The sequence below is a fragment of the Uranotaenia lowii genome, chromosome 2 (genome assembly GCF_029784155.1).
Source record: "Uranotaenia lowii strain MFRU-FL chromosome 2, ASM2978415v1, whole genome shotgun sequence".
Classification (NCBI taxonomy): Eukaryota; Metazoa; Arthropoda; class Insecta; order Diptera; family Culicidae; genus Uranotaenia; species Uranotaenia lowii.
Genome location: NC_073692.1, coordinates 132002485 through 132111969, shown reverse-complemented (window position 1 = coordinate 132111969; position 109485 = coordinate 132002485). Strand labels below are relative to the sequence as shown.

Here is a 109485-nt window from a genome sequence, read left to right as displayed (position 1 = left end):
GTTCAACGTTGGCCTCTGGACCTGGCACCATGGAATTCATTGACTCAACGATGGACAAGATGGGTTATTTGAACATCCTCAAGCGTAACCTTCAGCCTTCCGTGGATAAACTGGGACTACCTCGTGATTACTACTTCCAACAAGATAACGACCCTAAACATACCGCTATTGTCGTACGTAAGTAGTTGCTGTATAATACCCCTAAACAACTCAAAACGCCTCCGCAGTCTCCCGATCTGAACCCGATAGAACACCTATGGGAGGTCAAGAATCGCCTGAAAAATAAAAATCCCGGGAACAAGGCAGACCTTAGAACGGCGATTAAGGAGATCTGGGAGAACATTCCATCTAGTGTGACAAAAAAAACCTCGTAGAATCGATGTCACGACGCTTGCAAGCAGTGCTAGATGCCAAAGGCGGTCATACCAAATACTAATTTAGTTGTTTTTTGACATTTGTTGCTTTCTATGAATTGATTTTTATTGGAATTTTATGAAAAAGTAGTACTGTACGATCAATTTTGCCACGTTTGAAATGTTTTTTTTTGTTGTTTTTTTTTAATATGAAGTGAAAATGAATTGAAATACACGTGTGGTTAGGTTAACGTGTGACAGTGGAATGATTTATTTTCTTATTTCTAACTAGGCACGGATTACTAAGATTACATAATTAATTCTACGCCTCCTACACTCCTCCCTAATCCGTGACGCCTACAAGTTCACAAAATCGCTGCTGCTTCTGGACAGCTAAAGGCTTCGTGAACCCATCAGCCGGTTGATCCGTCGTCGGGATATACTTCACCTTCACCGCTCCTTCCTTCAGACTCTCGTGCACGAAGTGGTAACGAATACTCACGTGCTTCGTTCGGGGATTGTACGCTCCGTTTCCAGCGATGCTGATTGCTCCCTGGTTGTCGCAATGAATCAGCACTGGTTCCTCCTCGAAAATCTGCGACCGCAAGTTCGTCCACCACATGGCCTCTTGGATGGTTCGAGACAGAGCCATGTACTCCGCCTCACAAGATGACAGGGCGACAGTCGGCTGCTTCTTGACGTTCCACGAAATGGCTCCTCCCTGCATCGTGAACACGTAGCCAGTCGTCGACCTTCGGTTGTCCGGATCTCCTCCCCAATCGGCATCGCTAAAACCGACCAACTCGGATGATCCACGCTTGCTGTACTCCAGCTTCTTCGTTGTAGTACCCTTCTGTGGCATCCTGAAATAGAATAATACACTGGCATAATCAGATGAGTGCGCTACGAGTACGAGAGGGTATAAATATCGAGCTCAATCAAGAGCAGAGCTCATTCCGACAAGAAACAATCTGACAAGCATTACCACATGAAAGAAGGAATAGGGAAGAATGCCCTAAGTGGTAAATTCCTGGAAAAAAAAAAAAAAAAAAAAAAAAAAAAAAAAAAAAAAAAGAGCAGAGCTCAGTCTGAATAAGAACATCGAACAGGAAAGATCGGAAATAGCACATTGGCGATCCGCCAGATGCGCTGCCGAAAGAGTTTGTTATATCGTAGGAGTGGTGCCAGGACCAGATGTGAGGACAGGACCAGACTGGATACCAGTGCCAATGTGGTGGGGTGCTAAGTCCAAGGTGTTGCGGCCCGCTGGATGCTACTGTAAACAAGGTACAGCGATACCTTATCGGTGGTGGTGCGGAGCGAGTTCCAAGACGAAGTACAAGATGCGGACGTGAAGGCGAAGCGAGACTTGGTGTTACGGCTATGTTGAAATGATGCTAAAATCAGGGTGCCGTGCAAGGTGTTAAGGTGCTTAATGTCCCGACATCCAAGTTGGCTCAATGCATTATGCATAGTTTTTTTTTGTTTGTGCGCAAGATGGTGCGATGCGAAAGGCAAAATGAAAACATGATATGCGGAACCCAATCGGGTTAAATTGAGTACGCTTTCATGGTACAACATAAACACTAGTCCGAGTTCAGCTCCAGGCAGTGTGGAAATTTGCAGTCGGGTTTTAGCCCAGGCGCAACATAAACACTAGTCCGAGTTCAGCTCCAGGCAGTGTGGAAATTTGCAGTCGGGTTTAGCCCAGGCGCAACAGATTAAAAAGTTAATCCTGGAATAGAGTTTAAGCTCACGGCCAGGTAGAATGAGATAAATTCCTGAATCAAAGAAATGCTCACGGTCAGGTGAAAAGAAAATTTAAAAGGCAAATTCCTGAACCAGAGTTTAGCTCAAGGTCAGATGACGGCAATAAAAAAAGATTATTCAAAAAATCCTGAATTCGAGTATAAGCTCATAATCAGGTGATTGCAAAAAAAATTGAAAATTTGAAAAGCTAATAGTATTAAAAAAAAGAAAATAACTATAATAGATGAGTAGAGAGAAAGTTGCAAAATAAAGAAAACATAAACTAAAAAAAAGTTTGTTGAGTAAAGAAAACGCAATATGAGTTGCTAAGATGGAAATACAGTCGACAATGAATGCAAAATATCGATTTTAAAACAGAAGTGGAGGATGGTCAAAAGTAGAGAAAGAAGACATGGATGACTTGAACACAGAAATAACCAAAACAGAAAGTATAATGCAAATTGCAAATCAAGCTAGTAAGACAGACTTATAAAAGAAGCGAACAAGTAACCTGACGTAAAACAAATGCGTGAGATCAAGTCATTTTGTGCAAAGGGAGGATTGGATTGGATCCTTCTAAAAGGAAATAAATTAAAAGAAATAAAAGATGAAGGAAAAAAAGAGATACATGGAAGAAACATAAAAACAGGATTTGAACTATGATGAACTTAAGGAAATTAGAGAAATAATAAATATCGGAAACTGTAGGTGATACTTAGAAACTGGTAAGCGCAATCAAATGACAGGAATTGAAAAGAAAAAGTTAAACGAAACAAACAAAAATAACAATCATGTTTGGAGCTCTGATTTTGACACTCAGATTCTTCTTGAAATCTATTTCTGATCAAAGGGAGGATGTGGCATCCTGAAATAGAATAATACACTGGCATAATCAGATGAGTGCGCTACGAGTACGAGAGGGTATAAATATCGAGCTCAATCAAGAGCAGAGCTCAGTCTGAATAAGAACATCGAACAGGAAAGATCGGAAATAGCACACCTTCAAGTAGCGGATGATTTTCTTGACTGCTTCCCAGTGCTATCGTCCTGGATTCGAACAAAATTGACTCACTGCATTGACCGCATAGGAAATGTCCGGGCGAGTTACTTGAGCCGTGAACGACAGACATCCCACCGCTTCTTTGAATGGCACCTTCTTCATTTCAGCTTCTTCTTCCGGACCGTTGGGACCCATGGACTTGCCCAACCTCACGCTCGGATCTGCTGGAATGGACACCGGTTTCGCATCTGCCATGCCAAACCGCTGGATAATCTCCTCGAGGTACGCTTGCTGATCGAGCCAGAGCTTTCCCTCTTCTCGATCCCTCGTTATTCGGACACCTAGACAGTACTTGGCCTCACCGAGATCCTTCATCTTGAACTGCTCGCACAAGTACGCCTTCAGCTTCTGCTTCAATTTCCGGTCGTTGGTGAAGATCAAGAAATCGTCAACATATATGGTGACGAACATTAATTTTTCCTCACGCACCATCCAGTACAGGCAGGTATCGACTGAAGAACGGTTCAGTCCGAACCTCTGCAGTACATCATCCAGCTGAGCATTCCAAACGCGGCTTGACTGCTTCAAGCCGTACAGTGCCTTCTTCAGCCGGCAAACCTTACCGCTCCGGTTCTCCACACCCTGCGGCTGCACCATGTATATTTCCTCATCTTTCAGCTCGCCCTGTAGAAACGCCGTCACGGCGTCCATCACGGTGTCTCTGGGAGAAAACTTTATTTTTCGAAAATTAGCATTGCTAAATTTTGCACCATTCGAAAGCTGGGACTTTCCCCTTTCATTTGAGCCCAAATTTGAAATAATCCACCGGGGGGTCTAGAACATTTTATTTTTTTGAAGATTTTTTAACCTTTTTGACGATTTTTTCAAAGACAAAATCATACTAATCACTGTGAAAACGCTCGTCTTACCTTTAGCGTAAATCCAACATCATATGTCAATAACATGATTTAATAGCAAATTTCCCTGGCTACAATTTTGTAGAAGACATCAAAGTTATAAAAATTGAGAGAAAGAAGTTGGAATGTCACAAACAGAGTGATTATTATTTCATTTGAAAAATCTAATAAAACTTCTCACCACTGATTGTACTGAGACCAGAAAAAGTATTCTACGAGCTTAGTTCTTGATTGTAAAGTGTATAAATGTTCAAAACGGTTTATTTACATTTAAAAATCAATCTTTTACATGAAATTGACCAGGATTACCTGAAGTTATGAGCATTTGTAAGGTTTTATCCTGGAAAAATGTCTCCCGCCTTTCTAGAAATATTAGTTATTTATATTTTGAGCTAAGTTAGTTTTAATACTTTTTGAACAAACATTTGGGACTAGGAAATTATTTAGATTTATTTCTCACATTTAAGCCCAAATTTTCAATATCAAACATCTTTGTTGAAAATCTTTCATTCTTTTTGTTGATTTTTGAAGGTTTTCATACTTTTCACTTTTGATTGATAGTAAAATCATAGACACTGGTATCACAATCATGTTGGCAGTGTTGTTGATAAAGTGTCATATATAAAAAATCAACCTATTGTTTATGTTTGATTTCATAAATAAGTGTTTTTGGAAGTGGATAGTATGAAACACTGCAAACATTTGTCTGAGGATTTCTGCATTTCTCCCTGAAATGTATTTTCTAACTTCTATGACAACACAATATAACATCGTGTCATGAACAGTATTAAAAACAGTGGCTTGAAATGCTTAAAATATTTTTTCTACATATATTTGTTTAGATTATGCACTTATTCAAAATGTAACATTGCTCAAAGTATGAAATAAGTAACCAAATTTTCGAGTCAAGCAGGTGCCATCTTTTTAATATATGGCCGGAACAAATTTGAAAATATCTTTTGTCATTTGGAGTTGAAAAATCACGAGGAGGGGGTGCGGGCGGGGGGGAGGAATTCAAAATAAAAATCAATTCAAATTTTCAACATATTGGAAAAAAATTGAACCAAAGCTGGCTTGCAACAAACTTGTATTGAATTTACATTGCTTAAAATCAAACAATCGAGAAAAGTAAGATCAAACATTTGAAAAAAAAAAATCTCAACGCCAGGTGATATTACTCACATCTTTTACAGTTTGGCTTTGGCTTTTTCAACTGTTTGAATTTTCGAAGAATGTATCAAGTTTTTGTTTAAAATACCTTTAACTCTATTTATTCCCCACTTCGGGATTTCTGGAAAAATCGGAGTGACAAAAAAAAAAGAATTTGAAATTTGTTCCGGAATAAAAAAAACCCCAAAAATGCTCATAGCTTCAGATAATCCTGATCAATTTAATGTAAAAGATTGATTTTTAAATGTAAATAAACCGTTTTGAACAATCATACACTCTACAATCAATAACTAAGCTAGTAGAATACTTTTTCTGGTCTCAGTACAATCAGTGGTGAGAAGTTTTATTAGATTTTTCAAATGAAATAATAAATCACTCTGTTTGTGACATTCCAACTCTTTTTTCTCAATTTTTATCACTTTGATGTCTTCTACAAAATTGTAGCCGGGAAAATTTGCTATTAAATCATGCTATTGACATATGATGTTGGATTTACGCTAAAGGTAAGACGAGCGTTTTCACAGTGATTAGTATGATTTTGTCTTTACAAAAAACCTTTAAAAAGGTTAAAAAATCTTCAAAAAAATAAAATGTTCTAGACCCCCCGGTGGATTATTTCAAATTTAGGCTCAAATGAAAGGGGAAAGTCCCAGCTTTCGAATGGTGCAAAAATTAGCGATGCTAATTTTCGATAAATAAAATTGTTCCATCAGAGACACCGTGTCCATCTGATCGATGTCCAGATCATAACGCACCGCCAGCGCCATGAGGTATCGGACCGTCGCGTATCGTACGACGGGGAAATACACCTCATCGTAATCCAGACCTGGCCTCTGGGAACAGCCCTTGACTACGAGACGAGCCTTGTACCGCTGAACAACTCCATCGGGTCCACGCTTCGTTTTGAAGACCCATTTGTTCCGTATAGCTTTCCGCCCCTCGGGCAGATCGGTCAGCACCCACGTCGCGTTTTCGCTCAACGACTGCAACTCTTCTTCCATGGCTCGAACCCAATGCTCTCTGTCGGACCGACACAGAACCTCGTCGTAGGTAGTTGGATCGTCCATCTGCCTCGCATCATCGGCCGTCTCGGGTGGCAACTGAGGGGAAACACTTTTACCAGAAAAGGATCCATAGCTAACAAAATCAGAATACTTGCCTGGATACCTGCGCTCCCGACCGCTGCGCCTCAACCCTTGCTCATTAGCTGGTCTTTGAATTTGCGGTGGGAGCGCATTTTCGGCAGATCCGGCACCGCCACCAGCAACTTCATCTCCAGCATTATCGATGCTAGGAAGGATAACGGCATCGACCGGTTGTCGTGCGTCTGGACCAGCACAACCAACGCCTGATTCGAAGACCTCCTCGAATTTCAGTTCGAAGAATTCAACAGGTTTCACACCACACGCTGCGCGTGCGTTCGCCTCGCCCTCAGCCAAAACCACAACATCTCGGCTGATCTGGAACTCGTTGCGCTCGGGGTCATACACACGATAGCCTTTGGTATCTTCACAATAACCAACAAAAATGCCGTTCTTTGCCTTGGGATCGAACTTCTTGCGCTTCGCTTTCGGGATGTGGGTCGTCACTCTTGAACCAAACACTTTCAAGTGACGAAGATTCGGTTTCTTGCCAGACCACGCCTCTTCCGGCGTCTTGTTGTCCAAACACCTCGTCGGACATCGGTTGACGAGATAAGCGGCCGTCGCGACTGCCTCTGCCCAGTACTCCTTATCAAGCTTCGCATCGTTCAGCATGCACCGTGCTTTCTCCACCAGTGTACGGTTCATCCTCTCCGCGACGCCGTTTTGCTGCGGTGTGTATGGACAAGTCGTTTGATGCCGGATACCCTCGCGCTCCAGAACCTTTCGGAAGCCTCGGTTTGCGTACTCCGTCCCGTTGTCGGTACGCAGGATCTTCAACTTCTTGCCGCTTTGTCGCTCAGCATTGGCCTTGAACTTCTGGAAAGCCTCTAGCGCCTGGTTTTTGCGTTCGAGAAAATAGACCACGAAATGCTTGCATCGTCGACAAACGTTGCAAAATAACGGCTGCCTCCAAACGATGACACCTCGATGGGCCCACAGAGATCGGAGTGTACCAACTCCAACAGCTCCGTGGCTCTTGATTCGCTGCTCGGAAACGAAAATCGTGCCTGCTTCCCTTTGAGACACGACTCACAATCGATGATCGCTTCATTTTGGAACTCCATACCGTTGGCCATTCGCTTCAATTTCTTCAAGCTGCTCTCATTCAAATGGCCTAGACGTCTGTGCCAAAGTTCGATGCTGTTCGCCAAAAATGCTTTCTGCGGCCGACTAACTCGATACAGACCACCTTCTTCAGTACCGGTGATGACTAGCTCGCCGCTCTCGTCCCAGATCTCGAACTTCTTGGCCATGAAAATCACCTTATGGCCTTTCTTGCAAATGGCGCTCACGGATAACAAGTTGGTTGCTAGGTCAGGAATTTTCAGCACGTTAGCAACGTCAACTCGTCCTTCGCCAGTTTCCATGCGAACCGTTCCCTTGGCGACAGCTTTCATGTTACCGTTGTTTGCTGTCCCAACATCGTGCTCCATGGTAACCACATCAACAAATGGTTGATCCGCGCGAGCCATGTGAACGGTGGCTCCGGAATCCAGATACCATTCGTCCGCTTTGACGTCTCCGATGGCAAAAATGCTGCAAAATCCCTTCGGCTTGCTTCCTTTCGTCCTCTTGAGTGGACACTTGACGGCAAAATGTCCCGGCTTCTCGCAAATGTAGCAAAGCTTCTCGTTTTTGCCACCATCCTTTGATTCACTTGATTTCTTCCGGTTCATTTTGCTGTACAGAGCACCGTCCGTGCTGCTGCCGACCGGACCACGTTCCAGCTTCACGTCTTGTAGGATTTTCGCCTTTACTGCATCCGATGTCAACGCCGTTCCGGAAGCTTCGAGCCCCATTATCATAGGCTCGTATTGTTCGGGAAGGCCCATCAGCAAAATCGCCGCTAGCCAGGAATCGTTCACCTCGAATCCCACGTTTCTGAGCTTGTGACTGGTGCTCATCAACTCATCCACGTATGCCTCAACGCTGGAACAATTAACGAGCCGCACCGACGTGAATTTTCTCAGCAATCCTATCTTCCTTGTTAGCCCAGTATCTTGGAAGGCAGTTTTCAATTTCGCCCACGCGTCCTCGGCACTAACCGCGTCTTGCACCAAGCTGTAGTTGTAGCTTTCTAGGCTCAGGCAAATGGTGGCCAAAGCTTGCAGCTTCAAATCTTCCGGCACACCATCACCACCTCCTTCCACAGCAGACCAGCTACCCTCGCGGATCAAAATCATCCGCATCGCAAACGCCCACGATGTGTAATTGTCCCTTCCACGCAGCTTCTCAATGGGGGGCAACGCAACGGAACTCCTGCCGACTCGAACGCTTCCTGCTCCGACCGTACCGCTTCCGCCGGGTGCTTCATTTCTTGAAGACTGCTGATGAGGACCATCTCCTAGGACTTGATGTGTCCTTTCCGCTTGCCGTGTTCGTTCAGGGCTTCGAGTGGTCATGCTTCGTCTTGATGTGACCAAAGAAAAAATTTACTGACTTCCGGTTTGGGTAACTGGGCCCATAACCAATTGAAATACACGTGTGGTTAGGTTAACGTGTGACAGTGGAATGATTTATTTTCTTATTTCTAACTAGGCACGGATTACTAAGATTACATAATTAATTCTACGCCTCCTACAAAATGTAAACAATTTGTATTTTTATTTTCACAGTTAAAGAGTAAAAAGGAGGTACACTGTATCAAAAAATTGTCCGTACAGCACGTACCTTGAAATCCAAACAATAAAAAAGTGCACTTTTTCAGTCAATAAAAATACTACAAATACATCATTTGCTGCAGAAACTAGTCCTTTTTGTAGATCAGTATTAAAAATGTTTATGAATTAAACCTTAAAAATAATCCAATTCATTTTGTATAGAAAGTCCCAAAAACGACGTCAAAAAATTGTCCGTACACTGAGGCCTTTGTCAAATATTAGTCAAGTAAACAGTTATTTGTCAGTCTGTCAAACGCAGAAACGTGAGTTGAATCTCAGCAATGACAATTTCCAGTGGTCTGAGCGATAAATACGGTAAAATGAACTTTATTTTGCATAAATCAGTAGATTTTCGTGTTTCCGAATGTCAACGGGTATATTTTTGTGAAAAGCAGACATTTTTCTGTTAATTAAATCCACAAAAATTAACAAGAAAATGTTTGCTCCCCACAAAAAAAACCCGTTGACATCCGGAAACTGATTGCTGACCTGAAGAATGACGTTAAAAGCTTGTCCGAAATTACAGGTATAGTAAAACGGCCAAGATCGTCGGTTCAGTATGTCCTTCAGAATTTTAAGAAGACTAACTCCCTGGAGACCACTCCAGGAAGAGGCCGCGAACTGAAGCATCATTGTCAGGGAAATCAGTCAGAATCCTAAAATCGGTGCCCCGAAGCTAGCAGACAGCCTGAAGAATATTGAAAACATACAGGTTAATCCTCAAACGGTACGGAACATACTTCATGAGAAAAAATACCGAGGTCGTGTTGCTCTGAAGAAGCCGTTTATATCTGCTAAAAATAAGAAAAAGCGGCTGGAATACGCTCAAAAGTATGTCCTGGAACCGGAAGAGTTCTGGCATATTCACGTCATATTCACTGACGAAAGCTAATTTAATTTCTTTTTTTGGATCTGAAGACATGTAAGAGTATGGCGTAATCCAGATACTGAATTGGATCCGAAAAATATGTGACCGACAGTTAAGCACGGTGGTGGCCATGTAATGGTGTGGTATGCTTTCAGCGCAAATGGCACCGGAAACTTGACATTCATTCACGGAGAAAAATAAATAGATTTATCAGTCATATTACGCGTCTACAGGAAAATAAATATGATTGTTGGGTTCTGACCCGAAAATACGATAAAACTAACCATCAGCTTATACGGTTAGTCTCCAAGGAGTTAGTCTTCTTGAAGTTCTGAAGGACACTACTATGCTTTTACTATTTCTATGCGTAATTCGAAGATAAGTAAAAAAATAAATTTCGGACAAGCGTTTCTACCGTCTTTCTTCAAGTCAACAATCAGTTTCCGGATGTCAACGGATTTTTTTTTTTGCGAGGAGCAGACATTTTCTTGTTAATTTAATCTACAAATTGTTGAAATCTACTGATTTATGCAAAATAAAGTTCATTTTACCTTATTTATCGCTCAGACCACTGGAAATTGTCTATGATGAGATTCCATTCACGTTTCAGCGTTTGACAGACTGACAAATAACTGTTTACTTGACTAATATTTGACAAAGGCCTCAGTGTACGGACAATTTTTTGACGTCGTTTTTGGGACTTTCTATACAAAATGAATTGGATTATTTTTAAGGTTTAATTCATAAACATTTTTAATACTGATCTACAAAAAGGACTAGTTTCTGCAGCAAATGATGTATTTGTAGTATTTTTATTGACTGAAAAAGTGCACTTTTTTATTGTTTGGATTTCAAGGTACGTGCTGTACGGACAATTTTTTGATACAGTGTATGTTTTAATGGATTAAGTTGTTTCCACTTATTTACTGGTAAACCCTGAAAAACTCAAAATTCATGAATGAATAATGGGTGACGATCAATTTTGCGATTGACTGTATATATAGATTTCTGGTTATTGTTATTATTTCTAGCCAAAATTGTATTTCGAAAACCCTCCCCATGGACGGGTCCTTCGAACGAGCCTGATCCAGGGTGTATATTTTTTATGCAATGCAGTGCCAAAAATTATGTTTATCCATGCAATGCAAGTGCAGGTCTTTTCAAACCCAAACATCGTAACGAAAAACCAACGTTTAAGGGCAGAGTTGCAAAAAAAAACTTATGAACACCAACAGGTTTATAAAAATTTCGACCAAAGTCTTAACATTTTTGAATTGACAAAAAAGATACGTTCTGCGAGAAATTTCGAAAATGAAATATTTTTAAACAGTCTAAAAAATTTAGTTTTTAGGTTTTAAGTATCTTGAAAAAATGAACAAACATGCGAACAAACAGAGTCTCACCTACTTCATCTATTGAATGAAACAAACAACAAATTGACGAAAACTTATACATGTTTAAGCGTTTTTGTACCTTATGGATGAGATTATCCTAGCTTCTTCATAACCAGGAAAAAAAAAGTTGTTTTCATTAAATGACCTCGAAAAAATTATTGCATTCAAGTTTTTTTTTGACACGCGTTACAAACCAACCCGCCTCGACGGTTCGTTTGGGAGGCACGTTTCCGTCAGTACGGATGTGTAATCACGAAGACTTTTGATCTAGCTGTCTTACTCCGTTTTACCTAGAAATTTGCTATTTTGTGTTTCTACAAAAAAGAGTTGTTTTCATCTGCCGTTCCTGAATTTGCAGTTTTGGCAATAAATGTGTGTCAGAAAGAAAAATAAAAAAAAATTGTCGACTGAAAGCATAACTTTCTCTAAAACTCGTATCGGAAGAGAAAGTCCGTTGAAGATTGTAAGTTCCAAATGGTGGCTCCAGAGAGTGATCCAACCAAAAAAATGTGACGTTAAAAAAGTTAATTAGTACTTAGTTGCACTACTTAGTCTTTACTTTTCCTCGTGTCTTTATTATAGGAAACACTAGTCCTCATCACTATGATGCCGCACTCTGTACGCTGTTGTTGTTATAAACTCGAGCAACCTTTCGGTAGACGAACAGCTTCAGCGTACGTGCCATAACTAGATACTTTGTGAGTACTTCCTCCCACATGAATTCGCCACACGACGACAATCAACGACTGGTGATCAACCGTCAGAGTCGTGTCTCGTTGAATTCTCGTTTTAAAGCCGCGTAGTTTCGTCCCAGTCCAATTGAGGCTATTGTTGATACGGGCAAAAAAAATTATAGTTAAAACAACACTATTCAGTAGGGTGTGTCAAAATCATATGGTTTTCGAGTTCCAAAGCGCTTATATGTACATAGTTTAAAAAAAAGTCTCCCAACAAAATTTTTCCTTTTCTTCAACTTAATCTCATTTGAAAAATCTGAAAAAAATCACACGTTGGTTCTGACCGAAAAGGTTTTCTTTAATACAGGACAGGTGTTTTGAATTTCGACACCAGTGTGAATTTGACCCACTCTACTATACAAAGTCAGCTGTTGGCGTTTGTTTTGATTTGATCGTGCTTACAAATACAGTCGTTTTGGCGGGCGCGGTCTGTGCACGTATTTTGTTTGGTGGGTGCTTTCCCCCCGAGACGTTCAGCCTATTAACTATTCGATGCGATAATCCAGTTCAGTTGATGCTCTTTCGGTGATAAGGCGCGCGAGATGTCGAGTCGAGTGTTTGTTGTCGAACTACTATTTCTCAGCTGCTAGACGACCATATAGACAGGAACTTAAGCCGTGATAAGCGAAGTTTTGTTATTGTTTGATAACCATCGTTTGTTTGGATTTTGTGGTGCTTGTATAGAAGAAAAAACCTGTAAGTATTACATCTGGTTATAGTTATGGTGACCGTTAAATCACTTGACTCAGCACGTCGTCTGGTGATTGGCACTAGAATCTCTGTTTGCTTTTGAAAATCAAATTATTAGCTCAAGGTAAAATAGTTGACGCAGAATTTACGAAAGACGGAATTCATCAAATTTAACACCGTCTTACTATTTCCACTACATAAGCTAAATATATTATTGGACAACAAAGAAAAAAAGAGTTTAATATTGTGTTCCAAACTTAAAGCAACGACATGCAACTGAGAATGTGTTATATTACGTGTCAAGGCGGTTGTTCCGAAATGCTAATGGAATATTAAAGCTTTTTTATCAAAGGCGTGAGGATATCGAAACCAAGTTTGAATTCTACTTATTTTTAAGTCCCCGATTATTCCAAACTATTTTAATGTATCCAAAATTAGCAATTGAACAACTAAAAAACATGTTAAAAATTTTTCATCTCGTGTTGTACACTAGTTCAACAATTAAAACTGGGCATAAATGTATGAAAATTGGGTTTCTGATGCACACGGTTGTGCATGATTCGAATAAAATCTTGACGTGACAAGGAAAAGTCTGGGATTCAAAAAGCTCTACGTAGAAGAAAAAAAGTTATAAAACAAAGAAATTGTTTTCGGTTAAAATCAGTAAAAAGCTCTTTACTAAAACCATCTGCATGTCGACTGGATTTAGAAATTGGCCCGCTAGTTGAACATTTATATCACTCTTTTTTATTGAAATATGTAGCTAAAACATTTAAGTTCACTTTTTCCTCCCACTTTAAATTTTCTCGAACTCTAAAAACCCTGTTACCCTGTAACCTCCCTTTTTGGTCAAAACAAATGACAGAATTTTAGCAGATTTTAAAAATGAGATTTAGGTACCCGGGTTTTGACTATAAATTTTATATGGAAAAACGTGCAAGTTCGTTCGGAGAATGTTACTTTTTTTTGGAAAATTTTGATCTTACACAATGCAAATGAAATTCCAATATATGGAGCTTACTGGAAAATGCTCTGGCTACAACTTTGCCGCAAACGGCAAAGCGGTAGAACTTGCGAGAATATACCTAGTTATAATACCCCAATCAGAGCATTCCTTTAATTCCCAATTCCCAATTTTATTGGTTTGTTTTGTGGCTAAACTATAATCAAACTTTTTGTCAAAATTTGGCGAAATTTCTTCGAATTTTGTGAAAGTTATGATTGATTTGAGTAATTTAAGGTAATACATATCCTTTATACTGAACTAAGGCTATGATCATTTAGTATCCGGGCTCTTTATTTTGGTGATAGCTGCGTTAATAGAGCTCGGATATGCAAAAGTAGCGTTGTGTTGGTTATGAAAAGGACTATCTTGCCTATTTTTGATAGATTTTTAAGTTTACGTGTGTATGAGATATTTACTATGCAAAAAAAAACATGATAAAAATAAATTTGCACAAATTTGCTCCTTTTGCGCATTTTGTGCCTCGAAAATTCTTCATTGTTGACTCGAAAGCTCATGAACTGTTGATTTTTTCTGATTTTTTTTCGTACCAAATGGTTATTAAGTATAAGGAGCCACTCTAGGATCCACACGAAGTTCAAATCAACTATCGGAGTGCAACTCTTGATCTTAAATATGGTGAAAAGTTTATGGTTATTTGGGATAACTGAATGAAGACTCCCTACATAATGCAAAAAATCCATTTCCGGCAGAGGCAAAAAGTTTTGCCTGACTAGTAGATAGGGGGAAGTGTTCCTAAATGCGCATGTTGGGTAATATGCGCATACAGCCGATAGACGATATGGCTGAAGATTCAACGTATCTAATCAGTGCAGTTTGAGGGTAATACGCTATTGAAACGTGGCATGAAGAAATTTGATTGTTATATAAAGCCAAAAAAATTAAAAAATTCAAACAAGATTTTTGTCAGTTTTGTTAAAATATATTGAAATTTAATTATCGTGCGTACAGATTCTGTAAACATAAATTTTAATGGTTTTTTCATTCTTATTCATCTGGAAATTGGAATTTCAACAAATTGAAGCTTTTGGCAAGGTTGTATATGATAATGTATTGGAATAAGAGACAGGTTCTGAATGCCCATATCAAGGCAGGTTAAATGCCTAAATCAAGAAAAATAGATTAGTCTTATATATTTTAAACTTTTTATCATTGAAACATAAAATCTACGCTCAAATCACGATCTTACAGCGAAAAAAGAATAACTTCATACTGATCCGATAAAAATACGATATGAACAAAATATTAGCATGAAATATGGCCATATGTCATACCTAACTATGTTTCAGGCAAAAGAACTAGTTATGTAAAAAATTTCACCAAATTTTCAGCCTTGACGTATGCTTAACATCCCTTTCTACCATTTTAAATTAAATAATATCAAAATATTACAAGTGTTAATGAAATATAGCTAAAAACATAAATATGCGCATTTAGCCCGCTAGTTTCGGAAATCGGCTATTTTCACTTCTTTTATTAAAAAATTATTTTCACAAAAACTGTAAGAGATTTTAACAGAAAAATTGCTCTAACGTATGTAAAACATATGTCTGCTCATGTGTATATAGTTTTCAAACTCCTATCTATTGGAATATGGGAGAAAATGAGTGCTTTCCTTAATATGCGCATATAGCCCGCCTGTCCCCTACCAAGTAAATAACTAATAATGATCAGATCCAAAGATCGCAATCTGTGCATCCGGTTTTTACGCAATATGACAGATGTGTTCTGATGGACAAAAAAATGTATGTTAAAACCGGATTTAAGAGATCAATTTCTTCGAGATACCAACTCATGAAAAGGTTCCAACCAGATTCCAATTGCTTTTTCCAGGTGAGTTTGTGTAAAATATCATGATTTTGCAAAGGTTTTGGTTCTGTGGTAAAAAAATAAATCAAAACATGACTGAATAAAGTGTGCAAAGATAAAAAAGAGATTTTATGAAAAAGTTTGAGAATTTCTTGAAATCATTGAGAAATTTTTTTTTTATATTTTTAGTTTAAATGTCATATTAACACCTTCATTTCCTCCATAGAAAGTTTTTCGATCAAATTAATAGTTTTTAAAATACACACGTTTGTAAATGCCCGGATACTAAATGATCATAGCCTTAGTATGAGTTAAATGATTATGAATTTTGTATTCATTTATTCATATTTGAAGACATAAGTTATGAAACTGAATAATTTAAATGATATTTAAACATGGGTGCACGGAATGACAGCAAATTCACCGTAGAAACTATTAGAATGAAATAGTTCTAAACTTGCTTTACAATACAAAATATTTTTGAGCGAGATGTTGGGAAACGAGAATATTTAAACCAGTTTAAATGTCACTTGATATACACGGAAATAAACAGTAACAAAAAAATAATACATAAAAAATGTTTTTAAAATGCTGAAGGAAAATTTTGTTTGTTTATTTTGTGGTGCATGATTGTGACCAGGGGTTCACGCTCAGTCCTAAAGGTGATTTGCTTACAACTCAGATACATATGATAGGTATTTAAAATGCAATATGAACCAATTAAAAACATTTGGGAAAAACCAATCAACATATGAATTTAAAAATGTTGATTCATTATTTTTGTTTTCACAGTGTTCCGTCGCACGACCTAACTTGATGCACATAATTCCTAAAATTCACTCAGTCAACTAACTATCAATAAAAATTGCTGATTTAAATTTCAGATTGAGACATGGTTTAGAGTTTGGTATAGTTTTTATTTTATTTTCATAGTAATCCGTCTCACGATATAACTTGACGAACATCATCCTTAAATTTCAACCGTTCTCCAACTTCTCTTCTTTGATTGTATAAGGTGAACAATTTACCATGGATGCACGGTTTCACTGCCATTCGTCCAAAATCCAATTTTTGCATGCTAATGGAAAGAATAACGGCATTTATAGATTAGTAAGAAAATTTGTGTAACATACATGGTTCTTCACTATGTGTGCACGGATTCTCCTCATTTCCAGTTTAGTATAGTTAAGATTTGTCGAAATACTTTTCCAAAAAAATTCAATATTTGACTAAAATGCGGTAAATCCGTGCACCCATAGTGAAGAATCATGTATATGCCACAAATTTTCTTTCGAACCTTTAAATGCCATTATTCTTTACCTTTAGCATGATTAAATAATCTAAGTAAAGAGCCTTTTACGTCGATTTTTTATTAGAAACGGCTCATATTTTAGTAAAAATAAAGACCATTCCCAAGCAACCAAAAGTCGCGTTTTTACTTAACTCCGAACTCCGAAGTTCACATTTGGCTGAAAAAATGTATTACGGGAACTTCAGGTGACTCTTGTCGCGTAAAAGTTACTCAGGAACTTCCATCGCCCTTTGAAAGGTTAAACTATCGATAACGGAACTTCTAAGCGCTTTTAATGGAACTTCTTTCAAGAAGGTCGATAACGTTCGCGTAAAATTCCAAAACGCACCATTAAGAGACTTGAAGGTATTTTAAAGAACCTATATGGGAAATCTAAGCGACATGTCAAAAATGTTTTTCAAGAAGGTCGATAACGTTCGGGTAACATTCTAAAGCGCACCATTAAGATACTTGAAGGTGTTTCAAAGAACCTATATGGGTATTCTAAGCGACATGTCAAAAATGTCTGTCAATTTCTTGTCATGGTATTAGTTTTGTTTATATCCCGAATAGCCAAGACTATGGTATTAATATAACCGAACAACAATATTCAACTTAACAATAAACTTCATTGTAATGTCTAAATCTCTGTCAACTACATTAGATTTTGAAACCACAATAGTATTTAAAGTCACCGTGAAGTATATCGTTGATACAAAATACTTCATAGTGCTCGAAAATGTCAGAAGCACAGTATCACATTAATTTTCTGGTGATTATTATTGTTACTGCGTACTTTATGGTAGAATTAAAATCCAAACGATATCGAACATTGGTTAATTTCTGCTCTTTTTATACAATTCCATTTTTTCGTGCAGTGACTTATGAAGCGCGCCATTTTGTTCGGAAAAACAAAACAAGTACAGAACGTGGTTAATTTCAACTGGCCGGTTTGCCGTAGAAATTGACGGTCAGAGCATTCTCTGGCTGGAAGAAATAGCTCCCATTGATCACCCGTTACCATGATAGTACTGGCAATAGTTCAGGTGAGATTTTTTTTAAATCTTATGGCTATAGTAATGAAGGATAACAATTCTCTTTCAGGAATTACACAAAAACATGGAGTGCTTTTCAAAGAACAGCCGAGAAAATCAATCGTGCCTCCAGCTTCTGGAACCGTCACGAAGAAATGACCTAGTAGTACGTGATTTAATGAGTGTTTTTAATGAGTGAGTGAACAAGTGATAGTGAAAGTAAAAAAGTAAGTTTTTTTTCTGTACATTAATAGCATAAACGTTTGTTTTATAATGATGTTTGATAAATAAAGTAAACAAAACACAAAAAAGCGTTTTAATTTAATATATACTTATGAAAGAAATAATAAAAACTATAATAGAACCATGAAAATTTACGGTCCCAAATATTTTTATGCACTGTGAATACACAATGATGTCCATTGTTGTTAAAACAATGAAAATCCCTTGAAAAACAATGAGTTTCACAGTCTTCCTTTAAAAAATTAGACGATGTAAAAACCATACAATTCGTAGTTTTGTGTTTCAGAATGTATGGAAAAAAGTTGATTTTTTCATTGTTAAGTTGCTTAACAACCCCCTTTTTTCATGGTAAATTTTGCCAAAACCATAAATTTCAGTGTCGAAAAATATGAATTTGACAGTTAATCCATGGTTTCATGTATCATGATTCGCATAGTGTTAACCATAATATTCAAGGTTGCGTGAAAATGAAATTCATGGTCTTTTCACAATGTTTTTCTATTCGGGATCTGTACTGATATTTACAAATGGAATTCAAGATTTTTTCGAATTTTTCTTATGAATGTTAAATAAGATATTCGAATAAATTTTTGATGATGCGAATTTTTGTTATGATTCATATTGTGTACTGAAAGTCCTTTGAACGAAATAAGGTACCTTCTATTGACCAACCCACTCAATCATCTCAAATGACATTAAGTTTAAATACTAATCATTACAGTGGCAATTAGCTATTGCTGGATTGGTCGAGAGGCTGGTGAGTTTCATTGCAACCTAAAGAGCAGCGGTTCAATTCTCTAGGCGTTTAAGCAGCTTTTGTAATCAAAACAATATAATTAAAATCAATGAGATAGACCATGGTAGACCGGCAACCTAGCAATCTGGCATGTGGTTGTCAGAGCAATCTGTCAATTGGATTTTTTTTTTTTGCGCGTAGAAGTTTCTTGACATTCTCTTAGAAGCTGAATAGCGTTCTCTACAGCCACCTAAACGAACTTGAAAGTAGCTTTAAGAACTTAAATTTTGGGCTGATTAGCATTCTCTTCAGACACAAACGAGAGCTGATTAAGCTTCTATGGAACCTTTTTAAGGGAATTCTGGTTGCTTGGGGTGTCTGAAATTTCCACTTTTGTAGCCAAATTCGTCCTTTTTTTCTTATTGACCAGCTTGCTAACACCGTACAATCCGATAATTGTCCAGGACGGGGCACAATTTTCACTCGTTTATTTTAAGTTCAATTTTCAAAACTCGAATCGTAAGCACCGGCACAACACAATCAGAGCAAATTTCGCCATTTTTCTAGATGGGTTCATCCAGTCACTCAGCTCGGAATGAGTATCTGTCACTTGCTCTCACCTTGCTGTCACCTCACTTAAACCGACTATCGGAATAAGGTGACAAGAGTCGAGTGACGGTGGGGTGACTCGCCAACTGTCACGTCACTCGCGGCGCAGAATAAGGGCCAATATTTCATTCCGATGACTTCATGTTTTGTCCTCTCTTGCAAAATAATGATTTGAAGATTGATTCAAGAATTTACTTCTTAACTTTTCAATGAAATTAGTGAGTAAGAGTTATTTTTTTATCTGTGTTTACTGCTCCGGCTAGCCTACCGCACGGAAGGCTACCGTCGCGCGATTAGAAATTTTCCCAGTAACCGCAATACTATTTTTCATCCGGCCTACTTTTAAAAGGATAACCCGTAAATTATTTCAAATAGATGTTTTAAATACCATTGAGTCAGAAAACGGCCATGGTTCAAAGGTAACGTGCTCAGCTTTCATTCCACAGGTTCAGGTTCAAATCTCCATGCAGGAAAATTTTTCAAGTAAGTTTAAAATTGTTGAAAATAGAAACAAATATAAATATTAAAGATAATCATAATTAAAACTATAAAACGACTTTAGAGCGCTTTATTTTTGCAAGATTTTTTTTAAAGTTTCATTTGAAGCTGAATAGCCTTCTACTCAGCTTTGTTTATAGAACTTGAAAGAATCAATAAGAACTTAAAATTTCAGCTGAGTAGAACGCTATAAAGCCTTCAATCAGGGCTGAGTAAGCTTCTAAGAGACCATTCTATGGAACTTTTGGTTACTTGGGTTGTAATTTTCAATCAAATCATTCATTGTGTCTCTAAGAAAACAAGAAAAACAATACCCAAACTCCGGATATCAAATGTTGGCAGATAGTTTTAAATTTTCAAATTGAAAACTAAAAAATGTATTCGTTCTTTGTAATTAGATTTAAAAACTCTCTGGATCAAGCCCCGAACTGGAATTTAAATAATAAAAGATTAAGATTATTGGAAATTTTCAGTTTCAATACAGTTTAATTTAAAATTTAGCTCATAGAGGTACCATCTAAAGCGTATTATGTAAACATTAGGTAAAACAATGTATGTTTTCACGTTCAATATTTTAGAACTTTTGAAAATTTGTGTATGCTCCTTTACCAAATATGAAGGCATCTGACATTTTTTTTTATTAAAAATATACAATCAACGTGGAAAAAAACAATAAATTGTGTATAACATGCGCTAAGTTACAAATCCTGAATTAGTTTATAATTCGGGCCCGTCCTAGTTTTAGAGTTGCTAAATTTTGAACTTTTAATATATAGTTTACCAGTTTTGAAAACGGCATAGAGCAAAACTTTTATTTTTTCACCTCACGGTTCTCGTGAAACGGGGGGTGTGGGGGGACGGGGGCAATTTCCCCCCAACCCTAAGTAAATCATTAGTAACAAAAACACTTTTACCGGGAAACAAATACACTGTTAAACGATGCCAGTTTCGAAAAAAACACTATGGAACCTATATACTTAGTTAGAGTACTACCGTTGAATGATATTGCAAATTTGCAAAAATTATTGAAAAACAATTATATCAGAGAGAAAACAAAAAAAAATCCTCAAATTGTGTTTATTATGTGAGCGAGTTTAGTGAAAATATGAAAATATTTTTTCGAGTAGAAAAAAATTTCTCAATGTGAATGACACTAGGCCAAAAATTTGGAAAATAAGGCTTTTCCACATTCCATATTTTTCAGATTCAAGTTTGTCTGTTTTGTACCTGTATACACTAAAAGTCATTTTTTTATTGAACGTGATCTTGAAGTTAGAAATATTATGTCCATCGAAATCAAAATTGACTTTTAGCTAAATGCAAAATTTATAACAGTTTTAATTAATTGTTGCCAATTTGTAACTTTATGAAACAATCAACAATCAAAATCAGGCATATTTCCAAAAATCAGGTAAACGAAAGCTTATCAAGTTATCAGGATGGGCCCATAAAATCAGGCAAATACTAATAAATCAGGCATATTGGCAACCCTGCGAAGAACTGTACCTTTTTTGCTGATGTTTTCTTTGATTGTAGTAAACTCGACCGAGTTTATCCGAAACGCACTTACCGTGTTTGTTTATTTCGAGTGTTGTACTAGTGCACCACTAGGTGCTGTCATCTTGTTTGTTTATTCGGACATTGTTGCACTGGTTTTGAACTGGTGTCGCACTGTCATCGGGCTGTAGTGCCCCGAAAATTTTGTCAGTGTTGCGAGAGAGCGTGTGAATGAGTGAGATAGCAATACACTGGTGGCGATTTGTGCTTGTTTTTTCGGGTTAAGGGCACCACTGAACGAGGGGAGAAAACAAATAAGGTATACACCCAAAATAATCTGCACGTCGTGGCTACGTGAAAAACTACATAATTTTTATCCAATTGATTTTCACGTAAATCCTACGAGATCAATATGTGAACACGTCCCTATTAGAATTCGTGTTTCATGGGCCTTACCTACAATTTACGTGAATTTTTAGTCAATTCAACTCACTGTGCTTATGAAAGCTACGAGGAGTGTTTTTAGAATCGGAGTGAAATGTAGGTCAATTTGTATTTTTGTTTATGTTTATAATGAAAATATAACAAAATTTCAATTAGGACAAACTTTATTTTCACTATATTTTTCGCTTACACTTCACTTTTACCACAATCAAATTCTTCAATTCCCGCAGTTCCAGCAACGCAGGACGGTTTGTGGAATGCTGAAAAAAAAAAATGGAAAAGTATTCAGTAATGAAAAATAAATTATCTAATTAAAACATAATTTTACCTTGTCCGTTGTTCTATATGGTGTCCTGTGTTCCGTGTTCCGGGAAGTCGTACCAAAAAACAGTAACCGGCACCAGTTTCGGAAGGGCACATGCATCCAGATCCATCCCTTGTTATCGAAATATGAAAACAAATCAATTTATTATTATTCAGAATCATCAAAAAGTCAAAGACACTTACCAAAAAGACAAAGCTAAATCTAATTATGCTTGTCAATGCAGTTCCTCTTCCGGGGACACACAAATTTTCACAACAGCTGGCTGACAATTCTCTTTTCTAATAAGAATTAACAACCACACGCTTAAGACAATTGCATAAAACGGGCTTAGATCATCAACTTGGAATTTACGTGAAAATCATGTGTAAGTTATGTGAAAGTAAAGTAGCTTTTACCAGGGCATCCTTGATACTCTGTGGTTACTTCAAAATTCACGTAGAATCGATATGATGCAACAAAATCTCAATTTACGTGAAAAATCCCGTAGAAAAAATTTCAAAATTATTTTGGGTGTAGGTAAATAACTCTAGGCTAAGGTTGCCAGATTGCCCGGTTTTATCCGGGTTTGCCCGGATATTTAACACAAAATTTGACAAAAGTCCGGCCCGGCCCGGTACCCCGGATTTCAGTAAAAAAGCCCGGATTTATTCACTTTATTTGCCAAAACAAATAATAAAAAAAAACGAATTTTGTTGTAATTTTTTTTTTATTTATGCTTAAACGAATTTTTTTGAACAAGTTAAATAAAAATAACCATATGAACTTTTTTTGAAAAGCGTAAAATACGATTTAAAAATTGCTGATGAAAACAAAATTTTGCATGTTTTTTTCCTTGATTTGTGTTGAGTAATTCCTGGATTTGGACCAAATTTGCCCGGATATTGCCCGGATTTTCGGGCGACATTTTAGAATCAAATGCCCGGATTTTGCCAGGTTTTTAGATGAAAATAGCCCGGATTGTCTATATATAAAATAGGGAGAGAGACAGAAATGTACGAACACGCAAAACTCTTCACTGGATCATCCGATTTGCATGCGATTTTTTTTTTGTTGTGTTCGTCTTCAAGCGAAGAAAAACACAAAGGAGAGATAATTTCGAAAATGCTTTTTTGAAATTTGAAAATGAATTTTTAGTTTTTATTCGTATCAAATAAAAGTCATGGCACCCAATATTAAGGAAGGAAGGCGCCAAAAGCAATCAAGGCTTACTAATGTTCATCCATCTATCTATAGGAAGTTTTGGCGTCCATTTTCATTGCCAGTGTACTTTTCACGTGGCACCAGTAAAATGGATACTTGGATATGATAGTCCCTATGGGGTGCTGCAACTAGCCGGTAAGAAGCATATTTACGAAATTAGTTTTTTGTTGCATCAGCATCAAGGCAATTCTAATATTTTCTTAAATGATTGTTCGTGCACCGTGCATTCTTTTAGCAACTCAAGCAATATGGATGCGAAATTTTCGATAGACTCAAAACATTACCATTACCAAACCATTTTTAATGAGTTTTGATAACACCGATAGAAAGTCACATAACTGATAAAAAATCACCTTTATTTATTTTTGGTTGATTTTTAGAAGATGTTGGGAATTTTTCATCCAGTCAGTTTGAGAATTCAATGTTATCAATTTTGTGATTCCAAGTAAATTGCATCACTATCATAAGAACGGATTGGGGGATCAGGAAACATTGAAAAATGCACACTACCTTTTATGCTCAGTTGTTGAAGGGAATTTTTCCAAAGTTAATCTATATAGGACTTTAACTTGATATTAGATCCAACTCTCAGTTTCCAAAGTCAGAAAAAGGATCGTAATCAAAAATATCATCAAACTTGAAAGAATATAAAAATTTAACATCTAAGTAAAAAGCATGCCCCCTAAAATTTCGAAACATTTAAGTATAGAGAAAAATCTGAACCAATACACAAAAATACAAAAAAAAGTTTCGTACCAGATATCAGATCAAAAAAACAATCTATCAAGCACAAGTGAGTTTAAGAATATAAACACTTGAACTCGATCAACAAAAATAAAATCAAGATCAAATAAAATCAGCTTTTAATTTTACGTTCAAATATAACTGAAAATCCAGATTCATAAAGCCAAATTCAGAATATTGATGTAAATTAACAATAAAATTCAGAATTGAATTTAACTGTTTGGATTACAGTTTCTTATCTTATGATCATAAACTAAAATAAAAAAAAAGCATTTCTCATAGATTTTTTTCTAGTGCGACACTCCTGCGTACAATTATCAATATATGATGAAAATTTCGTATAAGTTCAGAACAAAGTATACTCGTTTGTGTTTTTATTCGAAAACTAACACTAAAAGAAACCGTTTCCAGCGAAAAAGTGAAAATGACCCAAAAGTCACATGGGACAGTTTTGCTTGGAACTGCAGTGTAGGTATATGTATATTATGATTATTTTCACGGTCAAATATTTGCTGAATTGTGAATTTCTTGATACCCTTGCATACTTTGTCTTTCGTTTGTCTTTCGATAATGCGCACTTCCAAATTTGAAACCTAAACAAATAGGTATGCATGTAAAGTACGATCAATGCATGACGACTCATTTGTAGTAGCCGAATAGACTACCTCGGAATAATTTGTCGGGTTACTTTCGCACCGTACACTTTCGATGTGATCACGTTACACCGGATGAGTCGTCATTTCAACATTGAAGTGAATCATAACAAAAGCTCGTATTTTCTGTAAAAAAATGTTTGTTTTTTTTTGTATGAACAATATGTCTCGAATAACCTCAATTGCCTTCACCATATCTCGCGTGAGCTTTCATTACGTCGTATGAGACAAAATGGAAACAAAGAGTTTTGTTACAAAAAAATAAAAAAAAAAAAATTACACAAACTTGTCGCAACTTCGATCCTATATGTAAAAAACAAATTTTTAAGCTGTTTTGATAACTTTTGCAGCAGTTTTCTGTGAATTCTTAGGATGATTCATACGACGTAATGAAAGCTCACGCGAGATTTGTAGATTTTCCCTATTTATCAGAGAGAAAGTTTTTGACTGATTTGATCAAATGTAAAATTTTGGAAAAAACGTTCGTTTAGGCTGTATAAACTACTGTAAACTGATTATCAAATTATCACGTGAATATAAATCTATAAGGTTTTGAAAATCCCGTTTATGATTTTTCTCAGATTTAAAATAAAATAAAATTCTAATCATTGAAACACCTATTCATTCGAAATATTCCACTAACCTTGCGTTATTCACCTTCCAGGCGAACCCACGCCAAAAATTGATTATTGCTGATCCACTCTTTTTTTCTATTTCTGCGATAGCTGATTTGGGCTCCCGTAGGGTACCACTGTAAAAAAAAAATACAGTATTCAAGAAAAAAATGAGCATTGTTCTACATAAGGATTATTTATCGACTGAAATTAAAACGGATGAACAAGCGGAAAACATTTAAAGATGATTTAATAAAAAGTTGTCAATCAAACATGTATACCAAATATTATTATCGGATTATCTATTGTTTATAAAACAAAAAATTGTGTTTGCCTTGAGCTTGGTCAATCAGCGGTCAAAATCACGGAAAAATGAATAATAAAAAAAAACTATTTGCGATGGGGTCAATCAGCGGACAAATTCACGAAAAAAAAGAAAACGCTGTAGTTGTTTAAATAAGTTTAGAGTTCGACGACACGGTAGCGATCATCATTGAATGTTGGATTTCGTGCTATGTTTTGCAGTCGGAGTTATGTATGTATGTATGTATGGTTCCCCCATCGGTAGCAAGGTCCTGCCTATGTCTGTGTGGCTTGGCCTTCGAATTTCTTCTAGGGCTTCCACGGTCCGATGGTTCGTCGAAGGAAGGCATCCAACCCTCAGAAAACTACAATGGCTGGCTACCCGTGCCGCTTGCAATAATTTCTTTGGGTTATCCCCAGATGCATTCCTTCTAAAATATATTTTTTTTTTTTTTTTTTTTTTTTTAATATATCTTTATTAGTACCAATTCATCATTACATTTATATTACATTAATACATTAAATTAGGTGTTCGGTTCAATAATGAACTTTCAGAGCCCTATAGTTTATTAATCACTATAATTTATTTATTTGAATTAATTTTGCTGAGTGCAATCATGTATTTTTATGTAGGAGAACATCCTGTAATGTCAAAAAATATTTTAAACTTACTACTAAAAACTAAAACTATCCTAAATTAAAACTAATTATAGAGAGAACGAATCTCTGCGATGGAAGACTGCATCGATTTGCCTCTGAAGTTGGAGATGATTTTGTTGGCCATCTCTTCGATCGATTCAATGCCCGCAATCCGATGAAGATCTTCGGTGCTGTGCCAAGGTGGAAGCCGCAAAATCATTTTCAGAACCTTGTTCTGAATCCTCTGGATGGCTTTCTTCCTCGTCGCGCAGCAGCTAGACCAAATCGGAACTGCATACATTATCGCTGGTCGGAATACCTGTTTGTAGATTAACATCTTGTTTCGCAGACACAACCTGGATTTCCTGTTGATGAGAGAATAAAGAGATTTAGTATATTTATTACACTTAGATTGAATATCTTCAATGTGATTTTTAAAAGTAAGATTCCGATCAAGTGTAAGTCCCAGGTACTTCACGTGATCAGACCATTCTAATGAAACCCCATTAAAAGTTATGGAATGATTTTCATTAGGTTTTAAAAAATTTGCTCTTGGCTTATGGGGAAATAAAATAAGTTGAGTTTTGGAAGCGTTAGGAGAAATTTTCCACATTTTCAAGTAATTCAAAAAGGAATTTAAATTTTGTTGCAATCTACTGCGTACAACCCGTAAATTTCGACCTTTGGCTGAAAGCAAAGTATCGTCAGCAAATAATCTTCTACCTTTTCCTTCTGGGACATCAGGAAGATCAGAAGTAAAAATATTGTATAAAATAGGCCCAAGTATACTACCCTGAGGGACACCAGCTCTAATGGGTATCCTTTCAGAGCATGAATTTTGATAGCTTACTTGCAAAGTTCGGCTAGTCAAATAATTTTGAATAATTTTGGTGAGATATACAGGAAAATCAAATCGAGCTAATTTAGCTACTAAACCTTTGTGCCAAACACTGTCAAAAGCTTTTTCAATATCAAGAAGAGCAACACCAGTTGAATAACCCTCAGATTTGCTAGCGTTAATCATATTAGTTACACTCAAAAGTTGATGTGTAGTAGAATGTCCATAACGAAAACCAAATTGTTCATCAGGGAAAATAGAATTCTGATTAATGTGAATCATCATTCTATTCAAAATAACTCTCTCAAATAGTTTACTTAAAGAAGGAAGCAAACTAATTGGTCGATAACTTGAAGGCTCTGAAGCACTTTTTCCAGGTTTCAAAATTGGAGTTACTTTTGCATTTTTCCATTTATTGGGAAAATAAGCCAAGTGAAAACATTTATTGAAGATTTTAACTAAAAAATTTAAAGTGCTTTCAGGCAACTTTTTAATAAGAATATAGAAAATCCCATCTTCCCCCGGGGCTTTCATATTTTTAAATTTTTTGAAAATCAATTTAAGTTCATCAATATTTGTCTCACAAGAACTTTCAAACACAATTTGCTTAGAAAGAATATCATCAAATTCTAGGGAAATTTGAGCATCAATTGGACTTACAACGTTTAAATTAAAATCATGAGCAGACTCAAATTGTTGGGCTAATTTTTGAGCTTTTTCTGAATTAGTTAAAAGAAGTTTATCCCCATCTTTCAAAGAAGGAATTGGCTTCTGGGGCTTTTTTAGAATTTTAGTTAATTTCCAAAATGGCTTTGAGTAGGGTTTTATGTCCTCTACTGCTTTAGCAAAATTTTCATTACGGATGAAATTTAAACGACGTTTGATCTCTTTTTGAAGGTCGCAATAAATTAATTTCAAATAAGGATCCCTCGTACGTTGAAATTGGCGTCGACGAATGTTTTTCAGTCGTATCAAAAACTGAAGATCATCATCAATTAAAGGTTGATTAAATTTATGTTTAACTTTAGGTATTGAAGCGGCTCTAGCATTGACTATTGAAGTTGTCAAATTTTCTACAGCCAAATCAATATCTTCTATTGAATTCAATGGAACGTTTACATCTAGATTACGTTCAATAAAATTCATATATCGCTCCCAGTTAGCCTTTTGAAAATTAAAAGTTGATTTTAAAGGGTTTTCAATGGGACTTTGGGATAAAGAAAATGTTACTGGAAGGTGGTCTGAATCGAGGTCCGCATGAGTAACTAATTGACTACAATGCTCGCCTAAATCCGTTAGAACCAAATCAATTGTGGAGGGATTTCTAATTGAAGAAAAACAAGTATGCCCATTAGGATATTCAACAGTATAATAACCTGCAGAGCAGTCATTAAACAAAATATTCCCATTTGAATTTGATGAAATATTATTCCAAGATCGGTGTTTTGCATTAAAGTCACCAATAATAAAAAATTTAGATTTATTTCTGGTGAGTTTTTGTAAATCTCCCTTCAAAAAATTTTTCTGTTCACCGCTACATTGAAAAGGCAAATATGCGGCAACAATTATAATTTTCCCCATAGAAGTTTCTAATTCAATTCCAATTGTTTCTAAGACTTTTGTATTGAAAGAAGGAAGAAGTCTAAATTTGAGACGACTATTGATGACAATAGCTACACCCCCACCTTGTCGATCAAGTCGATCATTTCGTAAAATTTTAAAGAAAGCATTGCTTTTCAAGTTATTGTCTGGCTTTAAAAAAGTTTCAGTGATGGCAGCAATATGTATGTTTTGAGTTTTCAAAAATAAAAAGAACTCGTCTTGGTTAGCCAGCAAAGATCTAGCGTTCCAATTCATAATATTTAAACATCTATTTGGATCCATGAGGGAATCGTAAAGTCATAATAATTTTGTTAGCATAATTAAAAGAAGTTTGGAAAGCTTCAAACATTGAATTTGCTTTCAACATAAGTTGCATCATTTCCATTAAATTTTGATGCAAAAATTTTAATTTTTCCTCAGTAATCTCACCCAAATCAACAAAATTGTTAGAATCAGAAGAGGAAGGAGAAGAAAAAGTATTTGAATTTCGGGGATTTTCCCAAGCCTTCGCATGAACGTTGAGACTTGGTTTTTTCCCATTTTTATTAGTTAAACCTGAAGAGGGAAACCCATTTTCAACCACCTCTGAGAACGATAAACAACGAGTCTGGGGCGCAGAATCAGCCCAGGTAACATTAAAATCACTTCGGGTATTACCCAGCCGTGATTCCAATGTAGACCGAGGCTGAATGCGAACAGGCAGGTTGTTTGCCGGCCCGACGTGTGAAGACGAAAAAGAGGAAGGAGGAGAAGAAACTTTTCTGGAAACTTTGGGATTTTTCCTAGAAGCAATAATTTTTGCCCTGATGGGACAGTCTAGCGAATTCGAGGAATGATTACCTGCGCAATTTGCACACTTAAAAAATTCTGTTTTTGGCTTATCACCACCAAAAAGGCATTTAGATTTTTCATGATCGAATGAGCCGCAAAACATGCATCTGGCATTCATTCTACAATTTTTAGTGCCATGACAAAAAGCTTGACAACGGCGACATTGCGTAATATTTTGAAGAAAATTGGTAGAAGATTTACGAAAAGGTTCGAATTTGACTCGACAATGAAACATAAGACGAGCCTTTTCAAGAATTTGCAAATTATTAACCTGATCCTTTTTAAAATGGATCAAATAAAGTTCAGGAGCAAAACCAACACTACTGATATTATTCGTGTTGGTTCTTTTCCTCATTTGAATTACTTGAATTGGAGAAAAACCTAACAAAGAATTTAATTCAGCTGTGATCTCATCCGGTGTCTGATCGCCAGTGAGACCACGAAGTACAACTTTAAATGGACGATCACTTCTAGTGTCGTACGTAAAAAATTGGTGTTTTTTATTATTCAAATAATTTAAAACCTTTTGAAAATCATTAAAAGATTCCGCCAATATACGAGCAGTTCCCCTTCGACCGATCTGAAAAGAAATCTTCACATCCTTGACGGAAGTGACGATTTCTTTTCGAAAGGCATTGAAGTCAGGAATCGTGACCGTTATTGGTGGAATCTTTTCGTTTTTAAGAGTATAAGAAGAAGAAGAAGGTTTCTTAGTACTCTTATCAGAATTAAATATGAATATTTCCTCATCACCGATGTTATGAAGGACATCGAATGAATTGGAAATTTCAACTTTTTTGGCAGATGGCCCTGGATTAGGTTCAGCAATCCGTTTTCTTCCGGCCCTTGAGCCGGCCGAAGACTTCCCCATGCTGGAAAGAAAAGAGAAAATATGAATAAAAGAAAATGAAAATAATTTTAGCACTGAAAAGTGCTGATTGAAATACAGGTAAGGAAAAAATAAATAATGTAAAATGTTCCTGCAGGTACACAGCAACGATACAATGCTCCGGCGTACGTGTTGACGGCTCAACGGTACAGATGGAAGTGGACCTTCTAAAATATATGATTATTGGATCTGCAGGGTAAGGAATAAAATAATTGAGAAAAATATTTGAAAAAAGGAAGTATAATGGTCCAGTGGATGATGATAATAATAACAGTAATACTAAGAGAAGAAAAATACAACCAACAATATCAACAGTTATACCAAATGATTTTTTGAAAAGGATACTTTTATGAAGTGATACCGTTATGTACCAGTTCAGTCACACAGCCAAGTTTAATCCGTCAGTTGTGCATCGAGGAACACCCGTGATCAGTTGAATACATATGCTAATCACACAACTTATTAAAATGCATTTCAAATCATCTTTTAATTTTGAATTTCAATTGGTAACGTTCTTGGAGAATTTACAATTTGGCAACGCTGGATGAAATTCACAGCCAACTTCGTTTCAAAAACTAACGTGAATCTCATAAATTGTGCTTCTGCTACCCGACACTGTCGATAGATTGGCGCTCCTTGCCTTACAATAAAAGGTGAGCGGGACGAAATATAATTTTATCAAATATCACATCTTAAAAAAATATAACACAACCTGATCTTTATCCTGAAAAAGATTTAATGTTAATGTTTGTTATGAAAATAAAATGTAGCATAAAGTAAAAGTAAACTAGATATTTCGTAAGACTTTCTGGCCAAGTTTTTATCAAATAATGAAATCTAACTAATACGATTTCCGCGCAAAATAATTTTATTTTCGTCTCACATTTTATAAAAATAACTTAAAAAATTCGGAAAAAAAATGAATTGCATTTCCATTCCATTCCATATTAATAACGAATACGAGTTTATCAAACGGATTGTGCGTGTAAGTAAAGATTTATAAGCATGTTTTGTCATGCGTTTGTTTTTGCTCTTCGGGACGCAAGCTGACATAATATTTGCTTCACTTGCTCTCCCGACCCCTGAGGTGCATGCGATGTTGTATTAATTAAACCGCACCACGGCTGCCAACTACCAAGAGCCAAGTCAGGATAATATACGCACACATTCATCACCCTCTCTCACTTAAGACCAACTTCTTCCCGCCAGCCCTACCCCTTCAATTCACTACACGCAACTCGTAACGCAATCACCAGGCGGCACTTCTAAAAAGTCTCTCTTCTCATTAAAGCTCAAACGAACGCATGCGTTTGCTTGACGCAAACTGCAAACCCAAAATGATTTCACACATACACTGCAATGATTTCACGTATGCAATGCTATGTATCTAAATGGAAGCCGTTTGAATTTTCCCGAAATACAATAGAGTATTTCCTGAGACAGATTGTGGTAGGGTAGCGTTTTGTTTTTGTTTTGAAAAATGTAAACACCAACTGGTCGCCATTTTGATCTTTGATGATAAGCACTGTTCAATGATTTCTTTTAAAAACTTCTTTAATTAAAAGCATCAACATACCTTCATGTCTCAACTTGTTATGAATTTACAAATCATTAAATCTCGCATGAGCTTTCATTACGCCGTATGAAACATCTTAAGAATTCACAGAAAACTGCGGAAAAAGTTATCAAAACAACTTAAAAACTTGTTTTTTACATATAGAATATGTTGTCCAGGCTAAAAATTTTCTGAATGGAAAGAATTTTCGACTAGTTTATGTCATTTTTTGTATTTTTTCGTGATAAAACTGTTTGTTTACATTTAGTTTTATACGACGTAATGAAAGCTCACGCGAGAAATAAAGAATTCATATTCTCCTTACCAAAGTGCGCTTGCAAAACCACAACAATTGCATTGCCAATTTTATTTCGTTACTATCTGGTCATTGAACATACGTAATGTTGTTGTTATGTTTACCCTACCACAATATGCCGAGAAAATGTAAACATGAGAAATCAGCTGTTCGTCTGACAAGTGGGGAAATGCCTTATTTACAATTTTTGAAAAAATAATTCCCCTTATTCCAGTTGATTGCTAATCCATTTACAAAGTTTCCATTTCCTCGGATTCACTGCGTTGAAAAAGTGAAGACACCACAAAGCACTGAAGCGGCCAACATTGATTAAACCTTCTAAAAAACTCTTATCTTCCAGCTGGCATTGCGACCGCCATTTATCTCATTTAAATTTCTTCCAAATTCCCTTTTTTTGTATTACACTTGAAACTGTGTTATCACTTCCCCACCACAAAATCACTTTATATCTTGTTGAGCTTTCTAATTTTCGAACTTTGTTGAAGGCCTCAGACAAGCACAAAACTACATCAGCAACCAAGAAGCGCGACGAATACAACAACCGCTCCCGACGAATGCCCGCTCGTGACTGATGTTTTGCAGTCGGAGTTATCCGTATAAAGTTTAACTGAAAAGCGGTTAGCGTGTAGAAAACCGACAGATTTTATACTGATTTGACAGATCGCACAAGTTTCGCAGTTATGAGTGCGCAGTCCATTTTTTTGCGATGCGAATGGTATTATTTCCTATAATAGATCATTATCCGTACACAACTCCTTTTTTTAACTTCTCATATACGATTTGTTACATTTTAACGACAACATAATTGAATTCGACCAGCATATAAAGTATCAAAGACGCATTTATCGCATCAAAAATCTTCGTCATGCCAAATTCGTTAATTCTCAGGCTATGGAAAAATGTGTTTTCAATAGTGTTCAATATTTTTTGTTTTGTCTGGGATTTTAACGCTCGTAATTAATTCAATCTCAATGAATACTAAGAATAATAATATTTCATTCCGATGACTTCATGTTTTGTCCTCTCTTGCAAAATAATGATTTGAAGATTGATTCAAGAATTTACTTCTTAACTTTTCAATGAAATTAGTGAGTAAGAGTGAATTTTTTAACTGTGTTTACTGCTCCGGCTAGCCTACCGCACGGAAGGCTACCGTCGCTCGATTAGAAATTTTCCCAGTAACCGCAATATTGTGAGCTTTCACGTGAAAACAACAACGTTGCTGCTGATAGCAGTTTCGAGTATGGTTCAAAATCCTGCTGGATCCGGTTACGCCTGGATCAGTTCTTGCTGCATCAGCCAGCACAAACATACAAGCAAGAAGTGGTAGCTCTTGTGCGGTGTTCTGATCCCGATAACCTCTTTTAACAGAACCGGCACGGATTCTGCCGCCCTCCAGGAGTGCTCTCCTTGGCTGATTGGCAACTTGCGCTAAAGATTTTATTGTAGCAATTTGCAACAAAAATAGCCTTTCTATCGCACTGTGCGAATGGGTCAACGGACAGAGAGTTTTTGATAAAGTGAGGGCACTCACTTCAAGGATCTAAGATTTAGATTTATTTTCCTCTGTTATTGAATTGCTCTACGCAGGATGTTAGCGGTACTTTGGAAATCTACACCTAGTGATTAAAAGCCCGAAATTAGCCTTGAGGATGTGATAGGATTTTCACCAGTGATTGCGATTGTCTTGAACATCCGTTTTAAACAGAATAGTTCGGGGATCTAAGCTAATGAACTCACAAATTTTCATTTTGTTTTAGTAAGTTACTGTGATACTATTAAGGTAGCAGTTGAATCAAAGGAATCTTTCGATTGCTTTGATTCAGTTGAATCATTCAACCAAGTAGGCTCACAACACAATAGAAGGTGGCAGTGAAAATTATCAAGTTTACTTACAAAAAACCAACCATATATATTTTCTTGATATGCCAAACATGCGGTGCAAGTTTTTGACACTCAAAAATCACCTAAATAAGAGAAAAAGAAATCGGGAAAATCGAAGTTTAATTTGTCAAATGACTTATAAATTCATGAAACGTTGAGCACTGGTGTACATGGTGTAGTTTTTTCATTTTATCACGCTTAAATAAATTTACCGTGGAAATGGCAAAACCGTGAATTTTGTTAAACTGGAAAAATCTGAAAAGGTGCGATTTAATTGACTCTAATGAATAATTATAATGTCTAAAGCAGTTTCTAGGGATTGTATCAGCCGGTTTTGATGATTATATATTTTTATAGAAATTTATCTTAAACAAAGAATCGTCTTCAGTTGATAATACTCTTCTTCAAAGGAATCTTGCGACATTTCTTCAAGGCATAAACGTGTAAAATATCAATTAAATAGTGTTAAATCCATTTAAGTGTGTCTTTGAGTGAGTATAATGCTTTTATAAATGGAAATTGGCTAGTGAAGTAGACAATGTGCAACTCGAGACCCCATACACCCAACCTTCGGGTAGTGGTCATATCACCTCTTGTCTGCAACTCCGATTCTCTACCTCCCCGTGGTGCTAGCTGGGGTGCGAGCAACCTTAGCGGAGATCGGGTACCCAACCCCGGTGGATGCTTTGGTCGCATGCAGAATGAGTTAGGGGGCTTCGTACGCGTCTGTTCTCCATGTCAGGGGCGGCGTGCGGAGTGCAACAACGTCCTGGTGGTGTTCGGGACCCAAAACAGCAACATCACGACGGTCCTCCTGCGAGATAGTGGGGTTAGCTGCGGGCCTTGCGAGCCCGTGACTAAAAAAAAATACAAGCAACGAATAACGAACAACAAATTTCGGATGGAAATCGGCAAAGACCCACGCGACGAAAAGGGACTAGCGATTGGAAACTTGGAACATGGAACTGCCGATCTCTAAATTTTGTGGGCAGTACCCACGTGCTCTCCAACGAATTGAAGAGCCGCAAATTCGACATCGTAGCGCTGCAGGAGGTATGCTGGAAGGGCTCCACGGTACGAACGTATCCAGATGGTCGTGCCATCTACCAGAGCTGCGGCAACACACACGAGCTTGGAACAGCTTTTATAGTGATGGGAAAGATGCAAAAGCGCGTGATCGGGTGGTGGCCGATCAACTCACGAATGTGCCGGTTGAGAATCAAGGGCCGGTTCTTCAACATCAGCATCATCAACGTGCACAGCCCTCACCTCGGAAGTACCGGTGACGACAAAGACGAATTTTACGCGCAGCTGGAGCGTGAATACGACCGTTGCCCAAAACATGATATCAAGATCGTCATCGGGGATTTCAATGCTCAGGTCGGCCAGGAGGAGGAATTTAAACCGACAATTGGAAGGTTCAGCGTGCACCAGCTGACCAACGAAAACGGCCTCAGACTTATTGATTTCGCCGCCTCCAAACGAATGACCGTACGTAGTACCTTTTTTCAGCACCGCCTACCACACAAGTACACCTGGAGATCACCGTACCAAACGCAATCACAGATCGACCACGTTTTGATCGACAGCCGGCACTTTTCGGACATCATCGATGTCAGATCCTGTCGGGGCGCCAACATCGAGTCGGACCATTATCTGGTGATGGTGAAGATGCGCCCAAAACTCTCCGTAGTGAACAACACGCGAAACCGGCGCCCGCCTCGGTTAAATATCGCGCGACTGAAGCAACCTGAGGTCGCGGCAGACTACGCGCAATCGGTCGAAGCAGCGCTGCCGGCAGAGGGCGAGCTTGACGAAGCCCCTCTCGAGGACTGTTGGGATACCATCAAGACAGCCATCAACAGTGCTGCGGAGAACGTCATCGGTTATGTGGAGCGATCTCGACGGAACGACTGGTTCGACGAGGAGTGTAGGAGGGTGATGGACGAAGAGAATGCCGCGCGGGCGGCAGTAGTGCAGAGAGGCACCCGTCGAAATGTGGAAAATCACCGACAGCGGAAGAGGCAGCGAGTCCGACTTTTCCAGGAGAAAAAGCGCCGCCTGGAGGAGGAGGAGCTCGAGGAGCTGGAGCAGCTGCATCGTTCCCAAGAAACACGAAAGTTTTACCAGAAACTCAACGCATCCCGCAAAGGCTTCGTGCCGCAAGCCGAAATGTACCGGGATGAGGACGGGGGTATCCTGACAGACAATCGTGAGGTGATCAAAAGGTGGAAGCAGCACTTTGATGAACACCTGAACGGCGCACATGCAGGAGATCAAGACGGTGGGGGAAGGTACATCGCCGGCGTAGCCAACGACGAAGAGGAGCCACTCCCAACGATGAGTGAAGTTAAGGAAGCCATTCGCCAGCTGAATAGAAACAAGTCGGCTGGGAAGGATGGCATCGCAGCTGAACTCATCAAAATGGGCCCGGACAGGTTGGCCGATTGCCTACACCGGTTGATAGTCCGGATCTGGGACATAGAACAGCTACCGGAGGAGTGGAAGGAAGGGGTAATATGCCCCATCTACAAGAAGGGCGACAAATTGGACTGTGAGAACTACCGAGCGATCACTGTCCTCAATGCCGCCTACAAAGTGTTGTCCCGAATCCTACTCCGCCGCCTAACGCCACAAGCAAACAGATTCGTGGGAAGTCATCAGGCCGGCTTCATGGAGGGACGGTCTACGACGGACCAGATATTCACATTACGGCAAATCCTCCAAAAATGCCGGGAACACCAAGTCCCTACGCACCATCTATTCATCGACTTCAAAGCCGCATACGACACGATCGACCGTAACGAGCTATGGAAAATCATGGACGAGAACGGCTTTTCCGGGAAGCTCATCAGACTGATCAAGGCGACGATGGATGGAACGCAGTGCTGTGTGCGGATCTCGGGTGAATTGTCGAGTTCATTCGAATCGCGCAGGGGGCTTCGACAAGGTGATGGTCTATCCTGCATGATGTTCAACGTGGCGCTAGAAGGTGTTATTCGACGAGCGGTGGGCGAAATGCGGGGTACGATTTTCAACAGATCCAGTCAACTTATCTGCTTTGCCGATGACATTGATATAGTCGGCAGATCATCTGCGGCGGTGGAGGAAATCTACCGCAAACTGAAACGCGAAGCAGGAAGGATTGGGTTAATGATTAATACGTCCAAGACGAAGTACATGCTGGCCTGCGGATCCGAGACCGACCGAACCCGCTTGTCCAGTAATAACAAGGTCACGATCGACGGCGATGAGCTGGAGATAGTCGATGACTTTGTCTATCTCGGCTCACTGGTGACCGCAGACAATGACACCAGCCGTGAGATCCGGAGGCGAATTATCAGCGGAAGTCGTGCCTACTATGGACTCCACAAGCAACTGCGGTCGAGAAGACTTAGCCCTCGCACGAAGTGTAACCTGTATATGACGCTTATTAGACCGGTTGTTCTCTACGGGCACGAGACATGGATATTGCTCGAGGAGGACCTGCGTACACTCGGAGTATTTGAGCGACGAGTGTTAAGAACCATCTTTGGCGGCGTACAGGAGAACGGAGTGTGGAGGCGAAGGATGAACCACGAGCTCGCGCGACTCTACGGCGAACCCAGTATTCAGAAGGTGGTGAAGGCTGGCCGGATACGCTGGGCGGGACATGTTGCGAGAATGCCGGATGACTGTCCTGCAAAACAGGTGTTCGCTACGAATCCGGTAGGAACAAGACGAGCGGGGGCGCAACGAGCGAGGTGGTTAGACCAAGTGGAGCGTGATCTGGCGAACGTGGGGTGCCCGAGAAATTGGAGAACGGTTGCCATGAACCGAGTGAATTTTAGGAATTATGTTCGTCAAGTTATGTCGTAAGACGGAATACTATGTAAATAATAAAAAAATAAATGGAAATCAATCGTTACCGCTTATTCTGAGTTATCTTACTGAATGCCGAAATTCAACGCAAATGGCACCGAAAAAACTGTCCCTTGACTTTTTGTCAATTTCCAACTAATGCGAATTTGATGAAATGATAAGTTTACTTTTTTTTTTTAAATACGTGTGTATATACACAACTCAGAATCTTTAAATAAAGTTTTCTCGAAACAACATAATATTTTATCGATAATTTTTCCTTTTTCATACTATTCAGAAAAGGCACTATCGCATATTCAAGTCAAGGTAAGAAAAAATTTCATCTTCATCAAATAAATTATCTGTTCAGATAATACCAATCGTCTTTCAAGATTGGTAACTTCAACCTAAATTTTTATACGATTCGCATGACCAACCAATACATACAAGACATAATGTCGATCTTAATGAGCGGTTTACCAAGCTCAAGTAACGAAGGCATCAACTCACCTCGCAGTGTAAGGTTGAAACACTTGTGTCGATTAATACAAATGTTTGAAAATCCGAAAGAAACTTAAATGAAAAGTAAAAGTATAAGCAATTCAGTGACATTTTTAAATTAAAGTATGTGCATATACCATACAATAAACCATAAAAACATCATAAACAAAAATACACTAAGTTTAAAGATATTTTAAACGATTTCCCAATTATTTCTCATATTTATAAAAAGGAGTTATTAAATCGAAACAACAACCGTGATCAAAATGAGCGTGAATTTGGGGAGTATTGAAAAAATCGAACAGTGTAGTTAGAAAAAATGGGCTAAAAATCGACTTCCTGATATAAGTTTTGCAAACTTTTGTGTTTATATGGAATATTTTTAAATTCTCGTATGAGCCACTGAACATGTTTTGAGAAAATCGATGTTCAAGTTCTGAACCACATTTTCAATTCTCATTTTATGAATGCTTGTCCAGTTTATCTGTAAATTTATAAGTCAACGTAAAAATGGATACAGAACATGACGACATGATAGAAATTGATGTTATTTCACTTTTAATCAATGAAGATGTACTTACGACCTAATGCATTTATCATTTGGCGCATACGTCCTTTGGTCACTCGATAATTTTGATTCCAAAAACCGATTCGATTGCCTTAAATTTTCAATCATTCATTCGGATTAGATTGAGGGAATACTATAAACAAAAAATCCTTCAACCTAAACGCGGAAATTATCCTTTCAAGGGAGCCTGATATTTTTGCTTTCTGGATGTGGCCTTTGGGAATCCGCTTGGACATTTACGGGAACAAACTGAGGCTCCCCTGGCCGATCGAGGTGTGCAAGAAGCATCCATAACCTTAAACTATTTTGGCTGCCTCTGTAATGACAAAAAAAACTACTATGGCTATTCACAAAGTGAAAATTGCTTTTTATTGTACTCACCTGAGACCAATTTGCAGCGTCAGATCACCCTTATATCATCGCTTGTATCACCCATGCACAGTTCTTTCTCCTTTAATTTAAATTAATAACACTAACCGAACTTTTCGCGATGATTCATAACGTCGTATAACCAACTCGACGAACTGTTTATTTTGCGACCATTTGCATCCCGGCAATGCACGGCAAGCGCGAAACGACACAAAAACCAAATTGCACTCAAAAATAAGAAAGTCATTATACGTCCTAAATTCAAATCAATTTGAAAAAGTTATTCATTCATAAAATGAAACCAAATTTTTACCGATCATAGATTACATCTTTGTCAATCGTTTGCAGTAGATAACTCAGTTTTGTTTACATTGGTTCATACGACCTAATCAAAACAAACTCTAGAAATATTCTAAACGGGAAAAAGTTGCGATTTGTTTCTGTAAGTTTTTTTATAATTTTTTTTGATAAAACTGTTTGTTTACATTTTGTTTTATGCGACGTAATGGAAGCTCACGCGAGATTTATTGTGATAATTAAATCAAAATTCTCTCCACGCCAGAGGTTAATCATTTGATTGTTTGGAAGGCAACTTGACGTTTTAATTCACAGTGGCGGTCATTGAAAAATTGAAACGAAATATATTTAAAAAAACACATTCTTAGTAGGAAATTATCGTATGAAGATTTACTTAAATTTTGAATAGTCATATAACACAAATGAGAAAAATATTGAAAGCATTTAAAACGAAAATTTCAAATACTTGGGAAACATCCATGTTTTTCCATAAAATATATTATCAACTTGATTTATCAGCCTTAATGGTGAAAAGTGATGTACTTCTTGGTAAGGACAGATTTAAGTTCAGTTAGGAGAAATGAAAGATTGTGAAAATTAGCGGAACGAATTTATTTAGAACCATTATCATCACATACCAAATTTTTTGTTCGGCACGGGCCAACTACTATGAAGTGGTAGATACAAAAAGAGTTTTCTGAGCATATCTGAGTGATCACATACCATCGTTTTGTCCGTTCGCACTGCAAGTTTTTTATTCAGTTTAAAAAAAATGATTTTGAAAATTTTGCTTTAAAGGGTATCTTTAAACATCATGAAAGTCATACTCAAGATGTTTTAAAATTCACACATTTAGAAAAGAGATTCCCATTACAAAATCGAACTTTAAAATCAGGAACAAGGGGGAAATGAAAAAACTACTTCTGATCACGAAAACATAATTGAAATCTTAAAATTGGAATAACCTAAATTTGAACTTTACAACTGAAAAATTTCAATAAATTTCATCATTTATAGTAAAAACAATTCAATGAAGGAAAAGCTTGAGCGTACTTAGAATTGAAACTTACAGTTGATTCTAAATTTATATTCACACACAAGAAGCAAAATTATGCACTGAACTGAATAGAAATAACAATGAAATTGATTTCCAGACTGTATTTTTTTTTTTAATCATCACTGGAATCACTGTCCACAAAAGGCACCGCCGCCGATATAAATTTTTTCAACATCACTGATTTTTCTTTGCGGCGGCGGTAGAAATGGCAGCTGCCAAAAAAAGCGGCCATTAAACTTAGTTTTTACTAGAATTGTTAATCGAGAGAAATCGAATATTTTTTCCAAGTTGAGGTTCAGAATTTTCTGTGCATTGCACTTTTGTCAAATTACATGTTGTTGATGTTTTAAAAAGGATTTGCTTTGATGTTCCGAAAATTTCAAACGATTTTTTCTCGTTTCTAGTTAACTGCTAGTTTCGCCCTTTTGAAATGTTACGGCAAATCGGTTCCAATCTATATAAATAAAAATGAATGTTTGTCTCTCTGTCTGTTTCAGAAACTACTGGACCGATCAACGTGAAATTTTGCATCTGAGGGCTTTGCGGGCCAGAGATGGTTTCTATAATAGTTTCAAAGCCCCAAAAATCTTCCCATTTTAATTATCTCATATCTATTTATATAAAAAGCAATTATCTGTATGTTTGTTTGTATGTTTGTCCTCTATAGACTCAGCCGTCTTGAGAGCTAGAGGTCTGAAATTTGCCATGGATACTCATTAGGTCCAGGAAGGATGAAAAATGTTTTCAGATTTTTGGATGACCCCTTCTGAAGGGGGGGTTTCTCGATTTTATCACGGTCAAAAAAAATTTCACCGTGAATATGGCGAAACCGTGAATTTGGCGAAACTAAAAATTAAAGTGGAAAAAGGTATTTTTATTGTCTTTAAACAATAATTTATAATGTTTTCAGTAGTGGAAAAGTTTTGTATCAATAAATTTTGAACATAAGATGTAATTGTCAAAGATTTTTAAACACAAAGTATCGATTTCAGTTCGAATAATTTTTCTCTATAGCAATTTTAAGATTTTTACTTGAAATAAAACCATGTACAATATCAATTTGATAGTCTACATCTAGTTAAAGTGAGTTATTAAGTTTTTATGGAAATTTAACAGTCGTTAACTCTTATGTTGATTTGAAAAAGAATTTAAAGAAAAATTTACCAAAAAAATTTTTCTGCATATTTCGAATTTCAATATTTTAATCTTCACGCCTTTGATGAACTAAAAAGTTTACTTTTTCAAAAAATACTTTGAAATTTGTTCAACTTGTACTTTTAAAGTGTGTTTCTCGAAATTTGCTTTATGGGCAGATAATCCTTTGTTTTTCATATATAGAAAAACAGAAATCTAAGTCTTCTTAACATATTTTAAGGCAAAGCTAGCAGAATTTCATTTTGATCTTCCAAAATTATCCATTCAGATATTACTTAAAGCTGTCCCATCAGGATTGCGTACGCAACCCTTTCAAAAAAACAAATTATATAAAAAAGAAATCAGAGATATTTATCTCTTGTCAAAAACGATTAAATTCACCCACATCCTTATACGATTCAAATAACCAAAAAAGTTTACTGTTTTAGAGCTGCTAACCAAGCACAAATAAAAACTCTAGCATTAGTGTGACGTTGAAATACTTATGTCGATTATTACAAGTGTTTTTAAAATCCATATGATGATTTTTTAAACACTATACAGCTAAAGTAAGCAGTTCAATGGTATTTTCATATTATTGAATACTTATACCATACCATAAACCATAAAAAATATCATAAAAAAACGTTCTAGGCTTTTGAACGAAAATTAAGGTCCTAACAATAATTTCTGAATGATTTCTAAAAAGCGTGATAAAATCGAAACCATAACCGTGATAAAATCGAGCGTGAATTTGGCGAGTATTGATAAAATCGAATAGTGATAAAATCGAAAAACTACTGTACTCATATAATGCATCTATCCCTTCTGTCAGAGGGAAGACGATAGAAAGAGGAAGGCTTTTATACTTTTTTTTTCGCATGACAAATGAAGCAAATAAAGCCAAATAATGCATGTAATGCTATTTAGTTACAAAAAAGGTGTCTATGTTAATTTGAAACCCTGCTCTATATTTGGAGTTCTCTTACCACGACCCTATGCGCCGGAGAATCGACGCAGGACTATTAAGTAAATAAGTAAGTCTACAATTGACGGAGATGAGGAGGGCGATACTATACGAGTAAAACATATATTTTTGCATAACTTATGTGCTTTTGAAGCAAATAAAGGCAGAGTACTAATTTGAGAATTTAAACAATGATTGGAAACACAAATTTTAGATAAGGTTTTGAAAACAGAAAAAAAATCGTTCAAGTATTGCAGTTTGAAGCTGAGAATACAGCTTCCATTAAAAAATAACAATTTTGAAATTTGAATTTGACGTACATACCTACTGATAAAAATTAAAATAATTTAAAAGGTGTTGCAAAGAACACCGGGTCAGCAAGTAATTTGTAAAGAAACGCAATTGATACATCTTTTACTAGATTGGAATCACACTGCCATATAAACGAACTTTCCAATCGGCACACAGCGCCTCTCAACAGTCTAGATGAGGCAAATAGGTGTACCTTTCCCAAGCCCAGGAACTGTCTACCTACTACACGACCGCTGCCAGGAACTGGTAGAGGAAAATGTTTCCCCATCGCCGGAGAGCGCTTGCTTGGCAGGAACTGCCGGCTGAGCTCAAAAAACAGCACTACGATCGCTTCAGGAAGCATGTATTGGTCTCATACTTACGATTTTTTATAATTGTTGCTGATGAACAAGGATGAACACTATAGTATTCAAGTATCACACAATCAATCATAAAAATATAGTTTCATTACTATATTTATAATTCAATGCCTAGAATCAATCATAAATTTGTAGTTGAATCTATCATATTTACAGTTGAATCAATTATATCACTAGTGTTGAATCTATCATATTTAAACTTTAATTTTAGAGGTCAACCAGAAATGTATAGTTGAATCTATTATATTTATAGTTGAATATCTAAATCAATCATACAATTGTAATTCAATTTATCATATTGAATCTATCGTATTTATACATAGTTAAATGTGAGAAGTCAACCAGGAATGTAAAGTTGAATCAAATATATTTATTGTTGAATGCCTAAAATCAAACATACAAATTTAGTTGAATCTATCATATTAACGATTGAATCAATAATGCCATTACAGTTGATTCTTTGATATTCATAGTCAATTGTGTAAGGTCAATCAGAGTAGTTGAATCAAATATATTTATAGTCGAATGCCTAAATTAATTTACAGCTTTATAGTTGAATCCATCATATTTACAGTCAAATCAATTCGACCATTACAGTTGAATCCATTTTATTAATAGTTGATTGCGTAAAAATAATCATGTAGTTGAGTCTATTGTATTTATATGCGAAAAAATCAACTACGCTACTTCTCGAGAGAGAGGAGGTCAAAAAGTGCAAAAACAACATCAAGAAATCAGAACCGTTTCGGACTAAAACCATTTCGAACTTAAAACAATTCTGAACTCTGAATGTTATAATTGACCTTGACCAATTTTCTCAGCCTCCTAGATACAACCTCATTGATTTCCAATAGACAGGAATATGATTTGACGTATCTGAAAACTACTGGATAAGTCGCCACATATTACATGAAACAGTATCCCAGTGACAGTATTCTATATGTCGTTGCCACACAGTCAAAAATACCTTCTTGTTTTGAAATAAGTTTTGACCCTGCTTTTAATAAAATTTGTAATGCTTCCGTAATGTAAAACAACAGTCAATTTAGGCGAATTTTTTCCTATAACTTGTGAAAATTATGACATGAAACTTTTTTTGTTAACAATGAGAATTCTCAAATTTGTTCGGAATGAATTCAATAATAAAACAATAAAACTAAACTTATTTATAATAGTGTAGCACGACGCACAATCCCGGTTCGGATCCTTTATTGTTACAGCGACGAATCTGTTATGCAAACTTTACTCTCTTCTCGGTCAGGGCCTTTACATTGTAGTGTGATAATAGTGTTCCTTATTATCATCATCATTCAAAACCTGGCTGGCTCAGAAAGGGAGGGGGTGTTCGGCGAAGGTGAAGGAGTTAGTTGCTTCACCGTCGTCGTTTTCCGATCATTTTGATTGACAGCAATCGGTGCTTGCTCAGTCCTCCTGTACCCTTACATGCCTAGCTGATAAGGAACTATTCCAGTTACAGTCCGGCTCGTTTAATTTAAAATCAAAAGCTGAACCTGTTCTCTCTTTCCTTGCAGTTCGTGTTCTAACGTCGATTGGGAAGGTTGTTTGAAACTAGCTCTGAAGTGCTAAGGGAATCAACAAAAGTATTATATTGAAAATCATGGATCGTGTCGTTGTTTTGGACGGAGGATTTTCAACCCAGCTTGCGGTTCATGTGGGCAAACACATCGATGGAGACCCACTGTGGAGTGCCAGGTTCAATGCCACCAACCCTAATGCAGTCTACAAAACTCATCTGGATTTTCTGGAAGCCGGAGCAGATTATATCATGACCAATACGTACCAGGCCAGTGTTGAGGGATACATGGAGTTCCTGGATCTCAGTGAGGATGCTGGACTACAGTTGATCAAATCGACTGTGAAGTTGGCCCACAAAGCTAGGGCACGGTATTTGGCGGAAAATAATGTAAGGGAGGTTCCACTGATTGTGGCTTCTATTGGACCGTATGGAGCACATTTGAATGATGGATCAGAGTATACCGGAGACTATGCGGATTACGTTTCCCCAGATACGATCCAGAAATGGCACCGGAATCGAATCGATGCTTGTCTGGAAGTTGGCGTGGATGTGCTGGGCATCGAAACGATTCCCTGTAAGGTGAGTACGGTTCATGATTTCACAATTAGACAAGTGCTAGAGAATTATGGATATGTACCTACCTTATCCAAGTTTTAAAAACAAGCAATCAAAAACTCCGAACTTAGTGTTTTAAATTTCGAATATGTTGTTCGGAGGGTATAAAAAGAGACTTTATAAACATGGTGTTCGAGGAGCAGTCGACCCTTTTTGCCCTCTACCCCTGAATGAGGGTTTCAAATCAATTAGGACATTCTTTTTTGGTATTTTTTACACCTATTTTTATTTTCAATGTTGAATCTGTGAATAATTTACCGATTGAAATCAGTTTTGGAAAATTGAGAATTTGTACGGCAATTTTTCAGCATTTGTCGGTAGTTTTTGCTTTTAAAACATCATTTTTTATCTCCCTTGTTTCTCAACCGACACATCTGAAGTATCGCAGCAAAGCTTACGGTAATTACATTACCGTTACTTACCGTAGCTTTGATCAACATGATTTTTTTCCACGTAATGATCAATAACTAAGTCTGATGTTAAAATATAAAACCTTTTTTCTACGTTTAAAAACCTACATGTTGAGTTTCAAATTGGCTTAAACTTGGTTTGTTTTAGAAAATTTCAAATGTAAGTCAAAATGTAATTTAAAAATATTGAAATATCGATTTTTTCAACGGCTTGCTAACAAACACCCCCCTTCCTGAAGAATTCAAAGCGTTTAGAAGCAGCAGATTGATTTATGTGAGAGTTTAACATTTTTCATTAGTAAATTTATAGTTTTGGTTTAGTTTTTGTTATATATTGAGGTAAATTTTTGTTATTTAAAAAAGGGACGTTTTCCAAGAGAAAGCAAGTCTAGGACAAAAGGCTTAAAACACTATCAAATGTTAAATTTTGAAGGAAAAAATTAAAGAGGATTAGTGCGACGGTCTAGAGATTTAAAATATGGCAAAATTTTTATTTGTAGTTAAAATTTTCTATGTTATTTCAAAAATTTTAGCCCCTTAATTTATGCAGCGTCATAGTCCATCTTTCGATTTTAATTGTTGTTCGGCCTTGACACAAGAATTGCCCTAGTTTATTTTAGCGTTTGTTAATATTATGAAAATGTTTTGTATCTTTTATGATCGAGAAAACTCGTTAAAATCAATCTTACCCCGTTTCACGGTACACCGCTAGAATCGGTATGAAATTACCTTTCCAGTGAATATAAATTTATAACAGATATCTTGCTTTTTTTTACATAATTCGTTTATCTTGCGTTTTGTACAGAATTCGTACAAAGCAAGAAAATTTAAGTGCAATTGCAAATTTACGAAAAAGTTCGAAAAACATCTTCCTTTGAAAATTCGTCCAAAAAATCCGTGCTTCGTATTTTGAAAATCTAAGAATGCGAATATGTGCCAAATAACGTCAGCTTTCCAATCCTGTTTTCAAAATTTATATGGTATGACTTTTTGACGATTCATTGATTGAAAAGAACGGTTTTCACACCACTTTTTTACATTTTTAGTGGTTATGATCTTAAAAAAAATTCAAAAAAATATATACTTATGTCCAATGTATAGCTTGTAACCTCAGCTTTCTTGGACACAAAGTGAAATTATTATTGAATATTCCGTAGCTGATTTACTGACTTTATTTCCGAAGCATGTTTTTTCGGACTTAGACTATGAATAACGTAACACTGAAGAGTTTTAAGTGAATACTGTCTGAGAACCATATTTGAGTTACATTACGAGGTTTTCGAAACTATTAATTTTGTAAAAATCGGTTGAGAAAAAAAGAGATATAGCAGTTTTATGCAAAGGGTGTCAAATTAACATTCAAGGTCTGATTAGGAATCTTTTTTTCCTGGTCTTTAAGGGAGCGTACAAAAACAAGGTAATGATGCAAAATTAAAGATTTCAAGAATTCATTGAGGATTTGAGAAATTGTATTATTTGGATGCACCCGAAGAATTTTACAAGCTGCCAAACTTCCAATAGTGTCATATTGACACTCCAGAGCGAATTAGATTTAATCCGGCCTCGTAGGAGGGTTTCTATTTTGATCTGAATGACGAAGTTTGTTGTAGATTTAACTCCAGAACTTCGTTACCGATTTTCAAATAAATGAGGACAATTTATTCATATCCTTTATAATTTTATATTTCTATTTTCAATATTGAATCTGTGAATAAATTCCAATTAATTTCATTTTTGGAAAAAATAAGAGTTTATACTGCAATTTTTCAGCATTTGTCGGTAATTTCTGCTTTTTAAACATCATATTTTGTTTATGTCTAAATCTTAAACTAGATTTCAACTTAAAATACTCAAATAAGATTTCTAGAGTTCCTAAGTCATTGGAACCTCCTTGTTCGCGAAAAATTTAGGGATTCCACTGTTCCTCAATGTGTTGGAGTAAATACACTGCCGGCCAAAAGTTTGGGCCCCCTTAAAAACATGAAATTTTTTTATCGGGCATGTCTCAGCCATCTTATCCCTTATATTGGAATTCTTTTGAACACATTCAAGAGATCGTGAGCAAAACCTTCTTTGTACGTATTTGACAAAATGTTAATATTGAGTTGGTATGACTTAAATTTAGCTTAAAGTTTTGACATTTTTCAAAAACCGAACTTAAAACCCAAACCTGATCATCTATTCGAATTTTTTTACATACCTATTAAAAAAACATTTATTTATTTTTGTGCGAAAAATTTTCAATGACCTTAAAATATATAAAATAGCTGCTTAAGTCATCGTCCAAAAGTTTCACTCCGTAGTATGGTGTAACGGCCAAAAGTTTGGGATCATTGTTCTAAAACATGCATTTTTATTTCACGCGTATCTCTGTTACCAACAACGTATTTTTTATCTTGTAAGCTGATTTGAAAGCTAATGAGTGTGGATATTGAGTTGAAATATTTTTGAAGATTAACTTCTTTAGAACTTGATTTTCACCAAATAGTCCGACCGTTAAAAAAATGCAAATTTGTTTTGACCATTACTTAGTTGTCTTACAAGTTATTGCAGATCGGATTGGCTAATCAAAATCGGATTGGAGATCAAAACAATTCCAATATGTAATAGGATGGCTGAGATATGACCGATCTAATTTTTTAATGTTTTTGAGGGGGTGGTACCAAACTTTTGGCCGGCAGTGTAGTAATTTTTCAAATCTATTTTCGTTTTCACAGCTTCCATTCTTTAATAGTTAAATAACTTTTTCGTAAAATAGGCTTGTGATGAAGTTTTAAAATTGTTTGGAAATGTTAGGTACTTATTTCCAACTTTAGCTATACAGCAGTATCATATTTAAAGGTTTTTTAAGTCCTCGAATATTTTAATAAAACATTTGAAGTCAATTATCCCTCCCGAATGTTAAATGTCTATTCAAAAGGTTCGAGTTGTATTCTACATTTAATATGTTAGCACCATCTCATTGTAAAGTGGGAGAGGTTTTCCAATGTAATAGAACAAGTCGGAAGAGCCAAAAACTTGATTGATTTGGTTTTAAATTTAAAAAATAAATTATGAATCAATAATGAACATGGGTTTTACGGAAATAACTTTCTCTCTTTTTTTCTCTCTAGGAAATTTCTTTTAAATTTGTTTCTGATTCCCATCAAATAAATGGGTTCTTTGCTGGAGCGTTAATTCTTTTAACATGGCGATTTAATGCGATGGCAAATATCGAGTCAAGAAAATTTAAAATCCAAAGATTTTATCATATTAACGTAAGCAGAATATTTATAATTTCTTTGCAAAGAAGAGCTTATAAAATAACAAAGTAAATGGTTTTTTTTTATTATCATCTTTTTTATGAACTTTCCCAGATTTAGCTAATATTTTCTAAAATCCAAAAGTATAAGGCCCAATTCAACTAAAATTTATCCAGCCAAACATTCTTATCTTCAAAAATAATTCTCCAGACAACTGGTAGAATTTTTAAAACTCATGACATCATGCAAGCGTGTCTTCAGAATCAGAATTCAGAATTGTACGTCTAATTTAATGAAGGATGAAATTCAATACATTGCACAATGGGGAAAAAAGTGTACAAACCGCGAAGAAATTCAATATCATTCGTCCTACACGACCCAAATCTATGAAATTATACTTTCCTTTTGTGAAAATTTCCGGAAAATCGATTGGACATAGTTTTAAACGCCGCAAAAGCTTACGAATGGAGATATAGTGCCTTTTTAACCCCTAATTCCCCTATATTTTGTAAACATTCCAGAAAAACACTGATTCTAACCAGAGAATTTTGAACGAAAACAGACCTATCGTGTGTAATTTTTTCTGAGGAATCGAATGAAAGCTGTTTTGGCCCCCGCACGCTTCAGAAAATGGAGTTATGACTGTTTTCACCCTCAATTTCCCTATATTTTTCAATTAATTCAGGAAAAAGCTTATTCGGACTTGAAAATTTTGAACCAAATGGATATAATCCTATGTATATTTTTCCAAGGAATCCAACGAAGCCTATTTGAGCCAATGCACGGATTGGGAACAGAAGTTATGGCTGTTTTATCCTCAATTTCCCTACATTTTTCAAATAGCTCAGAAAAAGCATTTTCGGACTTGAAAATTTTGAACCAAACGAGACTTATCTTATGCCTTTTTTCCGAGGAATCCAACAAAGGCTATTTGAGCCACCGCATGCCTGTAAATTTGGAATTATGGCTTTTTTTATCCTTCATTCCTCTGCATTATTCTATGATTTCAGAAAAAAATGAAGGAGAATTGAGGGTAAAAACAGCCATAACTTCATATTTCAAAGGGTGCGGTGGCTCAAACAGCCTTTATTGGATTCCTCGGAAAAAAGGCATAAGATAAGTCTCGTTTGGTTCAAAATTTTCAAGTCCTAACATGCTTTTTCTGAGCTATTTGAAAAATGTAGGAAAATTGAGGGTAATTCCAATCCGTGCGGTTGGTTAAATGGGCTTCGTTGGATTTCTTGGAAAAATTTACATAGGATACAAGGTTGTACTCCATTTACCCGAAAACCATTGCCCAGAATGAAAAATCCCCAGAATTCCAATCGCCAGAAAGAACCATTCCCCAGACGAACCATTCCCCAGAAAAATTTTCGCCAGAATGTACCATTTCCCAGAAATTTTTTCACCAGAATGAACCATTTACCAGAAATTTTTTCGCCAGAAGAACCATTTCCCAGAAAATTGAAAACATTTATCCCTACTAGAAACTAATAAAAAAAAGGAATTGTTACAAAAAAATGGGGTTTCATAGCTTAATTCTTTTGCGGCAAAGCCGCAACCAACGAGGATGAAGGGGCTGAGGTGGCACAAAGCCGCCGAAGCTCCCAAATCCGAGGTGGCCGCCGACCCGCCGTCGGAAGCGGCGGCCCCATTACATTGGTCTAGGTCTGCCGGGGCTTCCTAGGTCTGCGTGAAAGCTAGGGGTGATCCCTTAGCCCCTTCCGCCACGCGACAGCGTGAAGGACAAAACGTCTTTCAAGTTCGAACGCGCAGCGTGAGGAGTCGGATACCAAAACGGTTTTTTAAACGACCATGGTAAGCATTGAATCAATTAAAGTTCCATAAACCATAAACAAAGCACAATATTGGTTCTAAAATAAATTTAGTTGGAAAATTTCAAAGTTGTAGTTTCATTTAAAAAAATCATTTTGAAAAAATGAATTTCGAATCATATGAAATTTACAAGAATTCATTAGAAAAAAAAAAACAAATAAAAATACAAGAGGAAAAAAAATGTTCCATTCTGGGGAAAAAAATTCTGGGAAATGGTCCATTCTGGGAAAAAAAATTCTGGTAAATGGTGCATTCTGGTAAATTTTTTTCTGAGAAATGGTTCATTCTGGGGTTTGATTTCGGGTATTTGTCATTCTGGGAAAAATTCATTCTGGGCAATGGTTTTCGGGTAAATGGGATACAATCAGGATACAACCCACTTGGTTCAAAATTTTCAAGTCCAAACATACTTTTTCTGAAATCATTGAACAATGTAGGGGAATTGAGGGTAAAAACAGCCATAACTCCATTTTCTGAAGCGTGCGGTGGCTCAAACAGCCTTTATTGGACTCCTCGGAAAAAATCACACAAGATACGTCCCAAAAGATTCAAAATTTTCAAGTCATGCATTGCGAACATGCATTTTCTTAACAATTTGAAAAATTGAGGGGATTTGAAGGTAAAACAGCCAATACTCCATTTTTCGAAACGTTCGGTGGCTCAAACAGCCTTCGTTCGATTTCTCGGAAAAAAAACCACACAAGAAACAACCCATTTGGTTCGAAGTTTTCAAGTCTTTTTCTGAAATTATTGAAAAATATAGGAGAATTGAGGGTAAAAATAGCCATAACTCCATTTTCTGAAGCGTGCGGTGGCCAAAACAGCTTTATTCGATTCCTCAGAAAAAATTACACATGATAGGTCTGTTTTCGTTCAAAATTCTCTGGTTCGAATCAGTGTTTTTCTGGAATGTTTACAAAATATAGGGGAATTAGGGGTTAAAAAAGCACTATTTCTCCGTTCGTAAGCTTGTGCGGCGTTTAAAGCTATGTCCAATCGATTTTCCGGATATTTTCACAAAAGGAAAGTATAATTTCATGGATTTGGGTCATGTAGGACGAAAATATTGAATTTCTTCGCCGTTTGTACACTTTTTTTCCCCATTGGGGCCGTCCATAAATGATGTCACGCGTTAGGGGTGGAGGGGGAGTTTCGATTTTTGTGACAATTTGTGACATGGGGGAGGGGGGGTCTGCTTGAGCGTGACATCACTTATCATTACAAAAAATCAGCAAAACAATAACAAATAATTTTATCCTTAATTACATAAAACTATACTTGCACCATTCATTCATTCAATGAATAATAATACTCACGTAATCACTTTTGGAAAATTTTACGAGCATAAGAAAGTTCACAAGAACACTTTCACTGCAACACTCACGAAAGTATGTTCCACTAAAATTGTGGCAAAACGTGAACATGATTGCTCGGCTATTCTAACCTGTGGAGAAGATTTGAATTGCGAATGGATTGAAGAAGAAGAACTAGATTTGGATGGTTTCAACATCGTCGCTGATACTGTAGCTACTGCCTCGACTTTCCCGGCCATTGATATGGAAAATCATCAACGTCCTTGGACTCATGATTGAAATGTGTTTTAAGCAATGATTAAAGGCTTGTTAAATGTGAGTAACCTTTTTTTCAATTCTTTGAATAAAACCGATGAATTTAAAAAAGCAACATTTTTGAATTGAAAATTTTACTCCAGAAGGGGGGGGGGAGGTTAGGGAAACGTGACGTAATACAAAAGGGGGGTTACGGAATTTGTGACAATATGTGACAGAGGGGGGAGGGGGGGGGGTAATTTTTTTCCAAATTTTGCGTGACATCATTAATGAACAGCCCCATTGTGCCATTGTAGATCATTCATCAATGCTTGCTAAAGCATAGATTACTGGAAAAAAAATCTGTAGTTTGACCAGTATAAATCTGTAATAATGCGATTCGGTAGCCTTCATTGCAAATTCGTGACAAATAATAAAGAATAAGTACATTTTAACTGGCAAAATCAGCTCAAGGATACTTTATAAGTTTCGAAACAAAAATGAATAAAAATAAATCAACGGTGATTAACTCTAAAACAAAAATGAAAGAAAAATCCGTTACTGAAACTTTGTTCAAAATTTATGTTTTAAATAAGTACGTTCAATTTAATTATAAAAAAGCTGCTCCGAGGAGTAAAGATCAATTCAGTTTTGGATAACATTAGCCTGTGATTAAGTTTTCAAATAGATTTTCAGAATTGAAACTTTTCGTCATTCATTCCGCTGATTCGAGTTTGAAAAGCTATCAAACAACAATTTGAAATTCTCATTTCTTAGCTTTGGAATTTTGTATTCAAATTTCATTTACTAAATTTCACTTTTCAACGAGTTAATTATGAAGTAAGCTTTCCAATTTTTTTTGTGTGTATCCAGGCCGGGTTAAATCCGGACATTGGGTTTTATATTTAAAACTCAAAACCGTGTAATATGTGGGCAACTTCAGCCAAAATAAAAGCCAGAAAAGCTGAAAAATAAATACAGGAAAAATGATTTTTTTCCAGGCAGATCAGCGACGTCTAAATCTTATCTCACAATTAAAAAAAATGCATGAAAATTTATTACGTTAAAACAAGTTGAAAATTTGGAATTTCGTAAAAAAAAATATGAATGAAACCGGGACGTTTTCCTCGACATCTGGGAAACCGGACAGGACCAGGCATTTCCCATTTTTTTTTTCTTTGAAAATCTGGGCAAGCTCGGTTGAAACCGGGCAATTTGGAATGCTTATGGGGTATCAATATTCAGATACATTAAAATTATCGTTTTAAGTTAAATAATCAGGATAGGATTAAGGTGATTTTTCCAAAATTTTGATGTTGCTACTCGTTATGGTTGTGAATATTTTTCGAAATTATTTCTGATTCGATTTTAGAAATTACAACAGATCAATTTTTCAGAGGGCGAAAAAGTTATTTTGATTGCTTTAAATATACAATTTAATGAAGGCTACGTTATTTGAAAGCAAAACAGAGGCTAACTAAGAACTAATTTTTATTTTAAATAATTAACTTTGATTTCTATTCTATTTGCTGCACCTCCACTTTTGTGTTTGATTTTTCATAAATATACAAACATTTTGGAAACAAATAATATGAGTTTAGTAATGGTTATGGTTGCAGAAATTTATAGCACAATTTTAAATTTGAATTTAAAATCAATTCCGTCTTTGTTTAGAATTTGATGCTTTGATCTGTCTCTATTTTGACGGTTTCTTGATCATAGAGGATACAAAACATCTTCATAATATTTACAAATGCTAGTAATTGATAAACTAAGGCAGTTCGTGTGTTAAGGCAGAACAACAATTTAAATCGAAAGATGGACAAGGATGCTGCATAAATTAAGGGGCTAATTTTTCTTAACATAAGGTACTCATAAAATTTTGACTACAAATAAAAATAAAATTTTGCTTTCTTTCAATTCTCTGGGCCCTCGCACTATTCCCCTTTGATTTTTTTTCTTAAAACTTTACCATTTGATGGGGTTTCTAGCCTTTTGTCCTGGACTGGCTTACTGTTGGAAAACGTCCCAATTTTTTAAATATGAAAAAATTACCTTAAAATACAACAAAAACTACGCCAAAACTATAAATTTACTAAGCAAAAAAGTTGAACTGTGACATAAATAAACCTGTTTGCTTCTAAACGCTTTGATTTAATCAGGAAGAGTATTTATTTGCGAGCCTTCGAAAAATAGATATTTCAAGATTTTGAAATTATATTTTTACTTGCATTTGAAATATTTAAAAACAAACCAAGTTTTAGCCAATTTGAAACTCAACATGTAGGTTTTCAAACGTAGAAAAAAGTTTTGAGATATTTAAACTTTAGACTTAGTTTTTGATGATCATGTGGAAAAATTTCATGTTGACCAAAGCTACCCCAGTAATCAATGTTATCCCGTTTAACGGTACATAACATCTTTAGAATACTAATTTTTTTGTTTTTCTGATCATGCCAACACCAAGCGGGAAAAATTGTAACAAAATATGTTCACGAAAACACTTGAACGTCTATAAAAATTAAGAGTTTTTCCTAGTCGGTATACCTTTGAATTTTAAAAATTTTCCACTTCGTGGGAATCTTCATCAAACAAAAGAAGTTATTACCATCAAATTTTCTATTCTTTCTTTCAACTTTGCTACCATTACCGCTTTTCCTACGTTTATGTTGATCAAAGGCAGTACGTAACCATAACCACACTTTTCCTTTTCCAGATGGAAGCGGAAGCCATGCTGGAGCTGATGACCGAGGAATACCCAACTGTCAAGTTCTGGATGTCGTTCCAGTGCAAAGACGTCGGTCACATTGCTCGGGGGGAAAATTTTGCGGAAACGGCCATCCATCTGTGGGAACGAGCTCGGCAGCTGGAAAACGACAATCTCATCGCCGTCGGAGTCAACTGTGTCCATCCCAGCTTCGTTACCCCGTTGTTGAAGGCAGTCAATGAAAACCGTCCTCCGGCGGACCGGATTCCGTTGATCGTGTATCCGAACTCCGGGGAGGTTTACAGTGTGGAAACAGGGTAAAGTTGCTTGTTTTTTGGGATTATTGAAAGAATTTGTGTAACGGTATTTATCAATTTTGTAGATGGTTCGGAAAGGAATCCTGCATTCCGCTGGAGAGCTATGTGCCGAAATGGATTGAACTCGGTGCCCGGTTTATCGGAGGATGCTGCCGTACCAATGCCCGGGACATCAAGAGGATTAAGCAAACGGTAGAATCTTTACAACCTGGATCTCTTAAAGCGCTCTAATTGTTACTGTTAAAAAGTAGATGATAGGCTGATTATTTTTTAAGGCACGAAAACATGTTACCGATACTTCGGCTCAAACAGAAGCCAAAACGTATAGGATAAGTTTGAGTTAATTATATATTAGACAATAAAATCTTCAATATTAATTCAGGAGCATAATATTTTATTTACTTCAAACTTTGTCTTAGATGCGTTAACGTTAAGCTCGTCGGCTAACGCCTTCCTTCAAAGGTATTGCATAAAAGGGGTCGTTTAAATATGACGTAACGCAATTTTCAAAAATAACTTGAATAACTTCTTTTTCTTAATCTTTGTTCTTATCCCAGTCTTAGATAAGATGCCCACGTGAAGATTTGTAGTAAATGGATAAGTGGATAAATTTTATGGTTTAAATTTGTCAAAGCTTCTCCTGTGTCAATCTTTATTTTATTTACAAATTGATACTCGAAAATGAACATAGAATTTCTACTCAATAAATTGAATTAATATTAAAACAGAGCCTGATCAACGAAAAAAAGTTGAACCGCGTATCTTGTTACTTAATTATCTTTGCCTTAACTCCATAGTCAAAATGACACAATTGTTTAGATTTACGGCTGCTGGATGCAGCCTGCCTGGCACGAGCCAGTCCAATTTTCAATTTTAATGCCTCGATATTTTATCTAACGGATGTTCAACCCTCTAAGTTGAAGCGAGTAACTCGATAATTATCACTCATTTGGCTACACTTTGCCCATATAAATACATGGCGGACCCGTTTTCTGCCTACGTTAAAGTTTCCTGAGCTCAGCATCCAACCATGATAACAAAATTTGTTCTATCGCTTCTACCCATGGCAGTTCTGGCTAACCACGAGGACTGCATCGACTTTGAACTCTATGTAGGATAAAGGGTGATGTGGTCAAAATTTGGTCAATATCAACTTGACGCATTTCTTTCAATTTTGCATATAAAAAACATGAACACCCCTCATTTTGAAGGTGTGTGTGTGGGTAGAATGTTGCATCTATTTTGATTTTAAAATTTACTCTTCAGTTGTCAAAATGCCGTCCAAGGAAGAAGAGAAGCGTATCAAAATTTTGCTCGCGTATCGCGAAAATCCGAGCTACTCGCACGCAAAGCTGGCAAAATCGCTGAAAGTTGCCAAATCAACCGTTACAAATGTTATTAAAGTGTTTGGGGAACGTGTGTCGACAGCCAGGAATTCTGGATCGGGAGGAAATCGAAAACTGGAAGCCGCTGAGACGACAAAGAGAGATGCCGGTAGTTTCAAGCGAAACCCTAACCTCTTTCTCCGAGATGCCGCAAATAAGCTGGGTGTATCGTCTACAACCGTGCATCGAGCCAAAAAACGAGCCGGTCTATCGACTTACAAGAAGGTAGTGACTCCAAATCGCGATGATAAACAAAGTACGACGGCCAAAGCGCGATCCCGGAGGCTGTACACGACGATGCTGACGAAGTTTGACTGCGTGGTAATGGACGACGAAACCTACGTCAAAGCCGACTACAAGCAGTTTCCGGGACAGGAGTTTTATACGGCAAAAGGAAGGGAAAAGGTATAAGATATTTTCAAGCACATGAAACTGTCAAAGTTCGCGAAGTAATATCTGGTTTGGCAAGCCATCTGTTCCTGTGGCTTGAAAAACAGCATTTTTATAGTTTCCGGGACTGTCAACTGAGAAATTTACGCGAAAGAGTGTTTGAATAAACGTCTGCTGCCTTTCCTGAAGAAACACGGTTGTTCCGTACTGTTTTGACCGGATTTGGCATCTTGTCATTACGGTAAAAAGGCCATGGAGTGGTACGCCGCCAACATCGTGCAGGTGGTTCCCAAGGACAAGAACCCTCCCAACACGCCAGAGCTCCGGCCAATTGAGAAATACTGGGCTATTGTCATGCGGAACCTTAAGGAGACCAAAAAACTGCTAAGGACGAGCAGCAGTTCAAGGCAAACTGGCTTTCTGCGGCGAAGAAAGTGGACAAGGTGGCTGTACAAAATCTGATGGCAGGGGTTAAGCGTAAGGCCCGGCAATTCGGATTTGGAAAAGCGGAAGCCTAACTGAATATTTTTCCTGAATTTTATACTAATTAAACTTGAAAAAGAAATTTAATTTGATTATTTAAATAAACGATTTCACCGATTTACACGCGTTTTCCCTTGACCAAATTTTGACCGTATCACCCTTTACTTCTAGAAGCTTTCTCCGAAGCTGGAAAGAAACACAGACCATAACTTCAATAAAATAAATAAATATGGTAAATCAAATACACTTACCTCCTTGGGTTCCGAAAGATATCCAGTGTGGTCTACTTTTCGTCTTCCGACCGACTCTGAATGCTCTTGAGTTGTCGCAGTTTTCACAGCATAAAATCACGTAAGCTGATTGACAACAAGTCATTTTTCAAATAAGAATTTTCTACCGCATGCTTGAGAAAATTGCGAAAAACGGATTTGAATCCATCCAGTGCGACTTTACGTGAAATTCATGTGTCTATAATATGTAAGTCCAGTAATTACTACAAGGCTCACGTAGAATCGATGTGATGCCACAAAAGCTTAGTTTACGAGAGTAATCCCGTATATTTAATTTCTATATTATTTTGGGTGTAGATTCATTGGGGATGAGCAACCTTTTGAACCAACGGGCCAATTCGAATTACAAATCCTTTCGGCGGGCCGCACTCAAAAGATCACTAACTAACAATTTGTAAAGCTTCATGGATAGTTAAAGAGAAGTATAAAAATTAAACGTCATTCTTTTATGATGACAATTTTCAACACGATTGAAAACTGGAAAAGTAAAGATCAAACGATTTCGTGTAGGTATTGTGGGGTTATTGATTTGTGATAGGAGAAGGCAAAAATAAATCACTACGCGTGTGCCGCGTTTGAGATTGGGTAAAGGAATAATTTTATTCTACTGATTTAAGTTGTGAGACCCATCGAGAACGCGCGCTGTTTTTGCTTACGCTGCAACCTAGTTGGTGAGCGGATGTTTATGCCAACTGGGTGGATCGCATTTTTGATTAAACAAACCTGTTTATGATTAATGGATTTGAATTTTGATTGTTTTTAATTCTTCTATCTTTCGCAGAGTCAAGTAATTCTCTTGCTCTGTTTGCTGATTTTTGAAGTTTGAATTTCAACTCGATAACATAATCATCAAGATTGTAAACGGGTTCTATTGCTTGCGGATGCATAAGAGAGGATGGATAATTTACTTTATGGCCAAACACCAATTCGAATGGAGTGAATTGATGATCTGTATGTGGGGATGTATTGTAGCTAAACGCATAATACATAAGCCATTCATCCCAATCGTCATGTTGATTATTTATGATACCTCGTAGGAATTCATTGAGGCAACGATGGTTGCGTTCCAAACTTCCAAGCGTTTCATGATGGTAGGCTGTAGAAAATTTATGTTCAATTTTCAGAAGCTTTTTGATTTCTTCAAAAATTTCATTCCTATACTCCGTTCCCATATCAGATTTTATCTGTAATGGGCATCCGTGTATCAGAATGCAATTTTCGACAAATGCTTTGGCTAGTGTTCTAGCCTGCTTGTCTTGCAGTGGTACTATGATAATGTATTTCGATAACTCGCATTGCGCGGTTAACGCATAGCGGTTTCCACTTCTTGATTTTGTTAATGGTCCAATAGTATCGATGCTTATTGAATCAAAACATTTCATTGGCGTGTTAGTCTTAATTAGGTTCTCATTTGTATGCGTAAAATGTTTACTTTGCCTACAAATGGAACAATTCCGGACATTTCCTTGATAGTTTTGAGCATACCGTTCCAATAAAATTGTGAACGTAGCCTCTTAAACAATCTAGTTACTCCTACATGTCCTCCTGTAGGGCTGTTGTGATTTTCCTTTATGATATTTTTAATAAGGTTTTCGTCGGTAATAATTTTAGCTGGTTTGTAAATGATGATTATTACATTTTTCAATAATATGTTGCAAATTTCCTTAAAAATTTGAACATTTACAAATTGAAATATCGCACTGTTTTCTGCTAGTGCTATTTTCTTTACGTTGATGCTTTTGGCCATTTCATCAACTGTTTCAAGGTATACCTTTATTTTATTAATGTCAATTTTGTTATAATGAAATTGCGCTAGAGCAAAATCATTTTTCATATTCTTCTCTTGAATTCTAATCTGTACAGATTTTTCTCTTACTATGAACGCTAGTTTCGGTAGGTAAAACGCGTCAAGGTTGTTTACAGAATGGTAAGCATGGAGGTGATCAGTCTCCTTAACATCACCGTTCTGTGTTATGTCATTAATATGCGAATTGGATTCGTTATTGTCCTTTGTCATTGACCTGGTCTGGACTGGAAGAATTGAAAGATTTTTGAGCTGTTCAGAGTCGATCTCGATACGTGATAGTGCATCGGGACCAACGTTTTCCTTTCCACTAACATGTACGACATCAAAACTGTACTCTTCCAAATCTAATCTCATTCTTGTCAGTTTCGATGCAGGGTCTTTCATCGAAAATAGGTAAACTAACGGACGATGATCAGTTTTGACTATGAATCGTCGTCCATATAGGTACGGTCGAAAGTAATTAATAGCCCAGTGTATGGCTAAAAGTTCTTGTTCTATAGTGGCCTTGTTTTGTTCGCCACGTGTAAATGTCCTGCTTGCGTAAGCAACAGGTAATTCGATGTCATCGTGAAGCTGTGATAACACTGCACCACATGCTATTTTCGATGCATCTGTACATAGATTGAATGTCTTAGTAAAGTCTGGAAACTTAAGAATTTGCGGTGACAGAAGTTTATTTTTCAATGACACAAAGGCTTCTTCGCACTGTTATGTCCATTCAAATATTACGCCTTTCTTCAATAATTTGTTCAAAGGTGCTGCTAAATCAGAAAAATAGGGGATAAATCTCCTATAGTAATTACAAAATGCGACAAATCTTCGAGCTTCGTCTGCATTTTTTGGAACAGGGTAATTTTCAATGACTGAATATTTGCTTCTATCTGGCTGAATTCCTTCAGCGGAAATATGATGTCCTAAATACGTGACATCGGAACAGAAGAAGTTACATTTAGCAGGGTTCAGTTTTAAATTGTAAAATCGAAGTTTTTTGAAGACTTCTTCTAAATTATTTAAATGGTGTTTTATTGTACAACCGATGACAATTATATCATCGATATACAAAAATGCACACTCTAGTGGAAGACCACTAAGTGCAATCGCCATCATACGCTGAAAACTGTTTGGCGATATGTTCTGACCAAACGGTAATCGCGTAAATTGATAGTGACCATTACTAGTCGAAAAAGCTGAATAGGGCTTTGAGCTTTCCTCCAAAGGTATTTGATGGAAACCAGACATAAGATCTAGCGTCGTAAAATACCTTGCTCTTCCCAATTGGTCAAGAATGTCATCTATTCTTGGCAAAGGAAACTTGTCGGCTACAATCTTTTTGTTAAGTTGCCTGAAATCGACTACCAGGCGCCATTTTTTATCACCTGTAGCGGATTTCTTTGGCACTAGTAAAATTGGTGAGTTATACGGACTGACTGATGGTTCAATAATGCCGTTTGAAAACATCTTGTCAATTTGCTTGTTTATTTCTTCCCGTTGTGACTCCGGGGTTCGATAGTTTTTGATATAAACAGGAACATTATCGGTCAGCTTAATGTTCTGATTATAAAAATTATTGCAGCTTAGCTTGTCAGACTTTAGTGCAAAAATATCATTGAAATTCTTGCAAAGTTCTAGAAGCTCCGTTCTACACTCAATTGGTGTATTGGAAAGATTTATTTCTTCTTTCAATTTTGCATGTCTGTTGACGTTATCAATTTCCGAAATTGAATATACATCGTAATTTTGCAACGGAGATAGTACTTTTGTAAATTTTTTGTTGATTTTGACGGCGTTATTAGTTGTGTTTACAAATTTGGCTATTGGGTTTTGTGCACTTATCAGCGAGTTTGCACAATAAACTCTAGGGGAAATCTCTTGTGAAATTAAAACATGGTCTTCTGTCATGTTAGCGGTATCCAAAAGTCGGTATACCTCACATCGCGGTGGCAGTACAAACTCACCGTTAATGTGATCTTCGATCGGAAGTTCAAAAGTTTCTCGGTCTACAATACCTGACAAAATCCAAGCGTCGTAGTCAATTTTGCAGTGATATTTTGTGAAAAAATCGCGTCCTAGGATTCCATCAGTAGCTATTGGAAAATCCTTTAGTACGACTTGAAATTTATGTTTAATATTGAGTGATGGGGATAACTGTATTGACGATTCCGTTGTACCTAATGTATCTACTATTTGTTCAATTATTCCTGTAATTTTTATCGTTTCGTTTGTATCTATAAGTTGATCTGGCCTAATTTTATCAGGTTTTAAAATAGAAATTTCAGCTCCAGTATCAATTAATAGTAGAAAAATCGAGTCGGAGAGATCTAATTTCATGTAGACGAAATTAGAACAATTCGACTCGATATTATTAATTTTTACTGCCTCTGTAGCATTTGCGCAAGTGCCACTTGGCCTTGCGTTGGGCTCTGTTGGTTTTGGTGGACTTGGATTGGTTGTCCTCCAGCACCACCTGGTTGGAGGATTTGTTGGTTTCCCACATCAGCAGCGAAGTAAATATTACTTCGCCTTTGGAATCGCGGTTGGAAATTGTCATTCTGGCGAAAACCAGAATTGTTGTTATTGTTATTATTTTGATATCCGTCACGCCATCGCTGACTGTTGAAACCTCTAGGGGCACCACCTCCTCGTCTCCAGGTATTTTGTTGATACCTGGGTGGTTGGTTTCTTTGCCCGTTGAATCGGCGTCCTCTGCCTGCTCTGAAAGACAGGACTTGAGACGAAGATTCGTTGTTTAAATTTTCTCTCACCTTCTGGATTGCATCCTGGATCGTTTGAAACGATCCAGCCTTGAGAATTAGTTTGATGTCGCTGCTGGCTACTTTGGTTTTCAGCGCCTCTACACCGGCTTTCGTGGCCATTTTGGTTGCCGTTTCAACTGGTATTTTTTCTGCCAAGTATACAGACGAAAGTTTTGCCGTGAGATCGTTGACACGATCACAAATTTTGTCGGTATCTCTTTCTTTTATAGCCTTCAATTGGGCTAATACAATCTCAGATGTGAGTTTGGACTCACACCTGGATTTAACATTAGCTATAAGTTCTTCAATACTGGCTAAGTCATCCGACAGGCCCAACCTGGCTTTGTCGGTTAGACGAGTTCTGAGAAATTTCAGAGCTAACGGCTTGTGTCTATCGATTGTTAATTCATCAAGAAGTTTGGCCGCATCTATGAATGCGTCTAAATTTTCGTCCGATCCATCGTACGTTTGTACGATGGACGTGGCTTGTTTCATGTCGAACTCGGTCATTTTTTTCTTAAATTTGTTCGCAAGGACAATTGCGTATGCAGCTGCCCTTAGTGAACAGAGTTTTGATCTCTCTCTGAGTTCCACTAGTTTAGAGATGGCTAGGAATATGTCCTCAGCTGTCTTTCTGTCCTTTTCGTTTTTTGATATAAGTTTAACTTCTTCAATTATTTCTTTCGCACGTTTGAGGTCCCTTCGCAGGATCCTCACGCTTGTGCGCACATTAATTTTATCAAGAAGTTTTTTGTCTATGCTTTTTAGCTCTTCAATTAATTTCTTTATCATCACTTAATGCCTCTACTTATTACTTACATATTTATCCTTGTACTTCTTCAAATTTTGTTTCCTGTTTGCCTGATTAGACATTTTGACGTACCTAAAAACATCGCATGGCATTAATATTCTAAAATTATATGGTTTAAACTAATTAGGTAGATACTTCATTTGTTTGTTGGTCCAGGTTGCTCCTCAGTTTGGTGGTCCAAAGTTTCTGCTCGGGTTCGCTTCAGTTCCGTTAGTGGGTTGGCTTTTGGATGAATCATTTGCTGGTAGGGGATGGCTCGTACACGTAACACAATCACTTGTTTTCATTCCTCAGTTGGATTAAACGCAGCTAGGCATGCTGCTCTTGGATGAATATTTTAAGTTGGCTTGTCCGGGTTGAAAATAAAAATCGCTTAATTTTGTTTTTCCATCTGCTGGTTAGACTGGAGCGGCAGCTAGGCGCGCTGCTCTCTCCGCAACACGTACGGTGCGCGCGGTGTGCGCCTTCAAAAACATCTTGATGACGACGTAGCCCAATGCTACGCCCGCTAAAACGCATAGAGCGACCGTTTGCGTTTGATGATGTGGCGCTGATATTGGACACGGTGTGTTGTTGGTCGTGACGATCTCATGATCGTTCGAGAACCACCCCATCTCGGGAGCGAATCAGAAAATCCAAACGGGGGAAACGAGTAGCAGCAGCACACACAAACACACTCACACGAAATCCGTGGAACTTCTGTTGGCTGGGATCCGGATTTTCATTTGCGGTCACTTTTGTGAACGGGATTATTTTTGTAATCCGCGCCGTCGAGACGAGGAAAAAATTTATTACGACGACGACAAACGACGAGTACACCGAATCGAAACTTGCTTTGACTGATGACTTTCGCACTAATAGCTGTCACGGTCGCCATGTGGGGTTATTGATTTGTGATAGGAGAAGGCAAAAATAAATCACTACGCGTGTGCCGCGTTTGAGATTGGGTAAAGGAATAATTTTATTCTACTGATTTAAGTTGCGAGACCCATCGAGAACGCGCGCTGTTTTTGCTTACGCTGCAACCTAGTTGGTGAGCGGATGTTTACGCCAACTGGGTGGCTCGCATTTTTGATTAAACAAACCTGCAAACAAAGTTGCATGGCTTGGCGACTTTACACTGTCGCTTAAAATAATTATGCCACAGTATTAAGTATGTATTTAAAATGTTTAAAAAAATAAAACCCGATTTTTCAAATGCAAAGCAGACAATACCAGCTGGAATTGATAAGGTACCTCGCTAAATCTTAGCTAGTTTTTATAGGATTTTTTAATTGTTGGACGTTTAATATTTCCTAAAATTCCTTTTTCCATAATTTGAATTATCCCGAAGACCAAATTTTTCACTACAAACGGTGAAAACCCATTTTTTTTAATTCAAAGTTGCGTTTAAAATTTGGTGTTGAGCAAATCACAGTTTTTTGTGTGAATTCCGTCTAAGTTCTAATTCTCAATCTTGATTTCTTTAATCCCAGGTAAACTCCCCTGCCATTTTTATATTAGAAAAATCGTCATCAGTAACCTGTGTGTTACTTTATGTGCTTTATCGCCTTCTGAAGGGGTTTGTATTGTACTAAAAGCATTTCCATATTTTCCATCTCTGGATAGCCATCTAACTTAGATAATGTGGATTGCTTATTTTAAAGTAAGACGACACAATTTATCAAGTTTTGGCATGATTTCGCTATGACATTTCTGAAAAAAGTCGTCCCAAACTTCTTCAGTCCAACTACATTTCGCTTTTGATCATGAGTCATATGAAATAGAATCCTATTCCCCATCCCCCCCTCTTGTTAATGGTTTTATTTTTTGCAAGTATTTGCCAATTAAGAATAATGCACTTTTGCCTTTAAAGAACATAAGAAATGCCAGACAAAATTTAACCATCTTAATGACTGTTGGGCAAGTTTCTGACAAGTAAATTTTTTTTTGGTTAAGTATGGACTAGTGTTTTATAACAATTTATCGAAGAAAAAAGACAAAAAAAAAAAACACAAATTTGAAAAAAGCTTCGCGTGCCACACAAGAACGCCTCGAGAGCCGCACGTTGCTCATCCCTTGCGTAGGTACAATAAGTCAATTTATCTCACCAGCTTTTCAGAAGCTGGTTCAGAAAGAAAAACGTCTGACAAAACCATTTTATTTTTAAAATACTCATAACTTCTGACAGCTTAGCTGTACTCAAGTGTTTCAGTGATTTTTGTACTCGTCAAGAATTTAACCATCTTAATGACTGTTGGGCAAGTTTCTGACAAGTAAATTTTTTTTTGGTTAAGTATGGACTAGTGTTTTATAACAATTTATCGAAGAAAAAAGACAAAAAAAAAAAACACAAATTTGAAAAAAGCTTCGCGTGCCACACAAGAACGCCTCGAGAGCCGCACGTTGCTCATCCCTTGCGTAGGTACAATAAGTCAATTTATCTCACCAGCTTTTCAGAAGCTGGTTCAGAAAGAAAAACGTCTGACAAAACCATTTTATTTTTAAAATACTCATAACTTCTGACAGCTTAGCTGTACTCAAGTGTTTCAGTGATTTTTGTACTCGTGTGTTTGGCGATGCATTGGGGGAATTGTTGGGGTCCAATGAAAGTTATGACCACTATCTTGAATCTTCCGGTAGAAAAAAAATATTACTTTAAAAAATAGACATCCAAATTTGGCTTTGCTTAGCTTTATTTTATTTCTCAATCAATCGATTTTCAAAACTCAAATTTCAGTTTTTTCGTTTATTTGATTATTATTTTTCATAGAACATACTTGGTCATTAAAAAATCCCGGTTCTTCAGTATATTGGATAAGGATGTTTGAAATCAGCGTTTCAGGTCATATTGACCCGAACAGTTTTGGGAGGTTTAAAAATGCCTTCGACTAGCAATTTCAAAAACGGTCGGTGGAAACGGACATTTTTGATGGTTAAGATAGACACTGCGTAGAATACGTACATATTGTTATATTGAGGGACATTACCTTAAGAAAAAATTTCCGTTTCTAAGAACCTACAAGGGCACTTTAAAACCTCGCTTTATATAATTTACATGGTCTATCTCAGGACAATATTCCTCCAAATCACTCGGTTCATGGCAACCGTTCTCCATCTTCTCGGGCTGCCCACATAAGCCAGATTACGCTCCACTTGGTCGAACCACTTCGCTCGTTGCGCCCTTACGGATTGGCAGCAAACACCTGTTTTGCAGCACAGTCGTTTGGCGTTCTCGCAACATGTCCTGTCCAGCGTATCCGACTGGCCTTCACCACCTTTTGGATACTGGGTTCGATATAGAGTCACGCGAGGTCGTAGATGAACTACGCCTTCGCCTCTACACTCCGTTCTGCTACATGCCGCCAAAGATGGTTCTTAAAACCCATCACTCGAATACTTCGAGTGTGCGCAGGTCCTCCTAGAGCAAAATCCACTGGTACTGGTCGCTCTTACATCCTCGAACGTTACGGATCGACCCAAGACGGTGGACCGCCCGTTACCTGAAGGCCACTGTCTTAACCAACCGAGATCGACGCTGTACTCGAGGAAAAGAGGAACCGCCATCGTCATTGGACAGGTTAGTCCACTCGCTGACACGTCTACAACGTCAGCCTTACCGACACCCATACCAATATCGGCAGCATCCACAAGGGCTTGGCCCTCCAGGTACTGTGCCATTATTGTGACCATTTTTAATGTGCAACTAAGCGTGAATAAAACCATTAGTCGAGAAGTGCAATTTTGGGGTTTTTTCTGAGTGCATTCTGGAAGCTCCCTGCGATTTTGTTTGATAAGCGTGCCGCCCTGAGGTCTAGAAAGGGACTCTCTTACACGCCGGTGGGAGTGGTAGGTTTCATACTTACAAAGTCGATGAAAAGATGATGCGTAGGGACTTGGTGTTCACGGCATTTTTGGAGGATTTGCCATAGTGTGAAGATCCGGTCCGTCGTAGACCGTCCCTCCATAAAGCCGGACTGATGAAGGTGTTTTGTATACTTTATGATCAAGAAAACTCGTTAAAACCGTCAAAATAGAGACTGATCAATGTTATCCTAAAGCATCAAATCCTAAATAAACATGAAATCGATTTTTAAATCAAATTTAAAGTAGTCTCATAAATTTCTGCAACCATGTTTTACTTTCATAGGAGTCCAGTAGGGGAGATGGGGGCATAATGGCCACCTTAAGGAAAACGCTTATTTAACCATAGAACATAGCTATAATATGGAGGTTACATTATTGTTTCGTGTTCAGACACTTGAAAAGCCTATTCCCTAACGGGCTGAAACGTGAAAAACTAGATGAAAACGTTAAAAAATGCATTTTAAAATTTTTTGCCAAAAGCTGAAAACCAACCACTGTGGAGGCATAATGAGAACCCCCCCCCCCCTGAGACAGTATGAGCACCATTAATCAGGGCAAGAAGTGCGTTTTCTGCCGGGGAATCTAGCAGCGAATTCAATTCGATGAAGTCAGGTGAGTCGTAGATTCATCAAACAAAGCAATAACAAAATAATCTAGGTCTGTTTGTAGAATACAAACAATTCACGCACGCTCATACATTATGTGCTTTGTTCGAAGGATGATGCTACTAGCCGTATAATGTAACAATAAAAAAAATCGATCATGAATTGTAAATGGAAAAAAATCACCTCGAACAGAAATCTAACTCTAGTCTTTTGAATACTTCTCCGACACCTTACCAATAGGCTAAATCGCCGGATGAAAACCAGTCAAGGTGTGGCGCTATAAATCAGTTTTAATTCGCTGCTAGATTCTACGGCAGAAAATGCTCATTATGCCTCGATAATATGGTGCTCTATATGCCCCTAGTCAACAAATTTAAGTAAAAACGTGTTTTAAAATTGATAAAAGTGAAAAATCAAAAAATTTATGATGGTAAAAATTGAGAAACAATGTGTACATCATGTTGCAGTGCGTACATTATAGATCAAGGTTATTTTAAGATCATAAGAGCTTATTTCGTGGTGTTCAAAAATTATAATATTTTCGTAACTTGAGAACCAAGCTAGTTTTTTTTTAAATATCTCTGTAAAGATGATAAGGAGATTCCTTTTTTTGTGAAAAATTAATACTATAGGAAGTATGAAACAAATCCTCATGAAAATTTGTTTAAGAAAATACGTACTTTCGTAGAAAAGCGTAGTGCTCATTATGCCCTGGGTGCTCGTTATGCCCTCATCTCCCCTACTGGCTCAAAATATATTAAACATGTCACATTCCCCTTAACAGAAAAATTAATCGAGAAATATTGAAAAAAGAGAGCACCCGTTTTACGGTAACGCAATTTTCAAAAACTACTTGGATGACTTCTTTTTCTTAATCTTTGTTCTCATTCCAGTCTTAGATAAGATGCCCACGTGAAGATTTGTATTAAATGGATAAATTTTATGGTTTAAATTTGTCAAATCTTTATTTTATTTACAAATTGATACTCGAAAATGAACATAGAATTTCTACTCAATAAATTGAATTAATATAAAAACAGAACCTGACAAACGAAAAAAAGTTGAGCCGCGTATCCTGTAACTTAATTATCATTGCCTTAACTCCATAGTCAAAATGACACAATTGTTTAGATTTACGGCTGCTGGATGCAGTCTGCCTGGCACGAGCCAGTCCAATTTTCAATTTTAATGCCTCGATATTTTATCTAACGGATGTTCAACCCTCTTAGTTGGAGCGAATAACTCGATAATTATTACCCATTTGGCTACACTTAGCCCATATAAATCCATGGTGGACCCGCTTTCTGCCTACGTTAAAGTTTTCTGAGCTCAGTATCCAACCATGATAACAAAATTTGTTCTATCGCTTCTACCCATGGTAGTTCTGGCTAATCACAAGGACTGTATCGACTTTGAACTCCATGTAGGATATCTTTCCGGCGCGTTAGAGCATTTTTTTAAAACTACTTATTCGTTGCTTTAGCTATCAGAAATTGATACGTGTTGTAAATACTATTCCGTTTCCGTCCGCGTTCCCTTGGGCACCTTCCGAGGACTACATGCAATTAGCTGAGCAAAAAGTTCCGGACAATGAAATTCACAGTGTTCTCGCCGTAAGTTTTCCTCAGTTTGATTTTGGAACTACATGGAAAAGCTGGGCGCAGAGACTGGACACCTGAGGACGTCCGCTTGGGCAGCTATTGCTAAAAGTGCACCCGATCTTCTAACAACACAAGTTTTTCACAGACTAAAATGTCATCCGTTTGCGGTCAAAATAAGGGCATTGGTAACGTCCCTGATCATTCGTAAATGCCCCAAAGAACATTTCAATGCTGAAAGTAAGTTTCTTATAAGGGTTTTGACATTATTATTAGGATTACTTTAATTGTTTTCCATTTTCACGTGATATTTGCCAAGAATTACGTGATGGTGTACCAACTTGTTTTTATGAAAATTAAAGATCGGAATCTTACCATGTGTTCAGTCCGCAGAGCGGTCTGAAGTAAGGACGCGACGCGAAGAAAGAGAGCGGGGAGAAACAACATCAGCCAATCAGCGAGCAGCGCGCGAGGAGCCGAAATTATAAAAAGCGCGGTCCCGTTGATCGCGCAAGTTTAGTTAATTTTCAGAGAGCAGCAAGAGAGAACCAGCCGGAGAGCAAAAGCAGCCACCAGGAAATAGCTGCTCGCATCATCGTCGTCGTGCTCGGACGGAGCCGATGACGTCGCGAGAGCGAAACGGTGTTCGCTCATCCAGAGGGTTCGAGAAATTTCGAGTGTGAATGAATGAATGTATAAATACAGTAAATAGAGAAATATGAAGTGCTAAGTGACAGTGTTTTTCTTCGTGCTCGCTGCTACAGTTTCTTGCTTCCGGTTCTCTGTTGCCACACCCCAAAGGGCTCTTTTCAGAGCCACTATCCGAAAGAGTTTAGCTACTGTGGCAACCACCGATTTGTTTGGCATTCCAGGCAGCCTGTCCACCGACCTGCCTCCACTGGTTTGGCAACCACAGGGGTTGTCAAGTCGAGGCCCAATCCCACAAGGGGAGCGGGCAACCAGTGGTTGTTTTTTATGCCACCCACCGAGATACAGTCCACCCTCTCCACCATGTTTCAGTAACTCTTAGTCTTACATTTTCAGAATGTGTAGCCAACGTCAAGATATGGAAAAAAATTGAATTTGAATTCAATATGTTTGGCCTTATAGGCAAGTTGAAACAGAATGGTTCTAGCCAGTCGCAAGAGGAAAGCAATAAGAGGCTAAAATAAATATATTGCAGTTCATCTTTCAATTAAAAAGTTGATGATCCAAGCAAAAGAATATGTATGTTTTAGGGTGGCAGCCAAATGGGTCATGTCGAATTTCGCAAGCCAACCATATGCATTTTGTAGATTGGATTTTTTTTAGTTTTTTTTTGTATTTACAATTCATTGTTAAGAACTTTATAGCGCTGATGTGGTCTAGTGGATAGGCTGGCGCGAGTCTGGTAACCCAGGCGTACTGGGTTCGATTCCCGGTATCGGCAAGAAAAACTTTTGGGTTCGAATCCCATAAGTTGCCGACAGGTAAGATGTGTTTCATTATATAAATAATTATATATTTCAGAGGAAATGAATCTGGGGTAAATCTGAGGAGACTATTGCAAGCGGAGTGGATTGCCAATCATTGTAGGTCTCTGAAGGTTGGATGCCTTCTCTCGACGAACCATCGGCCGTGGAAGCCTGAGAAGCAATTCGAAGGCCAAGCCACACAGACACAGGCTAGACCTTGCTACCGATGGGGGAACCATACATACACATACATACATACAATTCATTGTTAAGAACTTGAATAGATATAGGGAAAATAGTAAAGGATTGTGTATAGACAGAGAGAGAGAGAGAGAGAGAGAAAGAGAGAGAGAGAGAGAGAGAGAGAAAGAGAGAGAGAGATTTATAGCTTTTAAGAAGAGGTTCATTTTCATCCCAATCGTTCGGCCTGTTCGGATGTACCTATTTCTTTACCTGTGCGGTGTCGAAGTTTCTTTGTTGACCAAATCAGAGTGTGACTAAAAAAGAACAAAGGTGTTCCCACAAGGAGTGGGGTTTTCCTGCAAAAAGTGTGGTGTTTTCGGTCGCCAACTGCCTAATACTTGTAACCGTCGTTACAAAGTCCTTAGGTAATTTTTCCATTTTGTTTTAATTGTTGTTTCGAACTGTTGTTTTCCTATTTGTTAATTTAGTTAGGATTAGGCAAATTTTAAATAAATGTTTAGAAGATAGGTTTTAACAAATACAATAATTGTTAGTTTTAAGTTGGGCGTGTGGCATCTTCGTCAACAAGTCTGCAACCAAGACTGGTTGCAAGGTCGAATGCATGTAGGTTGCATGCAAGGTGCAATAACTCGCCTAATGTATTTTGGAAAGGAGAAGGTGGAGGAAAGGAGTGAAGTATCGCGCCAAAGAGGGTCTTTGACTCTGGGCTTTTTTCTTCCGGCGTTCGTGCGAGTCAGGTGTGTTCCCCAACAGCCAAGAAATTTGGAAAACCTGTGTGTTTTGTTCTTGTGCCATCCCGTTTTGTGTTGAGGAATCCCGTCGTACGTTTCGGCCTAGACTACCTGACGGTAGTCTACGTCTTACCGTAAAGGACTTTGGCCTCTGGTTCAGGAAGGACCATAACCGCAAAGGAGGCTCATCTCTCGGGACTTCGAGTTTCTCGAAGTCTCTAACTACAAAGGAGAGCCCTTCTCAGCGCGGCCAATACGGTCTTGCCGTGGTCTGCTGATCCCCGTCAACGAAGGAAGACGCCGTAATCCTTACCGTTCGTCACGTCAGACGAGCTGCCACCATTTTGGCAAATTGGTCACGTAACACATTCCCGATCGTGATCCGCCATCGACAATCCGCCATTGTCGGACCCAACCCCGGGAAAAGGTAACTAGTGAGCGCTCACCAACGCAGAGTCATCGAGCATCCGGTACGTACCGCAACGGTCATCGACCACCGTCCAACCCACACCCTACACACCCACACTACACAGTAGAGAGGTTAATAAAGCCAAGATCATTAAACCAAAGTTTTGAAGTAGTTTCTCGTTTCCTTGAAATAAAAGTAATTTTTCGTCCCAAGTTTTAATTTGTTGATTGTTTGATTGTAGAAAGCCCACGGTTTGTTTCCTTAGTTTTTGTCCGCGTTTCCCTCCGATTACCCAGCCGTAGGCCGACCCTGAGATTAGTCAAGGGGTCTTCTGCGACTGAGCTATAATTATCCGGGAGTTTCTGGCCAAAGAGTCTCATACTACGTTGCTGGAAGACAATTGTTGGATACGTGCTGTCGCTCCATTACCGATTGTTTTTGCCATCTTCATCTACTTCAAGACCATCATCGTCATCATAATCAACGCAGTGCTTCTTGTCGGCCCTCAAAATCGGAGTGTTTACCGACTGGGCTGAATCTGGACAGATTCGGGTTTGATCGCCGTGGCCGGGTTGCAAGAGGACGAATTGAAGACGAGTAGGATGCCTGTTGATGCCGCCATCTTTGATGAACTGAATACCACGTGTTTTTTTATTCATCATAAGACACTGGACAAAGTCTGCAGAATACACAGTGATAAATTGTAAGTTCTTATCTTTTCTTTTCTCTTTTCTATTTTTTCCCCTTTTTTTGATAATTGTGTGCTTCGGTCATATTTTCAACACGGAGGGCATTCGTGCTCCCGTTAGAGAATATGAACGAAGGCGGGGGGTTACGTCCGCCAACTGTGAATGATGAGAGAATCGTCTACGAAGATGAGGAGCATCTGGAGGATCCGGTTCACCCTGGTCCTTCAGATGCAAATGATTCTCCTATGGATGATAACTCTGCATCATCTACAGTTGACAGCAGAACAACCCGACTCCGAACCTACGCGGACAGTACAACTTTCTCTGGTCCTTGGGTGGTTTTCATCCGGCCCAAAAGCAATGGTAAAAACCTCAATGTAGTTCAGATCACAAAAGATCTTGAAAAGTGCGACCGAATAAGTTGCGAGTTGTGGTGGCCAACCGGAAAGCTGCCAATGAGATTGTAGCTAGTAAGTTCTTAACTTTAGAGTATCAAGTTTACATTCCGTCACGGGACGTAGAAATTGATGGCGTGATAACAGAAATGAGCCTGGAGGCAGAGTACGTTAAATCCAATGGCGTTAGTAAGTTAGTAAGAACACCAGAATCCCCAACAAAGTACCCACGTTTAGCCCACCAGTCGTCGTTAGGCCAAAACCACTTACTGTAGAAAAAAAAAACAATCCCACCTGGATTCCGTATGACTATGACACCTCAAAATAAACCAGAAGTACCGGGAACTTCTAAGAGCTCCAACCCCAATGCAGAATTACCTGAATCCAATTCCCAACCGGGATTGTTCAAGTTTTCGGATATCTTGGATGGAGTTTTCACGGTTTTCAATATATCGGAATCAATCCGAAGCATTGTAGTTTCAATGCTTCATGTAGTGAAGACATTTTTAAAGCAATTGATTCAAACTTGGCCCCTCCTTTCAGTGTTTATCTCTCTCGATGGCTAATTTAAGCCGAGAGTTCGGAGATATCACTGTTTTACAGTAGAATTGTCGCAGTATTATCCCTAAACTGGATCCGTTCAAATTTCTTCTTTATGAAGCAAATTGTGGTATTTTTGCGTTGTCCGAAACTTGGCTTTCTTCTCAGTCTAACACCTTATTCCACGATTTAATGTTGTCCGTCTGGATCGCGACGGTTCTTATGGAGGGGTGCTTTTGGGGATCAACAAGCGCCACTCCTTTTACAGAATCCACCTTCCTTTATCAGGCGCAATTGAAGCGGTTGCTTGTCATATAACTATAAGAGATAAAGACTTATGTGTTGTCAGTTTATACTGGCCTCAGAGAGTTGCAGTAGATCGAAGTCACCTAGAGGACCTCTGCTCAGTACTCCCTGAGCCAAGGTTGATCTTGGGTGACTTTAATTCACATGAAACTGTCTGGGGAGAACAAATTGACGATAGTCGTTCTACTCTTATCTATCTATCTATCTATCTATCTATCTGAGTACCGAAACCTCCTACAAGACCAAGTGCAATTGACCATTCACTCTGCTCAAATTCACTATCATTTGATCGCCAGTGGAAGGTGGTCCATGATTCTAATGGTAGTGATCACTTGCCTATCGAAATTTCAATCGCCAATGGGTCCAACAATTTCAGTTCTATTAATGTGCCATTTGACCTAACAAAACAAATCGACTGGAAAAAATTTGCGGATACCATTTCAGCCATCGATTCTGTAGATACTGTGGTAACTTCAATTTTTTTTCCGTTTAGCTTAAACTAACAAGCTCTTTTGGAAACGCGACCGTCGTCTCGGAATTTAGTTTATTGACTGGCTCGCAGAACTTGTCAACATTGCAAGAGCGAGTACACGATCAGAAATTAAACTCAAATTTGTACAATAAACGATGAATCCTCACACACGTATATTCTTAAAAACTTATTTTTATTAATGTTTAAGAAATTCTTTCATAATCCTACACTACACTACCACAGATACTTTACCTCCCTTAGAGGAATATAATTTCCTTTCTCGTTTGATTCACGATTGTGCAATTTCTTCTCAAACAAAGCCCATTCTGAATTTTTTTTTTTTTTTTTTGTAGCGGCCCACCACACTCCCCCACACCAAAAGGCTCAATTGAGCCCCCTGGTAATGGACGCTACTGTTCTCAGCATGTCTGGCAGCAATGAATAATAAAAGTTAACGCGAGCAAATTTTAATCATGCTGAGAACACAAAATTGTTTAATGTCGTGCGAGGAAATGTATTATTTAACTAAATTGACAACAATATGAATCTCAATGGAAAATAATTTCCTTTGAAGAGATTCATTATACTATATTTACTATTACACTAATTATATTTACTAATTTTATCAAGTTATGTTCAATAATTTAATAAGATAAAAATACAAACTACAATTTTTTAAAGAATAATAATATTAGAAATTAACGCTACAAATATGCAAAAGGTAAGCAAAACAAAGACTGGTTGATGATCGACTGTTTTAATGGTTCAATTTTTCTTTCAAAAGCTGTATCACTTTGGTTTTGAACATGGAACGATTGGTTATGTTTTTAATATCAGTTGGTAAGGTGTTGTATTTAGTAGGTCCAATAAACGAAATTCTTTTTTGCCCTAATGATGTTGTGGATCGGCTTCGTTGCAAGAAATCTGACTGGCGAGTGTTATGAGTTCGCAACCCCGTAGTAAAATGGAGGTTTTGAATATTTTCAGTTGAGTGTAGATTATCATAGATATATATAACAGTTATATATAACAGTTTGCAAATCACAGAGTTCAGATATTGGAAGAACGTTATGCGTTCTTAAAGAGTATAGCTGAAAGGTAGGGAATAACAAAGGGAGTTTTAAGATGTTTTTCAAGCAATTCATCTGTTAGTTGAAGGCCTCCCAATCCATGGTGGGACAGTCAGTGTTCCAACCCGAATACAAAAATATTGTAACATGACGGTTCCTGTAGTAGTTATAAAACGTTAAGAAATAGTGTAAAAAACGTTTAGAAAATGATATCTGAAACCATAAAAAACATTGCACTTATCTTGAATTCCAAAACGACGGTCTGTTGAATATGGCGTTAAGTTATGTTACTGTTTAAAACTGTTAAAACCTTTATATGGAGACACTGTTCTAGGAACAGTTAGAGTATGGTTTATAATACGCTTATGAATAACGTTTTCAGGGCATTGAACTGTTTCTGGAATGAACATGTGTAGGCATATTTTAAACGATTTACCAAACCGTCAATCGAACTGTTACAGAAATCGGAATGATCATGGTACGAACCGTTTCATTATAGTTATTTTGAGGAGCTATCATTCCTGAACGTCAACGATAAAAGTTCCGTAGCGATTTGATTCCAACGCTAAGCAGACCGTTTTAGGAACCGTTAGCTAAAAGACGCACACGCACACTAACGCAAAATTTCGTTCAGTGCTTATGGATTTTTTTCGGATTAGAATGGAAAATCATTTCAATTTCATCACTTTATTAAATCACGTTTATCACAAACTTGCCCGAAATGTACATTTTTCCGGCTGCCTCCTCCTCATTTCACCCAGCATGCACGTCCTGTAGAACTTTCCGAGCCAAACAATCCATAGCACGGAGTAAAACTTTGAGGGTTCCGGCAGCGTAACCTAAAATATAACAAACGGGATCATAGGAAATTGTTTTAAAAATGGTTTTAATTTCCACGTACCTGGTACAAAAAATGTCATCGGTTCTTGCATTCCTTGAATGCCCCGGTGTGCGGATTCCTCCAGCAGGAAGATGGCCTTGTCCAGACCGGAGCTAGCCACCTGTTTCCGTGGCGTAGGCCAGTGCCTGAACGTAATCTCGGTGAGTTCGTAGCGTCGACATGCAAAATCCTTTGTGGGCATTCCACACTTTCACGGTGGTGTCACGACTTGCACTTATTACTGTAGAAGAAAAGAAAGTATTAATTTTTTTATTCATTTTAAATGAATAATCAACTCACAATTTCTTCCACCGCAGCACAAAACTATATCGTTGACCCAATCGTGGAGGTGTTCCTTGCTCTGGATGTACGGTTCCTGGGAGCTGATCTGGGTGCAGCTCCACACCCGGATGATGGCATCGCGCCCAGCCGGGTACAGTCGTACATTGATCGGATCCAGTTGCAGGGCGTCGACTCCATTTTGATGTCGTTTCTCTTCGGCGTCCCGGATCACGAACGAAACCTGCATCTTCTTCCGGGCGGCCTGATTGCGGCGCGCAAGGTTGAGGCAACAATTTCCCGGCGCAGCAAGCAAAACAAACGAATGAAACCGTTTGCGACAGTGGTGCCAGTTTCAATGTTTTATCAAAATTTGTACGGATATTGAGAAATGAAATTTTCAATAAATATATTTTAGATGACTATATAGGATATGACTATGTGTACTAACAAATGAATGTTATTTTTTTTTAACAATTTATTTATTTGAAACGGCTCATACCTTTAGGTTTTAAGGACCAAAATCGATGTTAGTTGTTTACAATTGTTTGCTTAACTTAACACTTTGTGAGAGAAGAAAGGAAGATAGAAAGGGAAATATTAAAATAAAAAAGAATTATAGACGAAGATCGGTAGCTTTTAGAAAAAGGTAGATTTCAAACATGTAGTCCCGAAATGAAGTTATGAAGATGTAAATATACTATTTATTAATCCAATTCAGAAATTTCGTTCAATTCAAATGAAAGCTTTGAATCGAGAATGTCATAAATATACAATGCAAACGTAAATTCCATGTTTCTATATGTCACATGTTTGCATCTTAGCTGTGTGGTGGCGGCTTATAGAATACTACCACTGGGATACTGGTCCACGTCGTAAAAGGCGACTTATCCAGTACTTCCCATATGCGTTAGTCATTCTTCAAATGCGACTATCACATTGGGAGGGGGGAACCTTGGCTTGGTTCCAAGCCAAGTTTCTTCAGGGAGGATTCACCAATTATGCTTATTGCTATTAATGCGCATGCACGAGTTGTATTCTCCTAAATTTTGTAAACACCCGCTTCAAGGTGGTTCTGTGCCTGCGGGCCCCAAAGTGGGGGTAGGAGGGTGTATAATAATCCTATCTTAAGCAGAACGTTGTTAAGGTCAGCACTATAGCCAGGCACTGGTGCAAAGGGCCGTATTTTTCCTGGCAACTCGTGGGATTCAGATTATACACACGATTTTTAAATTTTCATCCTGTATGGGATACCCCGCTTCATGCGTTGATATGAAGGTGCAGTGGTTCTTGTGTGTGATGGAAATATGTGTGGAATTCTTTGATAGAAATGCTTTCTATTAAGGTTGCACAGATAAATCTGCAGCACAAAAGAACCGCTACACTTAACTTATGTCGTTTAATCCTTAATGGAACTGCATCAATCGCCTTGGTCCAAGAACCCTATTTCCGAAATGGAACTTTTTACTTAGGGAATTTGCTCAAACCAAACTTTACTGTGTTCAGTGTAATTGGAATGACTAGTGCCCGAATAATGCCTCGTGCATGTATATTGATAAACAATTCTTTAAATGCAACACTTATACCCAATCTAACAACAAGAGACATTTGCGTCGTTCAGGTTTCACTGCCTGATAGAAAATACATCTACTGTTCAGCATACTCACCATATGAACAACCATCCCCTACGGATGATTTAAAAAATGTCATTTCATTCTGTGAATCACAAAATATACCTCTTGTAATTGGCTGTGATGCCAATGCCCATCATTTTGTATGGGGTAGCTCAGATATCAATCTGAGAGGCTTAAATTTAATGGAATATTTAACCAGCACTGATTTAGAAATTCTAAATGTAGGAAATAAACCAACTTTTGTTAGGTGTGACAGAGATGAGGTGATTGACATCACACTTTGTTCTAGAACAATTTCTCAGGAAATTTCAAATTGGCATGTGCCTAACGAAGAATCGATTTCTGACCACAGGTTTATCTATTTTGAACACTCAGGTGAGTTTTTAGAAACAATTACATTCAGAAACCCAAGAACAACTAATTGGGACCTATATTTGGAGCATATTGCTATTAAATTTCATGGATATACACCTGAAATTACTACTCCTTCTGAGTTGGATGAAGTGGTTGCAAAAACCACCGAAATTATTTTAAATTCTTATGAAGAAGCGTGTCCCTTACGAACGTTGAAATTCAACAAAAACAGTACACCATGGTGGAACTCAAATCTCATTAAATTACGAAAAAACTGCAGACGCTCTTGGAACCGAAGGCGCACGGAAGGTTTTGATGCCTTCAAGTTGGCTCGCAGAGCTTACCGGAAAGCAACAAGAGCTGCCGAACGCTCAAGTTGGCAGAACTACTGCACAAACATTTCAAGCTTGCACGAAGCAAGTAGGTTAAATAAAGTCTTAGCCAAATCAAAAGATTATCAGGTTTCATACCTTAAAACCCCTAGTGGTGATTATACATCAAACGACGAAGAAACATTAAGTTGTCTATTCAATACTCACTTTCCAGGATGTGTTGATCAAGATTCATCGATAGAGCCTGAGTTCTTTTCTGGAAGTCTAGATTCCTTGCATTTTGCTCGGAAAATAGTTACTACAGAATCGATCAAATGGGCAATCGATGGTTTTGCTCAATACAAATCTCCTGGAAGTGACGGTTTATTTCCAGTTTTGCTTCAAAAAGGTTTCGATCATTTCAAACACACATTAAGAAAAATAATGATAAGCAGTTTTGCTCATGGATATATTCCTAAACTTTGGCGGCAGATAGCCGTGAAATTCATCCCTAAAGGGGGACGATCATCATACGACGAAGCCAAAAGCTTTCGTCCTATTAGTCTAAGTTCATTTCTATTAAAAGCACTTGAACGTTTAATTGATCATCATATCAGGCAAGAATGCCTTGTCCAACATCCGCTTAATGCGACACAACATGCATACCAAACAGGAAAATCAACATTAACTCTTCTGCACAACGTAGTACATAATATTGAAAATAGTTTTTCACAGAAAGAATCATGTCTAGGAGCATTTCTAGACATAGAAGGAGCATTTGATAATGTCTCGTTTACATCAATAATGGATGCGGCACTACTTCATGGAGTGCCTAGTGTTATAACTAACTGGATTAGCGCAATGCTAAGTAACAGGAATCTTCATTCGTATTTAAGACAGGCTTCAATAACAAAAGTTAGCACACGTGGTTGCCCACAGGGAGGTGTACTATCACCTCTTTTGTGGAACCTAGTTGCAGACGGTTTGTTGAGAAAACTCAATGACCGTGGAATACCAACCTATGGATTCGCAGATGATTATCTTCTGCTGGTAAGAGGTTTGTGCATAAGCACATTACTTGATATAATGCAACAAGCTCTGCGCTCTGTTGAACGATGGTGTTCTCATGTAGAACTTTCAGTTAATCCTCTAAAAACTAATATTGTTTTATTTACTAAAAAACGTATCACCCGCGGGGTGCGCCCTCTGCTGTTTTATGGTTCCGAAATCACCGTGTCTGATCAAGTTAAATATTTGGGTGTCATTCTTGACTCCAAATTAAACTGGTCTGATCACATCGAATTCAGAATCAAAAAAGCATGCATGGCCTTCGGTCAATGCCGACGTGCAATCGGAAAAAACTGGGGACTCAAACCCAAACATATTCACTGGATTTACCCCACAATAGTAAGACCAATTCTGGCCTATGGGTGTCTAGTGTGGTGGCAGAAAGGAGAAGTTGCAACAGTTCGGACTAAACTAAATCACCTTCAAAGAATGTGTCTTTTGGGGATGTCCGGATCGTTCACTACAACTCCTACTGCAGCACTAGAGGCTCTGTTTTCTATCAAACCTCTACACTTGTTCCTAAAACAGGAAGCCTTCTCATGTGCTTTTCGTCTACAGGCAGTTGGTCTCTGGCTGTCAGGAAATATCGAAAGATCATCGAGTCATACAAATGTGTGGCCTGAATTAGTTAGATTAAACAAGTTTAATCTAGCGCCAAACGATTTAACACTCTCGAGTAGTTTTCCCTACATGGGGTTTAAAGTCAAATTTCCTTCTCCTCAAGAATGGTTATCAGGTTTCGTAGGGGACCAAATGTCCTCTCATATTGTATTCTATACTGACGGTTCATTATCAAACGGCCGTGCAGGTGCAGGAATTTACTGTCACGAGTTGAACATAGAATATGCTCAACCTCTAGGAAAATATTGTACAGTCTTTCAGGCTGAGCTATATGCTATTATGTATGGAGTGCAAATTGCACTTCAAAAGAAGATTATGTTCAGAACAATTTATTTCTGTTCAGATAGCCAAGCAGCTATCAAATCACTCAGTGCTTCCAGTTCTAGATCAAAACTGGTAATCGCATGTCGGAAAGCAATCGAAGAACTTGCTGAAGGCAATGGATTAAACCTTTTATGGGTACCCGGACATAAGGGAATTTTTGGAAACGAATGCGCCGACGAACTCGCTAGAGCTGGGTCGGAAAAGGAATTTTACGGACCAGAGCCGGCTGTCCCAATATCGCCATGTTGGTTCAGAAACCAAATTCAAACTTGGTCCTCTAACCAGCATGAACGATACTGGGAAGAGTTGGACACTTGTCGTCAAACTAAATTATTTTTAGAAAAACCATCTCCAATCATATCGAGTTACTTATTAACTTTAAATAAATCTCATTGCAGCATCTTGATCAGAGCACTCTCCGGTCATTGTAAACTCAACTATCACATGCACAACATTCAGCGTGCTGAATCTCCAGTATGTGTTAGTTGTGAATCAGATGTGGAAGATCCCTTCCATCTTATATGTAACTGTCCCTCATTTGCCAGACTACGTTTTCGTACTCTGGGATCTTACGCTTTAAGCGAATCTGAGTTTAAGAAATTAAACTTAAAAAACATTCTATCATTCCTTACCGAATGTAGAAAAGAGCTTTAATGCTAATAATCCCTAGTGGAAAGGCTTTATGCCATCTTAAATACACCCATAGAAGAGGTTGCAGAAATCCAATGCCTTTTTAGCAAATCTCTGTGCCGATAATGCTCTGAAATGTGCACTGTGCCGAAGACGGTATGTTTGAAAAACCGTAACTGGCATAAGGACTCGGCTTCCAACCAAAATTATTCATGACCACTACATTCAAGCGAAACAAGAAAAACATTTAATGGGATTTCGTTCCTATTAGATAATCCATCCCAGAAACAAGAAAATAAAAATAACAACCAGAGCGCCGTAGGGAGATTCGAACTCAAATCGTCATTTACATCGTCTTGCCAGTCCGACATCTTAACCAGTATACTATTTGAAATTCATGCAAGATAAGGGCTATTTGTCATAGGCTTTCTGCTACCGATCAATCACAAAAAAATAACGCACGACGGAGGCTTCCCGGCGTTTGTCCGCCTTTCAAGGTAGTCCTTTGTCTTGCGATGGTAACGGGAAAGGGAACGGGAGTGAAGGCAAAGGGAAACCCATTGAATGAGAACTGTGCTTTGCTTACTGCCTGCTATTACATACACACGTTACATATACACAGCTGCTAAAGCCGGGCAGCTTGGCCGGTAATTGTTTGCCGGTGAATTGAAGGAATGTTTTTGTTGTTGATTTTGCTACATACACACGCACAGATTATCCGTTGTTGTTTGCTGGTGGATTGAATTGAAGCAATGTTTTTTTTTGTTGCTTTTACTACATACACACGCACAGCTTGGCCGTGGTTGTTTGCCGGCGGATTGAATTGAAGGAATATTTTTGTTGTTGCTCTTGCTACACACTCGTTTGCCGGCAGATTGAATTGAAGGAATATGTTTGTTGTTGCTTTTGCTACACACGCACAGTGCTCGGTTCGCTGGCTGCCTGCTGTTGGCCGGTATTTATTTCTATCCTTCTTCGTCTTGTGATGCGATAGGGAGGGACGTGAATTCGTTTTTATTTTGTTTCTTTCAGACATACGCAATTCGGTTAACTTGGGAGGTTAATGCCGGTGGGAGCAAATCGAATCAGCACCGGTCGCGTTATCTTCTTGTACCGATGATGCTATGTAATTGACTACACGCCATTGGCACAGAGGCTGAATTTTGGGTGTAGATTGAATTTATTTCTTCCTTTTATAGGTTTTTCAGGTTTCTCAGGTAAATGATGAAATCTTGGATAAAAAAAGGCTAGGCACAATTTTCCCGTATGTTTGGATAACGTGTCGCTATTAAGCCTACCCCCATTCTGATACCTGATACCTGATAACACTTTGTGAGAGAAGAAAGGAAGATAGAAAGGGAAATATTAAAATAAAAAAGAATTATAGACGAAGATCGGTAGCTTTTAGAAAAAGGTAGATTTCAAACATGTAGTCCCGAAATGAAGTTATGAAGATGTAAATATACTATTTATTAATCCAATTCAGAAATTTCGTTCAATTCAAATGAAAGCTTTGAATCGAGAATGTCATAAATATACAATGCAAACGTAAATTCCATGTTTCTATATGTCACATGTTTGCATCTTAGACCCTCATTAAAAATCTATCAAAGAAATTGCTTAAAAAAATGTTTTTATTTACCTCATATTTATATTATATTATGTCAATAAAGGCAGGCGGTGTTAAAATATGTAGCTTCAAAGTTTAATTAGTATCATTGAAACTATATTGAGTGCTATATTCTATAAAGTCTTTAGATTCCGTATCCGCATATCAAAGAAATTTCAAAATGTGTACTGATTACCGTGCAAAACCATCTGGCATCTTTGACCAACGTTTTGTTCGTTTTTGACGTGCATATGACAGAAAGAAGGGACGGTATAAGTAAAGGTTTGAGATCATTTTTACGATTAAAGAAAAATTACAGGAAATCGTTGTACCACAGATAAACAGACAGGACACTTAGAAGAAAAATCATAAGAATTTTCGCAAGAGATTACATTGCCATCTGGTGTCGGTATTGCCTACCAATCAGTTTTGCCAAAAAAAATGATCGAGGTAGCCTAAGATATTGTGATGTTGAAAAAAGTGTAAACAAACAAATTAATCATTTGTGTTAAAATTTTTTCCATTAGATTTTTTCACAGATGAACGAGACATTTAATTTCAGGTATAAGGAAAAATGCATAATTGTGTATTCGCATTTCACTACTGCATGCAAGAAAATGAGCAAACTGGAAAGTGATCGTTACTTACATATGCATATTTATGTTTGTTCTGGCGCAAATCAGTGCTCTGGTTGAAACCGAAGCCTTTACAAGGATATCAGGAACTTAAATATAAACGACAACAGCACAGTAGACGAAAAGGAAAACGGAGCTTCATTATATCTGAATCAGAGTATATGGATCCGGTTGATTTTAGTTACTGCCTCAATAGTTCGTTTGCGTATTTTTACCTATAAAAACACAATTTTATTTTGCAGAGTCATATCATTGAAATTATCAACTTTATCGTCCTGAACAAAATAAATTCTTGAGTGCAATGAGTGATCAACAGATACCATTTGTTTTTAAGATCGTTCTAGCCAATGAATAAACCAACTTAAAACTATCGATTATTTCTCCAGCCCAAACCGACGAAAGCTTAACAAATGGAACTGCTTCGGCTTTAAATGTGAATGAATATTATTTAAAATACAATTATTATTATAGAAGAAAATGATCAACATAACTGTTGAGAACATCATATGCAGCCTGAAATTTGAGGTGTTTTGAAGTAAAATTTTCTGTATAATTATATAAAAAATAGATCTCATTTTTAAGGAATTTTAATCTGTCAAGTACTCAAATTTTCATCAGAATTAAAGTTTGATTTTTACGCTACTAATGCCTCTAGAGTTTATTTAGATGATAAACTTAATTTTTAATATTGTTCATATTTGAATAAACTTCAGCTCATCCTCGATAAATTCTCTTCCGCAAACATTTCTTAGTGATCTTTTTAATTCATTGACATGATTTTATATGATTTTTTTTTTTAATTAAGTACTTTTTGCTTTATTGTTTGTACTTTTCGTAAACATGACGGAAGGGAAAGAAGAAAGGTTGTGTCGGGTCCCAGCCTTTTGCCTCCTAATTGATCCACCTTGGCCGGATTCGAACCGTTCCGTATGACGGGGCCAGCCACAGTCTCTGGATGCGTGTATCCGCGGTACAGGTAACCGTTCCCGGCATATTCGAATCTTTGTCTTTGGTGACGCTACAGTTCCGGAACAGGTGTCGTGAGCCGGTTCTTAATTTATGATTCATTAACTCGCACAACTCTCGGGGAAACAATGCCTAAAAATCAAATGCACTGGCTGTCAGAAGCTAGGTCCTGCAAAAAGACAAAGAGTTTACATACCAATCGAATATACATTGACTGATGTACTGGTCCAATCATTTCTGCTGTTCGTTGCGGTTAATTTTCAACGTTGTGACTTAACTGTTGATATCTCCCAAAGCGGAATAAAAACTTCGCTGGTTAAAAACAAACGTAAACAAACATTCTATGAGCACCTTGGTGATGATTATATTATTACCATTATTACACAGCTACCATGATGAAAAATTTTGATTTACCTCTTAGTGATTCTAGTGCACTCTGGTGTCGACATTGCCTAGCTTCGGAACAGATTTGCGAAAAACGAAATCCGAGTGTCCCGTCTGTTTGTCTGTGGTTGTACCATTCTATCACCTATCCGGATGCCATCACCTTTTCACATGAACGTTAATGTTTTGTTCTTATAGTTGTCGAAGTAAAGTTTAATAGAACATCTGCGTTAACAGAGACAATCACTCTTTCTGAAAGCGTTGATGAATTGTATGGACTGTTTTAGATATAGTTTTTTAGTATGCGGGAAGCTTTTTATGGACAAATCGAAAACATTCAAAGTCTTTCCAAAGCATGGAACTCTCGATAATTTCCAATTGTACTTTTGCCTTGAAAATCAGTTTACAGAACTGATAAAAGGGAAAAAAATAAGCATATTAGCGTAATTTTGTGGGAGGCCTTTCTCGAGAATCATCTTTAAGCACTTTGTGGAGAGTGGCACGAAGTATGCGCAATCGTTATTCAACGAATGAAAGTAAAGAAAATTCGCATGGTTGGATTTTCAAATTTGCACGAAAAATCTATCCTGATTCCACACCAGCGCAAAAAATTATTCGGGAAGTATCTCCAGAAAGGTGTGAGCTGGAATCCAATTTTTCGATGGTAGAATTTTCACTTGCTCTTCTCTCTAGTAACAATTCAGCCCGGGAATTGATAAAATAAAATTCAACTTACTGAAGAACCTTCCTGATGTCGCTAAATTTCGCTTGTTAAACTTATTTAATCAATTTTTGGAGAACAACATTGTTCCCGAAGATTGGAGACAAGTGGGAGTTATCGCTATCCAAAAGCCCGGAAAACCAGCGTCCGATGCGAATTCTTACCGACCTATAGCGATGTTGTCCTGCATACGGAAATTGATGGAGAAAATGATTTTGTTCCGATTGGATAAATGGGTGGAAACAAATGGTCTCCTTTCAGATACTCAATTTGGGTTTCGAAGGGGCAAAGGAACAAACGATTGTCTCGCTTTGCTGTCTTCAGAGATACAAATGGCGTACGCAAAACGTGAGCAAATGGCTTCAGTGTTTCTAGACATAAAGAGAGCTTTTCATGCAGTCTCAAAGGTGATGTTGTCAAATAAGTTGCACTCCCGAGTTTTGCCTCCACTATTGAACAACATCTTATACAGTTTGCTTTGTGAGAAACATTTGAACTTTGCTGACGGAGATATTGCAATAAGAAGAACTTCATACATGGGCCTACCCCAGGGTTCATGTTTGAGTCCTCTTTTGTATAACTTCTACGTTAGCGACATCGACACTTGTCTCTCTGAAGGCTGCACTTTAAGACAATTTGCAGATGACGGCGTAGTATCTGTAATAGGTAATACTGAGTCACATCTGCACAGACCTTTACAATATACTTTAGACAAATTGTCAACCTGGGCTTTGGGGATTGGGATCGAGTTCTCTCCAGAGAAAACGGAGATGGTCGTTTTCTCTAAGAAGCATAGACCAGCTCAGCCAACGCTTCAACTCCTAGGTAGAACGATCTCTCAAACGAGGTGTTTTAAGTATCTTGGGGTTTGATTTAATTACAAGTGTACCTGGAGAGCTCATGTTGAATATTTGAAAGGAAAATGCCAGCAAAGAATTAATTTTCTCCGATCAATCACTGGCACCTGGTGGGGAGCCCATCCTGAAGATCTCATAAAATTGTATCGAACAACGATCCTCTCAGTGATGGAGTATGGCAGTTTTTGTTTCCAATCGGCTGCCAAAACACATCTCATTAAACTCGAGCGTATTCTGTACTGTTGTCTCCGAATTGCTTTGGGTCGTATACCCTCAACGCATAACATGAGTCTCGAGGTTTTGGCAGGCATGCTCCCGAGGATCGGTTCTATTCATTATCACTTCGGTTCCTCATCAGGTGTGAGGTCATTAACCTTTGGTGATTGCAAATTTTGATCAGCTTCTTGAGAAAAATATTCAATCAAGATATACCACCATATATCATGAATATAGACCATATATCATGAATGTCATTCATGTTCATGTCAAGATATAGACCATATATCATGAATTCATGTCTATGCAGGTTTATCCTTCGTCGTATTCTCCTATTCGTGTTTGTCACCCTGACTACAACAACTCTTCTGTCCAGTTTGATTTGTTCATGCAGCATGAAATTCGTGGAATTTCAGAACAACATCGTTCTCTTATTGTTCCTGGGAATTTTGATGGACACCTCAATGCTGATAAAATGTACTTTACTGATGGATCCGTTATCGATGAATGTACCGGGTTTGGAGTGTTCAATCAAACTTGCAGTGCTTCCTTTAGTCTTCAATCTCCGTGCTCAGTGTATATCGCGGAGCTGGCAGCTACACATTGGGCACTAGACTGCACAGCATCAAGACCCGCTGAGAACTACTTAATTGTAACAGATAGCCTCAGCTCCGTTGAGGCTTTTCGTTCAATAAGACCCGGGACACACTCCCCATACTTCCTCGAGACGATACGGGTAATGTTGAGTGCTTTATATAGACGTCGCATTTTTATTATGTACGTTTGTGTGGGTTCCTTCATATTGCTCAGTAATGGGCAATGAGAAGGCAGACTCACTGGCGAAAATAGGAGCTGTAGAAGGCAACATCTATCAGCGACAAATCGCTTTTAACGAATTCTATTTTTTAATTCAAAGAAATGCTCTTGTCAACTGGCAGCGAAAATGGAACGAAGATGAGTTGGGCCGGTGGCTCTATTCGATTATCCCAAAGGTAAGCTTTAAACCATGGTTCATTAGGTTGGACTTGAGTCGGGATTTTATACGAATATTTTCCCGTCTCATGTCCAATGACCAACTTGTCGCCAGGGCGAATTTAAGAGACTCCCTTCGGGCCCGAGGAAAACCACCCAATACCCCAGTGAGAGATGTATTAGCTGCGATAGACATTGATTACATGCTCGAAATCTGCCTCTTTCCAGGCGCGGTCCTATGGGGGGGGGGTGATCGGGGTGATCACCCCCTCCAAGCGACAAAAAACCGTTACAAAATACATACTCGCAAACGCTGGAATTTCTATGAAAAGTTCGAACATTTCTAGTGGATGTTCTATGGAATTTTCAAAATTTTCCACTCCGTGGGGGTGATTGTTAAATAAAAGAATTTATTAATTTCTTAACTTCTTAAAATTGGAAAAGAAAAATCGATCCGCTAAACTAAAACCGCTGTAACTTGCAATCCCCTAGACCAATTTTCACCAAATTACTTTTGTTATGGCACCTACTGTGTTTAATTCGAAATTTGCTGACCATATATGAATCTTTTATAGATTTTTATACAATCAAATCTATTCAATTATCTAAAAATACCAAAAATACTACTTCTTAAATTAGAGGTGATGAACCAAAACCTGATAAAAATTGAGTTCAGGAATATACCTCCAAAAACAGGTTTTAAAACAAATGCTCCAAAAACTTGCCTATGTATTAATTTTTCCCAGATGAGATAAAACCAGTGATAATAATATCCCGTCATAACTCGACTATTTTCTCGAGAACAAGGACTTTTCATTAAAAAAATAGTATAAGCTATAAGAAATTAACCCTTTGTTATTTTTTATTCATTTTAAATTATACATTATGTTTGAAAATATTGAATGCATGAAGCAAAAATACTATTTTTCACTTTTTTACTAAATCATTCGTTTCAAATTTGTAACTGTACATTTCGATTCAGTTACAATAAATTTTAAAATCTATGAGAGCTTGCAATTTAAGAGAAAACAAATAAAAATAAAGTTCCGAAAGTTGCATACATAAGAATTTGATTTTAATGATTTTGTTTTGGAATTAAATTTATATTTAGAAAATGAAGAATCGAAACAAGAGTTTATATTAATTAGTTTTTCGAATCTCGATTCAGCGATATACTTCTGAAAAATAATAAAAATAAATTCAGTTTTAAATTCATAGCAGTTGTTAACACATTCTCAAATAAATGTTTGGATTTCAAAAGGTATTGTTGGAAAACGAGAATCACTAAAATTTTGGTGAGAGTTTTACGGTGATATTAAAATATTGTAGATAACTTGAGACTTTTTCACATGTGTGTATTTTTTCATTTGTAAAATTACATTTATATCGGAAGGTTCTTTTAAGAGTTCTTAAATTGATAATTTTTTAACTGCTCAATATACAAATGACGAAAATTAACTTTTTGTCAACAATTGTTCGCAGTGAATATTAAAGATTCGCAGATTGTTTTATAAAAGGATGTATATGCTATTTAAAAGGATATCAAAATAAGTGTGTTAGAAAGTTTGTTAAACTTCTCTAATTTCTAAAAAAAATTTTAAATATAAACCTTTAATTAATTTAAATTTAAGAAGTATATCTTATCAAATTCATCCATTACTTTGATGATTTATCACATAAATCCAAAAAAATGTTTGAATCAATATAAATTTTATGCTGATATGAAATATTTTTTCGAGAACCCAATTTCAGCCTCTATTTTTCATCTAAATGTTCAACTCCACATTCAAAAGGGTTTTTTAATAATTCACATAGCCACAGAATTAAAACTTTTTTAAATGAAAAGAATTTAAGAGCTAATTTTGATTTATGTTGGTGCCCTAAATTATTTTCAAATAGGTTAAACATTATTCAAGAAAATTCTGCACTTTTTTGACAAATCTTTTAAACATTACAATAAAAATTCGAAATAAGGGTACATATCACATTTCTTTCCGCAAGAACGCAAGTAATGTTGACTTCTGTGAATTTTTTTTAATTAAAATTTTCTGTTTATTTGCTGTTCCCAATTTTGTAAAATAATAGACTTTTTACGAATTTTTAAAGAATGAATGACTACATAGGATTTAAGATATTTCTCAAAGCAGAAACCAAATCATTTTTCAGACTTCAGCAAATTTTTCAATAACATAAAATCTTTGTTTTTCAAAACTTTTAGTCAATAATGTCAGAAATTCTTGTGTTTTAGAATTATTCAACACTGTAGATTTTGTTAAGATCATTCATCATCATGAAAGTAGTATTTCTTAATTGAATAAAATAAAATTAACAAGTTCAGAATCAGTTTTTTTCATGTTAACTTGTAAGTTCATCAGTTATCAATGATTGATTTCACTCAAAACTGATTCTTTTTAAAACTCTATATAAACTCCATATCACCAAAACGAGAGGTGATAAACAAAATCTAGTTGAAGTACGAGTTCTACTAAATCAATTATTAAAACATAGACACCAAAATGCTATCTCTTGCATTATTTTGGAAAGACTTTTTTATTAGAAAAATTATTTTCAAATATTAATAACTAATCTTTTTCATCTTCATATTATATTTAAATTTATGAAGAGTGATTTTGTTTGTTAATTTTATTTATCGACCTTATCAATGAAAATTAAAAGAACATACCTAAGAACATTTCAACATTATGAAAACTCTTGTCAAATAGAAAGTTAGAAATGTATGGATATTGAAAATGAGAAAGTAGAATTTTATAAGAAGTATTTTAATCACATGTCATCAATTCATTCCTCATGTATAAAAAAAATAAACAAATGAATAAATGAATAAATAAATTAATAAAAGGGATCAGTTTCGTGTTTGATCATTCAAGAACTCTTCCATTTCCCGAATTGTACTTTGTCAGTGATGATGAATTGTTGTTGTATTTTTAATACATAAAGTTATAAACTTGGTAACTTGATATAATTAATTATTTTCATTTTAAAATTAAACATCTACTAATTTCGAATAAATTCTCTGAAAATCAAAATGGATATAATTTCCTCATCGATAATTCACATTTCAAATTGTGATTGAATAGTATTTCAAATGGATGACATTACAGAGAAATTTTTCAACCGAAACTAAAATTGAAATTGAAGAAAAGAAAAGTAAATTAATATGGTTGATAATTATCACTTATCAATTAAATATTCTGACCTGATCTGATTTTTTATAAGAATTCGAGTTTAATTTCTTATCAAATCTGGTGTTATATTTGATCTATTCTTCTTCTGTGCACTGATTGTTATGCCCGAAGCTTCAAATTCTGGCTTTATTCCAATTTTTAATTCGCATTCCGTTTTTGATGTTTTGAAAATACTTGCTTGAATTTTTTTTTGTTCAGAATAAGTATCAGCATTTCGAATGAATTATTAATGACTAACCGGAAATAAAATTGATTTGAAATTTCGATTCTGATTTATTTTGATTCGTATAAGTATCTTTTTTTTCGAGTTTGTGTGATGATTATGGGTTTCAATATGGTTTTAGAAATCAATTTGCTTATTTATTGTTCTTTTTTTGGTATTTTATAATTTCTAACAAAAATTTGAAATTCGAAATCCCCCACCCATGGACGTGTCCATCGCACGGGTCTGGTGTGCAGCAAATATTAAAGTCTCATTTGAAACTGCACATAAACCCACCCTCCCCCCCCCCCACCATCCCCCCACTCGCACTCTCCAAATGAACGTTTTTTCGCAATATATTTACGTAATTGACTCATTTTTGAAAATTTGGAAAATCACCCCCCCAAGAGCCAGCTCTAGGACCGCCCCTGCCTCTTTCTCAAAGCTATTGATCTCCGTTTACAACTAATACTTTCTTCTCTACTATATCTAAATCTAGCGAAAACTTTGAAATCAGACATTGGCTCTTTAAAACCTACGGTACGAGTTGTTTCAAATAAACGATTTGTAAAAAAAAGATATTAAAGTAATTTGTTGTAAGCTGTATTCCTGTTGTAGTTTTTACATTAAATGTGAAACAACCTCATAAAATGGTAGATAAACATAGGTTTCTCTGATTAAATGTCTTTCATCCAAAAACATTTGGTAAAATTTCACAAAAAGAAGAGTACGTTCATTTCTCGATCGAAAAAGAGTACATGTACTCTTAAAAGAGTAAGTATGGTATCCCTACGCTAATATGAAAGTTGGTTTGGTTATCCACCAAGGGTGCATGTGTTCACCGCATTTTTTGCCGAAGTATATGCTTACATGCATTACATGCATCCTATCCACTAGACCACCTCAGCGCTATTTGAAAACCAAGCAAATGAATATGAACAAAAATTGAAAGTATGTAAATATTATGAAAAATCTAATAGGCTTTGGGTGTCAAATAGCTTGGCTGCGGATCGCCTTACACAACATTCGACTCTTTATATAAAAAAAATATAGATTTCACATGGAATATGCTTTGGCATGGCTCTGTTACACTGACGGAAATGCAACCTATCAGCAGAGCTGTCAAATATAAAATTCCAAACAAATATTATGCTCTTTGAGGTTCTCCTGAGGATAATCTGATTAAGTTTAAACTTAACATGGTTTATATCACTCATAGGACAAAGATTTAGGGAGGAGGGGTCGGAATTCCAGAAAGTTTAAAAATTAGTGCCGCCTTAATGAACAGTCACTGATTTTGAAATAACTGCTATGGAAATCAGATTTATAGCTCCAATTAGAATTTTTTCGCATGCCAGCTGATTCGAAATTATAATGCCTCGATAGTTAATTTGACGGATGTTTACCCCTACAACTTGAAGCGAATAATTCGCTAAAATTCACCATTTTAGCCGAACCTAGTCAATATAAATCGATGATGGGCCCGCTTTCTGTGTACGGCTTAGTTTCTCTCGAATCACCATGATTACTACATTTGTTCTATCACTTTTACCGTTGGTAGTTCTGGCTAATTACGAAGAGTGCATCTCTGTGACCCCTGTAGGAGCTCATTACAATGGAATTCAGTGTTCGTTTGACTAAACTACTTATTCGTTATTGTAGGGCACAAAAATGGATCAATGCTGTTTGGTTCCGTCCGGATTACCTAAGGAAGTGTTGGAGGACTGCTTAGAGACAGCTGCAATGAACCAGGTTCCAAACAGAGAGGCTCGCAATTCTATAATCGTAAGTTTTTTCTCAATCAAAGTTTTTAAAACATTTTGAATCTCGAAAGTTTTCTCTTCTTCAACAGTGCGGCTATGAGTGTTTCATGAGAAAGATCGGCGTTGTCGTTAATCAAACTATTTACATTGACAAAGTCGAAGAGTACATGGCGAAGCTGGAACCAATTGCCAGAGACTCAAGAATTGCCGCTTGGAAAATTTGCTTTGTTAATAGGCTGAACCTTGTTGCTAAAGCAAAAATGCACCCATTTCTGTGTTATCCGTTTGCGTATGCAGTACACTACTGTGTCAGAGCAATGGTTGATCAAAACTGTCCCCCCGAATATTTCAATGATAGTAAGCGGTTCATTTGCCTTCAAAGATATTGTATATCTACCTACCTTTTACCCCGTTTTCTAAAACTTTTTCCGCCTTTCAGCTGAAATGTGTCGCAAAATACGTGCCGGTGTACCATTTTGCAAGTCACCTGAATAAAACCTGAATCAATAACACAGTGCAACACTAGAAGTGGAAACGACTTCTCATTTCGTTTGTATTGAAGTACACAAGGAAATATACCTATGTTAAACCTCAAGGGTTTTTTTTTCAAACACATGAATAAGGTCCTTTTTGTTTCTTCAGAAAGTTATACTTGTAGAGTTTAGATATGCTTGGTTCTATATTCACTGTCCACTTCCCTATTTGCTTTATACCCAACCAACATTTTTTGCTGAACAACCGCTGAAACATTATTTAGTTCTAATTTTAAATCAGCTATCTTGCTGAAAGAAAGCAACCAAAATTCAGGGAGAAGCTGCTGTTCAGCTCTTAAACATCGAGATTTGGAGAAATTAATCAGCGAAGATGCCATGAAACGTCATTTGACGGATCAACAAAAAAAAAAAAAAAAAACAAAAAGAATGTTGACCGATGTATGTCCGATGTCCGATCACTCGGCCCTGAGCCCTTCGACTCAGTCGTGCTGTTTCCTGCCAGCGACAACAGTCGTACCGGCCCTGAGTTCGTCTGTGGTGAAGGGGTTCTCCAGCCTGCGCTTTCAGGCAAGTACGCTGTTATCGACTGTTCCTCTCCGCGTGATGGAATTTGCATTTCTAGGAATCTTCGTTCTTATTCTGCACCCGACACATCTGAGCCTATCAACGTTTACTACCAGAACGTCGGTGGTGTGAATTCCTGTCTGGTTGACTACCTCCTTACCACGTCAAGTTCCTGCTACGAAATTATCGCCTTTACCGAAACATGGCTAAACGACCGCACCTTATCCAGTCAAATTATCGGCCCAGACTATGTAGTATTCCGTTGCGATCGAAGCCCCCTGAACAGCAAAAAATCAACTGGTGGCGGAGTTTTGCTTGCCGTAAAGTCCAGACTCACGGCTCAGCTGATCGAAGACAGTTCCTGGAACGATTTGGAACTTCTTTGGGCCCGCATTGATCTCGGTGACCGGAAACTGTACTTATGCGTAGTGTACGTGCCTCCTGATCGCTCAAGTGATCTGGTTGTAGCTGAGTCTTTCTCGCGTTGCCTCTCCAAAGTGAGCTCAATCTGCTCTCCCGCAGATGCTATTCTTGTTATCGGTGATTTCAACATGCCTGGCTTGAAATGGTGCCCATCCCAAGGTGCCTTTTTGTTCCCATATCCTATGCGCTCCTATTTCTCGGCTCTTACCAACATCTTCCTGGACTCTTTGAGCACCGCGACTCTTCGCCAGATCAACAGCTTCGAAAATGAAAACGGCCGTATGCTAGACCTCTGCTTCATAAACAAAGGCTTCAGGAATCCGACAATTGATTTAGCTCCGCTCCTCTCGTCAAAGTTGTTTCTCATCATCCAGCGTCATGGTCTCACTCGATGTCACTAACATTAACGCCCCCTTAGAGGAAACTGCTCATTCTACCAGGACTTCAAAAACGCCGATTACGGAGCAATCTCTCGAGTCCTAGGTTCCATCGAATGGGAGAACGAGCTCGATCTCTCTAACCCCAACGCTGCCGCTGCGACTTTTTCAAACATACTCAACTACATAATCGATCGTCATGTTCCGAAACGTAGCTTATCTTCCAACCCTCGAGCTCCCTGGGTCACTAACCAGCTGCGACAATTGAAGACGGCTAAAAACCGTGCTCATCGATACTACAGCAAGCACAAGCCCCTCTGCACAAAAGAAGAATACCGCAAACTAAACACAGCGTACAAAAAAAGCAGCAGGCGTTGCTACCAGAACTATCTTCTCCGGCTACAACGCAATTTTAAAACCAATCCGAAATCTTTCTGGAAGTACGTCAAAAATCAGCGGAAAGAATCCGGACTTCCGTCTCAAATGTTCTTGAACGGCAACTCAGCAAACACCGATCCTGAAATATGTAATCTTTTTGCTGAGAAGTTTTCAAGCGTTTTCACAACGGGGTCCATTTCCTCAGAGCAACTGGATATGGCTGTAAGAAATATTTCACCTCTAGATTCTTCCTTAAACGGTATCACATTCGATGACGTAGCCATTTTGAAGGCGACAGCTAAGCTTAAAAATTCATCTTCTACGGGTCCGGACGGGATACCAGCTATCTTCTTGAAACGTTTCATGCCACACCTACTGACTCCCATTAGGCATATTTTTCGAGCTTCGCTGGACTTCGCATTCTTTCCCTCGCTTTGGAAAGAAGCTTACATGTTCCCTGTTCACAAAAAAGGAGATAAGAAAGATATAAACAACTACCGCGGAATTTCAGCTCTCTGTTCGATAGCAAAACTGTTTGAATTGGTTGTTCTGGATCCAATTTTTTCGTCCACGAAGCAATACTTTTCCAACGATCAACACGGATTTTTGCCAAAACGATCCACGACTACAAATTTGCTGACTTTCACATCGTTCGTCCAAGATAGCTTTGCCATGAAGTCACAAACTGACGCCATCTATACTGATCTGTCTGCTGCTTTCGATAAAGTAAATCACGATATTGCAATCGTTAAACTCGAACGCTTAGGATTCTGTGGATCTTTACTGGACTGGTTTCGAAGCTACTTAACGGGACGAAAATTATCAGTTCAAACAGGAATTTTTTTTCTCAAGACAATTCTCCGCCTGTTCAGGCGTGCCTCAGGGAAGCCACTTGGGACCGATAATTTTTGTCATATATTTTAACGATGAACTCACTGTCCTTGATGGACCTAAACTTGCGTATGCTGATGACCTCAAACTTTTTCACACCATCAACAGCCAAGAGGACATCGATTTCTTCGCTCACTGGTGTGACACCAACTGCCTGCCTCTGAACCGGAGTAAATGTGCTGTCATTTCATTTTCTCGCAAGCGGAACTCTATACACGCGGAGTACATTCTTGGTAACGAAACCATCGCCCGGGTGAACCACATCAACGATCTGGGCGTGATCCTAGACCATCGGCTGGAGTTTAAGACTCATACGAATTACATCGTTGATAAAGCATCTAGAAGTCTTGGCTTCTTATTTCGCGTAACCAAGGAGTTCAAAGATGTGTACTGCCTAAAAAGCTTGTATTGCAGCATCGTTCGCTCAACTCTCGAATAGGCATCAGCAGTTTGGTGCCCAATTTACCAGAATGGAGCCGAACGAATTGAGGCTATCCAGCGGCGCTTCATGCGGTATGCCCTGAGACACTTGAACTGGCTAGAACCGTTTCGTTTACCCAGTTACGAAAGCCGTTGCCGCCTAATTGATTTGGACACACTTCATGTCCGCCGAAACGCTGCATGTGTTTTAGTCGTAGCGGATCTCCTCGCATCGAGAATCGACTCTCCCTGCTGGAAGCTATTCCCCTCAGTGTGCGACCCCGAGGACTAAGGAACCAAAATCTGCAGCTCTATGTTCCAATACGGCTGAACAACTACGGAGCCAACAGCGCTCTTATAGGAATTTTTAGAACTTTTAACCGCTTCGCCGAGTACTTCGATTTCAACGTTTCAAGAGCCACTTTCCGAAGAAAAATTTTAATGGTATCGAGGACTGTGTAGACTAAGGTAGTTTTTAACTTGTTTGTAACTCATTATTTTATTAAGCTATCATTAGGATCAACAGGTGATCCGTTGATGTTTTTACACAAATAAACAAATTGTTAACTGGACTAGTGCCATGCTTTTAATAAACAGAATCATTTATGCAAGCTTGGGAGGACTTACAATCAAAGCCACACCAACGAAGGGATGGACATCCCAAGGCGTGGTTCTATCACCGTTGTTGTGGTCCTTTATAGGGGACGACCTCCTAAACAAACTTGTATCCATGGGATTCGAAGTCATTGGCTTTGCAGACGACGTAGTTATTATAGTTCGGGGAAAACATGAGAATGTGTTGTCTTATAGAATGCAAACTGCACTCAACTACGCACTATTTTAGTGCAGGGAAGAGGGACTGAATATAAACTCTTCCAAAACTACTGAGAAAGCCTTCACTATGAGATGAAAAATTACACTAAAACCTCTTACATTAGATGGGGAAGTGTTAAACCTCGAATCACAAGTGAAATACTTAGGCATAGTACTAGACTCAAAACTATCATGGAACCCACAGATAGAGCATGTAATCGCTAAGGCTACAACAGCTCTATGGGTCTGCCTTAAAGGAGTAGGGAAAAATGGGAACTACAGCAGAAAATTATCTACTGGATATTTGCAGCTATTATAAGACCCAAAATCTCTTATACCTCCTTAGTATGGTGGACCAAAACTATGCAAATTATGGCCTAGAAAAAACTAGCGAAGCTCCAAAGACTAGCAACGCTAGCTATAACTGGCGCAAAGCGAAGCGCACCGAATGAGGCTCTAAATGCACTACTAAATATTCTGCCTCTACATCAATTCATTGAGTTTGAGGCGGAACGTAGTGCCTTGAGACTCTTTAAACACAAAACTCTCTATGAAGGAATCTTACAGGACACCTCAAAATCCTAAAGAAATTTAAATTAAACTCACTTATTGTGAAAAATGATGACTGGATGGAGCCCGTTTTCAACCTAGACATACCACTTCCATCTGTAACGTTGAGCCGTCAACACATACGCCGAAGCATCGTATCGTTGCTGTGTACCTGAACAAACATTTTACATCATTTATTTTATTCTTACCTGTTTTTCAATCAGCACTTTTCAGTGCTAAAATTATTTTCCTTTTCTTTTATTCATATTTTTCTCTTTTCTTTCCAGCATGGGGAAGTCATCGGCCGGTTCAAGAGCCGGAAGAAAACGGATTGCCGAACCTAATTCAGTTCCATCACCCAAAAAAGTTGACATTTCCAATTCATTCGATGTCCTTCATAACATCGGTGATGAGGAAAGATGCATATTTATTTCTGATAAGAGTACTAAGAAACCTTCTTCTTCTTATACTCTTAAAAACGAAAGGTTCCACCCATTACGGGCACGATTCCGGACTTCAATGCCTTTCGGAAAGAAATCGTCACTTCCGTCAAGGATGTGAAAATTTCTTTTCAGATCGGTCAAAGGGGAACTGCTCGTATTTTGGCAGAGTCATTTAACGATTTTCAAAAAATTATTTAAATAATAAAAAACATCAATTTTTAACTTACGACACTAGAAGTGATCGTCCTTTTAAAGTTGTACTTCGTGGTCTCACCGGCGATCAGACACCGGATGAGATGACAACTGAATTATATTCGTTGTTAGGTTTTTCTCCAATTCAAGTAATTCAAATGAGGAAAAGAGCCAACACGAATAATACCAGTAGTGTTGGTTTTGCTCCTGAGCTTTATTCGATCCATTTTAAAAAGGACCAGGTTGATAATTTGAAAATTCTTGAAAAGGCTCGTCTTATGTTTCATTGTCGAGTCAAATTCGAACCTTTTCGAAAATTGTCTTCAAATTTTCTCCAAAATATTACGCATTGTCGTCGTTGCCAAGCTTTTTGTCGTGGCACTAAAAATTGTAGAATGAATGCCAGATGCATGCTTTGCGGCTCATTCCATCGTTAAAAATCTAAATGCCTTTTTGGTGGTAATAAGACAAACAGAATTTTTTAAGTGTGCGAATTGCGCAGGTAATCATTCCTCGAATTCCATAGACGATCCCGTTAGGGCATAAATTATTGCTTCTAGAAAAAATCCCAAAGTTTCCAGAAAAGTTTCGTCTCCTCTGTGTTTATTATTGTATTTATTCTCCAATTAATTTCAGTTTTGGATAAAATAAAAATTTGTTTGCCAACTTTAAAGCATTATTCGGTAATTTCTGCTTTTAAAACATCATAAATGATTGAATCCTAAACTAGATTTCAATTTCCAATTCTCAAATAAGATTTCTAGAGTTCATGGAAATTGTTGGAACATCATTTAATTCGCTTTTTTATAAATTGTGGATCAAATAGATAAAGTGTTTTTCACCTTTAGCCTGATTGTTAAACTTACACAAATTTACGTACCATTTGCTGAGTACCTCTAAACACAATTGTAGAAAAAATGAAGAAAGTTTGATCCGGGTTTGCCCGACTATTTAATACAAACTTTGGAAGAAGTCCGGTCAACTCGGTTGTCCGAATTTCATTGAACAAGAAAACCGGATTTAGCCCGGATTTATTCACTTTATTCGCCAAAATCAAACATTAAAAAAAATCAATTGTGTTGTAAGTTTTTTTTTTATTTATTTGACCAAAACGTTTTTTTTTGAGCAAGTTTTACAAAAATAATCATGAATGGATTTTTGGAAGCCCAAACACGAATTAAAATTGCTGATAAATTTTGATGAAAAAATATTTTTACAAGTTTTTGTTATCACAACACATTTTTTTATACAAGTTTTTTTTTATTTTTGTTGATAAAGTTTATGGTTTAAATTTGTCATCGCTTCCCGTGTGTCAATGTTTATTTTACTTACAAATTTATACTCAAATTTGAATACAGAATTTCCACTCAATAAATTGAATTAATATAAAAACAGAACCTGACTAACGAAAAAAAGTTGAGCCGCGTATCCTGTAACTTAATTATCATTGCCTTAACTCCATAGTCCAAATGACACAATTGTTTAGATTTACGGCTGCTGGATGCAGCCTGCCTGGCACGAGCCAGTCCAATTTTCAATTTTAATGCCTCGATATTTTATCTAACGGATGTTCAACCCTCTAAGTTGAAGCGAGTAACTCGATAATTATCACTCATTTGGCTACACTTTGCCCATATAAATCCATGGTGGACCCGCTTTTTGTTTACGACAAAGTTTAATGAGTTCAGTATCCAACCATGATAACAAAATTTGTTCTATCGCTTCTAACCATGGTAGTTCTGGCTAATCACGAGTTGTTCAGCGGAAAATCACCTTTAGAGAATTTATAAATTTGCACAAAAACCATAAGCGGGCTCGGTTCCACAGAAGAAACAAAAATGATGTCAATTTTTCGATACAAAACATACAATTTCCCCATACAAACCTAAAAGTTCAAAATTACTCATGTAAACATTTCTTAAAAATTCTGCAAAAAATCCTTGTTGAATTTTAAAACAAAGCGAAGCTTTTTAGACCCCGGGGTTTGAGAAATTCAAAAATGACCCCAAATCGACTCAGTCTAATGGGTCATGTCGAATTTCGCAAACGGACCATATGCATTTTGTAGATTTGATTGAAAAAAAATTAAATAAAATCTCTGAAATGTCAAATTGGTCTGATTGAATCGCAGGTTTCAAATTTTGTTTATTTAGAATTATCAATTCTTTAAGAAAGTTTTGCATTGAACAGGTTTACATTCATCGATCAAACATGCCTTATCTAAAGCTATCTATCTAAAGCTATAGTTTTGTTGATTTTGTTTGGATAACAACTTTCTTCAAAAAGTGCTCAGTTTTTTGTCGGAAAGAAAAAAAAATGCTGCAAAGATTTTTTATCTTCCAGATCAATGATGGGCCCCAAAAAACGGACTTGTGCAAAATTTCAGCTCAATCTAACTTAATTTAGAGGTGCCTCAGAGCGTTCATAGCATAGGTTTTTCGACACTCAGAGTCAGAAATCACCAGAGGAGGGAAGTTTCATGCATTTCTAAGTCATTTGGCATCAAAATTTTAATTTCGATTTTCCAATTTCCTTTGGTCTCCCTTTTGGTGATTATTTTGGTTCAAAACACCGAAATTTTGAGCACTTTGAGGCACCCCTGAATAAAGTCTGATTGAGCTGAAATTTTTTCATAAGTCAGATTTTTGGCCGATCTTGTATATGGCCGTGTTAATACTTATTCGCGACACGAGGGAATACAAAAGGCCCTTGGGGGGATTTTCAGGGGGGTGACAATCTGGTTCTTCTTACGAACAAGAATCTTTTTCTTTTTTCTATCCATCGGGAGAAACGTTTATGGTGTTTTCCTCTCAGCACAGTACAGAGTTGAAAAAGTCAAAATTTCAACCAATGAGGAACCAGAATGATTGTTGTGTTAGTGTGCAATCATTCATAATTCTCTAGGATTTGACATCTAGTCCGGTTCCTTGACAGCAAAATGTCAGGTTTGTTATGGGCCCACAAAATCGTGGGCCCGTAATTTTGATGGTTGTCAATATCAATGACAAAGGATAGGGATGTCACCCTCCTGGGGATTTTCTCTTCCGAGGGAATACCCGCAGGCCCTTTTAAAGTCTTGAACGAACGATTTCGCGCGTAGGGTTGCGTTCTATGCTATAAATTTGGGTTTTTAACTCCAAGCGTGCATCCGTCCAGTCAGCTGATTGCACCGATTGCACATATACATGATCATAAATTACAAAACAGATAAATCCATTTTCTGTACGATAGATGGTTGATCATTTTAACGACTTTCTACATGTGAGTGTTAGTGATCCAAACAGGCCTGGGAAAATCTTTGGGTTTCCAACGGCCATTTTGCTACCAACGTTTCCAACAGCAGCATCGGAGTTTTTTGTTGTCGAACAGGTAAGCTTACAGTAATAATTCTAGAAATCGTCGATTTAATTCACTTTCATTTCAGTTGAAGGTGGTCTAATGCTGCTGCAAAAACATTTTCTCCTCATCACCCCAGCAGTAGCTTGCAAAAAGTGCGGTGCAATGCAGTTTAATTTGGTTGACTCTCTTCCGAAAAGCCCTGTTTGCCGGAGTTTTTCAACATTCTACGAGCTCGGGGTGGCCTGATCCAGAAAAAAAAAATGATTGGCCAAAAGACAACAACTGCGGTAGCGGTCCGAGAAACAAAACTGCGTATGGTATCAAGTGAAAATAGAAACGGAAGTTAAACAAGTGGATAGTGTTGAATAGGAGAAGGAAATGTGTATAATTAGACGTTAATTGTGAAATAAAGTTTATGTGAATATTTTTTTTGAATGATTCGAATTTTTTTATTATGCTTCCGAAATAACAAAACATTTCAGAATTCCCATTTATGAGCTGCACTCACAAATACACACGCACATTTTTTTTTGTTCACTAACACATATGCACATAATCAAAACAAACCAAGCATAGCATATGTGTGTGTAAGCTGTCATTTTGAACCGGGAAAACCATTTCAAGTAGAATCGGTTGGGCCATTTAATGCTTGAATTCAATGGAAGGAATGCTTGAAGAATGCTTGAAATCCAAGCATTCTTTCAAGCATTCCAAGCATTTATTTTGTTAAGCGGGTAGGTCCGTTTGGTTCGGTGGTTGAGGTAGAAGAGAGCTCATTTATTTTCTTCACGCTAGAAATTATTAAACCATTTACGATTCAAAAATAACCATTTTTGACCTTTTCCCGGGAAATGTCATTTTATGAGTTCTCCATGAGAAGTCATTAAATGACTTCTAGGGGAGAAGTTCGAATATGGTTATTTTTCAACCGAATGGTATTCTGGAGGAGAAGGTGAAAAATGGTTATTTTTCAACCGAATTTCAAATGAGCTGCTTTTTTAGATTCATGAGGATTTGTTATGAAATTTTCGATAAAAATTGTCATTTTTCGTTCAATCGATTGCAAAATCGCAAAACCAAAGAAACCGAAGAAAGATTATGATAGTATTTAGTATATTTTTATTCTAAAAAATTCTTGTTCCCAACGGGAGTGCTTGTTTGATTGCCCTCGGAGTCTTCTTGGCAGGGACACATGATTTTGTTGCCGTCTTTAATGCATGCAGTTAAAGCTCCAGGAAATATTTTACCCGATTCGATGGAATTGTCGGAATGAAAATTCATCCTTTCCCGCAAGGCATCGAAACCTTGAAAGTATCCGGAGTGGTAGTCCTATTTAAATGGTTCTGTTCTGCCGACATTTAATCGAATTTTAGAAGGGTGGCATCAGGGTGACGGCAAACAAATATATCACGTCAGAATTTCCGCAATTCCGTATCCAGCTGCTCGTCCGGAATTTATTCTGATTTGCCATCCTGAAATGGCATAAGCAAGTTTTTCTTTCCAACTTATCGCGGAGTTTACTTCCGTTACAAGCGGAACTGTCAACGATCCACATATTGAAAAGAAAACAAACCTCATGGTTTTTCCGGCCTGCCAGCGGTAGCCTGCTGTTGGATGTACCTGGTGGAATTTTTATGATCCTAAACAGGATGGTCATAGTACTTGATAGCTGACTATGAGAGCAGGAAGAATGGTATTTAAAATTGGCCATAAGTTTCCTACAAATAAATTTTGTTACCTGTCGAATTCAAGGATAGCATTAATTAGCAATCAATTACCTTCCAGCAGCGAGTGTGCTTGGTTATTTGATCCCACAATTGAAATACTTTTAACCCTTCCGGGGAAATCCATCCGATATCGAATAAAAAAACTTGCGAAGAACGCGTACAACTTTGCCATTATCAATATTTGTTTCAATTGAGGTTAAATTTTCATTCTTTTGCCGGTTAATAACCGAAAACTTGGAATATGGTTAAAATTGTATCATGAAATATTGATGAAAAATAACCATATTGGCAGTTCTGCAGAAAAAACTAAAAAATGGTTATTTTTCATTAAAAAATGGTTAAATGAAAATGAGCGTGTTGTTCATTTCCGTTTGTAATTCACTGTTATACAATTCAATTTGTTATATAATTCATTAATGTCAAAAATAGTGTGATGTTATAATATATGTACGAGGGGTTTTTAAGTAACTGCAATTATTTAAATATTCTGTATCACTATCCACAACAGGCCGGTTTTCAAAATCTCATCATGAACTCTTTCCCACACATCCATTGCCACCCTAATATAGGGTTACCAGATCCCGCCAAAACGAGTACCCGACAAAAAGAGTACTTTGAGATCATTTATCCAAAAAGTCATGAGAAACGATATTACTCCGTGTCGTATCCTCTGTCAATTTCAATTTTGTGACGGATTTTATCGCGTTTAAAATCGTTAATTTCGGCACGTCTACCTCTAGCAACAATCACAGATAGAATGCTCTCGTATATTTTCGGCACCCTCATCCAACCGATTTATATATTCGCCTCTCTTTTACTCATTAGTAATTCTCAATTTTCGACAATATACCATTTCATTCTAACAGTTTCCGAAGCGTTTGCGCTAAAAGACTCAATAAAGTTCTCTTCTTTTTCTAATGTTATTCACCGGTAAAGTTACATTTGACTAAGTTGTTCATTACTATTCTTTACCTCATTTACTACACTCCGGTTTTCTGAGTTCCCAGCCATCAGGTTGATACAAGATTCAATCAATTATCGAGCTTTGCGCCCGGAAGGTATGCAAAACAGAAGGAAAAGGATGTACGTATTTCGTATTTTCGGCGAAGGTCCCTACTACCTTGAATAAGCGGGATTCTTCTGTATTTGGAAACCGAGATATTTCAATCCAATCAAATACTGTCAATTTGTTGAAGTTATGCAAAAGTTGAATTTTTCGAAGAGAAAGCAGCCCCCCTCTCTAACCAATGTTACTAAAGTTAGACCAAACAAGTTGCGGGTTGTCGTTGCTGTAGAGAATATAGTAGCATATCAAAATAAATTAATTTGGCGAGTTTGAATATTCATGGTGATTATTTGAACTTTGGTGATTTTTGAGCATAAAGTCTAATCAATGAAATAAGTTGTATGTTGTCTGTAAATTTTGATTAAAAGTTATTCTCAGAGCGATCTAATCAAACGGTAGTCAATTAACTTCTGCTCACTAAAACATATTCAAATATTTCGTATGTGAGGGTGGTTAGAAAATAAAAACGATTCTCGCTTTCTCAGGGAGGAGGGAAACGGAAAAGAACAGTTTGAAAGTCAGTTTATTGAGAGAAGCTGAATCGAGCGGTGCGTGCGTGGAATTCGTCGTCGATTATTATTTTCGAACGCAAGGAATTCATCCGAAAAAAAATGTCCGCCGGACTCGACAGGGTTATGCCTCATCTGCTAACACCTATCAGGCATATCTTTCAAGCATCGCAGGATGGCGCAATATTCCCGACTTTGAAGCACATAAAATTTTAAAGCAAAATTATATTTAACATTATAAAAAACCTAAAATATTCCCGGCTTTGTGGAAAGAAGCACCTTAAATTTAAAAGCAAAATTATATTGAACATTTCAAAATATTTTCCAAAAAGACATTCTTTGATCAAATTAAATTATGCTCACTTTTGAGTTTACAATACAAAACTTATTTGTGTTTAACCAAAAATGGGTTCTATTTTGCGACAGTGTAAAACATACAAAAACAAAGTGTTGTTATGAAAACAAAAAAACAGGTTGATCGCAAAATCACGTACCAGCAGGTCACCAGTTAGGAGGTTAGGAGCACACGTTCGACACGTTAGAGGAACCATTCCAGAATCGAGTAAACAGTCAAAGCAGCGATTTCAACAGGTAAGGTAAATTACCAGCAATCAGCATCTTGTTTGTTTCCTCCGGACCATCCGAAGAAACTCTCAGCGTTCAGTTAAGTAATCCATCCAAAACTGCAACTATCCGATGAACCGTTTCAGATAATTAAACCCGATCACGAGCTATAATGGAGACGAAACCGTCCTACTGTCTGGAACCGGCTGTAGGACTTTTAGATTTGAAGAATGGAAAAGGAGGATGTAATGAAGAATGGATTCGAAATGGAAGACTTTTTTCCGGGATTTTAAGCCCAATGGCAAAACGGAAGACGAACTGACATCACAGGAGAAAATGCTGCTAAAACAAATCCCGGTTCCAGATCTATACTCGTTCGAACACTGTAAAATTACCTGGTGGTCGGTGACTTCCGAAATATTACCTGAACCGAAGGTACAGCCCGGAACAATCTGGTAAGCCGAACCAAATACGTCGATTGTCAAATGTTCAATCGGTAACCGACTGTTGACGATGCGACTGATGATTCCGCAGCCCGCAGCTCTTTCCGGATCGGCATAAGGTAAGAACAAATTCTGTTCTCTTGATTTGCTGCGTCTCAAGAACATATTTTGTTCGGTTACTTATGTAAAGCTAATTTTAAACGCCTTTGTATAGGCAAGGTTTTTATAACAAATTTAATTTTCATCGTGCATTAGCAGTTGATGATCTGTACATAGGCGCTTTTCTCAATACGATTTTGATCTTGACGTAAATTTCAAGAGACTGTCATATATAAATTAAGGCGTTTAATTGAATAGAATATTCAGTCAGTTCGGTACTTTCGTGGGATGAATCATAAAGCCTCGATATATACATAATATGCAATTATCTTGTTGTGCGGTATATCCTGAGCGGACTTTTAAGACAAATTATAGCTAACTTTGCTATCACGCCTTCACAGTAAAATTTGCTCATATGTTGCTTAACATAATTTTCGAAAGATTTGAGAGCATAACGATGTTCAATTTTGCTATCATTAAAAAATACGTGACCTTATATTGGCATCGTTGTGCTCTCCAAGCTCTCAGAAAATGAGGTGTAATCAGGCTCTCAGTTTTAGCAAAATTTGGCATCACTTTGCTAACCAAGTATGTAAATCTGTGCTCTCATTTTTGCTGTGTACCACCTTATGTCATGCAAAATGAGAGCAAATCAGGCTTTCAGTGCGTGATAGCAAAATTTGCTATAATTTTGCCATAAAAGTCTACTCGGGTAGACATTTGATGTCTTCGCAACATTATTATATTTTTAGATGATTTATCAAATTCTTGAAAGAAAAAAGTGATTTTTTTACCTGGAAGGGAGATAAAAAAATTATTTCTTGAAACAATTAGTTTAGAGACTTGATGTCTCCACAAAAGTTGTAGATCTTATTATTTTAAGCAACTTTATTGAAGACACCATCAAGATCACATGAAAAACATAAAAGTCACGAGCATTTTAAAAATAACGAGCATTTTAACAAGTAATTTTGAGTTTTTATTTAATATCTTTTTTAGTATACGATTTACAAACCTGGTATATTTGCAAAAGTTGTTCAAATGGTTGAAACACACAATTTTGTGAAACATTTCAACTACATATTTTATATTACATACATACATACATATATTACACTCAAGCTCTTCATGCTCTCAGAAAACGAGGTGTAGTTAAGGTCTCAGTTTAAGCAAAATTAGGTATCACTTTGCTAACCAAGTATGAAAATTTTTGCTCCCATTTTTGCTGTGACCACCTTATGTCAAACAAAATGAGAGCAAATTCGGCTTTCAGGGCGTGATAGCAAAATTTGCTATAATTTTGCCATAAAAGTCTGCTCGGGTATCCACCAAAGGTGCATGCGTCCACCGCATTTTTTTGCCGAAGTATATGCTTACATGCATTACATGCATCCTATCCGCTAGACCACCTCAGCGCTATTTGAAAACCAAGCAAATGAATATGAACAAAAATTGAAAGTATGTAAATATTATGAAAAATCTAATAGGCTTTGGGTGTCAAATAGCTTGGCTGCGGATCGCCTTACACAACATTCGAGTCTTTATATAAAAAAAATATAGATTTCACATGGAATTTGCTTTGGCATGGCTCTGTTACACTGACGAAAATGCAACCTATCAGCAGAGCTGTCAAATATAAAATTCCAAACAAATATTATGCTCTTTGAGGTTCTCCTGAGGATAATCTGATTAAGTTTAAACTTAACTTGGTTTATATCACTCATAGGACTAAGATTTAGGGAGGAGGGGTCGGAATTCCAGAAAGTTTAAAAATTAGTGCCGCCCTAATGAACAGTCACTGATTTTGAAATAACTGCTATGGAAATCAGATTTATAGCTCCAATTAGAATTTTTTTCGCATGCCAGTTGACTCGAAATTATAATGCCTCTATAGTTAATTTGACGGATGTTTACCCCTACAAGTTGAAGCGAATAATTCGCTAAAATTCTCCATTTTAGCCGAACTTAGTCAATATAAATCGATGATGGGCCCGCTTTCTGTGTACGGCTTAGTTTCTTTCGAATCACCATGATAACAACATTTGTTCTATCACTTTTACCGTTGGTAGTTCTGGGTAATTACGATGAGTGCATCGTTGTGACCCCTGTAGGAGCTCATTACAATGGAATTCAGTGTTCGTTTGACTAAACTACTTATTCGTTATTGTAGGGCAAAAAAATGGATGAATGCTGTTTGGTTCCGTCCGGATTACCTGAGGAAGTGTTGGAGGATTGCTTAGAGACAGCTAGAATGCACCAGGTTCCAAACAGAGAGTTTCGCAATACTATAATCGTAAGTTTTTTCTCAATCAAAGTTTTTAAAACATTTTGAATCTCGAAAGTTTTCTCTTCTTCAACAGTGCGGCTATGAGTGTTTCATGAGAAAGATCGGCGTCCTCGTTAATCAAACTATTTACATTGACAAAGTCGAAGAGTACATGGCGAAGC

General features: G+C 37.3%; 4 protein-coding genes across 5 annotated transcripts in view; 3 read left to right on the top strand and 1 right to left on the bottom strand.

The window, feature by feature from the left end:
* The first annotated feature begins 12510 nt into the window (after positions 1 to 12510).
* Positions 12511 to 56260, top strand: LOC129748265 (homocysteine S-methyltransferase-like). The gene is made up of 4 exons (XM_055742805.1): positions 12511 to 12689; positions 45198 to 45781; positions 55569 to 55876; positions 55942 to 56260. The coding sequence occupies exons 2-4, from the start codon at positions 45284 to 45286 to the stop codon at positions 56105 to 56107; spliced, it is 972 nt and encodes a 323-aa protein (XP_055598780.1). The 5' UTR covers positions 12511 to 12689; positions 45198 to 45283; the 3' UTR covers positions 56108 to 56260.
* A 20656-nt stretch (positions 56261 to 76916) lies between these two features.
* On the bottom strand, positions 76917 to 77569 carry LOC129743606 (WD repeat-containing protein 48 homolog). 2 transcript variants are annotated; one of them, XR_008736627.1, is made up of 3 exons: positions 77295 to 77569; positions 77016 to 77235; positions 76917 to 76953 (listed from the first exon to the last, which is right to left on the bottom strand). XR_008736627.1 is itself a non-coding variant. In XM_055735670.1 (2 exons), the coding sequence occupies exons 1-2, from the start codon at positions 77521 to 77523 to the stop codon at positions 77108 to 77110; spliced, it is 357 nt and encodes a 118-aa protein (XP_055591645.1). In that variant the 5' UTR covers positions 77524 to 77569; the 3' UTR covers positions 76975 to 77107. The 2 variants fall into 2 exon arrangements, 1 of the variants encoding a protein (XP_055591645.1); XM_055735670.1 differs by lacking the exon at positions 76917 to 76953 and having other exon boundaries at positions 76975 to 77235.
* A 15745-nt stretch (positions 77570 to 93314) lies between these two features.
* LOC129743602 (uncharacterized) lies at positions 93315 to 94322 on the top strand. Its single transcript, XM_055735668.1, has 4 exons — positions 93315 to 93582; positions 93646 to 93768; positions 93836 to 94103; positions 94186 to 94322. Exons 1-4 carry the CDS (start codon positions 93505 to 93507, stop codon positions 94239 to 94241), a joined length of 525 nt encoding a protein of 174 aa, XP_055591643.1. The 5' UTR covers positions 93315 to 93504; the 3' UTR covers positions 94242 to 94322.
* A 14712-nt stretch (positions 94323 to 109034) lies between these two features.
* LOC129744114 (uncharacterized) overlaps positions 109035 to 109485 on the top strand; it is an 865-nt gene continuing 414 nt past the window's right edge. Inside the window, exons 1-3 of the mRNA XM_055736498.1 lie at positions 109035 to 109144; positions 109208 to 109330; positions 109398 to 109485. The exon at positions 109398 to 109485 is cut by the window's right edge and continues 180 nt beyond it. Coding sequence (XP_055592473.1) covers positions 109067 to 109144; positions 109208 to 109330; positions 109398 to 109485 — 289 coding nt within the window. The 5' untranslated portion in view covers positions 109035 to 109066. The remainder of the gene's footprint in view (positions 109145 to 109207; positions 109331 to 109397) is intronic.

Bases quoted from the DNA above. Each gene is read 5' to 3' on its own strand.
- LOC129748265 (XM_055742805.1), top strand. From the start codon at position 45,284: ATGGATCGTGTCGTTGTTTTGGACGGAGGATTTTCAACCCAGCTTGCG. The intron at 45,782-55,568 runs GTGAGTACGGTT...TTCCTTTTCCAG, and splicing joins TCGAAACGATTCCCTGTAAG to ATGGAAGCGGAAGCCATGCT. The intron at 55,877-55,941 runs GTAAAGTTGCTT...TCAATTTTGTAG, and splicing joins GTTTACAGTGTGGAAACAGG to ATGGTTCGGAAAGGAATCCT.
- LOC129743606 (XM_055735670.1), bottom strand. From the start codon at position 77,523: ATGCAGGTTTCGTTCGTGATCCGGGACGCCGAAGAGAAACGACATCAA. The intron at 77,236-77,294 runs GTGAGTTGATTA...TTTCTTCTACAG, and splicing joins GTGCTGCGGTGGAAGAAATT to TAATAAGTGCAAGTCGTGAC.
- LOC129743602 (XM_055735668.1), top strand. From the start codon at position 93,505: ATGATTACTACATTTGTTCTATCACTTTTACCGTTGGTAGTTCTGGCT. The intron at 93,583-93,645 runs GTAGGAGCTCAT...TCGTTATTGTAG, and splicing joins AGTGCATCTCTGTGACCCCT to GGCACAAAAATGGATCAATG. The intron at 94,104-94,185 runs GTAAGCGGTTCA...TCCGCCTTTCAG, and splicing joins CCCCGAATATTTCAATGATA to CTGAAATGTGTCGCAAAATA.